The 144,179-nt window shown below is 38.0% G+C and overlaps 1 pseudogene; it reads left to right on the top strand.

Annotated features, from left to right (window-relative positions):
* The first annotated feature begins 35,046 nt into the window (after nucleotides 1-35,046).
* LOC129637083 (solute carrier family 35 member E3-like) lies at nucleotides 35,047-99,950 on the top strand (annotated as a pseudogene).
* The last annotated feature ends 44,229 nt before the right edge of the window (nucleotides 99,951-144,179 follow it).

Below are 144,179 nucleotides of genomic sequence, written 5' to 3'. Positions count from 1 at the left end.
GAAGAGGAACTAAAAAGCCTCTTGATGAAAGTGAAAGAGGAGAGTGAAAAAGTTGACTTAAACTTCAACATTCAGAAACTAAGATCATGGCATCTGGCCCGATCACTTCGTGGGAAATAGATGGAGAAACAATGAAAACAGTGTCAGATTTTATTTTTGGGGGTTCCAAAATCACTGCAGATGGTGACTGCAGCCATGAAATTAAAAGACGCTTACTCCTTGGAAGAAAGGTTATGACCAACCCAGATAGCATATTTAAAAGCAGAGACATTACTTTGACAACAAAGGTCCTTCTAGTCAAGGCTATGGTTTTTCCAGTGGTCATGTATGGATGTGAGAGTTGGACTGTGAAGAAAGCTGAGTGCTGAAGAATTGACGCTTTTGAACTGTGGTGTTGGAGAAGACTCTTGAGCGTCCATTGGACTGCAAGGAGATCCAACCAGTTTATTCTGAAGATCAGCCCTGGGACTTCTTTGGAAGGAATGATGCTAAAGCTGAAACTCCAGTACTTTGGCCACCTCAAGCGAAGAGTTGATTCATTGGAAAAGACTGTGATGCTGGGAGGGATTGGGGGCAGGAGGAGAAGGGGATGACAGAGGATGAGATGGCTAGATGACATCTCTGACTCGATGAACATGCATCTGAGTGAACTCCAGGAGTTGATGATGGACAGGGAGGCCTGGCGTGCTGCGATTCATGGGGTCGCAAAGAGTCGGACACGACTGAGGGACTGAACTGAACTGAATATCATAATAACCTCAATTGACAGATTGGGAAACTATTACATGGAATAGGTCATGTTAGAAACTTGCCCAATCAAATTTCAGGAATAAACTGAGTAAATCTGACTGTAGATTTCATCTTATAAATCAATCTGTAGTCTTATCTTTTAGATTCCACACGTAAGTATGACAGAGAAAAAAACACTTTATTGAATCTTACCTCTCCCTGTCTATTCTTCTTGAGGTAATGGGCTTAGAAAATAACGATATTTAATGCAATGATGGGCTTCCCTGGTGGCTCAGAGGGTAAAACATCTGCCTACAATGTGGGAGACCAGGTTCGATCCCTGGGTCGGGAAGATCCCCTGGAGAAGGAAATGGCAATCCACTCCAGTACTCTTGCCTGGAAAATCCAATCGACTGATAAGCGTTGTAGGCTACTGTCCATGGGGTCGCAAAGAGTCCGACATGACTGAGCGACTTCACTTTCACTTTCAATGCAATGATTGACAGGCTTATTCACTGATGCTTTCACATGGTACAGCGTTCTCTATGTTCCTAGAATCTCCTAGTTTCCCCCATCTCAGATAACATCTGTTCCTTTTACTTTGTGTTTCCATCCTCTGCCCTCACATTTCTACATTTCTGAAATTGTATTTATTCAGTCCAACTGAGAATCCACTGTAAAATATTATCACTAGTGTTCCCCAAAACCACCCTCAGCCTGAGATTCACTGTACAAACTCACAGAAATCAGAAAAACTATTATATTCATGATTATAGTTTCTTAGAATGAAAGGGTACTGATTAAAATCAGCCCAAGAAAATGGCACATAGTATAGGGCTTCCCTGGTGGCTCAGAGGTTAATGCATCTGCCTGCAATGCAGGAGACCTGGGTTCAATCCCTGGGTCAGGAAGGTCCCCTTGCGAAGGAAATGGCAACCCACTCCAGTATTCTTGCCTGGAGAATCCCATGGATGGAAGAACCTGGTAGGTCCGGGGTCACAAAGAGTCGGACACATCAGAGCGACTTCACTTTCACTTTTATAGGGTTCAGGATAAGGAAAATATTTGTTTCTATTTACTCTCTCCCAGTGAATTCATATGGATAGCACCATATTCTTTCAGCAGTGATGCTGACAGCATACTCTCATAAGCATATAATATTTCCAACCAGAGAAGTTTACCAAGTCTTGGTGTCCAGTGGGACTAGTCATTTAGACATGGAGTGCTCACGTGGTTGATCGATTTACTCAATTGCCAGCCTCTCCTGAGGTCAAACTAACACTGTGTGGCTCAAGGCCTTCACCATAAACCACAATTTTAGCATAAAGCTGGTTAACAGTCTGGCATATCTCAAATTCCCAGGTAAACAACAACTCTTAGCAGGCAGGATATCCCAGGGATTTAGCAGTTATCTCCTAGAGGCTAGTCAAGGGCAAGACCCTTCTTTGGAATGTGCAAAATTCTAACAACCCAAGACTGCTGAGTTAGTCCTCTGCTGCACAAATGTAATTTACTGCATGAGCCACCACCCCCATTATCTCTACCTAAAATAAATTACTTCACTTCTGAAATCTCATAGCACTTTATTTCTTATTGTATATGTCTGCAGGCTGAGAAAAATTTCTGTGGTTTAGATTATGAAAAGGAGGAAGTTGGAATGACTATGAGATAAAGAAATAGATGTTAAGCCTTAATTGTGTAATTGAAGGGAGAAACTTGGAGAGAGGATAAATGGCTCATTGGGAAATTTAAGCTGTCTTGCTTCCCATGTAAATTTTAACAAAATTCATTTAAATTACAAGTCCTTGGAGAGGAAGAAGAAATAGGTAAAGGAACATTCTGAGAAAAATGGGATTCAGGCAAAACTCTAACACAGCCAGCCATGTTGATGCTACATATAATGGTTCAAGTAAACTCATGATTTTTCTTTGAATTCTTAATACTTGAGAGAAGATCCTGGTGGCTTAGCGGTAAAGAATCTGCCTGCAATGCAGGAGCTGCAGTAGATGCAGGTTTGATCTCTGAATCAGGAAGATCACCTGAAGGAGGGCATGGCAACCCACTCCAGTATTCTTGCCTGGAGAATCCGCATGGACAGAGGAGCCTGGCAAGCTACAGTTCATGGGGTACCAAAGAGTTGGACATGACTGAGCAAAAACACATACCTAGCATGTTTTTTGGTATACAACTTAATAGCTTTCATCTTATAATTAGGATGTATCAGAAACTATCCTAAAAGTTATATGCAGTGTATAATTTAATACTGTGAGGTAAGAATTTTTACATAGTAAAAAACTGAGGCAACTTAATAAGTACTCAAAATCCAAAACTAATGAGTGGCTTTAAACTTAAGATTGGTACAGTATCAATAATTTTAAATACTAAATAATACTGAGCCTTATATCACTAATTGCTAGATTGTTACACTCAATTAACAATGTGTTGATCAAAAACCTGCTTAAAAGTTGATATTTAAGTTAATTGCTATTTCAGGTCAGATCATAAGGGAAATTTAGACCTTCATATCAGAACATTTTCTTGTTAAAAGCAGAATATTGGGCTAGAATGAGTGACAGGTTTGACTTAGAATATATATTGTCTTTATTAAAATTTGAACTTAAGCTTCAACAAATAAAACATATTCACCCTCATATTGTCATCAATAAGAAGACATAGTAAGTAGTGAAAACTAAGTCATAATTTACTGTTTAGCACAAACAAGAGACCTTCAGCAAGACCATCATTTTCCTGAAAACTGACTGTCAATACTCACTGAGAAGTCATAATGAATAATTTGACTGTTTAATGCAGTGGGAGAACAGTTGGTGGTAAACTCTGAAACAGGAAATAGGTATATATTATCTTCTTCCTTTTACAGTTCTCATCCACTTAACTATTTCTGAGAAATAAGAGATCAGAGCAGAATATACCCACAGACAAAAGAAATCAATTCAAAAATGCAGTGAAGCAAATAGAAAGAAAGCAAAACAATTGATAGGAACTAAAGCAGACTGTTTTGGTCTCCAGGACCAAAGTAATCAAAAAGAAAATAGCTCAGCTGAGAACAGGGACCCCACAAGAGACTGAGCCAGAACTGCCTTTAGTGTTTGAGTGTCTCATGTGGAGGTATGGGTCAACAGCGGTCTTCCACAGGGACAGGGGCTTTGGATACAGCAGACCTGGGAGGCACAGTATGTGGCATAAGTCTTCTTGGAGGAGGTCACCATTAACCCCACCAGGGAGCCACTGAGCAGAAGACCCAAAAACTGGAGAACAATTATAACAAAGAAGTTCTCACACTATTACGAAAGTTCTAGGACCCACAAGAGAATTCCTAACCTCGGGATCTGGCAAAGGGAATGAGAACCCTTAGGGAATTTGACTCTGGAGGCCAGTCGGATTTGATTACAGGACATCCACAGGACTAGGGAAACCGACTATTGGAGGGCACAAACAAAACCTTGTGCATACCCAGACCCAAGAGAATGGAGCAGTGATCCCCACAAGAGATTGATCCAGACTTGCCTGTGAGTGTCCAGGAATCTCTTGCAGAGGTGTGGCTGACAGTGCTTACCATGGGGTCAGGGGCACTGAATACACCTGTGCTGGCATTACCACCATCACCCCTACCATAGTTTGGCCTCAGGACAAACAACAAGGAGGGAACACTCCCACCCATCAACAGAAAATTGGATTAAAGATTTACTGAACTTTGTCTTGCAAATCAGAACAAGACCCAGATTCACCCACAGCAAGTCCCTCCTACCAGGAAGTTTTCACAAGCCTCTGGCTCTTATCCATCTGTTCAGTTCAGTTCAGTCACTCAGTCATGTCTGACTTTTGACCCCATGAACTGCAGCACGCCAGGCCTCCCTGACCATCACCAACTCCTGGAGCTTACTCAAACTCATGTCCATTGAATTGGTGATGCCATCCAACCATCTCACCTCTGTTGACCCCTTCTCCTTCCACCTTCAATATCTCCCAGCATCAGAGTCTTTTCAAATGAGTCTGTTCTTCACATCAGGTAGCCAAAGTATTGGAGTTTCAGATTCACCATCAGTCCTTCCAATGAATATTCAAAACTGATTTCCTTTAGGATGGACTGGTTGGATGTCTTTGCAGTCCAAGGGACTCTCAAGAGTCTTCTCCAACACCACAGTTCAAAAGCATCAATTCTTCAGTGCTCAGATTTTTTTATAGTCCAACTCTCAAATCCATACATGACTACTAGTAAAACATAGTAGATGGACCTTTGTTGGTAAAAGTAATGGCTGCTTTTTAATATGCTGTCTAGGTTGGTCATAGCTTTTCCTCCAAGGAGCAACTGTCTTTTACTTTCATGGCTGCAGTCACCATCTGCAGGGATTTTTGAGCCCACAAAATAAAGTCTGTCACTGTTTCCACTGTTTCCCCATCTATTTGCCATGAAGTGATGGGACCAGATGCCATGATCTTAGTTTTCTGAACGTTGAGTTTTAAGCCAACTTTTTCACTCTCCAATTTCACTTTCATCAAGAGGCTCTTTAGTTCTTCTTCACTTTCTGCCATAAGGGTGGTGTCATCTGCATATCTGAGGTTATTGATATTTCTCCCAGAAATCTTGATTCCAGCTTGTGCTACATCCAGCCTGGCATTTCTCATGATGTACTCTGCATATAAATTAAAGAAGCAGGGTGACAATATAGAGCCTGGGTATACTCCTTTCTCAATTTGGAACCAGTCTGTTGTTCCATGTCCAGTTCTAAAAGTTGCTTCTTGACCTGCATACAGATTTCTCAAGAGGCAGGTCAGGTGATCTGGTATTCCCTTTTCTTTCAAGTTTTCCACAGTTTGTGGTAATCCACATAGTCAAAGGCTTTGGTGGAGTCAATAAAGCAGAAGTAGATGTTTTTTTCAGGAATTTTCTTATATTTCTGATGATCCAATGGATGCTAACAATTTGATCTCTGGCTCTTCTGCCTTTTCTATATCCAGCTTGAATATCTGGAAACTTATGGTTCACATACTATTGAAGCCTGGCTAGAATTTTGAGCATTGCTTTGCTAGCATGTGAGATGAATGCAATTGCATGGTAGTTTGAACATTCTTTGGCATTGTCCTTCTTTGGGATTGGAATGAAAACTTTCCAGTCCCGTGGCTCCTGCTGATTTCCAAGTTTGATGGCATATTGAGTGCCACATTTACAGGGCATCATCTTTTAGGATTTGAAATAACTCAACTGGAATTCTATCACCACCACTGGCTTTTTTCCTAGTGATGTTTCCTAAGGCCCACTTGACTTCACATTCCAGGATGTCTGGCTCTAGGTGAGGGATCACACCATGATGGTTATCTGGGTCATAAAGATTTTTTTTTTTTTTTTGGTAGTTCTTCTGTGTATTCTTGCCACTTCTTTTAATATCTTCTGCTTCTGTGAGTTCCATATCATTTCTGTTCTTTATTGTGCCCAGTTTGCATGAAATGTTCCCTTGGTATCTCTAATTTTTTCAAAGAGATATCTAGTCTTTCCCATTCTATTATTTTCTTCCATTTCTTTGCATTGATCACTTAAGAAAGCTTTCTTATCTCCCCTTGCTATACTTTGGAATTCTGCATTCAAATGGGTATACCTGTCCTTTTCTCCTTTGCCTTTCACTTCTCTTCTTTTCTCAGCTATTTGTAAGGCCTCTACAGACAACCATTTGGCCTTTTTGCATTTCTTTTTCTTTGGGATGGTCTTGATCACTGCCTCTTATACAATGTCTCAAACTTCTGTCCATAGTTCTTCAATCACTCTATCATATCTAGTCCCAGGACTCTATTTGTCACTTCCATTGCATAATCGTTAAGGGATTTGATTTAGGTCATAGATTAATGGTCTAGTGGTTTTCCCTACTTTCTTCAATTTAAGTCTGAATTTGGCAATAAGGAGTTCATTATTTGAGCCACAATCAGCTCCCAGTCTTGATTTTGCTGACTGTGTAGAGCTTCTCCATCTTTGGTTGCAAAGAATATAATCAATCTGAAATCAATATTGACCATCTGGTGATGTCCATGTGTAGAGTCTTCTCTTGTGTTGTTGGAAGAGGGTGTTTGCTATGGCCAGTGGGCTCTCTTGGCAAAACTCTGTTATCCTTTGGCCTGCTTCGTTTTGTACTCCAAGGCCAAATTTGCCTGTTACTCCAGGTATCTCCTGACTTCCTACTTTTGCATTCTAGTCCCCTATAATGAAAAGAACATTCTTTTCAGTGTTAGTTCTAGAAGATATGGTAGATCTTGATAGAACCATTCAACTTCAGCTTCTTCAGCATTACTGTTTGTAGCATAAACTAGGATTACTGTGATATTGAATGGTTTGCCTTGGAAACAGAGATCATTCTGTCGTTTTTGAGATTGCATTTAAGTACTCAGACTCTTTTGTTGATTATGATGGCTACTCCATTTAGTCTAAGGGATTCTTGCCCACAGTAGTAGATATAATGGTCATCTGATTTAAATTCACCCATTCTAGTTCGTTTTAGTTCACTGATTCCTGAAATGTCGATGTCCACTCTTGCCATCTCCTTTTTCACCACTTCCAATTTGCCTTGATTCATGGACATAACATTCCAGGTTCCTATGCAATATTGCTCTTTACAGTATCAGACTTTACTTCTGTCACTAGTGATGTCTACAACTGGGTGTTGTTTTTGCTTTGTCTCTGTCTCTTCATTCTTTCTGGAGTTATTTCAGCACTCATCTCCAGTATTATATTGGGCACCTACCGACCTGGGGAGATCACCTTTCAAAGTCCTATCTTTTGCCTTTTCATGTTGTTCATGGGGTTCTCAAGGCAAGAATACTGAAGTAGTTTTCCATTTCCTTCTTCAGTGGACCACGTTTTGTCAGAACACTCCACCATCACCTGTCTGTCTTGGGTAGCCCTACACAGCATGGCTTGTAGTTTGATTGAGTTAAATGATGCTGTGGTCCATGTGATCAGTTTGGTTAGTTTTCTGTGATTGTGGTTTTCATTCTGTCTGCCCTCTGATATATAAGGATAAGAGGCTTATAGAAGTTTCCTGATGGGAAGGACTGACTGAGGGGGAAACTGGGTCTTCTTCTGACTGGTGGGGCCATACTTAGTAAATCTTTATTCCAATTTTCTGTTTATGGCTGGGACTGTGTTCCTTCCCTGTTGTTTGACCTGAGGCCAAACTATCATGGAAATAATGAAGATAATGGACCATCTTCAAAAGGTATTGTGCATGCGCTGTTGCACTCAGTGCCCTGAACCTGCAGCAGGCCACCCTTGACCCACACCTCTGCCAGAGACTCCTGGACACTCACAGACAAGTCTGAGCCAGTCTCTTGTGGGGCCACTGCTCCTTTCTCCTGGGTCCTGTTGCACATAAGGTTCTATTTGTGCCCTTCAAGAGTCTGTTTCCCTAGTCCTGTGTACATTCTGGTGGCCCTATGGTGGGGTTAATGGCGACTTCTGACCCATACTTTCACAGGAGACACTCAAACACAGTTCTGGCTCAGACTTCTGTGAGGTCTCTGGGTCCTGGTACACACAAAGTTTGCTTGAACCCTCTAGTGTCTCTGCCGGGTAAGGGGTTTGATTCTAAATGTGATTTTGCCCCTCCTACCATCTTTCTTGGGTTTCTCCTTTGCCCTTGGACGTGGAGTATCTATTTTTGGTGAGATCCAACAGTCTCCAGTTGACAGTTGTTCAGCAGTGAGTTAGTTTTTGAGTTCTCGCAAAAGATGAGCACACGTCCTTCTACTCTGCCATCTAAGGGCAGAAAAAATGAAAACAACAAGCAGAGAAAACTAACCAAACTAATTACATGGATCACAGCCTTGTCTAACTCAGTGAAACTGTGAGCCACTCCAGGTAGGGCACCCAAGACAGACGGGTCACGGTGGGTAGTTCTGACAAAACGTGTTACATTAGAGAAGGGAATGGCAAGCCAATTCAGTGTTCTTGCCTTGTACAGTTTGAAAAGGCAAAAAGATATGACACTGAAAGATGAACTCCCCAGGTCGGTAGGTGCCTAATATGCTACTGGAGAAGAGTGGAGAAATAACTCCAGAAAGAATGAAAAGATGGAACCAAAGCAAAAACAATTCCCAGTTGTGGATGTAACTGGTGATGTAAGTAAAGTCCAATGCTTTAAAGAACAATATTGCATAGGAACCTAGAATGTTAGGCCCATCAGTTCAGTTTAGTTGCTCAGTCGTATCAGACTCTTTGCAACCCCATGGACTGCAGCATGACAGGCTTCCCTGTCTGTCACCAACTCCTGTAGCTTGCTCAAACTCATCACTATTGATTCGATGATGCCATCCAACATCTTATCCTCTGTCCTCCCATTCTCCTCCTGCCTTCAGTCTTTCCCAGCCTCAGGGTCTTTTCCAATGAGTCTGTTCTCTGCATCAGGTGAACAAAGTATTGGAGCTTCAGCGTCAGTCCTTCCAATGAATATTCAGGACTGAAAAGTTGGGGGGAAAATGGAAACAGTGAAAGACTGCATTTTCTTGGGATCGAAAATCACTGCAGATGGTGACTGCAGCCATGAAATTACAAGACACTTGCTCCTTGGAAGAAAGGCTATAACTAACCTAGACAGCATATTAAAAAGCAGAGACATTACTTTGCCAACAAAGGTTTGTATAATTAAAGCTATGGTTTTTCTAGTAGTCATGTATGGATGTGAGAGTTGGACCATAAAGAAAGCTGAGTCCTGAAGAATTGATGCTTTTGAACTGTGGTGTTGAAGAAGACTCTCAAGAGTCCCTTGAACTGCAAAGAGATCAAATCAATTAGATCCATGAATCAAGGTAAATTGGAAGTGGTCAAACAGGAAAGGACAAGGGTGAACATTGACATTTTAGGAATCAGTGAACTAAAATGGACCGGAATGGGCAAATTTAATTCAGATGACTATTATATCTACTACTGTGGGCAAGAATCCCTTAAAAGAAACAGAGTCGCCCTCATAGTCAACAAAAGAGTCCAAAATGGCAATATCTGGGTGCAATCTCAAAAATAACAGAATGAACTCTGTTCATTTCCAAGGCAAACCATTCGAGGTCACAGTAATACTACTCTATACCCCAACCACTAATGCTGAAGAAGTTGAAGTTGAACGTTTTTATGATGACCTACAAGCCTTTTAGAACTAACACCAAAAATAGATGTTCTTTTCATCATAGGTAACTGGAATGCAAATGTAGGAAGCCAAGAGATATCTGGAATAACAGTCAAGTTTGGCCTTGGAGTACAAATTGAATTAGGGCAAAGGCTCATAGAGTTTTGCCAAGAGAAGGCATTGGTCATAGCAAACATCTGCATCCAACAATACAAGAGACAACTCCACACATGGTCAATAGGTAAATCATTTTATTTATTTATTTATTTATTTTTTGTAGCCAAAGATGGAGAAGCTTTATACAGTCAGCAAAAACAAGACTGGGACCTAACTGGGCTCAGTTCATGAACACCTTACTGCAAATTTGAGACTTATATTGAAGAAAACAGGGAAAACCATTAGACCACTCAAAATCAAATGTCCTAAATCAAATCCCTTTCAATTACACAGTGGAAATAACAAATACATTCAAGGGATTAGATCTGATAGACAGAGTGCCTGAAGAACAATGGACAGAGGTTCATGACATTGTGCAGGAGGCAGTGACCAAGACCATCTGCAAGAAAAAGAAATGCAAAAAGACAAAATGGTTGTCTGAGGAGGCCTTATAAATAGCTGAGAAAAGAAGAGAAGCAAAAGGCAACGAGAAAAGGAAATATATATCCATCTGAATGCAGAGTTCCAAAGAATAGAAAGAAGAGATTAAAAAAAAGGCTTCCTCAATGATAAATGTAAAGAAATCAAGGGAAATAATAGACTGGGAAAGACTAGAGATCTCTTTAAGAAAATTAGAGATACCAAGGGAACATTTCATGCAAAGATGGGCACAATAAAAATTAGAAACCATGTGGACCTAACAGAAGCAGAAGATATTAAGAAGACGTGGCAAGAATACACAGAATAGCTATACAGAAAAGATCTTCATGACCCAGATAACTATGATAGTGTGATCACTCACCTACAGCCAGACATCCTGGAATGGGAAGTCAAGGGTGCCTTAGGAAGCATCACTATGAACAAAGCTAGAGGAGGTGATAAAATTCCAGTTTAGTTATTTCAAATCTTAAAAGATGATGCCTGGCAAATGCTGCATTCAATATGCCATTAGATTTGGAAAACTCAGCAGTGGCCACGGGACAGAAAAAAAGATCATTTTTCATTCCAGTCCCAAAGAAGGGCAATGCAAAAGAATGTTCAAACTACTGCACAATTGCACTCATCTCACATGCTAGCAAAGTAATGCTCAAAATTTTCCAAGCAAGGCTTCAACAGTACATGAACTGAGAATTTCCAGATATTCAAGCTGCATTTAGAAAAGGTAGAGGAACCAAAGGTCAAATTGTCAACATCCGTTGGATCATCGAAAAAGTAAAGAGAGTTCCAGAAAAACACCTACTTCTACTTTATTAACTATGCCAAAACTTTTAAGTATGTGGATGGCAACAAACTCTGGACAATTCTTAAAGAGAAGGGAATACCTGACTTGCCTCCTGAGAAATCTGTATGCAGGTCAAGAAGGAACAGTTAGAACAGGACATGGAACAACAGACTGGTTTCAAATTGGGAAAGGAGTACGTCAAAGCTGTAGACTGTCACCTTGTTTATTTAGTTTATATGTAAAGTACATCATGTGAAATGCTGGGCCGGATGAAGCACAAGCTGGAATTAAGACTGCTGGGAGAAATATCAATAACGTCATATATGCAGATGACACCATCTTTATGGCAGAAAGTAAAGAAGAACTAAAGAGCCTCTTGATGAAAGTGAAAGAGGATGATGAAAAAGCTGGCTTAAAACTCAACATTCAAAAAAGGAAGATATAAGTATCCAGTCCTATCACTTCATAGCAAATAGATGAGGAAACAATGGAAACAGTGACAGACCTCACCTTCTTGGACTCCAAAATCACTGAAGACTCAGAATTAAAAGACTCTTAATCCTTGGAAGCAAAGCTATGATAAACCTAGTGAGCATATTAAGAAGCAGAGACATCACTTTGCTGAAAAAGGTCTGTCTATTCAAAGCTAAGTTTTTTCCAGTAGTTATATAGGTATGTTAGAGTTGGACCATAAAGAAAGCTGAGAGCTGAAGATATGATGCTTTTGAACTGTGGTGCTGGAGAAGACTATTGAGAGCCCCTTGCACAGCAAGATGATCAAATTAGTCAGTAGTAATAGATATCAACCCTGAATATTCATTGCAAAGATTGATGCTGAAGCTAAAGCTCCAATACTTTGGCCACCTGATGGGAAGAACTGACTCATTGGGAAAGACCCTAATATTGGGAAAGATTGAGGGAGAGGAAAAGGGGGCAACAGAAGATGGGATGGTTGGATGACATCATTGACTCAATAGACATTAGTGTGAGCACTCTGGGAGATAGTGAAGTACAGGGAAGCCTGGCATGCTGCAGTCCATGTTGTCACAAAGAGTCACACATGACTGAGTAACTGAGCAAGAATAAAACAAGATTTAAGTATATGAAGAAAACAATTTATTCCTAAATCTCAAAATCTTAGAATATTGAACTCAAAGATAACTAAAACTAATCCATTACAGGCTCTTATGGTATCTCTCAGTCTTCTGGTCAAATGTTTTCTCACACTGACACCTTTATTAATGATTCTATTCCAAAAAATTATTTTTCTTTTATGGTTTGATGTAACTATCCATATAATGGAAATATGTCTCACGTGTTGTCCTAAAAATGAGAATTTTCTGCTAAACACTGGCCTGTACAAAATTTAAACTATTGAAAGTTTATGAATAGACCTGGAGATTTGGAGAGAATGCCTAATTATCTGCCTTAACTCTGAACAACTGCAGTAAAAGTAGACTTGCATGACAATTCTCTATATTGCAGAGATCCCTACTTTATTGGAGAAAATAGAGCAAGTTAAGGAGTTTATGATCGGAGCCACAGTCAGCTCCCAGTCTTGTTTTTGGTAACTGTATAGAGCTTCTCCATTTTTGGCTGCAAAGATTATATCAATCTGATTTTGGTGTTGACCATCTGGTGATGTCCATGTGTAGAGTCCTCTCTTTGTTGTTGGAAGAGGGTGTTTGCTATGACCAGTGCGTTCTCTTGGCAAAACTCTAATTAGTCTTTTCCCTGCTTCATCCCATATTCCAAGGCCAAATTTGCCTGTTACTCTAGGTGTTTCTTGACTTCCTACTTTTGCTTTGCAATCCCCTATAATGAAAAGGACATCTTTTTTTTGGTGTTAGTTCTCAAAGGTCTTGTAGGTCTTCATAGAACCGTTCAACTTCAGCTTCTTCAGCACTACTGGTTGGGGCATAGACTTGGATTACTGTGATATTGAATGGTTTGCCTTGGAAATCAACAGAGATCATTCTGTCATTTTTGAGATTGCATCCAAGTATTGCATCTCAGACTCTTTTGTTGACCATGATGGCTACTCCATTTCTTCTAAGGGATTCCTGCACGCAGTAGTAGATATAATGGTCATCTGAGATAAATTCACCCATTCTGGTCTATTTTAGTTCTCTGATTCCTAGAATGTTGATGTTCAATCTTGCCATGTCCTGTTTGACCACTTCCAATTGGCCTTGATTCATGGACCTAACATTCTAGGTTCCTACTCAATACTGGTCTTTACTGCATTGGACCTTGCTTCTATCACCAGTCACATGCACAAGTGGGTATTGGTTTTGCTTTGGCTCCATCCCTTCATTCTTTCTAGACTTATTTCTTCAGTGATCTCCAGTAGCATATTGGGCACCTACTGACCTGGGGAGTTCCTCTTTCAGTATCCTATCATTTTGCCTTTTCATACTGTTCATGGGGTTCTCAAGGCAAGAATACTGAAGTGGTTTGCCATTCCCTTCTCCAGTGGACCACATTCTGTCGGACTTCTCCACCATGACCCGCCCCTCTTGGGTGGCCCCATATGGCATGGCTTAGTTTCATTGAGTTAGACAAGGCTGTGGTCTGTGTGATTAGAATGAGTAGTTTTCTGTGATTATGGTTTCAGTGTGTCTGCCCTCTGATGCCCTCTCTTAACACCTATCATCTTACTTGGGTTTCTCTTACCATGGACGTTGGCTATCTCCTCATCGCCACCCCTCCTGACCTTGAATGTAGAGTAGCTCCTCTTGGCCCTCCTGTGCCTGCATAGCCACTGCTCCTTGGACGTGGGGTTGCTCTTCCCGGCCACCACCCCTGACCTTGGGCATGGGGTAGCTCCACCCAGCCGCTGCCTCTGGCCTCAGGCAGTGGGAAGCTCCTCCTGGCCACTGCCCCTGACCTCAGAAGTGGGGTTGCTGCTTTCAGCCATTCCTGTGTTGCTGCAGCCTGGTACTCCCAAGCACCACCCCTGACCTCAGACATGGGGTAGCTCCCAGACATAAATTGAAGAAAGTAGGGAAAACCAGTAGACCATTCAGGTATGGCCTAAATCAAATCCCTTATGATTATACAGTGGAAGTGAGAAATAGATTTAAGGAACTATATCTGATAGATAGAGTGCCTGAAGAACTATGGATGGAGGTCCGTGACATTGTACAGGAGACAGGGATCAAGACCATCCCCATGGAAAAGAAATGCAAGAAAGAAAAATGGCTGTCTGGGGAAGTCTTACAAATAGCTGTGAAAAGAAGGGAAGTGAAAAGCAAAGGAGAAAAGGAAAGATATAAGCATCTGAATGCAGAGTTCCAAAGAATAGCAAGAAGAGTTAAGAAAGCCTTCCTCAGTGATCAATGCATAGAAATAGAGGGAAAAAAAGAAAATGGGAAAGACTAGAGATCTCTTCAAGAAAATTAGAGATACCAAGGGAACATTTCATGCAAAAATGGGCTAGATAAAGGACAGAAATGGTATGGACCTAACAGAAGCAGAAGATATTAAGAAGAGGTGGCAAGAATACACAGAACTGTACAAAAAAGATCTTCATGACCCAGATAATCAAGACAGTGTGATCACTCACCTAAAGCCAGATATCCTGGAATGTGAAGTCAAGTGGGCCTTAGAAAGCATCATTACAAACAAAGTTAGTGGAGGTGATGGAATTCCAGTTGAGCTATTTCAAATCCTGAAAGATGATGTTGTGAAAGTGCTGCACTCAATATGCCAGCACATTTAGAAAGCTCTCCAGTGGCCACAGGACTGGAAAAGATCCGTTTTCATTCCAATCCCAAAGAAAGGCAATGGCAAAGAATGTTCAAACTACTGCACAATGGCACTCATCTCACACACTAGTAAAGTAATGCTCAAAATTTTCCAAGCCAGGCTTCAGCAATATGTGAATCATGAACTTCCAGATGTTCAAGCTGGTTTTAGAAAAGGCAGAGGAACCAGAGATCAAATTGCCAACATCCACTGGATCATCGAAAAAGCAAGAGAGTTCCAGAAAAACATCTATTTCTGCTTTATTGACTATGCCAAAGCATTTAACTGTGTGGATCACCATAAACTGTGGAAAATTCTGAAAGAGATGGGAATACCAGACCACCTGACCTGCCTCTTGAGAAACCTATATGCAGGTCAGGAAGCAACAGTTAGAACTGGACATGGAACAACTGACTGGTGCAAAGTAGGAAAAGGAGTACGTCAAGTCTGTGTATTGTCACCCTGCTTATTTAACTTATATGCAGAGTACATCATGAGAAATGCTGGGCTGGAAGAAGCACAAGCTGGAATCAAGATTGCTGGAGAAATATCAATAAATTCAGATATGCAGATGACACCACCCTTATGACACAAAGTGAAGAGGATCTAAAAAGCCTCTTGATGAAAGTGAAAGAGGAGAGTGAAATAATTGGCTTAAAGCTCAACATTGAGAAACACAAGATCATGGCATCTGGTCCCATCACTTCATGGGAAATAGATGGGGAAACAGTGTCAGACTTTATTTTGCGGGGCTCCAAAATCACTGCAGATGGTGACTGCAGCCATGAAATTAAATGTCACTTATTCCTTGGAAGGAAAGTTATGGCCAACCTAGATAGCATATTCAAAAGCAGAGCCATTACTTTGCCAACAAAGGTCCGTCGAGTCAAAGGTATGGTTTTTCCAGTGGTCATGTATGGATGTGAGAGTTGGACTGTGAAGAGAGCTGAGGGCCAAAGAATTGATGCTTTTTAACTATGGTGTTGCAGAAGACTCGAGAGTCCCTTGGATGGCAAGGAGATCCAACCAGTCCATTCTAAAGGAGATCAGTCCTGGATGTTCTTTGGAAGGAATGATGCTAAAGCTGAAACTCCAGTACTTTGGCCTCTTCATGTAAAGAGTTGACACTTTGGAAAAGACTCTGATGCTGGGATGGATTGGGGGCAGGAGGATGCCAGAGTCCAACTGCAGCAGCCACGGAATCAGCCGGAAGGGGTGAGTGGTGTCAGCAGATAATGTACCCTCTACCTCAAAGTACGGGACTACATGTTTATTTCAGGCTTCAGGTTTTCTTTTATACTTTGACAAAAGCATTAGGTTTTTAGTCCCCCCACCCCCACCCAGATTTATTCTCTCCAGAAATCATTGTTGCCCTACGAATAGAGTTCCTGCTTCAGCGATTCTCTCAGAATCAGCTTTACTATTCTCTATTTCCTCTTATGTGTCCTACACTTAACTTGTGATTACATTGTAACTCATGCTACATTACTCAGTTCATTTCTTATTTTTCTAAATCCTGTTTGCCCCTAGCATCTTAAGATCACTATCTCCTAAAAAGGCTTCTAGCTATTAATATCTCTACAATTCCTAATCTCTATAAGCTATAGTAAAATATGCTAACACTACAACATCTATTAACCTTTTAGCTTCTAACTATTCTTAATTACTCCTAAATCCTAAACTCAGAAAACTTCTTTTGCCATAAACATTTCCCTCACTAACAGGTCTCAGATAACAATCCTTCCCATGGCCTTAAGCTGCAGCCTACGTGGTCATCGTGGAACATTCTTTGTAAAGACCCTTGAACAAATGTCAATGGTTACTTTATAGATTATTTTCTGGGCACAATTGCAGAAGGCTTTGTGCTTTCTCATGCTTCTCTCAAGAACAATAAGCATTTTAACATTCTTCCCAGCCAACTAAACCAAAGAAAGGAAAGAACAAGTCAGAATCACAAGACCTAACTCCTTCATCTCGGGACCGTGCCTGTGGGATGAAGAGAGGGGGTTGGTTGAGGCTGTGCCTCCATTTTGTCAGTAATGCCTAATGCGGCTCCTGACATCTCCCCCTTTTTTTATTTTTTAGAGCATAACTATGAAACTCAGTAGATAAAGCAGAAACACTTCAATTGAGTATTCTGAAAAGTCACGGGGCTAATACACAAATCAGAACCAACAGGCATAACCACATGGCCGCATTAATCATTATTGTAGAAAAGGATCCATGGGAAAGATACCCCTCCAGATTTTTAAAAAGGGAATTAGAAAGCTGCCGGGGACCAGCCCCAGCTGATCCAGGGTATTCGAAGGAGAGACGGCTAGGCGAGGGTCAGGGAATAACTGCTTAATTACACTTTAATTAAGGATACAAAGAGTAATAGAATAAGGATAGCTCAGTGAGGAAATTCAGTGGAGAAAAGCGGCTGAAATAAGGATAGCTCAGTAGGAAAATTCAGTGGAGAAAAGAAGCTGAGTGGCTTGGTTTACGCGGAAAATCAATATAACCCGTGACACCAGGTTAGCTCTGACCACGGAGGCCGCAGGCGCCCTCTCGAATAGCGGAAGGTGCCCCACCTTAGACACCTTCTCGAGTGGGTCTTAGAAGCCCAGGCAAATAAATGGTCGCAGAGGACATCCGCGCTTCAGATGGACGCTCAGCTGGAATTTGGGAGAGATAGTGACATGGGGAGACCAAGTTTCAGTGAACAAGGCCCGCACTTTATTTTCCAAAGTAGTTTTTATACCTTAAGGTATGCATAGAGGATAATGGGGGAAGGGGTAGAGTCATGCAGCAAGCCAGGCTTTCTTCCTGCAAACTTATCATATGCAAAAGTTCAGGTGATTGACATCATCTTCTGGCCCGGAGGCCTGTTAACATTTTAAGAAACTTATCTTTCTCTAAAGGTGATTATTCCAAAGTCAGGCGCCAGCCTTCCAAAAAGCATTGGACAAAGCGGCATTTTACATTTCTATACACCCATTATATCAATCAATACACTGCCAAGGACACAGTAGGTAAGGAGTATGGAGACTTAGCAGCAAACATTGGCCCAACAAGTGAAAAACCCTTCACCAATACATTTTCTAATCAATCTTTTAACTACTCAAAGGAATCTGTGTTTAGGCAGTTTAGAACATCTCCTGCCTCTCACAGTTGGGAGGCTCTGAACAATCACACGTGGCCGGAAAAACCTATTCAGGCAGGCTAGAGGATTTCCAAAGGAGTTTGTAGGTTAAACACTGTCACACCCAGGAATTATTAACTGGAGCTGTAAGCTAACTCTTTTTCCAGAGAGAGGTAGTGGGAGACGGCCCCCCGTAAAGTCAGAGGTGTAGGTGAAAGCACAAAGCAGAAAGCAGGCAGACTCTGGTTTTGGGGGTAGATGCTCGAGAATTTCCAGGGGGACTCCTGAGGCTCGATCCCGCCTTTGCGTATGCCGAGCCTCCTTCCTCATGACCTTTGTCATGGGCGGAGTGCTCACGCTGGCTCCCGGCAGTGATAGAATTCCAGTTGAGCTATTACAGATCCTCACTCAATATGCAATATGCTGGCTCCCAGCAGAAAGCCATTGAGAGGAAAAGTCAGACTCCGCCTGCTTCATACTCTGAATATCTTGATGTAACTTAGAAATATAATACTAAAATCTGAATGATTCCAGACGCCTAAAATATGATTCCTAATACGTCCCAAAGACTGTATGGAATCATTCACTCGGAGGTGGATAACGCACATCCATTTAAATTCAGCGTGGCACCTTAAAGACAACTTGATTTTTAAATATATAATCTCTTGCCCTATAAGCAGGACTGCTTCTTCTAAAGCATTGGCCTTATATTCTATTTTCCTATCTATAATTTCCTGTGTAGTAAGAGCTATGGAGACATTTTTGGACAGCTGATCGACAAAGGAGGCAGCATGCACTTCTTTAGACAGTGCAACAGCAGAAACCATAACTGAAGCAATTATGGCAATCAAGGCAGTTATTCCCACAATCAGAGCTGCAATGAATCTCTTAGGTTGAGAAATTAAGCCATTAAATTCATACAAAACTTTCAATGCATAATCATCAAACCATTGTCCCTCTAATTTTACAGGAACCATCAAATATGGTGGTTGCTTTACAATCATCACAGCCTTATAATTAGTATAATCATTCCCATCAACACAATTTGATATAAAACAATTCACACATTTGACATTATAAACAGTTTCTCCTTAAAAAACTCCCAAATCATTCCGATTTCTGGCCAACAAAAAGGCATAGGGAGAATGTATGCAGACCCGTACAATATATCTTTGTTCATTTAAAGGTCTATGTAAAGTCACAGGTGCCATAGCAGCCAATGCTCTCCATAATTCAGGCTGCATGGGACCTGTCCATTGAAACTCACTAAAGGAGGAACCCATCCATTAACATGCCACCTAGTAATTGCTAAAGGATAAGGGATGAATGAATCATTCCATAGGGAGCTATAAGGTTCTTCAAAAATCAAGTTCAATCATTGATCTGAAAGATAGGGGCACCCCCATTTGGTCAGAAAATGTCTGGTGGCAACAATGGGAATAAATAACTTTATGGCGTACATGCATTCTTTCCAATGAGGAAAGCCAGAAATTCTGCTATGCTTTCCCAGGCCTGTAGTCCTTGTTCATCAGAATCCAGAGGCGGGAGTGCACAGCTCAGAAAGTCCTTTAAATGAGGGGCTGCCTGTTTTATGGCACCGTATAGTTTTTCTTGTGCCCCTGGCATCAGCAGCTGTAAGGACCAAAAGTCTCTCTTGCCATTGCTTCTCGGAGGATCAGTAAGCATGCCTTTCAAGGAAGTGCTAACACATCCATTCAAAACCAGAGCTGATCCTTGTAAGGAGGAAGGTATGGCAAAGCAAATAGGTGGATAAACGAACACACCTGAGAAATTGAAGGGAACACTGACCACTGCTTTAGCATTATTAGGATAGATGGAAGCCCCGCCCAAAAGATGAGTATCATTAACAAAGACACAAATGGGCTCATTCATCCAATCAACAGACTGGAAAAAAGGTAGATCAGGCAAATAGGCCCAATTTCTGCGCTGAACCTTTTCTGCGCTGGAAGGCCTTGGCTGATAAGCCAGCACAACAAGCATAGCCACAAACATTCCCATAGGAGTGGTCTCATGTCTCCCCCTTTCTATTAATTCTTCAGCCTGCTGAGCGAGATGTTTCAGCTGGCCTCCTATTGGCACCCTGCTGGAAGTAGTTGTTTGAGTACTATGATGGCAATGAGATGGAGCAGAATACGGTTGGACTCGATCAGCATGTCTCTCCTGAAGTGCCAGGTGCCTGAAGCGATGTACTAGCGGTGAAGCCTCAGGTGAAGGATCACTCGCCCTTTGGCTTCTCCTTGGCTCCCTCAGGTCCGGACTTGACGAGCTTCTGATCTCCCCATCTTTCCTTGGTCCCGGACTCCAGGACTCCGGGGATCTCAGTGACCTCAGGGGTCTTCGTGATCTTAGAGATCTCATGGGATTGGACATGTTGAATCAGTCTGTCAGGAATCCAAACAGGAGAAGTGGAATCCTGTGGAAACACACAAGCATACCCTCTCCTGCAAGTTAACAGCACATCTGGCCCTTTCCACTCTCCGGAAAGGAGGTCCTTCCACTTGACCAGGGGCCAAGTCATAGCCCCTTCAGGAATCCAGTGTCTTGTCATTGCAGTCTGCCCCTGTGTGTCCACATTTAAATGATTAATTACAAACAAAGCATGGTGTAGAACATGATGCGGAGAGGAATACTTAAATTCTCCCTGCCTTAATTTAGCTATCTGATTTTTTAAAGTCTGGTGCGCCCTTTCCACTATGGCTTGGCCTTAGGGATAATAAGGTATTCCTGTTGAATGCACTATAGAAAATTGTTGACAAAATCTCTTAAAAGCTGCAGAAGTATAAGCTGAGGCATTATCTGTTTTTATCTGTTCAGGGAGTCCTATTTGGGAAAAGCATTGAAACAAGTGTTGAATTGCATCTTTTGCTGCTTCACCTGATCTAGCAGAGGCTGTAATAACATGAGAAAAGGTATCCACAGTAACATGTACAAAGGAAAGTTTTCCAAAGCCTGGGGTATGAGTGATGTCCATTTGCCAGACAGCATTAGGCCTAAGGCCTCGGGGATTTACTCCTAACAGTTTAGATGGATTAATTGTTGGGCAATTTGGACATAACCTAACTATTTGTCTAGCTGCCTCCCTAGGGATATGACATTCATACCTTTAACCAGTTGCATTTTGACGGTGAATTTTGTGAGAATTTTTGACCTTGTCAATCTTTTCATGTAAGTTTAAAGCAATTACTTTAGTTAATGCATCTGCCAAAGCATTTCCTTCATGTAAAGGGCCGGGCAAGCCAGAATGGGCTCTAATATGTCCCACAAAATATTTCTTATCTCTATGCTTAATCTCCTTCTGTAAATCAAATAAGAAGGAAAAGATGGTAGTCTTATTCTCCAGAATATTAGCAGTCTCAATATGAGGAAACAACCCTACAATATATCGGGAGTCAGTTAAAAGATTGAAGGTACTGTCTCTCAAATGTTGAAAAGCCCAAATAACTGCTCTTAACTCATCTCTCTGGGCAGATATCTGTTCAGTTACCTGAACATGGGATTTCCCATTAATAATTGTGACTGCTTTACACAGAGGAACCATCAGTGAAAACTAAAACTGCCCCTTCCAAAGGTTGAATAGAAAATTTCCTTGGAAAAATCACAGAATGTGTTTTCAAAAAATGCAAAAGTGGGTTTGAGGGCAAATGAAACAAAATTTGACCCCTGAAATCTATCAGGGAAACTTGCCAATCATCACTATTTTGTAAAAGAAATTGCAGTTGATCATTATTAAATGGAATCACTATATTTGCTACTTCCTTTCCAAAAAGTTCCACACTTCTTTTTCTACCTTTTATAGTTAATTGTGCCATCAAGCTGGGATAAGACAAAACTATTTTTCTTGGGGTCACTGGTAGATGGAGCCATTCCAATGGGCCTTCTTGCCACAAGCACCCTGTAGGTGTATGTTCTGTGGTGAGAATAATTAAATCCCATCCTCTGGTAATATTAATCCTAATTAACTGATCATTCGGAGAAGGCAATGGTACCCCACTCCAGTAGTTTTGCCTGGCAAATCCCATGGACCGAGGAGCCTGGTAGGCTGCAGTCCATTGGGTTGCTAAGAGTCGGACACGACTGAGCAACTTCACTTTCACTTTTCACTTTCATGCATTGGAGAAGGAAATGGCAACCCACTCCAGTGTTCTTGCCTGGAGAATCCCAGGGACGGCAGAGCCTGGTGGGCTACCGTCTATGGGGTTGCACAGAGTCGGACACGACTGAAGCGACTTAGAAGTAGCAACCGATCATTCAAAGCCTCATCCACTTTAACAAGAGCCGACTCCACCTCACTAGTCAATATTCTCTTAGAACTGGGATCACGATCGCCTTTTACGCAATCAATAAGAGGCTTTAAATCTGAAGTAGTCAGTTTTAAATGTGGGTGTATCCACTTAATATCTCGTAATTATTTCTGGAAATCATTTAAAGTTAGTAAATGATCTCTCTGCAGCTGCAAAGGGACATGACTCACAGTATGGGTATTTAACACCCTCCCTAAATAAGAAAAAGGAGGATTTACTTGTATCTTATCTGGAGCTATCTTCAAACCCCAGTTTTCCAAGGCCTCAATCAATTCAGATAAGATTTGTTGCAACAAGGCTCTATCCTTATGGGCAGCCAAAATATCATGCATGTAATGTATCAAATATAGATCTTTATACTTTCCTCTAACATTCTGCACAGCTTGATCCACAAATTTCTGACACAAGGTGGGGCTATTTTTCATTCCCTGAGGCAAAACCTTCCATTGAAACCTTCTATAGGGCTGTTTAAAATTAGCTGAAGGGAGACTGAAAGCAAACTGTTTCCAATCCTGAACAGCCAGGGGGATGGTGATGAAACAATCCTGTAGATCTATAACTATCACATTATATTGAAAGGGCACAGCTACTGGGGAAGAGAGACCCGGCTGAAGGGCCCCCATGTCTTCCATAGTTGCCTTTATAGCTCTTAAATCTTGTAACAATCTCCATTTTCCTTATTTCTTCTTAATGACAAAAATAGGAGTATTCCAAGGGCTATTAGAAGGCTCTATATGGCCGGCTGCCTGTTGTCCCATAATTAAATCCTCAGCTGCGTGCAGCTTTTCAGCTGTTAAGGGCCATTGCTCAGCCCATACCAGATCATCAGATTTCCAGGTAATAGGGTCGACAGCAAGAGCAACAGCCCCTAGGATAAATTTGAATATCCTAAACCTCCTCTATTCTTGTTAGGAACCGTTTCTAATGGAGAAGCAATTCCCTGCTGATTTTTACCAAGCCCCTTGTCAGGATTATACCTCATTTGCAGCATTTGGTTAGTAACCTTTTCATCTGGGCTGTATAAAAGCATTCCCATCCGAGATAACAATCTATCTCCCATAAATAAAAAGGTAGTGAAGGAAACACATATGGATAAAAGGTGCCTTGTGCCCCCTACTCATCTGACCATGTCAAAATTTGTGAGCTCTTATCAACCGAGGGAACTGACCTTATTTCCACCAAGCCAGCATTGGTCAAATGTGTCACCCAGGATGAGGGCCAATCTTTTCCAGCAATGCAAGAGACATCTGCTCCAGTATCCAACAGCCCTGACATTCTATTTCCTTGAATTAAAAGATCTTTCAAAGGCCTGGAAGCTGTAATTTCCTGTACCCAAAAGACTAGATCACTAGATCTAAATCCTCTGGGGCCCCTAGCTTGAGAAGACAAGGTTCTTCTTGTCTGATAATAAGGTAAAAGCAAAAGCTGTGTTATTCTTTGACCTTTATTAATTTGCACAGTTTTGGCAGGCAGTGAGATCAAAACTTTAATTTCCCCAGTATAATCAGAATCTACTACACCAGACACCACCAAAATTCCTTGAAGGGAAAGCGAGCTACGCCCCAGCACAAGTCCTATAATGCCTTCAGGTAGGGGGCCAGCCATGCCCATTGGAATCGGAGTAATCGGTACATCAGGGCTTAATATTATTGCGGTGGTGGAACTCAGGTCCAGTCCTGTGCTACCTGGGGTTGCTCGGAGGAGTTCTGAGATCGAACAAAGGGAATAAAGGGATTCAACGTGATTGCCCCTATTATTGTCTGGGTCCAGGGCTGCCCCTGCTGCCCATTTCCCTGAAACTGGGAAAAATTACTTCCTTGTACTTGGGGGGTTAGTGTAGTCCCATCCTTATGGAATTTAGATCTACAGTCTTTGGCCCAAAGGTACCCCTTCTGGCATCGGGGGCAAGGTGTCTTTGGAGGGTTAGTTTTAGTCTGTATTGGCACGGCTTGTTGTCCCTGCTTGGCAGGACATTGCCGGCAAAAATGCCCCATTTGGCCACAAGAGAAACAGTTTTTATTTGTAGAATCATTTCCATTAGGATTAATCTTTTTTCTCATTCCCTGAATAACTTGGGCAGCAGTTTCTCCCCTCAAAGCTGTGGCTAAGGCAATCCCCTGCATAAAGGAAGTTCCTACTTCCTGGCAGGTCTGTATGTACCTAAGTCCAAAGACTTCCTTTACTTCTAACAGGTCTAAGCAATGCCTGACAGGTAGAATTGGCATTCTCATAAGCCAATTGTTTAAGAACTATCTCTGCTGGCTCAGTACTCTTAATAGTTCTTTCTACAGCAGTTTTCAATCTGGCCACAAAGTCTTCATATCTCTCATCAGGTCCCTGTTTGATATTCCATGCCAAGATAACTTTCCATTTGAAGGGGGCAAAAATTTCCATGCCATAATCCGATTAAGTGCTTCTTTAGACAACCTTGCTTAGGCTATGTTGATTCATATTCTCTGTCTCCTTTTAATGCCGCAGATCACACTGTCCTTAGCTGTGCATCATTAGAGGTTTTGGTTTCTGCTGACTGTAGTCTAGCCAACTTACCATACTCTGCCAACCTCAGGAGGAACTCTCTTCCAGGAAGGCAAGCCTTTGTCACCGTTCTCCAATCATATGGTGTCATCCACCTTCCAGCCAAGGCATCTAGCAGGGTGAGTGTATAGGGGGAGGTAGACCCATAATCTGGAGAAGGCAATGGCACCCCACTCCAGTATTCTTGCCTGGAAAATCCCATGGATGGAGGAGCCTGGTAGGCTGCAGTCCACGGGGTCGCGAAGAGTCCGACACTACTGAGCGACTTCACTTTCACTTTTAACTTTTCATGCATTGGAGAAGGAAATGGCAACCCACTCCAATGTTCTTGCCTGGAGAATCCCAGGGACGGCAGAGCCTGGTGGGCTGCCGTCTATGGGGTCGCACAGAGTCAGATAGGACTGAAGTGACTTAGCAGCAGTAGCAGCAGACCCATAATCATGACAAGCTTGTTTAAGCTCTTTCAGTAGCTTATATGGGACCAGTTCCCATTTTCCCTCTTCCTCGCTTCCCCCTTCTGTTTTGGTAATTCCAAGTCCCCCTGTTGTTCTGCTTCTCTTCTAGCCTGGGTGAGGCCCCCCTGAGGAGGTTTTCTCTGAGGAGCATGCTCTGCATATTGTGTATGCATCTGCTTCAAAAGCTCCTTTGTTTCTGAAAACTCTTTATTTTCCTCAGCCTCAAGCAATGCTCTGGGAGGTTTGGGGGGCAAAGTGGGGAACTCCTGGGCCCTGGGAGGCACAAATGGAGGCAGCAGTGATCGCCTTAAATTGGAAAGTGATGGATAAATTTCTAAAGGTTTGCATATAGGAGGCGGGGCTTCGCTAGGGCGCCCAACCACAGTGTCCTGCAAGTCCTCCCTCTCCTCCAGAGGTAGAGCACAGTCTCCCTCCTGTTTTTGTCAATGGCAGAAAACATGATCTGCTCAGAAGGCCGAGACCCACCATCCACCGCTGTAGCCTCTCCCATAGGCTGTCTGACAGCTTCATGCCGAGGGTCCAGGACATCCCTGATCATATTCCACAGAGCAAAAGCATCCATAGGAAACTTTTCTGGCCCATGCAAAGTATAAAACAAATGTAACTGGTCTCCAACCTTAGTCCAGGTTTCTAGATTTACGGTGCCCTCCTCAGGAAACCATGGGCATTGCTCTTGGACAAAAATTAGAAATTTAGAAAGTCTTCCTGTGCTTACCCTAATACCTCTATGGGCTAGCATGTGAAGTAATATTTCAATAAACATTTGTCTATTCTTGGACACAGAGAGACCCATTTTCCTAGAGAATATTCTTAATCCTTCTGTACCCTCCTCACCCTGCCTAAACTGCAGAGGTACAATCCTAACCACTCTGCATTGCAGTCAAGAAGTTACTTGCCCTTCGGATGCCCCATGTTGAGTGCTACTTGCCAGAGTCCAGCTCCAGCAGCCAAGGAATCAGCCTGAAGGGGTGAGCGGTGTCGGTGGATAATGATGTAGCCTCTGACTCAAGGTGCAGGGCTACATGTTTATTTCAAGCTTCAGGTTTTCTTTTATACTTTGACAAAAGCATTAGGTCAGAGGTTTGACATTTTCAGTTTTCGCCACCCAGATCTATTGTCTCCAGAAATCATTGTTGCCCTACATACAGAGCTCCTGCTTCAGCGATTCTCTCAGAATAGGCTTTACTATCTATTATCTACTTCCTCTTATGTGTCCTATACTTAGCTGGTGATTACATTGTAACTCATGCTACATTCCTCAGTTTATTTTTATCTTTCTAAATCCTGTTTGCCCCTAGCATCTTAAGATCACTATCTCCTAAAAAGGCTTCTAGCTATTCTTAATTATTCCTAAATCCTAAGCTCAGCACACTCCTTTTGCCATAAATATTTCCCTCAAAAACAGGTCTCAGATAACAGTCCTTCCCATGGCCTCAAGCTGCGGCTCATCCTGGGACATTCTTTGTAAAAATCCTTGAACAAATGTCAATGGTTACTTTATAGATTATTTTCTGGGCACAATTGCAGAAGGCTTTGTGCTTTCTCATGCTTCTCTCAAGAACAATAAGCACCTTAACATTCTTTCCAGCCAACTCAACCCAAGAAAAGAAAGAACAAATCAGAATCACAAAACCTAACTCCTTCATCCCGGGACTGTGCCTGTGGGATGAAGAGAGGGAGTTGAGGCTGTGCCTCCATTTTGTCAGTAATGCCTAACACAGCTCCCAACAGTTTGACTCTCTGTGTTTGTTTCTATTTATTGTGTAAGATAGCTATTGCCCCCCACTCTCAAAAGATTGGCCTTGTATAGGAGATAAACCTCATTGTTTAATCTTATCCTGACTTGGTTGTCTCTTGAATTCTCTCTCCAGTTGTTTCTGACCTGGCCACCAACATCTGGCATTCAAGGAGTAGCCCCTGTATGAACTTTTCATGCCTGTCAATTGTCATGGAGCTACAGGGGCTAGAGCACTTGCCTACCACCTCTAGCTGAGGCACAAGCAGAATATTTAAAACAACCAAGACTTTTAATGTTTTAAGAAAATTTTCAAGCTGTTAAAATATTTTGTAACGAAATACAATATTGTGTTAGGTCAACTGGCCCATAGAAAGGTAATTAGAAAGTACCCTTTTATAGATAAGAATTCTTCTACTGTAGTAACCATATGACTATTTCAATATCTGAAAGTTAACTTGTAGAGTAGACTTAAGGAGAAGATTTTTAACTATATCCATTTTCATTTTATTGATGCAATAGAATTAAGGAAATAATTAACAATTGTTAATAAAATCCATAATTGGAAAAGTCAAAAAAAAACTGTTCTTCTTTTTGAATCAATTCTAAAGGCATTCAAGTTTATCTAAATTACTGGAAGAACAGTAGTAACAACAGTTCTGTAATCCCCTTTTTCTATCCCTCCTTGGGGATCTGTCAGTCAGAGTTGGTTGCTCAAATGGGTCCAACTCTTTGCAACCCCATGGACCGTAGCCCTCCAGGCTCCTCTGTCCATGGAACTCTCCAGGCAAGAATACTGGAGTGGGTTGCCATTCCCTTCTCCAGGGGATCTTCCTGACTCAGGGATCAAACCTGGGTCTTTCGCAGTGCAGGCAGATTCTTTACCATTGAGCAACCAGGGAAGCTCTCTCTGGGGATGCCTCTCACAATAATTACTACTTTAAATAAATTAAAACCTTTCCCACACACCCCCTGTCTCCTACGTAAGACGAAAGTAGAATACAGGAAGTCAAAGAACTACAAAGCTACATTTTTATATGGACACACATTTTAAAAATTGTATTGAAAAATTTTAACCATGGCAACAAGGACTTTGTATTGAATATCAGTGAAATCTCCAGGTTTGTCAACCTGAAATGTCTCAAAAGTCCAACAAAAATAAAGACAGACAGACACAAGGAAAGACAGACCAAGAGAAAAACACCACCATTCTACAACTACAAAAAAAAAAAAAAAAAAAGAAAGACAAAAAGAAAAAAAATCCACCACTGAATGACTGAAATTAAATGTATTAATCATATTGCATTACTGCAGTAGGATAATATTACCTGGATAGAATCTTAGTAGTATCCTAGAAGGGTAACATCAGAGAAGTATATTCATAAAATTTCAGAGCCAGACTTTAGTGATTTTAAGGAAAGTGTTTCAAGAAAGAGAATTGGTTGAGATTGTGTAATTATAGCATAATAGCTTTGCATTAGTTGGCATAGTGAGCAAATGTTTTGAAGCAATTCTTGATAAGCAACCAATTAGTCCGGATAAGTAAGCTATTTCAGTGGGTTCACAGTCTTATCTTTCAGGAGCAAGTATTTTCTGAGAAAAGTAACAAAAGTGATTTTGCTTATTCTCAATATTATTTGACATATAAATAGGAAAGCATGTCCACTCTGAGTGTTGTCCAACATAAAGACAGGAAACTATGTTGACTTCAGTTGTCAAATTGCATAGTTATTAGGATTAAACTTTTATCTTAAGGTCAGATTTTTCATCCTACAAATTCTCATAATATTAACCATTTTCTGAGAGGAATAAATTGTTTCTATACATTATATATATTTATCGAATCCTAGGATAATTTTTATTTTTATTATTTCATTGTTTAGTTTTTTATGGTAAATTATTTATTGAAATTTCAGTCTATTAAAACATCCACCCAGTGTGAGCAAATAAACCAGGATGTAAGGAAGGTGCATGCTATGTTAAAAACATTTGGCCAACAAGCATGCTACTGCTGCTGCGGCTAAGCCGCTTCAGTCGTGTCCGACTCTGTGCGACCGCATAGATGGTAGCTCACCAGGCTCCTCTGTCCACAGGATTCTCCAGGCAAGAATACTGGAGTGGGTTGCCATTTCCCTCTCCAATGCATGCATGCATGCTAAGTCGCTTCAGTCGTGTCTGACTCTGTGCGACCCCATAGACGGCAGCCCAGGAGGCTCCTCTATCCATGAGGTCCTCCAAGCAAGGATACTGGAGTGGGTTGTCATTTCCTTCTCGAAGAACAAGCACCAACTCAGCATTTTTTGCGGGGAAAAAAGTCATAAAATGTGATCAACTACTATATTCATGTAAAAAGAAAGAATAAGAATCACTTGCCGCACTTGATAGTTCACTGTTCATTAGATGTTATTTTCACATTTTATTTTTAGTCTGGAGAAGGAAGTTGAAAGTGAATTAGGTAAATAAATATCCATTCTCCAAACTTTGCCTTTCTCCAAGTAGTTAACTTAGTGCTCTGTGATTTTGATCAAACTATTCATGCTTTTGTTGTAATGCTCTCAGCAAAACATTCTTATATATACATGGCTTTATGAAAAAGGTTTTGCCTGATGCTTGGTAAATACTTGATGTTTATGATAGAGTAGTAATAGTAAGAATCTGCCTACAGTGCTGGAGAATTAAGAGACTCAGGTTCCATCCCTGAGTAGGGAAGATCCCTTGGAGGAGGGCATGGCAACCCACTCCAGAATTCTTGCCTGGAGAATCCCGTGGACGGAGGAGGTTGACTTGCTGCAGTCCACAGGGTCGCAAATAGTCAGGCATGACTGAAGCAACTTAGTATGCATGCATATGGACCCTGGACTTGATTTACTGAATCCAATTTTTCATAGTTGTCTTTGAGAATTCACTTTCATATGAAGCAATTTACTTTTTAAAATTATCACTGTAAGCAGAATATAGCAAGTTGTGAAATGATTTAATAAAAAAATATTGACTGATGAATTCAACTAATTAAATCAATTAGCTTTGTGTGAGAATGGTTATATCTCAGTCTATGATACTCATTAATCTAAAGAAATAATATATGCACTGAAGTACTTCAGCGACTTAGAAAAGACATCAGTGATTGGGGATGGATATTGCATATGATGCATATGATCAAATTGCCCACAAATATGCTAACAAGTGTATGGTATTTATTATTTGTTTAGGCTTCTCTGTGACCTGATTTAAGTATCTCTCCAGCTCTCCATTTTGCTTTGTTGTCACTCCAGTCACGCCAATTAATTCTTTACTCCCAGCACCACCTGGGAAGCCCAAAACTTTTAGGCATACTTCTAAGTATGCTTAAAAATAAAAAAAATATATAGAAGGAAAGTGACAAATTTGATTTAAAGCCCAATTTAGGTTTTTAATTCTAAAATAGAGACAGGTAGTGAGAGCCAATGTTTCAGAGGTAAGCCCAAGAGGAAAAAATTTAGAAACTGACTTAAGCCAATAAATAATTAGAAGGAATTATTAAATAGTATTATAGAAATGTGTGGCAGATTTTATGCAATTTAGCCCCCATTATATATAGTTTAAGCACTTCTCTGCTAGCTCAGCTGGTAAAGAATCTGTCTGCAATGTGGCAGGCCTGGGTTCAATCCCTGGGTTGGGAATATCCCCTGGAGAAGGGCATGGCAACCCACTTCAGTATTCTTGCCTGTACATTCCCTATGGACAGGAGTCTGGCGGACTACAGTCTATGGGGTTACAAAGAGTGGGACTTGACTGAGCGACTAAGCACAGCACAGTATATATAATTTAAAGAGAGAAGAGCCAGCCGGATGAACAAAACCTTGTTAAAATATGACTTTCAAAAGTTAAAGAACACGATTCCCTTAAAAAATATAAGCCTGTATCAAAGATTTACTTAAATCACTAATGAGGTAGCCAGCTAGAAGGAAATGCTTGTTAGAAAGAGTGTAACTGACTCGATGGATGTGAGTCTGAGTGAACTCCGGGAGTTGATGATGGACAGAGAGGCCTGGCTGCTGCGATTCGTGGGGTAACTAAGAGTTGGACACGACTGAGCGACTGAACTGACCTGAAGAGAAATAAAGTTATTTATAGACACTGGAACAAGAGTGATGCTTAGATTCAAAGCTGGCTACGGTTTGACCGTAATAAAACTATAACTTTGGAATTATCTTTTCATTGGGCATAAATAATTTGCATGTCTATGGGACAAAATCCATTTGATGTCTTATTGTATGTAGATTATTTGCATCACTGTAATTTTTATGAAAGTGAAAGTGAAGTCGTTCAGTCGTGTCCGACCCTTTGCAACCCCATGGACAGTAGCCTACCAGGCTCCTCTGACCATGGGATTTTCCATGGCAAGAGTACTGCAGTGGGTTGTCATTTCCTTCTCCAATTTTTATGAAAGTTAATATCAACTTTTAAAGAGTTGTAAAATATCTTATCCTGTAGTAAACAGTAAGTGAAAGAAACGTGCATACTCCTAAAGAGATAAATAATCTTCAAATGAGACTATTAGACCCATGTAGCAAGTGCCAGTTAAACACTGGAAGGGCACAAACTCATCCTTTTGCTTTATTTCCAAATTTTTGAAACTTTTGTTTTCTTAACATGTTGACAATGCCAAGCATGAATAAATAATCACTAAATGTTCAAACACTGCCTAATATAAAATATTCCTTTTCCTCTACACAAGATATGAGGTATTTTCAAGAAGCATCTCTTTTATCTAAATTTTAAGACAGTAACACTTTAGTCATTACATTTGGGTATTTGAAAGTGAAAGTAAAAGTGGCTCATTCGTGTCTGATTCTTTGTGACCCCATGGACTGTCCATGGAATTCTCCAAGACAGAATACTGGGGTGGGTAGCCTTTTGGGTATTTAGGCTCCTCCCCAAAATTCTCATTTTACAGGATAATTTAAAATTGTAACAATAGATAAGTCATTTAAAAGAGATATTTTCATATCTTTAGCATTTACTACTTTCAATTTTCTACTAAGAACATGTATTCTTTTAAATTGTCTCCTTCGGAAGATAAAAAAAAAAAAAAAAACTGTAATAGCATTTTAGAAAAAAATACAAAGCAGACTAAAGTCACAGTGCAGGATTTATTGCCTTTAATGAAAACATTAACTACAGTAATAGAATTGTATTATCACTGACTTAATGCATCTCTTATGAGTACCACACCAACATACACTATACTTAGTGGAATGTTTAAATGCTTTAGGCTCAGGCAAGATATTCAAAATTGCAACAGCTCTTGTAAGAGTCAACTTACAATGGTGGAGAAGTGATATGGTTTTATTTATGCTATAATTTATAATTTTCAACTTTCCCTAAAAACATGATGATAGAGAAGACATAGTGACTTTTAAACAAATATGTAGAAGACTGACAAAATGTTCTGTAGCCCTAATGATCCAAGAAGCAAGAGAATTAAAATTTAATTGTGACTACCATAACTGTTCATTGAGTCAAAATCCTAGATAAAAGAATGAATACATATTACTGTTGCGTTTAAATTTATTTGCAAAGCAAAATTTAAAACAACAAAGATGACCAAGTATAAAATATTCTTATCCTTCACAGCATCTGAAGAGTCAAGGAATAGTATCAAACTATTGAAAGTGGATCTTTGATCAGAGGAAGAATATAAATAATTGTTTGGAAGCAAAATATTTTTCTTTTCCTCAGAGACCTGTATTTTCAAGTATCTTGAAAACAACATTTCACCTTTAAAATAAAATTATCTCCAGGTCAGGATCAGAGAATAGGCCTTTGGATAAAGGAGTACTGCCTTTTTCCCCTATAATTTAAGTGAAAGAAGCAAAAGGTGTTCCTTTGCCTCCGTGACATACTTTTCAGACCACCAAGATTAGGGCTTTTCACACAGAAACTTACAGTCCAGACTTTATAGTAATAAATGTAATTTTAGCACTCTGTTTACATGTAGAAAGGATGGTCCATTCCATCATTAACAATGTTATTATTGACTAAAGGAGTACACACACACACACCATGAGTTTAGGAAAATGTGCAAAATTTGTCTTTGTGGTAAGTTTGTGCATATTTTCAAAAACCATACTAAATTCACATTGGACTGAGGGTTTAGTAGCAGAATATCTATTCCATTCATCTCCTTCCTCAGCCTTTCAGCAAATGAATTGTCAGCCTTTTATTTTTGTTAGGTTTTAGTATGCAGGTTTGATATTATAGTTTTATATATATATATATATATATATATATATATATATATATACACACACACACACATATATAAGACCCTAATGCTAGGAAGGATTGGGGGCAGGAGGAGAAGGGGACGACAGAGGATGAGATGGCTGGATGGCATCACCAACTCGATGGACATGAGTTTGGGTAAACCCCGGGAGTTGGTGATGGACAGTGAGGTCTGGCATGCTGCGATTCATGGGGCCGCAAAGAGTAGGACACGACTGAGCGACTGAACTGGTATATATATATACACACATACACATGTATATACACATGTGTGGTTGTGTGTGGGAATGGGGGTGGTTTTGGGGAGAAGATGTGTGAAGAGTATGGGATTTCCTATAGAAGTTCCACTATAGGCTGATACTTCATTTGCTTCTCTTTACTAGAAACATTTAACAGTCAAGTAATAAAAAATGTGGATATTAGGATATTCACTAAAATTCTTTCTATGCCATCAAAATCAGCAAATAGCTGTTTTTGTGTTGGAATATATTTATGTATTTCAAGAACTTTGGCTATGTTCCCAATAGTTGGACCTTATTCTACTATTCCTGTCCTACACAGTCTTTATAATATCTACCTCCAGCTCTCAGAATCTGTACTCATTTCTAACATCTTATGGAAAAACTTGAATGAACATTTTGGCCAACCCAATAGAATCATTTCCACTTTACCCTCAAGTTTTCTTAATAAATATGCTAGTTTGGTCATTTATCAGCAGATCTACAGAGTAAACAAGGAACAGCAAATGTAAGATTTCATGATGATCTCTCTGCAGGGATGGACCTTGACTATGTTTTAAAACTCATCCAAAAGTACCTCACTAGGTGAACCAATGTTTCCCCGGTGTCTCAATGGTAAAGAATCTGCCTGCCAATGCAGGAGACATGGGTTCGACTCCTGGGTCAGGAAGATCCCATGGAGGAGGGCATGGCAACCCACCTTAGTATTCTTGCCTGAAGAATCCCATTAAAAGAGGAACCTGGTGGCCTATGATTCATAGAGTCAGACACAACTGAAGTGATTTAGCATGCATGCATGCAAGGAGAATGAATATTTGTATCATAAATAGTGTGACATTAATGCCATGGTGACCAAAGGAAACTAGTCTGTCTTTCTGAAGTTATCTTACCATTTCTAGATGTATTTGCCATTTCCCTGAAGAAGGAAATGGCAACCCACTCCAGTATTATTGCCTGGGAAATCCTATAGACAGAGAAGCCTGGTGGGCCACAGTCCATGGGATTGCAAAGAGTCAGACATAACTTAGTGACTAAACAACAACAACGAGGTGAACCAGTGTAGCCTGTTATCCTTTCCATATGAGTCGGGAGCGGGAGTTGCAGGGGGCAGGAATTGGATTTAGACCACTGATACGAACTTTAGTTCAAGCTGACTGATTTTAAACGATTTTAGAGCTTATGTCCTAAAGATTTGGAAAAAGTGAGCAGAGTGCCTGGCTTAGAAAATGGATCAAATAGAAATTGGAAAAGGGAGAAATGTTTCCTCTCCCTGCAGTTGCTTTTCTCTTTCTAGATGGCTTGGCCTATGAAGATTTTATCTTTCTTTTATCTACCTTTTATGGAGTAAGTCTATATAGTAACATGAACCGAGATGTCAGAAAATCGCAACGTCAAGCATAAAATAAACGGTAGAATTTTGGTGCTTTCATTTATGCTATTTTTTATATTCATACATACATATCATATTTGCTGTGTATGAGATTGCCAACCTATAAGGTTCATTTTAAAAATTATAATATTTGCATCCCTGTGGCATAGGAGGATAAATTATTTTGAATTTATTTTTTATATGAAAAATTTGGAACATCTCAAATAGAATTTTTCTTGGATCTTGTTCAAAAGTCTGTTTGTATTTGAATCTAGCTCCTTCATCTGCCATTTCTGTTACCTTGGGCACAAAGTCATTTAACAGGTTGTTTAAACTTTCTGTTCCTCAGTTTCTTTCAATGCAAAATGAGGATAATAGTAACTCCTATGACATAGAGTTACGAGAATTAAACAGAGATAACATTTGCAAAGAGGTTTAAACAATGCCAAGTACATAGTTAAAGACATACAAAGGGTTGATGGATAAAATTTTCAAATTTGAAGAAGTTAATAAAATTGTCAGAAGCTTTCATTAAATCTTTATCATAAAATATTAACTTTTTAATTTAAAACTGAAGGAAATTGATTATAACCTGAGAGACAGTCTTTCAGAAAACTCTGAGGACTGTTCCATTCATTAGAGGTCAAAGCACAGTTTTCTTGATATAAACTTTTGAGAGAAAGGGTTGTAAATCAAATAATGTATTGGCAGTTTATACAATCCAGAACTGTATGTACAAAGTGAGCAATAGGTCATTGTGACTCCTTGCAAGATTAAGAAAGAAAGTTATCTCTTAAAGAGATGTAGTTAACACAGATGTGCAACATATACTAAAGGGAAAGGAGGAGATCCAAAGAGACAGAAAAAAATTATGTTTAAATTTTTCTTATCTCTCCATATGAATTTTATTTCATCAATACAATGATTTGCCTGTGGAAGACTCATATTTCCTAACATATATTCAAGGAAAAGAATTTTGAAATATTTAACTGGAAGAGGGTTTGCAAGATGGAAATAAAAATGGATTGCTGCTTGTATACCAAAAAGAAAAAAAAAGCATTCTGGGATTATAGCATGAAATTAGATTAGTAAGATTTACATTCAAATGAAGGAAGCAGAGTTTTTCTCACATGACCTCATTATTTTCTCACCAGCTTAAGAAATAATACAGAAACAAACTGCTGGATATTAAGGAGTTGCTGTAGAATCAAATTGCCTGTAATCAACTCAAAGCAGTAGGTACTAAACAGGTGCTTTCAACAAATGGAAATGTAAAGCACTACATTATGTATATATAACATAGTATGTGAACTGTTTTTAAAAAACATAATTTTTTCAAACTGTTGGTAGGAAAAAAAAAATACAACAAAGGAGCAGAGTTTCAGTTTTATTCAGGGACTTTACTGAGACTAGCTTGGAAAATAGCCTCTTAGTAGCTCCAAGGGGAGAGAGCCAAAGAAATAGAAAAATAACCAGTATACATGTATGAGTTTTTTGGCTGGGGTATACACCTAATCAATCATATATATTGGTAAAAATTACTGCTAGTTACAAAAAATTAGCTATCTCAAGTATTATTTTAATGTTTTCCTATGTATGAGAAGATGCAAGAATCTAGGATCATTGAAATTCTTCCTTAGTTGTGCCTTAATTATGTAGAGATCCATGATTCCCAAACACAGACTGCTTCATCCTAGTTTCCTCCATCCTGAATTCCCCTCAGGGCACACTGTCAGTGGGTGACTGCACTGGGTTGGAATTAGTCCTTTATCCTTTGTTTAACTGGATGTTTAACTGGATGATGAAGGAGACTTTTCTCTTCTTGTTTACAATGCAATCAATAAATATATTTTAAGAATATTTATTTATTTTACTGCACTGGATCTTAGTTGTGACATATGGGATATGGGATCTAGTTCCCTGACCAGGGATTGAACCTGTGGCCCCCCTGAACTGAAAGTGCAGAGCTCCAGCCACTAGACAAACAAGGAAGTCCCAAACAAATGCATTTTTAAAGTATATGATCAAGGCAATGAAAGATAGAACAAAAAAGAAAAATTGTAAGAAATCTACTCTAATTAAATTTCATTAAAATAAGCTAAGTCTAATTTAGGCTTTTAGTCTTTTAATTTCAGATTTCACTGTAGTTAAAAATTGTATGTTTGCTTAAATCATTGCTTTTATCTTTGATAATTTGGTCAAGACATCTTGAGGAAGAATAAGTTGATGTAATACATTTAGGTTAAACAAGAAGATTATAGAGTCAGGCTATCCTTGTTTCAAATTCTGCTTTCAAAACTTACTATAATAGTTCTATGCCCTTGAATAAGCCACTTATCCTATTTTTGTCACAATATTTTCTAAAATATTAAAAGAGATAATGCAGGCATATGAAGAACCTAGGATGTACCAAGTATGTTGTGGCACTCAATAAATATAATACAATTTTTACATATACATTACAATTTTGTCATAGAAAAATGCCAGTACTTCCAAAAAAATTAAAACATAACCATTCATTTTAAATTGTGCCCTGCTAAGCTGCTAAGTCACTTCAGTCATGTCCGACTCTGTGCGACCCCATAGATGGCAGTCCACCAGGTTCCCCCATCCCTGGGATTCTCCGGGCAAGAACACCGAAGTGGGTTGCCATTTCCTTCTCCAATGCATGAAAGGAAAATGAAAGTGAAGTCGCTCAGTCATGTCTGACTCTTAGCAACCCCATGGACTGCAGCCTACCAGGCTCCTTCATCCATGGGATTTTCCAGGTGAGAGTACTGGAGTGGGTTGCCATTGCCATCTCCTAATTGTGCCCTAGAATACTATAAATATTTTTTTTCTAAAAGTTTATGAATTTGCTTTTTTTTTTAAATCTGATGCATGGCCAGTCTGCTTATAATTACCACTTTGACAGATGAATACAGTATTGAGAGTATTTTTTTTTCCCCTATTTAACTCTGGAATGAATTAAATACCTATTCATCATATCTATTCATACACTTTCTGGATTGTAATTCACCTATCATTCAGGTGTCTCTCATCCTTGGAGCACATACTTCTGACAGTGTCAGGCGCTCTTGGAGATGCAGCCTAGAATTCCTAGTCTTCTAATGAGCTAGTGGATGAGGGGGTAAAGGGAAGAAAATCTTTTCAGATGTGAAGTGTTGAGGTCATTGGCTTCACCATCATATGCAGAAACCAATATATCTCATCCTGGTATCAGTGGGATCATGAATCAAGTAAATGATTTAAAATAATCATATAATTTTGAAATACCACCTCACCCACAACCATCAGCCTGGGCACTTGTGTATATGCATGTCCATGTGAGCACACATACACACACACACACTCACACACTTGAGTGTAACTCTCTGTCATGAAGAATTAAGGGAAATTAAATTTTTCTACCTGAACACACTAAGTCAGGAAAGACTACAACATTTTTAAGATATTAAAGAGTCAAAATATTCTCTTTCACTTCATTACTTTAACTGGAGTGATTAGACTGTAGCCATATTACTTGATACACTGGCAGAGCTAGACTATGACTTTTAAGCAAAGGTCAGTCCTAAATGCAATAGGATAAAAAGCTAGGTACGTGGTGTAACTTGAAAGACACAATGAGAAACTGCTCTCCCAATCTGTTCAACATTGTAACTGAAATTTCATCATCCAAGCTTCATTCTCTGAATTTCTAGGGATAATAAAAATGCATGGAGTTCTTTAAATGTTAAAATAAAACACCATTCATCATGTTTTTTTGTGTGGTCAAGAACAAGAAAACACTTTACAACAATGAGATCAAACTGTGTAGTGATAATATACAAGATAGAAACTTTTGAAAAATAAATGTACCACCAAACTCAAAGCTAGTCACATTTAGGTTATTTATTTATTATTTGCATAGGAGTTATAGTGAGACCTATTAAGAAGCAAGAAGGCATGAAAAGGGAATCATAAGAAGAAGGGAATTTCTGAAAAGGGAGGGAGAACGATATCTGTAGCCCAACTTTGCCATCTATATAATTTTGCCTGTAGGAACCTGGCAAGCTACAGTCCATGGGGTCGCAAAGAGTCGGAAACAACTGAGTGACTAAGCACACACATACATAAGCTACTGCCTTTATATATAAATTTTATATATAAGTAGAGCATATAAGCATGGTGAATATATGGTCCCCATTCTTCCAGCAAACATATGATCAAAAGTGTGGTGGTGGTGGTTTAATCATGACCTACTCTTGAGACCCTGTGGACTGTAACCTGCCAGGCTCCTCTGTCCATGAAATTTCCCAGGCAAGAATGCTGGAGTGGGTTGTCATTTCCTTCTCCAGGGTGTCTTCTCAACCCCGGGATCGAACTTGTGTCCCTTGCATTGTAGGCAATCTCCTGCATTGCATGCAGATTCTTTACTGTTGAGCCACCAGGGATTCCTAGTTACATGCATAGGCTCTGATAAAACTCTAGTACAAGTGTAGAGTAGAATTACCTTTACCATAACAATAAAATGTATTTACTACATTCACCCTGAAAGCAAAACAACTTTAACAGCCTATGCTATATCTTCTCAAAGGATTATTTCAAATACTCCTGAAACATTTACAATGTAAATAAAGGCAAAAAATGGCTGTGTTGGGAACTGAGAAGACTTAGAAATCTATTCTTTCTAGAAATGTTAATGTATCCTCTTAATAAGATCCATGTTTCATTGGTCTTAGACATATCACCGAGACTTTAGAAAACATTGACATGTTCACTAAAAATGTATAGTTTTAGGTAATTGTTTGCAGCTTGTTTTCACTTTCCTAGTGCCACTCCACTCACACTAGTAATTAAAACTTGAGTTCTGAAGGCTTTTTTTCCTGAGACCAGGCTGAGAAAAGTAAAAGAGAAATGAAACTGAAAGCTTACAAGCAAGGAAACAGTGTGATCCATAACTAAAGTTGAATTCCTGACTATTTTTCAACATGTGTTTTTGAAGAAAAAACAAGTTTAAAACTTCTCTGATTTATTTTCAAAAAGAAAACATCCATTAAATATAGTACACATTTACTTATTTTATAAAGACCAGTCTGGTTTTTCAAACTACAAATTTGACTAAATGAGAACTCTGAAAGGAGAGGCTGGGAGTTGGGAGTTCCTCTTGATCATATGACATTGCCTAGAGTTGGGTTTATGGTGAGAGTGTGTCTCAGCCTTTCTTATGCATTTCAGTGTGGGTATTTTCTTGTGTGCCTGATGTGTAGGAATTATGCAGCTAGTGTCTGGATTCCTTTCAAAGAAAACTTCTCTGGGTGCAGCTGTAGGTTTGATGTGTCCATGGGAGGTGGTGACTTCAGGTTCCTATGTTGCCATCATGGAACAGAACCTCTCACATAGCCTGGAAAAGTTAGGAGGACCACCTCCTGTATATCAGGAAGACATGCTAACTATTAAGGTCCACTGTCACAGAATAAACTTAAATCGTGTTGAGTAGAGGCCATTGCTTCCCATCTCCTGAGATTATGGTTCATCTTGGGGAGATCATCAGCTCAAGATTCTTAGAAACTACTATCAAGCCTTACATCTAAATATTTTCACTGACTTTAACACTTAACTGTAATTGGTAGCCATACCTTGGAAGCCAATCACATCTTTATTATTTTATTACTGTGACTTCTTGTCAAAATATTTCTGGGTAGCTTGAAATGTATGGCAGCAACCTGTGAGTGATCTTGAATTTGCATACTGTCCCTTCAAAAGTTAATCAATAGTCAATCTGAGAAAGAAATGGAAAATTTTTTTTTGAGATAACTTGATTATAGCTTGGGAAGACAGTCTTTCAGAAAACTCTGAAAACTGTTCTGCCTGTTAGAGGTCAATGCATAATTATATGTTTTTTTTTTGTTTTTTTTTTTTTTTTACACTAAAGATGATACATCACATGAATTATTGACAGTTTACAGAATCCAGATCTGCATATACAAAGCAAGTACTGGGTCATCATGACCTCTTACAGCAGCAGCAGTCCCCAGCCATTCTGGCATCAGGGCCTGGTTTATGGAAGATGATTGTTCCATGGACTGGGGTAGGGGGCAGTGGTTCAGGTGGTAATGCAAGTGATGTGGAATGGCAGATAAAACTTGGCTAGCTTGCCCAGCACAAACCTCCTGCTGTTCACCTGATGTCTAGGGTGGTGCAGGAGTTGGGGACCCCTGACTTACAGAATTAAGATGGAAGTTTATTTCCTTGGGAGGTCTGATTAATGCAGATGCACAATATACACTAATGAGGGAGGAGGAAGCTCAAACAGAAAAAGCACTATGTTTAATTTTTCATGTCTTGCTATAAAATATGAATTTTATTTTATCAATAAGTTTGCCAACATTGGGAAGAAATCAAGTAAATTCCACAAGAGAAGCATCCTGTAAAATATCTGACTCAATACTGAAAGAGGAGTCAAATAATCTGTTAGAAAAGGTAAAGTTGTGACTTACTTGGAATCACAATTGACAGGAACTAATACTGAGGAAGGGATTTGATTATGTCTTTGAAGAGGGAACAAGGAAGTGTGGGGAAAAGAGGAGCTGGAAATAAGAAGATATGGGCAGAAATGAAAGATTGAGACCATCAAAGATGAAACATCACTAATTTATTGTCTATCTATCTAGTTTCATCTAGGGTTCCACCTCTCCTTTCTTTACTGTTTTGGTTGAAGAGGCTTTCCTAGGGACCCAAAATGTGTAATGATGATAAAGAGAGGTAGATTATGACTGTCACAAGGCTTTGGATAATTTGATGAAGCACAAGGACTTTTTTTTTTGTATGCAAAAATGACCATAATTATGTACTACAAAGACGAACACAAAATAAAGGATGTCATGTAACATAAATGTATAACTTTGTTTAAAGAATTAAAGGCAATTCATTCTAAAGATCTAACCTAGGTCTCATTAAATACAGACTGATGCATAGATGGACTTATTTCCACAATTTCTATTTAATTTTTCAAGAGAGATTCGAATGACGTGAAAAAAAAAAAAAAAAGATAAAAAGGAGAACCTCTCTAACACTTATTTTGTGAGTCAAGATTTGTATCTGAATTTGTGTTTAACAGAAAAATAATAGTATATATGTGAAATTTTTATGCTACAGACATTTTCAAAGAATATAACTTATATAACCAAATAAATTTTGTTGTTTTAAATAAGTGTACATGGGTGATTCTACACACAAATTATTAACCATATAAAGTGGTTAAAATTTAAAATTTTATTTTAACACAAAACAAAAAAATCTTAAGAATATTCTTTATATGTTTCAGAATCTTACTGTTACTTTAAAGTGTAGCTCCTCCATAGATCTATGGAGCATTGATAGAGGTTTCCTCTCTGATTTTCAGTTCTCTCTCTCTCTCTCTCTCGCTCACACACACACACCATGTATATCTGTAGCACCCTCACACTACTTACAATAAAATGAAATGACTCTATGGTAGTGTTAGTCGCTCAGTTGTGTCCAACTCTTTGTGGCTCCATGGACTGTAGCCTGCCAGGCTTCTCTGTTCATGGAATTCTCCAGGCAAGAATACTGTAGTGAGTAGTGATTCCCTTCCCCAAGGGATCTTCCTAACCCAGGGACTGAACCTAGGTCTCCTGCATTGCAGGCAGATTCTTTACTGCCTGAGCAACCAGGGTAGCCCCCAAATGACACTTTAGTGCACTGTTATCTTGAAACAAGACTGCCTGGGCTAAAATCCTGAATCTACTATATATTATCTCTGTGGCATTTATCATGTGGCTTCAATTTTTTTGTGCCTCAGGCTATTCCTTTGTAAACTGTGAATTGTAATAGTATAACTTCCATAAAATGTAGTAGTGAAAAATCGAACTAATACATAAAAGTTATTGAAAATAGTATCTAAAATACTATAAACAATAAATGTTAATCATTATATTACTATATTATTAGGTATAGTACCATTGTTAATATATCTACTTATGTGCACTGAAAAGGATGAAAACTAACACTGACTAAATATTAGTTGAGTAAAAGATTCTGTTTTATGTGCTCTCATGCTTTATTCACGTTCTCTTATAAATAGTCACTAAGAAATAAAGTTTGTCTATATTTCAAGTTATATGTGAGGATCACAGATGTACTTCCACATATGTAAATGTTCAAATAATGGAACAGAGATACTATCTAGTTGGAATATGAACAATAAGAAAAATTTGATATATTTTAAAATTTTCACTCTCATATTACACAGAATGCTAATAAGCTACTAATTTTATTTCTCTTAATTTTTATCCATTTCTCTCTCTATATATCTTAATGATATATAAAAATATATAGTAAGAGAAATGGGAAATATGGTAATATCAGTAATAAGCACTTCCTGCATGCTCAGCACTCTAGTTAGTTATTTTCAGCATTGTGTTATTTAATTTAGTAACACTCTCTAGACTATTACCAATCACTTATTGGTGCTTAAAGGCAAGGAAACTGAGGCTTAGAGAGTAAGTCATTTATATAATGATACATAAAAAGTACCGAAGCCATGTTTCGAATCCAGGCTTTTTAACATCAAAGCCCAAATTCGTAAGCATAAGACAAATCTAAATGTTTACATTCTAAGACAGTAAGTAGCACAAACCCTAAATTCTCCACCTCTGAATTGTATTGTGAAATTAGACAATAGCTGTAAGGAGTCAACTGAAAGCTTCATGGAAAAAATGCCCTATTTTGAAAGCAACCTCTCTTCTAAATAATCTCAAAAAGGACAAGCAGTTGTTCAGTGTACACTTTGTCAGTCCTTTAAAAAAATATGTCATGCCTGGATTCAGTAGGCCTTCAATTGCACTAAAAAGTACAGGATATAGAAACTGTTTTAAAATTCTTATTGCTCTTAAAAAACAAACCATATTTTAATAGGATGGAACTTGTCACTTACAAGGGAAATTTTCCAGCATACATTTCTTCTTGTCACAATGCAGCTCTCTCTTTTGTTCTAGTATTTCAGAAAACTATCTGTAGGCAAATGAGAACTGGGGGACCAGGGCAGGGTTGGTATTAAGAGGGAGGCAGTCAAATCCCATTCCAATCTCTTCATTTCAGTCAGCATTTTGCTTCAAAGTATGACTGAGATCATTGAAATATGATTATTGTAATGCTAGACTCATCTGAAGCAAGATCAGCTTTATTAAGAAAACCAAATTCTTTACAGGAAAAGAGACATATTAATGAACATTGAACCCTTGATATCAAAGGAATTAAGTGATAACTCAAATGACTTGAAAATTCAGTGATTAAGGTATGTAAGTACTGTAAGTACTATCTTCATCTTTACGGCTTTTGTGAACTATACCACTTCAAAGCCAAGGAGGAAGTGGGCACTTTTTCTCTTTGCCAAAGATTAACCTCATTTTGTCTTCATCTCCTTCATCCAAAAAAGGTATTGCTCATATCACTAATGGTAACCTCTGAATATCAGACACTGTGGCAAATTTGAATCATTACTCAGATAAAGTGTCCCTTTCTACTCTGCTGTGACCATAAATAAATGTTAATTTTAACCCTTAGAAATTTTGTCTGAAATTTAAGAAAAACAGGGAATTTCTAGTATTTGAATGTTCTTCTCAGTGAAATACTCTTTATACCATAGCTTCTGGCTCCTAGAGTAAAATGCACATGACCATCTGATCTCAGAACTATATTTCCATGAAGAGCAGTCACAAAGCAGTGTTGTGTGATTAAACCAATGTTTTCAGACCACCAACAATTTCAGTTTATAATATGAACATATTTTGTCTCAAACACTGGACATATTGCTGCTTTGTTTATCTCCGTCTCTCCAAAACACTTCCTGCTTCATTAAGGTAGATAATAAAAACAACAAAAAAAAATATTTTTAGCTATTGTCTCCTCACATTTCTCCTTGACCATCTACTTTGCCAATTCCTCAGGGAATAAGATTAAGTCATCTAGATTTTCCTGGTTGCATTTATCCCATTATTCACCTCAGAGACTTCACTACCTCAAACCAGAGCTGGCCCTAAAGCATGAACTTCTGTTCATACCCTACTATGATAAGCTTTACTCCTTCACCACTAAATGCAGATATCTGAGTACCTCCATATACATATTTGGCATCATTAAAATTATGCACTTTAGTTTGAAGCTCATATATGCATAGTGATCCATCATATCAATCAAGTCTGAAAGCCAAGTCCTTATTGCCTATAAGAACAATAGAAATGTTACACAAAACTAATTCAAAATGTTTTTTATTTCATTCCATGATTTGTGCATATTTTACCAACCTTTTGTTTACTGAGGAATCAAAAAAGACTGGGGGGAGGGGAAAGAAGTGTAGGTTGGTCTGCTTCTCTCTTTCCTTCTATATTATTAATTTCAACATAAGTTGGTTAATGAAGGAAAGTAACATGAGACAGTGTCTTATATTTTTTACCTTTTCATACTGTTCTTTGGTTTTTCAAGGCAAGAATACTGAGGTGGTTTGTCATTCCCTTCTCCAGTGGACCACATTTTGTCAGAACTCTCCACCATGACCCATCCATCTTGGGTGGTCCTACATGGCATGGCTCATAGTTTCAATGAGTTTGCCAAGCTTTGGGCCATGTGATCAGTTTGATTAGTTTTCTGTGATTATGGTTTTCATTCTGTCTGCCCTCTGCCAGATAAGAGTAAGAGGCTTATTGAAACTTCCTGGTGGGAGAGAGTGACTGGGGGAACTGAGTCTTGTTCTGATGGGTGGGGCCATGCTCAGTTCAGTTCAGTTCAGTTCAGATGCTCAGTCATGTCCCACACTTTGTGACTCCATGGACTGCACCACTCCAGGCCTCCTTGTCAATCATCAACTCCCAGAGTTTACTCTAACTCCTGTCCATTTGGTCAATGATGCCATCCAACCATCTCATCCTCTGTTGTCTCCTTCTCCTCCTGCCTTCAATCTTTCCCAACATCAGGGTCTTTTCAAAAGAGTCAGCTCTTTGCATCAGGTGGCTAAAGTATTGGAATTTCAGCTTCAGCATCAGTCCTTCCAATGAACATTCAGGACTGATTTCCTTTAGGATGGACTGGTTGGATCTCCTTGCAGTCCAAAGGACTTTCAAGAGTCTTCTCCAACACCACAGTTCAAAAGCATCAGTTCTTTGGTGCTCAGCTTTCTTTGTTGGGCTAGGCTCAGTAAATCTTGAATCCACTTTTCTGTTGATGGGTAGGGCTGTGTTCCCTCCCTGTTGTTTGACTTGAGACCAAACTGTGGTAGAGATAATGAAGAGAATGGCCACCTCCTTGAAAAGGTCCTGTGCATGCACTGATGCACTCAGTGCCCTGACCCTTCAGCAGGCCACCACCAAACCAGGCCTCCAACAGAGACTCCTGGACACTCACAGGAAAGTTTGGGTCAGTCTCTTAGGGGGTGAAATAGCTGAAAAAAGAAGAGAAGTGTAAGGCAAAGGAGAAAATGAAAGATATGCATTTGAATGCAGAGTTCCAAAGAATGGCAGAGAGAGATAAGAAAGCCTTCTTAAGTGATCAAGGAAAAGAAATAGAGGAAAACATTAGAATGGGAAAGACTAGAGATCTCTTCAAGAAAACTAGAGATACCAAGGGAACATTTCATGCAAAGATGGGCACAATGAAGGACAGAAATGGTATGGAACTAACAGAAGCAGAAGATATTAAAAAGAGATGGGAAGAAGACATGGAAGAACTATACAAAAAAGGTCTTCATGACCCAGATAACCACCATGGTGTTATCACCTACCTAGAGCCAGACATCCTGGAATGGGAAGTCAAATGGGCCTTAGAAAGCATCACTATAAACAAAGCTAGTGGAAGTGATGGAATTCCAGTTAAAGTATTTCAAATCCTAAAATATGATGCTGTGAAAGTGCTGCACTCAATATGCCAGCAAATTTGGAAAACTCAGCAGTGGCCATAGGACTGGAAGAGGTCAGTTTTCATTCCAATCCCAAAGAAAAGCAATGCCAAAGAATGCTCAAACTACTGCACAAGTGCACTTATCTCACATGTTAGCAAAGTAATGCTCAAAATTCTGCAAGCTAGGCTTCAGCAGTACATGAGCTGTGAGCTTCCAAATGTTCAAGCTGGTTTTAGAAAAGGCAGAGGAACCAGAGATGAAATAGCCAACATCCATTGGATCGTTGAAAAAGCGAGAGTTCCAGAAAAACACCTTCTGCTTTATTGACTATGCCAAAGCCTTTGACTGTGTGGCTCACACAAACTGTGGAAAATTCTGAAAGAGATGGAAATACCAGGCCATCTGACCTGGCTCCTGAGAAATTTGTATGCAGGTCAAGAAAAAACAGAACTGGACATGGAGCAACATACTGGTTCCAAATCGAGAAAGGAGTACATCAAGGCTCTATATTGTCACCCTGCTTATTTAACTTATATGCAGAGTATATAATATGAAATGCTGGGTTGTAATCAAGATTGCCAGGATAAATATCAATAACCTCAGATATGCAGATGACACCATTCATATGGCAGAAAATGAAGAAGAACTAAAGAGTCTCTTGAGGAAAGTGAAAAAGTTGACTTAAAACTCAACTAAGATCATGGCATCTTGTCCCATCACTTCATGGCAAATAGATGGGAAACATTGGAAACAGTGACAGACTTTATTTTGGGAGGCTCAAAAATCCCTGCAGATGGTGACTGCAGCCATGAAATTTAAAAGCAGAGACATTATTTTGCCAACAAAGGTCCATTTAGTAAAAGCTATGGTTTTTCCAATAGTCATGTATGGATGTGAGAGTTGGAGTATAAAGAAGGCTGAGGGCCGAAGAATTGAGGGCTTTGAACTGTGGCGTTGGAGAAGACTCTTGAGAGTCCCTTGGACTGCAAGGAGATCCAACCAGTCAATCCTAAAGGAAATCAGTCCCGAATATTCATTGGAAGGACTGATGCTGAAGCTGAAACTCTAATGCTTTTGCCACCTGATGTGAAGAACTGACTCATTGGAAAAGACCCTGGTGCTGGGAAAAAATGAAGGTGGGAGAAGAAAGGGATGACAGAAGATGAGATGATTGGATGGCATCACTGACTCGATGGACATTAGTCTGAGCAAGCTCTGGGAGTTGGTGATGGACAGGGAAGCCTGGCATGCTGTAGTCCATGGGTTGTAAAGAGTCAGATATGATTGAAGAACTGAACTGACTGAACTGAGCATGAGTCAAAAAGACATGATAGTCTTCTTTTGTCATTCATGTTTCTTAGAATATGATGAACATTTTTGCATTCAAAAGAAGTGAGTGCTGGGTTGAATTGAAAGCAGGACTTATTAGGGCTTTCTGTTGGACCATAAGGAATTCTGAGTGCTAAAGAATTGATGCTTTCAAATTGTGGTGCTGGAGATGACTCTTGAGAGTCCCTTCAATGGTAAGGAGATCAAATCTATCAATACTAAAGGAAATCAACCCTTTCAAGTGATGGAAGGACTTATGCTAAAGCTGAAGCTCCAATACTTCGGCCACCTGATGTGAAAAGCCAACTCATTAGAAAAGAATGGGGAGGGAGGAGGGAGGAGGGTTCAGGATGGGGAACACATGTATACCTGTGGCGGATTCATTTTGATATTTGGCAAAACTAATACAGTTATGTAAAGTTTAAAAATAAAATAAAATTAAAAAAAAAAAGAAAAAGAAAAGATCCTGATGCTGGGAAAGATTGAAGGCAAAAGGAGAAAGGGGAAGCAGAGAATGAAATTGTTAGATAACATCACTGAAATGGATATGAAGTTGAGCAAACTCTGGAAGATAGTGAAGAACAGTGAAGCTTGGGTGCTGCAGTCGATGGGCTTACAAAGAGTCAGACATGACTTCATGACTGGAACAACAATCAGGGTTGTCCACACCCTCATTTAGTCAGTTATATATGAAATATGGGCTTCCCAGGTGGCTCAGTGGTAAAGAATTCTCCTGCCAATGCAGGAGACACAGGAAATTTGAGTTCGATCACTGGGTCAGGAAGATCCCCTGGAGTAGGACATTGCAACCCACTCCAGTATTCTTGCCTGAGAAATTCCATGGACAGGGTAGCCTGGCCGTCTGCAGTCCATGGGGTAAGAAAGAGTAGGACATGACTAAGTGACTGAGCATGCATGAGTACATATGTAACATATTGTATCTCATATAAGCTTTAATCCCCAATAAGATGGTATTTGGAGATGCAGCTTTTGGGGAACAGAGTGAAATGTATCATGAAGATGTGATTCTCATGATGGGACTAGTACCTTTACAAGAACAGGAAAAGGCGAAGGTCTGTGTGTCTTTCTGCTACAGAAGGACACAGCTAGAAGGCAAAAATCTCTAAGTCCGAATCCTCTCTAGAACCTGATCCTGCTGGCTTCCTGATTTCATGACTATAGCCAGCAGAACTGTTAGATAATTTTTTTCTATTGTTTAAGCAGAGTTTCCCTGGTGCCCCCATCCAACCTCAGTCCATAGTATTTTGTTATAATAGCCTTATTGGAAAAAGACACATGCTTACCTTGTACTCAGTTGTTCAATTGTTCAGTAGTGTCCGAATCTTTACAACCGCATGGACTGCAGAAGCCAGGCTTCCCTGTCCATCACCATTTCCCGGAGCTTGCTCAAACTCATGTCCATTGAGTCGGTGATGCAATGCAACCATCTCATCCTCTGTTGTCAGCTTCTCCTCCTGCCTTCAATCTTTCCCAGCATCAGGATCTTTTCTAATAAATTGGTTTTTCACATAAGGTGGCCAAAGTATTGGAGTTTCAGCTTCAACATCAGTCCTTCCAATGAACACCCAGGACTGATCTCCTTTAGGATGGACTGGTTGGATCTCCTTGCAACCAAGGGACTCTCAAGAGTCTTCTCGAAAACCACAGTTCAAATGCATAAATTCTTTGGTACTCAGCCTTCTTTATGGTCCAACTCTTACACCCATACATGACTAATGGAGAAATCATAGCTTTGACTATAGGGACCTTTGTCAGCAAAGTGATGTCTCTGCTTTTTAATACACTGTCTAGGTTGGGCATAGCTTTTTTCCCGAGGAGCAAGAGTTTTTTAATTTTATAGCTGCAGTCACCATCTGCAGTGATTTTGAAGCCCAAGAAAATAAAATCTGTTTTTTTTTTTTCCATTGTTTCCCCATCTATTTGCCATGAAGTGATGGGACCAGATGCCATGATCCTAGTTTTTTGAATGCTGAGTTTTAAGGCAGCTTTTTCAGTTTCCTCTTTCACTTTTATCAAGAGACTCTTAAGTTCCTCTTCACTTTCTGCCATAAGGGTGGTCTCATCTCCATATCTGAGGTTAATCAGTTGGGTGCTTCTAAACTCCCAAGTGTTTTGGTACAATGAAGCTGTAAGCTCATGGGACGTTGCAAACACTATGTGCATATGGAACAGTAGAGATCAGGGAGTACACATATTGCATACATCTAATACGCTCACTCAATGATCCCTTGTCCTATCGACTTTGCTTAAAAAACATAAATTTAAATAATTTCAATGAGCATTAACCAAATTTAGAGCCCTAAGTGTGTGGGGGCTTATGTGACTGCACAGGTTGCATAATCATGAAGTTGGCCCTGAGTGTTATCACTTGTATACAGAACTGGAGAATATCAAGAACTATCTTGAAGGAAACACTGATATATACCTAGAATATTAATATTATGTGTCAGGATAAAAACTATCCCAAAATAAATAATGGTAAAAATTAGGGTCATTTTAAGAGGAAGTATTTTTGAATCACATTTTAATAAAGTGTATTAGGTAATTCTACCAAAAGTAGAAACATATATAGTATTTGAGAAAGTCATTTAAAAATATTTGTATATTAAAAGTACTTATAGTGAAATACTGTATATTTATTTCTAACAACTATTCCTATTATACATTTTTCACCCAGGCACCTTCTATAATTCTTTGTCATTAACTGATTTCACACAACTTTACGGTGACCTGAAAATAATGTGTTTTGGGGAGGAAAGTCTCAATTTAATAAACAGATAAATAAGGTATACAATATAAACATATAGGTCTTGGTGTTTTTCTAAAGCTTTAGTTCAGATAACATGTTTTATAAATCCATGTAATGTATATTATGCACCCATTTAAGCCTCACTTTTATCTTTTTCTGTTCCTCTAATAACAGTCTGAACTCTTTTTTTTTTTTTTATTTTTTTTTTTATTTTTTTATTTTTTTTTAATTTTATTTTATTTTTAAACTTTACATAACTGTATTAGATTTGCCAAATATCAAAATGAATCCGCCACAGGTATACATGTGTTCCCCATCCTGAACCCTCCTCCCTCCTCCCTCCCCATTCCATCCCTCTGGGTCGTCCCAGTGCACCAGCCCCAAGCATCCAGTATCGTGCATCGAACCTGGACTGGCAACTCATTTCATACATGATATTTACATGTTTCAATGCCATTCTCCCAAATCTTCCCACCCTCTCCCTCTCCCACAGAGTCCATAAGACTGTTCTATACATCAGTGTCTCTTTTGCTGTCTCGTACACAGGGTTATTGTTACCATCTTTCTAAATTCCATATATATGCGTTAGTATACTGTATTGGTGTTTTTCTTTCTGGCTTACTTCACTCTGTATAATAGGCTCCAGTTTCATCCACCTCATTAGAACTGATTCAAATGTATTCTTTTTAATGGCTGAATAATACTCCATTGTGTATATGTACCACAGCTTTCTTATCCATTCATCTGCTGATGGACATCTAGGTTGCTTCCATGTCCTGGCTATTATAAACAGTGCTGCGATGAACATTGGGGTACTCGTGTCTCTTTCCCTTCTGGTTTTCTCAGTGTGTATGCCCAGCAGTGGGATTGCTGGATCATAAGGCATGTCTATTTCCAGTTTTTTAAGGAATCTCCACACTGTTCTCCATAGTGGCTGCACTAGTTTGCATTCCCACCAACAGTGGAAGAGGGTTCCCTTTTCTCCACACCCTCTCCAGCATTTATTACTTGTAGACTTTTGGATTGCAGCCATTCTGACTGGTGTGAAATGGTACCTCATAGTGGTTTTGATTTGCATTTCTCTGATAATGAGTGATGTTGAGCATCTTTTCATGTGTTTGTTAGCCATCTTTATGTCTTCTTTGGAGAAATGTCTATTTAGTTCTTTGGCCCATTTTTTGATTGGGTCATTTATTTTTCTGGAGTTGAGCTGTAGGAGTTGCTTGTATATTCTCGAGATTAGTTGTTTGTCAGTTGCTTCATTTGCTATTATCTTCTCCCATTCTGAAGGCTGTCTTTTCACCTTGCTAATAGTTTCCTTTGATGTGCAGAAGCTTTTAAGGTTAATTAGGTCCCATTTGTTTATTTTTGCTTTTATTTCCAATATTCTGGGAGGTGGGTCATAGAGGATCCTGCTGTGATGTATGTCAGAGAGTGTTTTGCCTATGTTCTCCTCTAGGAGTTTTATAGTTTCTGGTCTTACGTTTAGATCTTTAATCCATTTTGAGTTTATTTTTGTGTATGGTGTTAGAAAGTGTTCTAGTTTCATTCTTTTACAAGTGGTTGACCAGAGTTCCCAGCACCACTTGTTAAAGAGATTGTCTTTAATCCATTGTATATTCTTGCCTCCTTTGTCGAAGATAAGGTGTCCATATGTGCGTGGATTTATCTCTGGGCTTTCTATTTTGTTCCATTGATCTATATTTCTGTCTTTGTGCCAGTACCATACTGTCTTGATAACTGTGGCTTTGTAGTAGAGCCTGAAGTTAGGTAGGTTGATTCCTCCAGTTCCATTCTTCTTTCTCAAGATCGCTTTGGCTATTCGAGGTTTTTTGTTTTTCCATACAAATTGTGAAATTATTTGTTCTAGCTCTGTGAAGAATGCTGTTGGTAGCTTGATAGGGATTGCATTGAATCTATAGATTGCTTTGGGTAGTATACTCATTTTCACTACATTGATTCTTCCAATCCATGAACATGGTATATTTCTCCATCTGTTAGTGTCCTCTTTGATTTCTTTCACCAGTGTTTTATAGTTTTCTATATATAGGTCTTTAGATTCTTTAGGTAGATATATTCCTAAGTATTTTATTCTTTCCGTTGCAATGGTGAATGGAATTGTTTCCTTAATTTCTCTTTCTGTTTTCTCATTATTAGTGTATAGGAATGCAAGGGATTTCTGTGTGTTGATTTTATATCCTGCAACTTTACTATAGTCATTGATTAGTTCTAGTAATTTTCTGGTGGAGTCTTTAGGGTTTTCTATGTAGAGGATCATGTCGTCTGCAAACAGTGAGAGCTTTACTTCTTCTTTTCCAATTTGGATTCCTTTTATTTCTTTTTCTGCTCTGATTGCTGTGGCCAAAACTTCCAAAACTATGTTGAATAGTAATGGTGAAAGTGGGCACCCTTGTCTTGTTCCTGACTTTAGAGGAAATGCTTTCAATTTTTCACCATTGAGGATAATGTTTGCTGTGGGTTTGTCATATATAGCTTTGATTATGTTGAGGTATGTCCTTCTATTCCTGCTTTCTGGAGAGTTTTGATCATAAATGGATGTTGAATTTTGTCAAAGGCTTTCTCTGCATCTATTGAGATAATCATATGGTTTTTATTTTTCAATTTGTTAATGTGGTGTATTACATTGATTGATTTGCGGATATTGAAGAATCCTTGCATCCCTGGGATAAAGCCCACTTGGTCATGGTGTATGATCTTTTTAATGTGTTGTTGGATTCTGATTGCTAGAATTTTGTTAAGGATTTTTGCATCTATGTTCATCAGTGATATTGGCCTGTAGTTTTCTTTATTTGTGGGATCTTTGTCAGGTTTTGGTATTAGGGTGATGGTGGCCTAATAGAATGAGTTTGGAAGTTTACCATCCTCTGCAATTTTCTGGAAGAGTTTGAGCAGGATAGGTGTTAGCTCTTCTCTAAATTTTTGGTAGAATTCAGCTGTGAAGCCGTCTGGACCTGGGCTTTTGTTTGCTGGAAGATTTTTGATTACAGTTTCAATTTCCGTGCTTGTGATGGGTCTGTTAAGATTTTCTATTTCTTCCTGATCGAGTTTTGGAAAGTTGTACTTTTCTAAGAATTTGTCCATTTCTTCCACATTGTCCATTTTATTGGCATATAATTGTTGATAGTAGTCTCTTATGATCCTTTGTATTTCTGTGTTGTCTGTTGTGATCTCTCCATTTTCATTTCTAATTTTATTGATTTGATTTTTCTCCCTTTGTTTCTTGATGAGTCTGGCTAATGGTTTGTCAATTTTATTTATCCTTTCAAAGAACCAGCTTTTGGTTTTGTTGATTTTTGCTATGGTCTCTTTTGTTTCTTTTGCATTTATTTCTGCTCTAATTTTTAAGATTTCTTTCCTTCTACTAACCCTGGGGTTCTTCATTTCTTCCTTTTCTAGTTGCTTTAGGTGTAGAGTTAGGTTATTTATTTGACTTTTTTCTTGTTTCTTGAGGTGTGCCTGTATTGCTATGAACTTTCCCCTTAGGACTGCTTTTACCGTGTCCCACAGGTTTTGGGTTGTTGTGTTTTCATTTTCATTCGTTTCTATGCAAATTTTGATTTCTTTTTTGATTTCTTCTGTGATTTGTTGGTTATTCAGCAGCGTGTTGTTCAGCCTCCATATGTTGGATTTTTTAATAGTTTTTCTCCTGTAATTGAGATCTAATCTTACTGCATTGTGGTCAGAAAAGATGCTTGGAATGATTTCTATTTTTTTGAATTTACCAAGGCTAGCTTTATGGCCCAGGATGTGATCTATCCTGGAGAAGGTTCCATGTGCGCTTGAGAAGAAGGTGAAATTCATTGTTTTGGGATGAAATGTCCTATAGATATCAATTAGGTCTAACTGGTCTATTGTATCGTTTAAAGTTTGTGTTTCCTTGTTAATTTTCTGTTTAGTTGATCTATCCATAGGTGTGAGTGGGGTATTAAAGTCTCCCACTATTATTGTGTTATTGTTAATTTCTTCTTTCATACTTGTTAGCATTTGTCTTACATACTGCGGTGCTCCCGTGTTGGGTGCATATATATTTATAATTGTTATATCTTCTTCTTGGATTGATCCTTTGATCATTATGTAGTGACCATCTTTGTCTCTTTTCACAGTCTTTGTTTTAAAGTCTATTTTATCTGATATGAGTATTGCTACTCCTGCTTTCTTTTGGTCCCTATTCGCATGGAAAATCTTTTTCCAGCCCTTCACTTTCAGTCTGTATGTGTCCCCTGTTTTGAGGTGGGTCTCTTGTAGACAACATATGCAGGGGTCTTGTTTTTGTATCCATTCAGCCAGTCTTTGTCTTTTGGTTGGGGCATTCAACCCATTTACGTTTAAGGTAATTACTGATAAGTATGACCCCGTTGCCATTTACTTTATTGTTTTGGGTTCGAATTTATACACAATTTTTGTGTTTCCTGTCTAGAGAATATCCTTTAGTATTTGTTGGAGAGCTGGTTTGGTGGTGCAGAATTCTCTCAGCTTTTGCTTGTCTGAAAAGCTTTTGATTTCTCCTTCATACTTGAATGAGATCCTTGCTGGGTACAATAATCTGGGCTGTAGATTATTTTCTTTCATCATTTTAAGTATGTCTTGCCATTCCCTCCTGGCTTGAAGAGTTTCTATTGAAAGATCAGCTGTTATCCTTATGGGAATTCCCTTGTGTGTTATTTGTTGTTTTTCCCTTGCTGCTTTTAATATTTGTTCTTTGTGTTTGATCTTTGTTAATTTGATTACTATGTGTCTTGGGGTGTTTCGCCTTGGGTTTATCCTATTTGGGACTCTCTGGGTTTCTTGGACTTGGGTGATTATTTCCTTCCCCATTTTAGGGAAGTTTTCAACTATTATCTCCTCAAGTATTTTCTCATGGTCTTTCTTTTTGTCTTCTTCTTCTGGGACCCCTATGATTCGAATGTTGTAGCGTTTAATATTGTCCTGGAGGTCTCTGAGATTGTCCTCATTTCTTTTAATTCGTTTTTCTTTTATCCTCTCTGATTCATTTATTTCTACCATTCTATCTTCTAATTCACTAATCCTATCTTCTGCCTCTGTTATTCTACTATTTGTTGCCTCCAGAGTGTTTTTAATTTCACTTATTGCATTATTCATTATATATTGACTCTTTTTTATTTCTTCTAAGTCCTTGTTAAACCTTTCTTGCATCTTCTCAATCCTTGCCTCCAGGCTATTTATCTGTGATTCCATTTTAATTTCAAGATTTTGGATCAATTTCACTATCATTATTCGGAATTCTTTATCAGGTAGATTCCCTATCTCTTCCTCTTTGGTTTGGTTTGGTGGGCATTTATCCTGTTCCTTTATCTGCTGGCTATTCCTCTGTCTCTTCATCTTGTTTAAATTGCTGAGTTTGGGGTGTCCTTTCTGTATTCTGGCAGTTTGTGGAGTTCTCTTTATTGTGGCGTTTCCTCGCTGTGTGTGGGTTTGTACAGGTGGCTTGTCAAGGTTTCCTGGTTAGGGAAGCTTGTGTCGATGTTCTGGTGGATGGAGCTGTATTTCTTCTCTCTGGAGTGTAATGAAATGTCCAGTAATGAGTTATGAGATGTCTATGGTTTTGGGGTGACTTTGGGCAGCCTGTATCTTGAAGCTCAGGGCTGTGTTCCTTTGTTGCTGGAGAATTTGCTTGTTATGTCTTTCCCTGGAACTTGTTGGCCCTTGTGTGGTGCTTGGTTTCAGTGTCGGTATGGAGGCGTTTGATGAGCTCCTGTCAATTAATGTTCCTTGGAGTCAGGAGTTCCCTGGAGTCAGGGATTGGACTTAAGCCTCCTACTTCCAGTTATCGGTCTTAATTTTACAGTAGTTTCAAAACTTCTCCTTCTATCCAGCACCACTGATAAAACATCTACGTTAAAGATGAAAAGTTTCTCTACTGTGAGGGTCACTCAGAGAGGTTCACAGCGTTACATGGAGAAGAGAAGAGGGAGGAGGGAGTTAGAGGTGACCCAAATGAGATGAGGTGGAATCAATAGTGGAGAGAGTGGGCTAGCCAGTAGTCACTTCCTTATGTGCACTCCACAACTGGACCACTCAGAGATGTTCATGGAGTTATACAGGGAAGAGAAGAAGGAGGCAGGAGACAGAGGTGGCCAGAAGGATAAAAGGGGGAAATGAAAAGGCGGGAGACAGATCCAGCCAGTAATCAGTTCCTTAAGTGTTCTCCACCGTCTGGAACACACAGAAATTCACAGAGTAGAGTAGAGAGGGGTTAGGGAGGAGATACAGGTGACCTGGTGGAGAAAATGGAGAGTCCAAAGGGAGAGAGAGCAGTCAAGCCAGTAATCTCGTACACTAGTGAAAAATGGGTCCTGAAGATTGGGTTCTTAAAGGTACAAAATTGGTAACAAATACATAAAAACAAAAATTAGAAATTAGAGTAGAGTTTGGAATTTCAAAAATGCGATGTTAATGAAAAGGAGAAGGAAAAGAAAGAGAGAAAAAACGAACAAAGAAAAACAAACAAGGTCGTGAAAGTAATAAAGAAACTACAGGTACAAAATTGATAACTAATACCAAACAGCAAAAATTAAAAATCCAGAGTAGAGTTTGGAATTTCAAAAATACAACGTTAAAAAAAAAAAAAAAAAAAAAAAAAAAAAAGAAGAAGAAGAAAAATAAAGAGAGAAAACAAACAAACCAACAAAAACAATGTCGCAAAAATTATAAAGAAAATACAGGTACAAAATTGATATCAAATACCAAAAAGCATAAATTAAAAATCTTGAGTAGAGTTTGGAATTGCAGATATACGATGTTATATAAAAGAAGAAGAGAAAGAAACAGAGGAAAAAAAAAAAAGTCACAGCAATTATGAAAAAAACTATAGGTACAAAATTGATAACATATATCAAAAGGCTAAAATTAAAAATCTAGAGTAGAGTTTGGAATTTCAAAAATGCAATGTTAAAGAAAAGAAGAAAAAGAAAAAAGAAAAAAAAAAAAAAAAAAAAAAAACCACGGTCAAAAAATTATAAAATATATATATGAAGTTTGCTGAAGAAGAAAAAAAAAAAAAAATAGGGTCTTTTTTTTTTTTTTTGCAAAGTAATAGTTATAAAAGTGAAAATTAAAGGACAATAGAGGACTTAAAAAAATTTTTTTTTTAATTAAAAAAAAAAAAAAGAAAGAAAGAAAGATTGATCGTAAAAATAGTAAAAATATATCTAGGTCTTTCTCTGGTTTTGTTGTGAGTATTGTGGGTTCAGTTCATTTTTGGCAGTTCCTTAGTCCGACTTATATTTCTCAAGATCTATAGGCCCCTTCCTATGTAATCCGTAGTAACCACAGGGTTTTAATCTATGGCCTGTAGCTTCCAAGGCGTTTCCCTCTGTTAGAGCTTCTTCTGTTTGCTGGTCTCTTCAGTGTCTGGTTCCCGCCCTGACACAAAGGGGACGGTGGAGGACCCTATTTTTTTTTTTTTTTTTAAATTTAGGCTCACTTGTTCAGCCGCGCTGTGGGGAGGGAGGGAGGGATGCTGCAAACAGATAACACTGGCGTGCGCTCGAAGTGCCTCGGCCACACTGGGTCTGCCCCCGCTCACGGCGCGTGTAACCTCCCTGCCCACACTGCTTGGGCTCTAGGTTGTTCCGCCGGGAACAATCAGAGGCCGGCCCTGGACTGAGCTCCCAGGTCCAAGCCGCTCAGGTTCAGGCACTCGGGTAGTCCTCAGAGGCGCAGACTCGGTTGGGCCTGCGTTTTGTGTTCTTCCCAGGTCGAGCAGCTCAGGCGATGAGGTGCTTGGCGGGCGCCAATGCTGCGACTTATCGCCTCCCCGCCACTCGGTTATCTGGGTGTAAAACCGGCGCACCTTCTCAGGCAGATGTTGACCGTCCAGACCCCCAAGAAGTTTTAGTTAGCAAAGAAGCCTGCTTACAGTTTTATAGATAGTGTCTCTCTGGGGCTGCGATTGCCCCCTTCCGGCTCTGGTTGCCTGTCACCGGAGGGGGAGGTCTGCAGCCGGCTATCTCTGTTCAGTCCTTTGTTCTGTGCGCGGGCCTGGCGGTGTCTTAGGTTAGGGCTGGCTTTTCGCGTGGTAGATATCCCACAGTCTGGTTTGCTAGCCCAAATTATTTCGCTCAGATAGCGCTCAGGACATTCGGCCCGATTCTTACTCTAAGGGACACAGCCCGTGCCGCACTTCCCTGCCCAGCCCCCGCTTGCTAATGCCGTGTGCAGGCGTCTGCGCTGCTTCTCCGCTGGGGGAGTTCCCGTAGGGCTCACAATCCGCGATTTTTAATTGTTTATTTTTTTTTTCCCCTCCCTTTTATGTTGCCCTCTGTGCTTCCAAAGCTCGGCACAGATTCGGCAGTGAGAGGGTTTCCTGGTGTTTGGAAACTTCTCTCTTTTTAAGACTCCCTTCCCGGGACGGAACTCCGTCCCTCCCTCTTTTGTCTCTTTTTTTGTCTTTTATATTTTTTCCTACCTCCTTTCGAAGAGTTGGGCTGCTTTTCTGGGTGCCTGATGTCCTCTGCCGGCATTCGGAAGTTGTTTTGTGGAATTTACTCGATGTTTAAATGCTCTTTTGATGAATTTGTGGGGGAGAAAGTGTTCTCCCCGTTCTACTCCTCCGCCATCTTGGCTCCCCAGTCTGAACTCTTTACTCTCAGAAGGTAAATTATTTAGTTCTGTGGTTAGCTCTGCATGCCTTATCATTGTCCTTAGCTTAATCTAGGTTCTAAATAAATGACTGATTCAATTCATTATTTTTATTTTATATCATTTGAAGCCTAATCATATGACCTTTAAGCATTATTTTAAGATAATGATCTTTTATTCATTAAATTACTTTTCTGCAATTTTATTTGCATTTGTTAATCATTGTACACTCTTTTATTTATGAAGTTATCTTTTCTGTTTATAAAATCATAATGACAATAATATAAAAAAACAATAACCCCATCATTAAGCAGATGACAATTTTTTTTTTTTTTCCTGATCATTTGACATATTTGGGATTGGTTACAGTCAACTTACCTAATTAAAAAACTGAGCAAACTTTAAAATAAAATAATAGATGTTTTTGCATGAGCAACAGTTTCTAGGAATTGATATTTCTCAAAGACCAGATGAGAATTGTAGTTAATCGTTGTTACAACAAAACTAAGTATCTTTGCTTTGTCCACAGAAAGTTTCAAAGAAATATTCATCAAAAAAGGGAGAAGGGAGAAAGAGGTTAATAAATCATGTATAGTCCCAAACAAAGCTAAAAAAAAAAACAAAAAACAAAAAAACAAAACAAAACAAAAAAAACAGAAAAAATAAAAGTCAGAGCTAGAAAGATCAAATAAATGGAGATTGACAATTGAGATATAAATCTGGAGAAAAAAAATAACTTCACAGCTCTTATGCCTTGATGAGAAGGGAAGTATTCAGATCATAAGCCTGTGGAATTTTAATCAGTCTTTTGAAAATGAGCTTATAAGTGGAAAAGCAATAACAAAAGAGACCTAAAAATGAAATAATATAACTCATGCAAAACTGGTTTTGGAAATGCACTCAAAACTCATTTTTCTGTTCATGTTCTGTGATGCTAGAAATATTTTAGCTCACATTTCCCAGTTTCAAAATATTTTTGGTCATTTGTACTTACTACACAGTAATCATGATTGTTCATTCCATGTCACTTACTATAGGAGTAAGAATATTTGTTTTTAAGGGCTCTCTTCTTTTTATTTTTTTTTAATTTTTTATTATTTAAAAAAAAATAAATAAAGGGGTAGAATGTAATTTCAGTAGTTTCCCAAAGTTTGTACAAAACTTATTTTTAATCTAAAATTTTGATTTAAATTAAATTTAAAAGAAATAAAATTAACAATGAAAAAAAAAAGGGTGGGGGTGGCTCTCTTCAATACAGTACTGAGTCATTTTTTGAGTGGAGCTAATCTACCAGGATGCCAAGGGAATATCTGAAAAGAACCCTTTTGTTACTTCCAAATGATTTGGCATCAATAATATAATTTAGACATCAATATAACTTAGACATCACTCAAAATGTATTCTTGAACCATCTGAATTTCTGTTATCTGTCTGCTTTAATTCCCATCCCTAGCTTCCCTCCTAGACAGCTTTTGTCTACATTAAAGTCATTACTATTCAATGGTTCTCAGTATTCAATATTCAGCTTGTTTCTTATCTCAACTCATGCTTGATTCTGCTGGTCCAGCCTACCTTTTGCTTCCTCATTAGAGCTCTAATGTGATTGGTTAACAATTGATCAACAGGATCCAACAACCAACAGTACCGGAACTCATCCAGTACCTCCCTTGCAGATCAAGCAACTTGACCATTAGAGTGCCATTGATATTTAGTAATGTACTTCCATTGTACACACTTTTGATTTCCAAGTAAATAGTCCAGTGACAGAAATGTATGTCTTGAGAGTAGTAAGAAACAGAAAATGCTCTGCTTCTACTTTTAGTGTCTAGGAGTTTATTTACAATTGTGGCTAAGGTTATCTCTTAAAACCTAAAGTCGCTTTTCTACTCCAATCTCACTCAGAGTTTTATTAAAGCTTAAATCCTTATTATGATCCACAAGATTCTATATTATCTTGTCTTCTATCACCAATCTGAAACTATTTTCCACTGCTCTTCTTCAGTCTAGCCAAAAAAGATTCTTTGATGTCCTTTGTACACATAATACACACTCTTATATTAAGACCTTTATATTTAATATTTTCTTTGTCTCAAATGCTTCTCTCACAGTTGCCCTACAGATGGCTCCCAGTCTCAAGTCTTTCAGGACTTCCATCAAATACCATCTCTATATGGAGTTCTGTGGTCCTCTAATCTCTGGTCTGCAATCATTTTTATCTCTCCTTCCTTTTTTTGTGTTCATACTATTTATAACCAAGTAATACCCTATATGTTTTATTTACCTGTCTTTTCCTCCCATATACACTATGTTTTAAAAATTCAATTATAATTGCTTTACACTGTTGTGTTAATTTCTGCTGCACAACCAAGTGAATCAACTATATGCATACACATATCCCCTTCCTCTTGGACCTCCCTTCCCCCATCCCACTTATCTAGATCACCACAGAGCACTGAACTGAGCTCCCTGCATTATACATCAGGTTCCCACTAGCTGTTTTACACATGGCAATGCACATATAGCAATCCCTATCTCTGAATTAATTTCACCACTCTTCCTCCCCACCCATGTCCACCAGTCCATTCTCTATATCTGCATCTCTACTCCTGCTTCCAAACAGGTTCATTTGTACCATTTTTCTAAATAGGAAAAAGAGTACATCAAGGCTGTATATTGTCACCCTGCTTATTTAACTTATATGCAGAGTACATCATGAGAAACGCTGGGCTGGAAGAAGCACGAGCTGGAATCAAGATTGTTGGGAGAAATATTAATAACCTCAGATATGCAGATGACACCACCCTTATGGCAGAAAGTGAAGAAGAACTAAAAAGCCTCTTGATGAAAGTGAAAGAGGAGAGTGAAAAAGTTGGCTTAAAGCTCAACATTCAGAAAACTAAGATCATGGCATCTGGTCCCATCACTTCATGGGAAATAGATGGGGAAACAGTGGAAACACTGTCAGACTTTATTTTTCTGGGCTCCAAAATCACTGCAGATGGTGACTGCAGCCATGAAATTAAAAGATGTTTACTCTTTGGAAGGAAAGTTATGAACAACCTAGACAGCATATTAAAAAGCAGAGACATTACTTTGCCAACAAAGGTCCGTCTTGACAAGGCTATGGTTTTTCCAGTGGTCATGTATGGATGTGAGAGTTGGACTGTGAAGAAGGCTGAGCACTGAAGAATTGATGCTTTTGAACTGTGGTGTTGGAGAAGACTCTTGAGAGTCCCTTGGACTGCAAGCAGATCCAGCTAGTCCACTCTAAAGGAGATCAGTCCTGGGTGTTCATTGGAAGGCATGATGTTGAAGCTGCAACTCCAATACTTTGGCCACCTGATGCGAAGAGCTGACTTATTTGAAAAGACCCTGATGCTGGGAAAGATTGAGGGCAGGAGGAGAAGGGGGTGACAGAGAATTTGATGGTTTGTTTAATGGCATCACTGACTCAATGGACATGAGTTTGGGTAAACTCTGGGAATTGGTGATGGACAGGGAGGCCTGGCATGCTGTGGTTCACGGGGTCGCAAAGAATTGGACAAAACTGAGTGACTGAACTGAACTGAATAGATGAATATCCAATTTAAAAAGTTGGATTTCCATCTACTATTTGTACACAAAGCTCCTGGAAATATTTTAGTAATATACAATGTGGTCTGGCTTATAATTTAGTAATGGCTGTTCTGAAGACATTTCACACAAATAATGTCACAAGCTTTGTCACCAGAGCGTAGTTGAATATATGCAGCATTGTTTCCAATAATAGACTTGCTTGTTTATTAATTTAGCTGAAGTAAAGAAAGATATTAAAGTTCAATTTCCAAAACATTCTTCCTATTATTTTTTTTCCTCCCCATGATGGGTTGAGGAGTCCTATAGAAACCACTAGATTCACTGGGGTTAAAGACTAATCCTTCAGAAAATAATACCTCTAATTCATGAATCAATAAGGGCTGCCATTTACCCTTTATCTCCTGTCCACCCATGAGAAAGGTATATCCAATAAAGCAGGAACTTGCTGGGACGGAGGATGTGCAGAAGACTATATGTAGAAATTGTGAAAAAGGGCTGAAAAGGAAAAACAATCTTGAGTACAATCATGAGTGTGATCAAGTTGTCTTCTGGCCTAGTTATAGTGACTTATAGCACAGTCTTGGGTGTAAAAAAATAGAGGAAACAGACATCAAAGAATTGCATCTTTAGTTCTATATATAAAATAGTTTAAAAATAAAAAAGCACATGGAGGAACTCACATAATAGGAGAATACACTTCTCTTTTTAGCAATATTATGTCTAGAATGTTTAGAACTCAGGCAAAGAATTGCTCTTCCAAATTCAGAAACAGGAAATTCTCATATTGCTGTAATAGAGGAGTCAACATGAATGATGTGAACATTACCTCAGTAGAAATTTCTTGCCAGACAGTGAGTGAATAATGATCTGAGTACAGAGAAGAAGTAGTAAACAATAAATGAAGAAAATAAAAAAAAAAAGAGTCAAAGCTATTTGCAAGCACACATGAAGTATTTCAGTCACTGTCCTAAATTTGAAAAGATAAATGTGATTCTGATGTTTCTAGCTAATTTTGTTTGGAAATGATGAGCTTGGGACTTACAATATTACAAACTATTATTCTAAGCATCTTGTAAGAAGCAATCCAAGAGACAGAAAAAAGGCATGGAATCACACTGAAGTATAATGATGACCAGGAAAGGGTGTAGGATAAAAACAAAAGCAAACTTCTCTTAGCTTGTTTCCTGAGTGATTTATCTTCTAGGTGGTGTATCAATTCACAAGATGATTCTGAGGCTCCATAGTTAAAAATGAAGATTTACAACAAGGTTTCAATAAATCTAGCTGCCTTTTTTCAAAAAAAACATCTGCCTTAACTGCTGAATCTGAAAATAAATTGAACTTTGTTCTAAGTTCTTGTCATAGATCTATTTAGTTATACCTTCCAGTCCTCCAAACTAATTATCATCAACCATAAAATTCAACTTTTGTCATGCCTGATGATTTAGCATGCATTAATTTTTGTATTGAGTAAATTATCTCATCCTTTGAGACGAAACAATTTAGTATCAGAAACAAAGACTTTTCTCAAGTGACTTTTTAATACCTGTGCCTGGATGATTCTTGTACTTATAATTTCCACCATAATATTCATTTGTCTGCAGAAATCTGGTTTATTTTATGCATTTTACATGGAGAGAGATTGAAAAATTAATCACTTTAACAAATGTATCTTTATTGGATATTGTGATGCTGTTACTTTTCAAGAGACATATCAGGAAATAGGTGAAGTACCAAATAATAAATACACAGTAACTTTCAATGTGCTAGATATGGAGTGAATGTAAGTTGTGAAGTAGAATGGTAGGAATGAAAAGGCAAAAGTATTTGTAATCATTTTTTTTTAAAACAGTGAAAAAACAAGAATTTAGAAAATTGTGGTTATAGATATTTAGGAGTTGTTTGTTTTTTGTCTCCCATATTGATTTCTCACTTAACTTAGGTGAAATAAGAATGTGTTATCTTATACTTGTATCCTTAGGCTCAAAACTAATGGAAAATTATATTTATTGAAATGATAAAAAAATATATGCAATAAGTATAATTAAGCATGTAAGGCACTTCAAAGTCTGAAGGAGAAAATGAAATATATATACAATCTCTACAGGAATAGTCAACTGAAGAGAATATCTTCTATTTCTGGCCATAGACTTGCCTTATCATTAGATTAGTCAATAAAGGGAGGAAGAGAATCTTCATATTTGCCCTCTATTACCCTAGTGCCATTAATTTTTAAAAGTCCACCTCAAATGTTTACATGAGTTGAAACTCCCTGATTACTACATCATCCCTACCTCTTTCAGTTTACATTTTATTTTGCAACCACTACACTTAGACTTTCTTAAAATTATGAGACTACACACAAACTTGAAGACAGATAACCTGAAGAATGTGTCCTTGAAATTTATAAAAATCCACTGTCCATTCGACTTTATAGACTATTTTTACAAAACTATGAAAAGCAAATTTTACCTTCCTGTTACCATAGACAGACTATTGAGCTTCCTGTTTATTTTTTAATGTTTAATCCCACTTGGAAAGGACAATACATAAATCTGAATAAATGGGAGAGACAATAAATAAATTAAAATAATTGCTTAAACATTTGTGAAAAATATGTGTTTTTATTCTTTTTTAGGTTTAACAAGATTGTGTTTTTAAGTAGCCTTCAATTCATAAATAAGTTAGTAATATTCTCAAGTATAGTCATCTTTCCATTATACAGAAACATATATATAACCTCTAATGTTTTTTTTGTTGTTGTTTGTTTGTTTAATTAAAAAAAAAACGATTTGGCAATGTGGCAAATATACACGTTAGTAGAAAGCAAGTCTGAATTTCTTACATATCAAGTATTAACTCATGCTAAAAATAAACTTTGGGAAAGGAGAGAAATGGGGCAATTGTTAGACTCCTTCACATCTGAATGCTGTCACTTTGCAACAGTTAGTGCACCCTTTCAGAGCAGAACTTTCATCTATAGACTTAGAGTTGTCATCACAGTCCAAATTCTGATCAAATTCTGATTTTAAATTTCTCTTGCTCTGACCAACAGCTGCTATTTCTGGTGGTCTCGGTACTACTGGGTAACAGCACTGTCACTTCGGCATCAATATTTTCTCTTGCAAGTTGATGGGAAAGAATTCTTTTAAATATAAGAGATTTTGTTTTTAACTAAGCTTGCTGGGAAAAATATCAATAACCTCAGATATGCAGATGACACCACCCTTATGGCAGAAAGTGAAGAAGAACTAAAGAGCCTCTTGATGAAAGTGAAAGAGGAGAGTGAAAAAGTTGGCTTAAAACTCAACATTCAGAAAATGAAGATCATGGCATCTGGTCCCATCACTTCATAGGAAATAGATGGAGAAACAGTGAAAACAGTGTCAGACTTTATTTTTCTGGGCTCCAAAATCACTGCAGATGGTGATTGCAGCCATGAAATTAAAAGATGCTTACTCCTTGGAAGGTAAGCTATGACAAACCTCGACAGCATATTAAAAAGTAGAGACATTACTTTGTCAACAAAGGTCCATCTAATCAAGGCTATGGTTTTTCCAGTAGTCATGTATGGATGTGAGAGTTGGACTATAAAGAAAGCTGAGTGCAGAAGAATTGATGCTTTTGAACTATGGTGTTGGAGAAGACTCTTGAGAGTCCCTTGGACTGCAAGCAGATCCAACTAGTCCATCCTAAAGGAGATCAGTCCTGGGTGTTCATTGGAAGGCATGATGTTGAAGCTGCAACTCCAATACTTTGGCCACCTGATGCGAAGAGCTGACTTATTTGAAAAGACCCTGATGCTGGGAAAGATTGAGGGCAGGAGGAGAAGGGGGTGACAGAGGATGAGATGGTTAGATGGCATCACCGACTCAATGGACATGGGTTTGGGTGGACTCCAGGAGTCAGTAATGGACAGGGAGGCCTAGCATGCTGTGGTTCATGGGGTCACAAAGAATCAGAGACAACTGAATGACTGAACTGAGCTACACCATCTCTGTCCCTGCTGAGATTTACAGTGGCTGGCAGACAGTTCTTGTGATTCCTTAGCGCACGTTAAATTTCATTTGTATCCAAGATTCCATTATGTTGTCTCCTTAAGAACTTGGCCCCATATTCTTTAATTTAATGAACTAATTTTTCTGTTAATGCATATTTCAAGATAATAAATAAGTATGTATAATGGGCAATTATTACTGCTGTGTCTAGCTCCTTTCTGCAGCAGAGTTTTTGTTTCTTAGGAACAAAAATTTTAGTTTCCTAGGAATGTGATACAAAGTCAAAAGGGGGGAAAAATCCTACTTCTTTGAATGTTCATCTGCAAAGTTCTAGCTTTACTGTCTAAAGCTGCAGAAAACAGGCCAATTCTCTTTGAGCTCATTGGTCAAAAGCCAGTTTTTCATGTGGCTAGATTATAAAAAAGACAATTTTCTGAATGAACTTCCATAGTTTTTCCCCAGATGAAATTCTCTCCTTCCTCCCTTCCTCCCTGTCCTTCTTCCAGCTCTCACTGGATTTAGCTGTAAGGACATGGTGAAGGAAAATATTGAAAAAACTTTCAAACTACTTATAAGCCAACCTGAAAGTTAGACAACAAAAATATTACAGAAATCTCAAAAGCTGATAAAACCACATGATCTGATTTGAATTGTTGTAAATTGTATAAATATCTGACAAAAAGAAGCATATTTAGCTAATTTGGTCTTTTGAAAAATTTGTCAAATCAGCAAAGTGGATTTTGTTGGAATGAATTAGGTGAATACAACTATAAAAAATCTGAGTTGCAAGGAATAATGAGAGAAAGTTGAGGAATTGAAGAAGGGAGGTGATAGTGGGCTGGCAACTGGGTAAATTGGAAAGTTTCAGGAGTGGTAAAAGTGTAGACAAAGCTAAATTAAGTAGGATAATGGTCACATAGATTTCCTGGTACACAAACTCAAACTCTTCTTTGCCTCTGGAGAAGTTCTCCTTTAAGATCAAGTGAAGTAAGATAGAAGCAGAGTCCTCAGTTGTGAAGCAGAAAACCTTAAAATCAATTGCTCAACTTAGCTCCTTTACCCTCATCTCTGAGCTTCCTCTTAACTACATTTTATGTTTATTCCCCAGTTCACATTTTCACACTTCCCTTTTATGTATCCTACTGTAAGAATATTATCTAAAGCATTTGTATATTAATCAACAATGTTATTTACATGGCTTCTGTGCCCAGTTGCTCAGTTGTGTCTGACTCTTTGCCACCCTATGGACTGTAACCCTCCAGGCTCCTCTGTCCATGAAATTTTCCAGGCAAGAATACTGGAATGGGTTGCTGTTTCCTTCTTTAGGGGCTTTTCCAACTCAGGGATTGAACCCAGTTCTCTTATATCCCGTGCTTTGGCAGACAGATTCTTTACTGTTGAGCCTCCTGGGAATATATGGCTTGTACTACTAAGAAGCTTGCCCATATCTTGCCCTTGGTTTCACATAACTCACCACGACTTCCCAGCCTGAGGTCTTCCCATGTTTTCAGTTTGGGACATCTGGGAGCACATGACTAATATTTTTATGCCATGATTCCAAGATTATTAATTCATAACATAAGATAAAACAGGGATAAAAAGAGCAATTACTATGATGCATTAGATAAGAAGAGGTGGCAATATAAATATATCTGATTATCTCATGGGAACATATGACTCATAGGAATGTGCAGCTTCCATGCCCTCTCCTTATGGAATTAGAATTGTCACCCTTCCAGCACAATAATGTGTTCATCAAGCAGGAAGCTATGCTAAACTTTGATATTCAGAGTTTTTAAATGGGATTTCTTTATGTAGGTGTGATGCATTGATTAAATCATTGGCCACAATATTTAACTCAATCTTCAGCTCCTTAGGGCTTCCCTGGTGGCTCAGAGGTTAAAGCATCTGCCTGCAATGTGGGAGACCTGGGTTCAATTCCTGGGTCAGGAAGATCCCCTGGAGAAGGAAATGACAACCCACTCCAGTATTCTTGCCTGGAGAATCCCATGGACGGAAGAGCCTGGTAGGCTGCAGTCCACGGGGTCACTAAGAGTCGGACATGACTGAGTGACTTCACTTTCACTTTCATGCATTGGAGAAGGAAATGGCAACTCACTCCAGTGTTCTTGCCTGGAGAATCCCAGGGGTGGGGGAGCCTCGTGGACTGCCATCTATGGGGTTGCACAGAATCGGACAGGACTGAAGGAACTTAGCAGCAGCAGCAGTTCTGGTTTCAATATGAACTCTGTCCCTTCCTCAGTGTATGACCTCGGCAAGTTAACTACACTTCCAATGGTTTAATTGTCTCCCCTGAAAAATAAGGATAAAAGGCCTATCTCACTATAATGAAAACTGCTAGCTAATATATGTAAATTGCTCCGTACTTCTGTTATTCCTATATTTCTATCTAATTATCCAGGAGAAATAGAAAAAGGATGTGAATAGGTGATCTGGCTGGGAAAGTAAAAAATATTTAACTAAAAACAACAAATATAAGCTATTGTGCATGCATGCTCAGTCGCTCAGTTTTGTCCGACTCTTTGCAACCCCATAGACTGTAGCCTGCAAGTCTCCTTTGTCCAGGGATTATCCCAGCAAGAATACTGGAGTGGGTTGCCACTTCCTCCTCCAGGGGATCTTCCTAACTTAGGGATCAAACCTATGTCTCCTGTGGCTCCTGCATCCATGGGATTTTCCAGGCAAGAGTACTGGAGTGGGTCGCCATTGCCTTCTCCGGAAACCAGAACTAGCTGAGCTCAAATCATACATAGAGTAAGGGTTAGACTTAGGTGGTCCATTCCTCCCAGGGCTCTTAAAGGGAGGCTGCTTTAGTGATTACATCAAAACCCAAAACAAGGAGTTTTCAAAATGCCAGGCTTCTCTGTCCCTGGGATTCTCCAGGCAAGAATATTGGACTGGGTAGCCATTCCCTTCTCCAGGGGATCTTCCAGACCCAAGGATCAAACTAGAGTCTCCTGAATTGTAGGCAGATTCTTTACCATCTGAGCCACCAGGGAAACCCTATGTTTCACAGACATCCACCTCCAGCTGAAGGTCAATTATCCAGTGTATGCTGCCACGTAGAGACACATGCTGTGGTTAAAGATGAGTTGCACCCAAGCACTTTAGTTTCTTGGGGAACAAAAGTAAATACTTAGTGCTGCAACTCTGCTTATAATAGAGACACTGTTTTGACACTGAGAAAATGTCCATTAGCTTCTTTTTGGCTATAAAACAATGAAGCACAATGTGGAGCACAATGACCCAGAAAGAAAAAGAATGAATTTGACTTAAATCTACCTTGATAAGGTGGCAGATTTAGACATGTTTCTGAGTCAGAGATAGTGCATTTGAAACATATATTATTTTTTGATACTTTTCCAGGCACTTCTTAAATGGACTTCCATTAAAACTTTCAAAATCCCCCATGTCTATATGTTGCAAAATTGCCATATACTTTCTGAAACAATAATCTGAAAAGTTTGAATGTGCTCTGTTTTGAGCCATTAAAACACATTCAAATCTCAGAGTTCCAGTTTCAGGTTATTACTTAGAGAATTCTGGTTTTAATAACATGTGCCCTTGAAAGGAAAATAGTGTATGATTTGTGTTATTTCTTCTCTCTTCAAACAGCGATGATGCTAGTTGGAGTTAATAAATGTTATTTCAGTTCAGTTCAGTCACTTAGTCCTGTGCGACTCTTTGCGACCCCATGAATAGCAGAGCTCAAGGCCTCCCTGTCCATCGCTAATTCCCGGAGTTCAATCAAACTCACGTCCATCGAGTTGGTGATGCCATCCAGCCATCTTGTCCTTTGTCGTCCCCTTCTCCTCCTGCCCCCAATTCCTCCCAGCATCAGAATCTTTTCCAATGAGTTAACTCTTCGCATGAGGTGGCCAAAGTACTGGTGTTTCACCTTTAGCATCATTCCTTCCAAAGAACACCCAGGACCGATCCCATTTAGAATGGGCTGGTTGGATCTCCTTGCAGTCCAAGGGACTCTCAAGAGTCTTCTCCAACACCACAGTTAAAAAGCATCAATTCTTCAGCGCTCAGCTTTCTTCACAGTCCAACATTCACATCCATACATGACCTCTGGAAAAACCATAGCCTTGACAAGACAGACCTTTGTTGGCAAAGTAATGTCTCTGCTTTTTAATATGCTGTCCAAGTTGGTCATAACTTTCCTCCCAAGGAGTAAGTGTCTTTTAATTTCATGGCTGCAATCACCATCTGCAGTGATTTTGGAGCCCCAAACAACAAAGTCTGACACTGTTTCCACTGTTTCCCATCTATTTCCCATGAAGTGACGGGACCAGATGCCATGATCTTCGTTTTCTGAATGTTGAGTTTTAAGCCAACTTTTTCACTCTCCTGTTTCACTTTCATCAAGAGGCTTTTTAGTTCCTCTTCACTTTCTGCCATAAGGGTGGTGTCATCTGCGCATCTGAGGTTTTCGATATTTCTCCAGCAATCTTGATTCCAGCTTGTGCTTCTTCCTGCCCAGGGTTTCTCATGATGTACTCTGCATTTAAGTTAAATAAGCAGGGTGACAATATACAGCCTTGACATACTCCTTTTTCTATTTGGAACCAGTCTGTTGTTCCATGTCCAGTTCTAGCTGTTGCTTCCTGAGGTTGCGTATAGGTTTCTTAAGAGGCAGGTCAGGTGGTCTGGTATACCCATCTCTTTCAGAATTTTCCACAGTTTACTGTGATCCACACAGTCAAAGCCTTTGGCATAGTCAATAAATCAGAAATAGATGTTTTTCTGGAACTCTCTTGCTTTTTCTATGATCCAGCGGATGTTGGCAATTTGATCTCTGATTTCTCTGCCTTTTCGAAAACCAGCTTGAACATCTGGAAGTTCATGGTTCACGTATCGCTGAAGCCTGGCTTGGAGAATTTTCAGCATTACTTTACTAGCATGTGAGATGAGTGCAATTGTTCAGTAGTTTGAGCATTCTTTGGCATTGCCTTTCTTTGGGATTGGAATGAAAACTGACCTTTTCCAGTCCTGTGGCCACTGCTAAGTTTTCCAAATTTGCTGGCATATTGAGTGCAGCACTTTCACAGCATCATCTTTCAGGATTTGAAATAGCTCAACTGGAATTCCATCACCTCCACTAGCTTTGTTCGTAGTGATGCTTTCTAAGGCCCACTTGACTTCACATTCCAGGATGTCTGGCTCTAGGTCAGTGATCACACCATCGTGATTATCTGGGTCGTGAAGATCTTTTTTGTACAGTTCTTCTGTATATGCTTGTCACCTCTTCTTAATATCTTCTGCTTCTGTTAGGTCCATACCATTTCTGTCTTTTATCAAGCCCATCTTTGCATGAAATGTTGCCTTAGTCTCTAATTTTCTTGAAGAGATCTCTAGTCTTTCCCATTCTGTTGTTTTCCTCTATTTCTTTGTCTTCTTGCTATTCTTTGGAACTCTGCATTCAGATGTTTATATCTTTCCTTTTCCTTTGCTTTTCGCTTCTCTTCTTTTCACAGCTATTTTTAAGGCCTCCCCAGACAGCCATCTTGCTTTTTTTCATTTCTTTTCCATGGGGATAGTCTTGATCCCTGTCTCCTGTACAATGTCATGAACCACGGTCCATAGTTCATCAGGCACTCTATCCATCAGATCTAGTTCCTTAAATATATTTCTCTCTTCCACTGTATAATCATAAGGGATTTGATTTAGGTCATACCTGAATGGTCTAGTGGTTTTCCCTACTTTCTTCAATTTTTGTCTCAATTTGGCAATAAGGAATTTATGATCTGAGCCACATTCAGCTCCCAGTCTTGTTTTTGCTAACTGTATAGAGCTTCTCCTGGAGAAGGCAATGGCACCCCACTCCAGTACTTTTGCCTAGAAAATCCCATGGACAGAGGAGCCTGGTAGGCTGCAGTCCATGGCGTCACTAGAGTCGGACATGACTGAGAGACTTGACTTTCACTTTTCACTTTCATGCATTGGCGAAGGAAATGGCAACCGACTCCAGTGTTCTTGCCTGGAGAATCCTAGGGATGGGAAAGCCTGGTGGGTTGCCATCTATGGGGTCGCACAGAGTCGTACACGACTGAAGCGACGTAGCAGCAGCAGCAGCAGCTTAGAGCTTCTCCATCTTTAACTACAAAGAATATAATCAATCTGATTTTGGTGTTGACCATCTGATGAAGTCCATGTATAGAGTCTTCTCTTGTGTTGTTGGAAGATGGTGTTTGCTATGACCAGTGTGTTCTCTTGGCAAAATTTTATTAGCCTTTGCCCTGCTTCATTCCATACTCTAAGGCCAAATTTGCCTGTTACTCCAGGTGTTTCTTGACTTCCTACTTTTGCACTCTAGTCCCCTATAATGAAAAGGACATCTTTCTTGGATGTTAGTTCTAAAAGGTCTTATAGGTCTTCATAGAACTGTTCAATTTCAGCTTCTTCAGCATTACTGGTTGGGGCATAGACTTGGATTACTGTTACATTGAATAGTTTGCCTTGGAAATGAACAGAGATCATTTTGTTGTTTTTGAGATTGCATTCAAGTACTGCATTTTGGACTCTTGTTGACCATGATGGCTACTCCATTTCTTGTAAGGGATTCCTGCCTGCAGTAGTAGATGTAATGGTCATCTAATTTAAATTCACCCATTCCAGTCCATTTTAGTTTGCCAATTACTTAACAAGTATCAAAATGTCACATACTTTTATATTTACTCCATCCAACTGGGAACATGGTTATCCTTGTTAGTGATGTTCACTGACTGTGAGGTTGGCAAGCAGCAGCATTAGCATTACCTAGAAATTTGCTAGAAATGCAAATACCTGAGGTTCACCCCAGACTGAATCAGAATCTCTAGGTTTGGAACCCAGAAAGCAGTGTTTTCTGTGAATAATTCTGATGGAAGCTAAAGTTTGAGCATGAGCATATCACCTTAGTTTATTCTTTGAGATTAAACACTCAATACACAATCTAATCCACAAATTTATCTGAGTTTAATATCAGTAACATTGTAAGTCCTGAACACAGTCATAGCAACAATATTACACTAGCAGAAATATCTCTCTCATAGTCATGTCATCTTGTAAATACCTACAATAGCAAAGCAGGAGATTAGTAAATTTTATACTAAAAATAGACCAAAAACATCAGAGAATAAAGACAAACTTTACTTATCAGATGTGGAAGGTAAGCAGCTGAATAGAAATACTAAAAGAAAAAGAAGATGGAAAATACATGATAAGAGAGTGAATGATCTTGTTTCAGAAGTCTTTGTTTTTTTTTTGTTTTTTTTTTTTTTTTCCTTATAGGCTCTTTATATATGGAAAAATAAAAGGAATGTGCCAGAAGCATTTTGAGGCAGAGGAGATCTTTCTTACTTCTATTTTCCTTCACAACACTGGTTACATCTCTGATAAAAGGGCAAACTAAGTTTGATGTTATTGATTAAAGCAAACCTGTTTTATAAATTTATCTTCTCACTACCTTCCTATCTTAGCTGATCTGTGTGTGCATTGCCAGGGTCCAGCCCCGGCTGATCCAGGGTATTCGAAGCAGGGACGGCATCGGCGAGGATCAGGATACAATAGCTTCAATTAGATATTAATTAAAGATATAAAGAGTAATAGAATAAGGATAGCTCAGTAGGAAAATTCAGTGGAGAAAAGAGGCTGAGTAGCTTGGTTTATGCGGGGGACCAATAAAACTTCAAGACAAGAAGCTTGCACCACTTACGTAGGCCGCAGGCATCCTTCCATTCTCCCGAAGGAGAGGAGACACTGAGGCCTCCCCGGTCAGATCTTAGAAGCCCAGGCATAAGTAGTAAGCATGGCGGGTTCCGCACTCCAGATGGAGACTCAGCCAGAGTGAGAGAGAGAGAAGAGACATGGGGAGACCAGTCTTTTGAGGAACTGATCCCAATTCTTTATTTTCCATGGTCTACTTTTATACACTGAGATGTTATGCAAAAGTCACGCGGGGTCAGTAGTCCTGACTTTTATCAAAGTCAGGTGCTTCATACAAATGTATACAGAGGTCTTAGGGGTGTTACATCATCTTCTGGCCAGGGGGCCTGCTGACAATTTATGACCCTCTCCTTGTGACAGTGGTCAGTCAACCAGGACACTTATTTCTCCAGGGGTGATTAGTCTTAAAACAAACGCCACCCAAATAAAGTTACATTCCTATAGGGTGAGGGTATAGTGGGTTTTAGTTAAGGAAAGAATTTACTTAGCCTAAGGTCTAACGTGATTTATATCAAAGGTTAATACTTATTTCTTCTATATATTCATTAATGTGTGTAAGGGCAGGGGATGTGGAGACTTAGCAACAAACATTGGCTCAACAAATGAAAAACCCTTCACCAATACAATTTCTAATCAGCCCACTATACTTACACTAATAGTTTTCTAACTTTTCTAAGGAACCTGTTTTTAGAAGGTTTAAAGCATCTCGTGCCTCTCACGGTTGGGAGGCTGTGAGCAATCACGTGTGGCCGGACAAGCCTATCAGGCAGGCTAGAGAACCTTCAGAGGAGTTTGTAGGTTGAAACACTCCTATCACGCCCAGGAATTATTATTAACTGGAGCTCTAAGTTAACTCCTTCTCCAAAAGAGGTGGTGGGGGACAGCCCCCCGTAAAGTCAGAGGTGTAGGTGAGAGCACAAAGTAGTAAAGTAGGCAGGCTCTGGTTATGGGGGTAGATGCTCGAGGATTTCCAGGGGGACTCCTGAGGCTCGATCCCGCCTTTGCGTATGTCGAGCCTCCTTCCTCACGACCTTTGCCATGGGCGGAGTGCCTCACGCCGGCCCCCAACAGTGCATGCTCAGTCCTGTCTGACTCTTTGTGACCCCATGGCAATAGCCCACCAGGCTCCTATGTCTATGGAATTTTCTAGGCAAGAATACTTGAGTGGGTTGTCATTTCCTACTCCAGGGGTTCTTCCCAATCCAGAGATTGAACCCACATTTTGGCTTCACCTGTAATGCAGGCGGATTGCCCCTAGGGCCACCTGGGAAGCTCTATCTTAGTTGATGCTGCTGCTGCTAAGTCGCTTCAGTTGTGTTCAACTCTGTGTGACCCCATAGATGACAGCCCACCAGGCTAGATGATAGACTTATTTAAATGTTTCTCTTAAAAAATAAATGCAAATAAACAAAATCACTTTCTTCTATTGTGACATCTCTTACAGTTACTAGCTCTCTGACCTTTCCATCAACTAAACATCTTGAAAAGTTTAAGATTGCTTTCACATTCCTGGATCCTCTCCTCCTGGTCCTAGCTGCTGCAATCTGTTTCCTTTCCATTGTATTCTACTGACTGTGCACTTTCCAAGGAGATTTTATTCACCAAATCCCATGGCAATGTTTGACCATTGTCTTTTTTACCTTCTCCAAGGAGTTTCACATTTTTGAATACTTCTTCCTTCTTTAAACTTTATTCCTTTAGTTTCTCCTTAATTTCCCTTTATTATGGATTTGTGATGGCTTTTTAATAATTTTTCATAAATATATTTTCCTCTACTCACTTTTTAATATTTTAGGTTTCTTGGATTTTTTGCTCCCATGACTTGTTATGTTCTTGTTGATTGAGTGAACTCATTTGTTTTTCAATTACCATTATGTACTCAGAATTTCTCAGTCACTGTAACTGGCCCAGAACTGCCTTTTTACAGATTGTTTTCTCCAGCTGCTTACTGTAGAAATTCTGATTCTCAGATATTATAATTCATTGTATTCTAAAATTATCTTATTGTCTACCCCCTACCCAATGAATCCCCTTCTCCTCATGTATAGTTGTCTTGTCTTGTCTACTTTTACAATTATGAAATCTGAGACACTTACTAGATTATCCTCTTTTCATCATTACTTAATTCCAATAAGTAATTGAGTCATCCATCTTCTGTGTAACACATACTTCATTTTTTTTTTTCTTAGTACTGCATTATACCCCATCTCACTACCTTTATGTATTTCTGGGTCCCCATCACAGACAGCTTAGACTATTACTTTAGCTTCTTCACCGGCTATTTCACAAGGGTATTTGACACAACCTTAACATATATATATATATATATATATATATATATATATATTTTTTTTTTGCTTAAGATGCTTCAAATAGTTTGATATTGTTCAAAGTATTAATATTAAGACTTTTAACTAGACATACATATATATTCATAACACAATATGTAGCTATTTTCTATCCTAAACTCTGCCATTATCCTTCAAATACTATTATTTGGCTATAGAAAAATGTTCTTTACAATTTATACAATGCCTTCCTTCTGTGATTTTACCAATGGCATATTTCTTTCAAATTTCTGATCTTTCCTTCCTTTTTTTTCCTGGTTAATTTTAACATCTTCAACACACAGTTCAAAAATCATTCTTATTAAGGTCTTTTTCAATCTTCTTAGATAAGGGAAATATTCTTATAAACACATTTTATATACTTTCACTTGCAATGCATCCTTGAGTTCAAACTTTTTATTTACATGTCTTCCTCCTTCAGACTGCAAATTGTTCTGCATCTGAAATTCTGTCTTATCCACCATTGTATCTATAGTACAGTAAATGATTCCTAACATAAAAATAGCACTCACAGTCTAGTAGAAGAGGTATACATATACATAAGAAATCACTACAAAAAGTACAAGTGTTGCAGTACAGGTGTATACAAGGTTCATTATTAGCAAGAAGAAGAAATTAATCCACTATTCTTGAGAAGGTCAAGTTCAGTCCTATAGAGAATAAATGCCTTGAAATTGTTTTGAGGGATACCTAGGATTTAAGCTGGAGAAAGAAAATGGAAAAGCTTTCCAAGAAGAAATAGCAGATACAGAGACATAGAGTAATGAAACCATATCCCAAAAAAGAAACATTTGTAAATTTTGTATAGTTGGAACAAAAGCTATGAGCATAAGAGGAGCAAGAGAAAAATCTGGAGAGGTAAACAATACCTAGATTTCTGATGTCCAATTAGACTGATGAGAGATTCATCGAAGAGGCAGTGAGAAGTTACTGAGGGGTTTAAGAAGGATAGAAACATTTGCTGAGATTTGGGGTTTGGAAGGATCATTCTGGTAGCAGTATGGGGAATGAAGCTGAGATGGGTAAGACTAGAGGTAGAAAAATCAGAAGATTATACCCTGATGGAGGCTTGAGCCAAGGCACTAGAAGGTAAACAATAGTAATGAAAAGAAAAAAATAGATATAATTCTAGATATTTTACATATATAATCTCAATGAACAGTTTAACCCACCAAGGGAGATGGCAGTGTTATCCTCACTTAACAAGTTGGGAATCAGGAAGCAAAAAGAAGTTTAAGTAAGTTTTCTAACATTAGACAATAAATCACTTAATCTAGAGTCAAATCTAGTTCATTTTCAGATCTAGATATTGCTAAAATCAAAGATTGTTATTGCTTATTAGATTCAGAGAATAATCACTGTAAAAAGTCCAATATGCCTCCTAAGTTTCTGATTTGTGTAAATGGTGGTGATGTTAACTCAGCTAGAAAACATAGGATAAAAGATAGCTGTGTATGCATGTGTGTGTGCATGTCCATGAACTTAGTCTTAGTGGTAGTAGGGGTCATGTAGTTGTAAAACGCCTTTGGTTTTAATTAGATCAAGCTTGAAATATGTGTGTGCTATCCTGATGGAGATTTCAACCCAAACAGTTGCATATATGATTCCATACTGAGGAGAAAGAAATGGATCAAACAGATATATTTGGGATGGAAGTTATCAGGTACATAATTGAAAGCTATGCATATGGATGCTATGAATTTAATTTGGGCTTTCATATCTCTGAACTTTCTCTTCTCAAGGACAGTAATAGCCTCATAATTGCCAAATTAAATTATCATTTCCCATTCATTATGTTGTTTGACTTATTTATAAACTATATTGTCTGACTAATCAAATTCATTCAGATTCAAACAACTCTCTGGAAAAACTGAGATATGGATTAAGGTAATAATAACCAGTTACAGCCTTATACAAAGCTACCTATCTTGGAATAATCTGCCATGTCTGGGCACCTTCACAGGTTAAGACCTATGAAGGCATTCAAACGGGAGTTTGCTATCTCTTCTATGGCAAGCCCGGAAACTAGTCTATAAGAAGTCATGTAAGGGTTACATGTTGAAAACACAGATTTAAGTGACAGCTGGGACTGAGGAGGAAAAAGAGACTGGAAAAACTGAACTAGGTATAGCATTGAACCTTCAATTACAATCATCCTATGTGATGATAAATACAGATTTGGTGCAAATAAATATAGGTATCTGAAGTGACATAGTCCAGGAAATGGAGGGGTCTGGGTGGCAAAACTTAATTAAACCATTCATTCACTCCTCAGTTTTATTTACTGCCAATTGTGTTTCAGATACAGTGCTAACCTTACCAATAAAATACACATGAGAGACTTTTCCAGACTCCATCTAATTTATTATCTCCTGAAGGAGATGAAATTAATCAAATAATTATCAAAATTATTTAATAACATCTTGATTCATTCTATAGGGGAAAAAAAGAGGGTACTGTGAGACATTATAATACAAAAGTCTAATTTGTGTGTGTGTGTGTGTTTGTGTGTGTCTGTGTGTGTTATGTGTGCAAGAGAGAAAGATTGAAATTCAGTGTACTTGAGAAGGAGATGTTGCATAAAAGCTTCACCAAGTAAGAGACATAATCTGGAATTTGAAGAATGATATGTTAAATAGATAAAGGTTAGGAAAGGTGAATTCAAGGGAAAATAAATAAAAGTCGAATACTGCACTAAATTAATGTGTTTTTTGTATTAAATCTATCTAGGTTCTCTGTACAGTCTTTTTAAATCATGATTGCTGCTAGGAGATCAGTTTTCTGACACTGCCATTGCAGGTTGGTAGGACTTAAATACAATAAACCATCATGGGAATGAATGCTTTCAGGAACTAAGATGCCAGGCTCCCATACCCAATAGAAAATGCTAAGGTCTGAAATTAAGACAAAGGCTCAGATTTTTGGACTGGTAGTAATAAGCATCCTAAAATAATCTTTGTCTTGATAAGAACATCTGTGTTTGGTGTATCTGAGCTAAAGCTTAGAGGCATCAGTGACTCTTGCTAAAAGGCTTTAGAGACTCAGGAATTGACCACTGAGTTGTAATCTAAAATTATTTTGAGGAACTAGCTTAGGAAACAGAAAAAGTTTTTTTCATATGCTTACATAAAGAAGAAAAAACTTAATTAAAGTTTATAAATCTTTCATTTCATTCTAATATTTAGGAAACCAGTCCTAAATATTCATTGGAAGGACTGACGCTGAAGCTGAAACTCTAATACTTTGGCCACCTGATGCAAAGAACTGAATCATTTGAAAAGATCCTGATGCTGGGAAAGATTGAAGGTGGGAGGAGAAGGGGATGACAGAGGATGAGATGGTTAGATGGCATCACCGACTCGATGGACATGGGTTTGAGTAAACTCCGGGAGATGGTGATGGACAGGAGGCCTGGCGTGCTGCAGTCCAAGGGGTCACAAAGAGTCGGACACACCTGAGAGACTGAACTGAACTGAACTGAACTGTCATAATCAGAGAATCTAATCTGTTTTAATATTTGGAAATTTATGAGTAGACATTTCCTAATTTTTCATTATTTTTAGGCTAAATTTTTCTGCTCTGTACTTTTTGTTTTGATTCTATATTCTTCCACAGTAGATCTCTGGTATGAAATTTGAATACTTGAAAATGCCCTCTGAACCAAAAGAAAAATGCCCTGTAAAGCTGTTTGTAAAGGAATACATTTAGATAAATCTCATATTACTTATTAATTGGTGACTATTCTGTGTTTTCATTGCTTTTTGAACTTGGAAGCTAAATTTTGTCTTACTGAATTATCAGAAGTGGAAAATAGTGTAGCTTTGAAAGAAGGAATGAGGAATGGGTTCCACAAACCGTCTATGTTAGGACACCTAGGTTCGTCTTCTTGTTCAATTAAACTTTTTTAATATAAATTTATTTATTTTAATTGGAGGTTAATTACTTTACAATATTGTTTTGGTTTTGTCATACATCAACATAAATCTGCCACAGGTATACATGTGTTCCCCATCCTGAACCCCCTCCCTCCTCCCTCCCCATACCATCCCTCTGGGTCGTCTCAGTGCCTCAGCCCCAAGCATCCAGTATTATGCATTGAACCTGGACTGGCGCTCGTTTCACATATGATATTATATATGCTTCAATGCCATTCTCCCAAATCATCCCACCCTCTCCCTCTCCCACAGAGTCCAAAAGACTGTTCTATACATCTGTGTCTTTTTTGCAGTCTAGCATACAGGGTTATTGTTACCATCTTTCTAAATTCCATATATATGTGTTAGTATACTGTATTGGTGTTTTTCTTTCTGGCTTACTTCACTCTGTATAATAGGCTCCAGTTTCATCCACCTCATTAGAACTGATTCAAATGTATTCTTTTTAATGGCTGAGTAATACTCCATTGTGTATATGTACCACAGCTTTCTTATACATTCATCTGATGATGGACATCTAGGTTGCTTCCATGTCCTGGCTATTATAAACAGTGCTGCGATGAACATGGGGGTACACGTATCTCTTTCAATTCTGGTTTGCTTGCTGTGTATACCTAGCAGTGGGATTGCTGGGTCATAAGGCAGTTCTATTTCCAGTTTTTTAAGGAATCTCCACACTGTTCTCCATAGTAGCTGTACTAGTTTGCATTCCCACCAACAGTGTAAGAGGGGTCCCTTTTCTCCACACCCTCTCCAGCATTTATTGTTTGTAGATTTTGGATCGCAGCCATTCTGACTGGTGTGAAATGGTACCTCATAGTGTTTTTGATTTGCATTTCTCTGATAATGAGTGATGTTGAGCATCTTTTCATGTGTTTGTTAGCCATCTGTATGTCTTCTTTGGAGAAATATCTACTTAGTTCTTTAGTCCATTTTTTGATTGGGTCATTTATTTTTCTGGAATTGAGCTGCAGGAGTTGCTTGTATATTTTTGAGATTAGTTGTTTGTCAGTTGCTTCATTTGCTAATATTTTCTCCCATTCTGAAGGCTGTCTTTTCACCTTGCTTATAGATTCCTTTGATGTGCAAAAGCTTTTAAGGTTAATTAGGTCCCATTGGTTTATTTTTGCTTTTATTTCCGATATTCTGGGAGGTGGGTCATAGAGGATCCTGCTGTGATGTATGTCGGAGAGTGTTTTGCCTATGTTCCCCTCTAGCAGTTTTATAGTTTCTGGTCTTACTTTTAGATCTTTAATCCATTTTGAGTTTATTTTGGGTATGGTGTTAGAAAGTGTTCTAGTTTCATTCTTTTACAAGTGGTTGACCAGTTTTCTCAGCACCAGTTGTTAAAGAGATTGTCTTTAATCCATTGCATATTCTTTCCTCCTTTGTCAAAGATAAGGTGTCTATAAGTGTGTGGATTTATCTCTGTGCTTTGTATTTTGTTCCATTGATCTATATTTCTGTCTTTGTGCCAGTACCATACTCTCTTAATGACTGTGGCTTTGTAGTAGAGCCTGAAGTCAGGTAGGTTGATTCCTCCAGTTCCATTCTTCTTTCTCAAGATTGCTTTGGCTATTCGAGGTTTTTTGTATTTCCATACAAATGGTGAAATTATTTGTTCTAGTTCTGTGAAAAATACCGTTAGTAGTTTGATAGGGATTGCATTGAATCTATAAATTGCTTTGGATAGTATACTTATTTTCACTATATTGATTCTTCCAATCCATGAACATGGTATATTTCTCCATCTGTTAGTGTCCTCTTTGATTTCTTTCACCAGTGTTTTATAGTTTTCTATATATAGGTCTTTAGTTTCTTTAGGTAGATACATTCCTAAGTATTTTATTCTTTTCATTGCAATGGTGAATGGAATTGTTTCCTTAATTTCTCTTTCTATTTTCTCATTATTAGTATATAGGAATGCAAGGGATTTCTGTGTGTTGATTTTATATCCTGCAATTTTACTATGTTCATTGATTAGCTCTAGTAATTTTCTGGTGGAGTCTTTAGGGTTTTCTATGTAGAGGATCATGTCATCTGCAAACAGTGAGAGTTTTACTTCTTCTTTTCCAATTTGAATTCCTTTTACTTCTTTTTCTGCTCTGATTGCTGTGGCCAAAACTTCCAAAAGTATGTTGAATAGTAATGGTGAAAGTGGGCACCCTTGTCTTGTTCCTGACTTTAGAGGAAATGCTTTCAATTTTTCACCATTGAGGATAATGTTTGCTGTGGGTTTGTCATATATAGCTTTTATTATGTTGAGGTATGTCCTTCTATTCCTGCTTTCTGGAGAGTTTTTTTTTTTTTTTTTTTTTTTTTTTTTTATCATAAATGGATGTTGAATTTTGTCAAAGGCTTTCTCTCCATCTATTGAGACAATCATATGGTTTTTATTTTTCAATTTGTTAACGTGGTGTATTACATTAATTGATTTGTGGATATTGAAGAATCCTTGCATCCCTGGGATAAAGCCCACTTGGTCATGGTGTATGATCTTTTTAATGTGTTGTTGGATTCTGATTGCTAGAATTTTGTTAAGGATGTTTGCATCTATGTTCATCAGTGATATTGGCCTGTAGTTTTTCTTTTTTTGTGGGATCTTTGTCAGGTGTTGGTACTAGGGTGATGGTGGCCTCATAGAATGAGTTTGAAAATTTACCTTCCTCTGCAATTTTCTGGAAGAGTTTGAGTAGGATAGGTATTAAGTCTTCTTTAAATTTTTGGTAGAATTCAGCTGTGAAGCCATCTGGACCTGGGCTTTTGTTTGCTGGAAGATGTCTGATTACAGTTTCGATTTCTGTGCTTGTGATGGGTCTGTTAAGATTTTCTATTTCTTCCTGGTTCAGTTTTGGAAAGTTGTATTTTGCTAAGAATTTGTCCATTTCTTCCATGTTGTCCATTTTATTGGCATATACTTGCTGATAGTAGTTTCTTATGATCCTTTGTATTTCTGTGTTGTCTGTTGTGATCTCTCCATTTTCATTTCTACTTTTATTGATTTGATTTTTTCCCCTTTGTTTCTTGATGAGTCTGGCTAATGGTTTGTCAATTTTATTTATCCTTTCAAAGAACCAGCTTTTGGCTTTACTCATTTTTGCTATGGTCTCTTTTGTTCTTTTGCATTTGTTTCTGCCCTAATTTTTAAGATTTCTTTCCTTCTACTAACCCTGGGGTTCTTCATTTCTTCCTTTCTAGTTGCTTTAGGTGTAGAATTAGGTTATTTATTTGACTTTTTTCTTGTTTCTTGAGGTATGCCTGTATTGCTATGAACTTTCCCCTTAGCACTGCTTTTACAGTGTCCCACAGGTTTTGGGTTGTTGTGTTTTCATTTCCATTCGTTGCTATGCAAATTTTGATTTCTTTTTCAATTTCTTTTGTGATTTGTTGGTTATTCAGCAGCGTGTTGTTCAGCCTCCACATGCTGGAATTTTTAATAGTTTTTCTCCTGTAATTGAGATCTAATCTTACCACATTGTGGTCAGAAAAGATGCTTGGAATGATTTCAATTTTTTTGAATATACCAAGGCTAGTTTTATGGCCCAGGATGTGATCTATCCTGGAGAAAGTTCCGTGTGCACTTGAGAAAAAGGTGAAGTTCATTGTTTTGGGATGAAATGTCCTATAGATATCAATTAGGTCTAACTGGTCTATTGTATCGTTTAAAGTTTGTGTTTCCTTGTTAATTTTCTGTTTAGTTGATCTATCCATAGGTGTGAGTAGGGTATTAAAGTCTCCCACTATTATTGTGTTATTGTTAATCTCCACTTTCATAGTTGTTAGCATTTGTCTTACATATTGCGATGCTCCTATGTTGGGTGCATATATATTTATATTTGTTATATCTTCTTCTTGGATTGATCCTTTGATCACTATGTAGTGACCTTTTTTGTCTCTTTTCACATCCTTTGTTTTAAAATCTATTTTATCTGATATGAGTATTGCTACTCCTGCTTTCTTTTGGTCTCTATTTGCATGGAAAATCTTTTTCCAGCCCTTCATTCTCAGTCCGTATGTGTCCCCTGTTTTGAGGTGGGTCTCTTGTAGACAAAATATATAGGGGTCTTGTTTTTGTATCTTTTCAGCCAATCTTTGTCTTTTGGTTGGGGCATTCAACCCATTTACATTTAAGATAATTATTGATAAGCATGATCCCATTGCCATTTACTTTATTGTTTTGGGTTCGAGTTTATACACCCTTTTTGTGTTTCCTGTCTAGAGAATATCCTTTAGCATTTGTTGGAGGGCTGGTTTGGTGGTGCTGAATTCTCTCAGCTTTTGCTTGTCTGTGAAGCTTTTGATTTCTCCTTCATATTTGAATGAGATCCTTTCTGGGTACAATCATCTGGGCTGTAGGTTATTTTCTTTCATCACTTTAAGTACGTCTTGCCATTCCCTCCTGGCTTGAAGAGTTTCTATGGAAAGATCAGCTGTTATCCTTATGGGAATCCCCTTGTGTGTTATTTGTTGTTTTTCCCTGGCTGATTTTAATATTTGTTCTTTGTGTTTGATCTTTGTTAATTTGATTAATATGTGTCTTGGGGTGTTTTCGCCTTGGGTTAATCCTGTTTGGGACTCTCTGGGTTTCTTGGACTTGGGTGATTATTTCCTTCCCCATTTTAGGGAAGTTTTCTACTATTATCTCCTCAAGTATTTTCTCATGGTCTTTCTTTTTGTCTTCTTCTTCTGGGACTCCTGTGATTCGAATGTTGGGACGTTTAACACTGTCCTGGAGGTCTCTGAGATTGTCCTCATTTCTTTTAATTCGTTTTTCTTTTTTCCTCTCTGATTCATTTATTTCTACCATTCTATCTTCTAATGCACTAATCTTATCTTCTTCCTCTGTTATTTTACTATTTGTTGCCTCCAGAGTGTTTTTGATCTCATTTATTGCATTATTAATTATATATTGACTCTTTTTTTTTTCTTCTAGGTCCTTGTTAAACCTTTCTTGCATCTTCTCAGTCCTTGTCTCCAGGCAGTTTATCTGTTATTCCATTTTGATTTCCAGATTTTGGATCAATTTCATTATCATTATTCAGAATTCTTTATCAGGTAGATTCCCTATCTCTTCCTCTTTTGTTTGGTTTGGTGGACATTTATCCTTTTCCTTTACCTGCTGGGTATTCCTCTGTCTCTTCATCTTGTTTATATTCTGAGTTTGGGGTGTCCTTTCTGTATTCTGGCAGTTTGTGGAGTTATCTTTATTGTGGAGTTTCCTCGCTGTATGTGTGTTTGTACAGGTGGCTTTGTCAAGGTTTCTTGGTTAGGGAAGCTAGTGTCAATGTTCTGTGGGTGGAGCTGGATTTCTTCTCTCTGGAGTGCAATGAAGTGTCCAGTAATGAGTTATGAGATGTCTATGATTTTGTAGTAACTTTGGGAAGCCTGTATATTGGAGCTCAGTGCTGTGTTCCTGTGTTGCTGGAGAATTTGCTTGGTATGTCTTGCTCTGGAACTTGTTGGCCCTTGTGTGGTGCTTGGTTTCAGTGTAGGTATGGAGGCATTTGATGAGCTCCTGTCAATTAATGTTCCCTGGAGTCAGGGTTTGGACTTCAGTCTCCTGCTTCCAGTTATAGGTTTTATTTTTACAGTAGTCTTAAAACTTCTCCTTCTATATAGCACCATTGATAAAACATCTAGGTTAAAGAATAAAAGTTTCTCCACCATGAGTGTCACCCAGGGAGATTCACAGTGTTACATGGAGAAGAGGGAGGAGGCAGTTAGAGGTGACCTGAATGAGATGAGGTGGAATCAACAGAGGAGAGAGCAGGCTAGCCAGTAATCACTTCCTTATGTGCACTCCACAACTGGACCGGTCAGAGATGTTCACCGAGCTATACAGAGAAGAGAAAAGGGAGGAAGGAGACAGAGATTGCAAGGAGGATAAAAGTGGGGACTGAAAAGGAGAGAGACAGATCCAGCAAGTAATCAGTTCCCTAAGTGTTCTCCACCGTCTGGAACACACAGAAGTTCACAGAGTTGGGTAGAGTAGAGAGGGGTTAGGGAGGAAACACAGGTGACCTGGTGGAGAAAAAGGAGAGTCCAAAGGGGGAGAGAGCAGTCAAGCCAGTAATCTCACTCACACGTAAGAAATGGGTACTGAAGATTGGGTTCTTAAAGGTACAAAATTGGTAACAAATACCTAAAAGCAAAATTTAAAAATCTAGAGTAGAGTTTGGAATTTCAAAAATACAATGTTAAAGAAAAGAAGAAAAAGAAAGAGAGAAAAAGAAAGGAAAAAACAAAAACAAAGTCACAAAAAATATAAAGAAAATATAGGTACAAAATTGATAACAAATACCAAAAAGCAAAAGTTAAAAATCTAGAGTAGAGTTTGGAATTTCAAAAATACAATGTTAAAGAAAAGAAGAAGAAAAAGAAAGAGGAAAAAAAGTCAAAAAAATTATAAAGAAAATATAGATACAAAATTGATAACAAATACCAAAAAGCATAAATTAAAAATCTAGAGTAGAGTTTAGAATTTCAGAAATACAATATTAAAGAAAAGAAGAAGAGAAAGAAAGAAAAGAAAGTCACAAAAATTATTAAAAAAAATATATAGGTACAAAATTGATAAGAAATACCAAAAAGCTAAAATCTAGACTAGAGTTTGGAATTTCAAAAAATACAATGTTAAGGAAAAGAATAAAAAAAAAAGAAAGAAAGAAAGAGAAAAAGAAAAAAACAAGGTCACAAAAATTATAAAAAATATATATGAAGTTTGCTTTTAAAAAAAATAGGTTCTTTTTTTTTTTTTTGCAAAGTAATAGTAGGTCATAAAAGTGAAAATTAAAGGAGTAATAGAGGACTTAAAAATTAAAAAAAAATTAAAAAAAATAAAGAAAGATCATAAAAATAGTAAAAATGTATCTAGGACTTTCTCTGGTGTTGTTGTGGGTATTGTGGGGTCAGTTCATTTTGGCTAGTTCCTTGGTCCGGCTTATATTTCTCAAGATCTATAGGCCCCTTCCTATGTATTCAGTACTAACGACAGGGTTTTAATCTATTGCCTGTCGCTTCCAAGGCGGTTCCCTCTGTTATAGCTTCTTCTGTTGGCTGGTCTCTTCAGTGTCTGATTTCTGCCCTGATACAAAGGGGGCGGTGGTGGACACTTTTTTTTTTTTTTTTTAGGCTCACTTGTTCAGTCACGCTCTGGGGAGGGAGGGACGCTGCAAACAAATAACACTGGCGTGTGCTTGCAGTGCCTTAGCCACACTGGCCCTGCCCCCCCTCACAGCGTGTGTACCCTCCCTGCCCACACTGCTCAGGCTCTAGGTTGCTCCCCTGGGAACCATCCACAGCCGGCCCTGGGCTGCATGCACCTCCCAGGTCCAAGCCACTCAGGTTCAGGCACTCGGGTAGTCCTCAGAGTCTCAGACTCGGTTGGGCCTGCATTTTGTGCCCTTTCCAGGTCCAAGCAGCTCAGGTGATGAGGTGTTTGGCAAGCATGGTTGCTGCAACTTATCGCCTCTCCGCCGCTCGGTTTTCTGGGTGTACAACTGGTGCACCTTCTCAGGCGGATGTTGATCGTCCAGAAACCCAAGAAGTCTTAGTTAGCAAAGAAGCCTGCTTACAGTTTTGTAGATAATGTCTCTCTGGGGCTGCGATTGCCCTCTTCCGGCTCTGGCTGCCTGTCACCAGAGGGGGATGGTCTGCAGCCGGCTATCTCTGTTCAGTCCTTTGTTCTGTGTGTGCAGGCCTGGCGGTGTCTTAGGTTAGGGCTGGCTTTTCGCGTGGTAGTTATCCCACAGTCTGGTTTGCTAGCCCAAAGTAGTTCGCTCAGATAGTGCTCAAGGTATTCAGGCCAGGTCCTTACCCTAAGTGATGCAGCCCACGCAGCGCCTCCCTGCCCAGCCCCTGCTTGCTAATGGCGGATGCAGGCGTCTGCGCTGCTTTTCCACTGTGGGGAGTTACTGTAGGGCTCGCAATCTGCGGGTTTTAATTGTTTATTTATTTTTTCTCCCTGTTATATTGCCCTCTGTGCTTCCAAGTCTCACCACAGACTTGACAGTGAGAGGGGTTCCTGGTGTTTGGAAACTTCTCTCTTTCTAAGATGCCCTTCCTGGGACAGAGTTCCATCCCTCCCTCTTTTGTCTCTTTTTTTGTCTTTTATATGTTTTCCTACCTCCTTTCGAAGACAATGGGTTGCTTTTCTGGGCACCTGATGTCCTCTGCTGGCATTCAGAAGTTGTTTTGTGGAATTTACTCAGCATTTAAATGTTCTTTTGATGAATTTGTGGGGGAGAAAGTGGTCTCCCCGTCCTATTCCTCCACCATCTTAGCTCCTCCTCCCAGGGTAATGATTTCTACATCCTTAAAATTTTGGAGTCATGGACTCTGGTAGATGTTATAAATTGCTTATTGTTTGTTTGTTTAGTCACTAAGAGGTGTCTGATTGTTTGTGACCCCCTGGACTCTAGTCCACTAGGCTTCTGTGTCCATGGGAATTCCCAGCCAAGAATGCTAGAGTGGGTTGTTGCTTCCTTCACCAAGTGATCTTCCCAACCCAGGGATTCAACCTGAGTGTCCTGCACTGGCAGGCATTTGAAATATGAGGGATCTGTGGAGTCTATGTTAAGAACCCCTAGTGAAGCTGCAATTCTCATTTTTGGTTAGAACTAGAATCATCTAGGAAGGATTAAAAAAAGCAAACAAACAAAACAAAATGAAAGAATCACTCTAGGTAGGTTAGTCAGAATCTCTAGATAAGATATCAATATGAGCAGTTTATTTTTTTTAAGACTATCAGATGATTCTAAAGTGCATTTATAGCTGAGAAACACTAAGCTACAGAAGCATTTTTCTAACTTCATGTGCTTACAAACTACCTGAGTAGTATGATAAAACACATAATCTGATAAAATGGGTTTGGGATGGAGCCTAGAATTCTGTATTCTAACTCTCAGCTATTGATAATTCTAGTGTTTTTGGTCCATGATGAACAGTTGTTCTAAAAACAAACAAACAAACAAACAAAAAATGGCCAAGTAATCACTGACTTCATTGCAGTGAATATTTTAAATTATTTTATCTGTATCCAAAGGCAGAGTCTCTTAAACTGGTCATATATAGGAAGGGCTTTTTTTTTTTTTTTTTTTTTACTTTTATTTTACTCTTTTTTCTAGTGTGCTTATGCACATAAAGTTCAGTAAAATAAAATTTTTACTCGCTGAGTTTCTCTTCTGATGATTAGTTTTGTTGATTTCATTTATTTATGGAGATTGCTAAGAATTTGTATGGGTAGAGGAACTGATTATTAAAAAATGACCCCCTGCAGGATCCTCTTGTTAAACAGACAACTCAATCAATGTTATAAGCCAACCAGAGGTAACAGATTCAAGTAAATACTCAACTAAAAATCAAAATATACATTTTTCTCAAGTGAATATGGTAGAACAGATGTTAGTCTACGAAGCAAGTCTCAACAAATGTGAAAAGATTGAAATCATACAAAATATCTTCTCCAACCATAATGGAATGAACCTAGAAATAGCAAAATGAAAACAGACATTTTTCACAAATATGTAGAAATTAAACAACACACTCCAAAATAACTTACCAACAATAGTCTAAAAGAAAATCATAAGAAAAAATAGAAAATGCTTTAAGATAAATTAAATGAAATCACAGCATATCACTATCATGGAATGTAATGAAAGCAGTGCTATAAGACTCTCAAGAACTACAATAAAGGAAAAGAAAGATCTCAACTCAATAAAATAGCTTTATACTTTAGGATCTAGCAAAAGGAGTGCAAACACAACCCAAAGTCAGGAGAAGAAAGGGGATAACAAATATTAGAGTGTAAATCAGTTAAATACCAAATCGAAAAAGAATCATTGAAACCCACAGCTGGTTGAATTGATTAACAGAATAGACAAATTGTAGTTAGACTAACTTAGAAAAATCAAGAAAATATACAGACAAAAATCAGGGGAAAAAAGTGGAAATAAGACTACTAATGTGACAGAAATTGCAAAGACAATAAAAGAACATTGTGTATAATCATTTCTCAACAAATTATATAGCCTAGATGCAGTGGACAAACTGCTGCTGCTGCTGCTGCTAAGTCGCTTAAGTCGTGTCCAACTATGTGCGACCCCATAGATGGCAGCCCACCAGGCTCCCCCTTCCCTGGGATTCTCCAGGCAAGAACACTGGAGTGGGTTGCCATTTCCTTCTCCAATGCATGAAAGTGAAAAGTGAAAGGGAAGTCACTCAGTTGTGTCTGACTCTTCACGACCCCATGGACAGCAGCCCACCAGGTTCCTCCATCGATGAGATTTTCCAGGCAAGAGTGCTGGAGTGGAGTGCCATCGCCTTCTCTGGGAAAAACCCCTAGACACACACAAATTACCAGAACCAACTCAAGGAGAAATAGAAAATCTGATCTCATCTGTACAGATTATTTCAGTAATAAAAAAATAACTAAAAAACAACAAAAAGGACAGGACAAGATGGCTTCACTGATGAATTCTGCCAAAGCTTTAAAGAAGAATCAACATTAAATTTTTGTAAACTCTCCCAAACAGTAGAAGAAGGTTGAACACTTCCTCTTCCTATGAATCCAGCATTACCTTGATAACAATGACAGATAAAGATGCACAAGAAAAATATTTACAGACCTTTATCCTTATGGACATCACCAAATGATCAACACTGAAATCAGATTGATTATATTCTTTGCAGCCAAAGATGGAGAAGCTCTATCCAGTCAGCAAAAACAAGACCAGGAGCTGACTGTGGCTCAGACCATGAACTCCTTATTGCCAAATTCAGACTTAAATTGAAGAAAGGAGGGAAAACCACTAGACCATTCAGGTATGACCTAAATCAAATCCCATATGATTATACAGTGGAAGTGAGAAATAGATTTAAGGGCCTAGATCTGATAGATAGAGTGCCTGACGAACTATGGAATGAGGTTCGTGACATTGTACAGGAGACAGAGATCAAGACCATCCCCATGGAAAAGGAATGCAAAAAAGCAAAATGGCTGTCTGGGGAGGCCTTACAAATAGCTGTGAAAAGAAGAGAAGTGAAAAGCAAAGGAGAAAAGGAAAGATATAAACATCTGAATGCAGAGTTCCAAACAATAGGAAGAAGAGATAAGAAAGCCTTCCTCAGTGATCAATGCAAAGAAATAGAGGAAAACAACAGAATGGGAAAGAGTAGAGATCTCTTCAAGAAAATCAGAGACACCAAAGGAACATATCATGCAAAGATGGGCTCGACAAAGGACAGAAATGGTATGGACCTAACAGAAGCAGAAGATATTAAGAAGAGATGGCAAGAATACACAGAAGAACTGTACAAAAAAAGATCTTCATGATCCAGATAATCACAATGGTGTGATCATTCATCTAGAGCCAGACATCCTGGAATGTGAAGTCAAGTGGGCCTTAGAAAGCATCACTAAGAGCAAAGCTAGTGGAGGTCTTGGAATTCCAGTTGAGCTATTTCAAATCCTGAAAGATGATGCTGTGAAAGTACTGCACACAATATGCGAGCAAATTTGGAAAACTCAGCAGTGGCCACAGGACTGGAAAAGGTCAGTTTTCATTCCAATCCTAAAGAAAGGCAATGCCAAAGAATGTTCAAACTACCATACAATTGCACTCATCTCACACGCTAGTAAAGTAATGCTCAAAATTCTCCAAGCCAGGCTTCAGCAATATGTGAACCGTGAACTTCCAGATGTTCAAGCTGGTTTTAGAAAAGGCAGAGGAACCAGAGATCAAATTGCCAACATCCGCTGGATCATGGAAAAAGCAAGAGAGTTCGAGAAAAACATCTATTTCTGCTTTATTGACTATGCCAAAGCCTTTGACTGTGTGGATCACAATAAAGTGTGGAAAATTCTGAAAGAGATGGGAATACCAGACCACCTGATCTGCCTCTTGAGAAATTTGTATGTAGGTCAGGAAGCAACAGTTAGAACTGGATATGGAACAACACACTGGTTCCAAATAGGAAAAGGAGTTCGTCAACGCTCTGTATTGTCACCCTGCTTATTTAACTTATATACATAGTACATCATGAGAAACGCTGGGCAGGAAGAAGCACAAGCTGGAATCAAGATTGCCGGGAGAAATATCAATAACCTCAGATATGCAGATGACACCACCCTTATAGCAGAAAGTGAAGAAGAACTAAAAGAGTCTTTTGATGAGTGTGAAAGAGGAGAGTGAAAAAGTTGGCTTAAAGCTCAACATTCAGAAAACGAAGATCATGGCATCCAGTCCCATCACTTCATTGGAAATAGATGGGGAAACAGTGGAAACAGTGTCAGACTTTATTTTGGGGGGCTCCAAAATCACTACAGATGGTGACTGCAGCCATGAAATTAAAAGACGCTTACTCCTTGGAAGCAAAGTTATGACCAACCTAGACAGCATATTCAAAAGCAAAGACATTACTTTGCCAATAAAGGTCCGTGTAGTCAAGGCTATGGTTTTTCCTGTGGCCATGTATGGATGTGAGAGTTGCACTGTGAAGAAGGCTGAGCGCTGAAGAATTGGTGCTTTTGAACTGTGGTGTTGGAGAAGACTCTTGAGAGTCCCTTGGACTGCACGGAGATCCCACCGGTCCATTCTGAGGGAGATCAGCCCTGGGATTTCTTTGGCAGGAATGATGCTAAAGCTGAAACTCCAGTACTTTGGCCACCTCATGTGAAGAGTTGACTCATTGAATAGACTCTGATGCTGGGAGGGATTGGGGGAAAGAGGAGAAGGGGACGACAGAGGATGAGATGACTGGATGGCATCACTGACTCGATGGACATGAGTCTGAGTGAACTCCGGGAGTTGGTGATGGACAGGGAGGCCTGGCGTGCTGCAATTCATGGTGTCGCAAAGAGTCGGACACAACTGAGCAACTGATCCGATCTGATCTGATCTGATCCTTTTTGAATATAGATGTAAAAATTCTCAACAAAATGCTATCAAACTGCATCCATTTCCTCTGCCACAATTCTGGGTCTAGGAGTTGTCTTCTCTATACAAAAGTAACTTCACAGTTTCAAAACTAGTTTCTCTGCATCTATTACTGCCATCTTCAAAACACTCCTCAGTGTAGCCAAAAGGTATATCTGTTCAAGTTACTCCCATGAATAAAATTCTCCAAGAACTTTCCATTTTAAGATAAAGTACAAATTTCTTATTTTAATAAATATCTAGTCCATGTATGATATAGTCCCCATTGACCAGACTTCTATGGAATCATTTTTTTCCTTCCTTTCCACTCCTCTTTATTCCCTCTCAAAAGCACTTTCTGCTGATGCTTGTTCAAATATGCTAGGTTTTACATACTGTAAGACCAATTCTTAGGCAGAGTTTCCTGCCAAGCAAACTGAACTTACAAGCAAAATGAACTCTAACTTTACTGGCCCCCTCTCAGCCTTAAATATTTATTGTTAATACTTAAAGAGCCCAGCCCTGTGAGGAAGGAAGGGTAAATACTAGCTTCTCTCTAGAATAAACCCTAGAATCCACTCTATTTCACTTGTTATACAACAAATATATTTTTTAAACAAATATTCAGCAGCTAAGAGGGAGATGACTTGAAAGTGCAATAAAATTACTTTTACTTTTACTTTGTAAAAATCTATGAGCAATTTACTAAATTAGTCAACATCAATAGTTTTTGCTGTGCATCTATTTTTTGCCAGAATAATAACCATCACTCTTTGAAGGACTACTGTTACCAGCCACTCTGCTCAATAGTTTATATGGATTTTTCCAGTTAATACTTTCAAATGAGGTAAATATTATCATTCCCATATTATAACTGGCAGGCAAGGAACTTTACAAAACACATGGTGGAAACAGAACTCAAATTCTGATAGTAGGTCTTTTATCAAGTCTTTTCTTGTCTTCCCAATTGAGTAAATTCCCTCTCTGTATATGGATGATTATATTATGATGAAACTGAACTATCTCAGCTCTTTTAATAATGTCAATATCCTTATAATAGTGTTCACTTCCCTATATCCTCCCACTATCACTATACCAAGAGAATGATGCCCACCTATGTTGATCCTTAGGATAGGTACTGTGTTTTGAGAGTGAATCTTGCCAAATATTTCAATAAAATGTGTATTTATATATGAATGCAGATTTCATATATGGAACATCAATTTGCTGTTCTGTAGACAACCAAAACTCAACAAGTTTAACAAGTTTAAAAAGTTGCTCTAAAAAGACTCAACAAATTCTCAGCCAAGAGGAGTACCTTTGTCTCAAATTTTCCATTTTCTTGTAATCAAATAGAGTGAGGCAAATATATCTTCTACTTGTCCTTTCTGTTCTTCTTCTTCAGTGTGTATATGATGTCTCTCTTAATCAGTTTTGAAAAATATATTCTGAAATAGATACCAATTATGATATTAATTTAAAATTGTACCCAAGTATCATTGCACCAAGTATCATGGCACAGTTGGTAAAGAATCCACCTGCCAATGCAGGAGACACAAGAGACATGGCTTTGATCCCTGGGTAAGGAAGATCCCCTGGAGTAGGAAGTGGCAACCCACTCCAGTAGTCTTGACTGGAAAATTCCATGGACAGAGGAGCCTGGTGAGTTACAGTCCAAGGGTTTGAATAGAGTCTGACATGACTGAGCATACACAAACCATTGTTATTATTTGCATCCATATATTTAATTTGTGCCATATATTTAGAATTCAAATTCCCCTCACTTAACATACATATTTGAGCATAATGTTATTAACAACTGGATCTTTAAATTAAAATAAAAGTCATTGTGTTACTATTAAGAACATGTATTCAGAGGGCTGATCTTTTTATTCCCCATAATGGATTTTAATAAATAAACGGCTTCTTTTTTGGCCTCTCTTTATGAACACATTCAGAATTCACTACTTATCCTGTGATTTAGTCATATATTCTAAAATAAAGTACTTCATTATTTCTGATATATTAAGGATTGCTGCTACTGCTGCTGCTGCTAAGTCGCATCAGTCATGTCCAACTCCGTGCGACCCCATAGACAGCACCCAACAGGCTCCTCCGTCCCTGGGATTCTCTAGGCAAGAATACTGGAGTGGGTTGCCATTTCTTTCTCCATATTAGGGATTAAGCTGCATTTAATAATGATTGATTATGAAATTTTTTCTTCTTTCAAAAATATTGATCAGTACAGATATTTTTCACTCTACATGTCTGAGATTCCCTTGGTACATTAATTCATTAATGACTCCTCCTAAAGGTAATAGCAAAATAAATCATCTGGCACTGAGAAAGACATTTTATATTAGTACTTATACTTCATTTTCATTATTTATCTCAGTATTTATGAAAGTTTCATACTTTCATGCACTTAATTGCTTTGTTGGTATAATTTATATATTCAATAAACATTATTATCAATTAAATGTTCAGATGAAGAAGAGAGTAAAAATTGATGTAGAAAAGTTCAACATAGTAGTACATGATTTTAGTATTTTTCTAATTGCATAGAACATTAAACTTCATTAAAAAGGAATTTGGAGCATATTTTTGAACTTGAATTTCTCACTCCTCAAATATCCCAAATGAAGTATTTTTAACTGATTAGGTTATAGGCATTCAACAACTAAAATAATTCAAGTACTATTAAATTGCTAGTTTGAAAAAACAGAAGAGACTCAAAGTTAAAATCAGATACAAATAAAAAGATTCAACTTAAAAAATTCATATAACTAATTTATAAACCAGGACATTGATGCACAGGTATAAATGTAACGGAGGTGTTCTTCAAATATGAACACTTAACAAAATGTTTTTGCATTGCCACTAAAGTTTTTGAAAGGACCTGACATTTTTGTAGGGGTTTTCAATGATTAGGTCTCTTTTACTTTATCTAAATCTAGTAATTTTCATATGGCAGGATTCTAGACAATTCTTATCCACTGTAACAAAGAATAATGATCTTACAAATTCAGTCATGCATCTGTAGCTGCATTCACCAATTTATTAAATAAACATTTATTGAGCAACTCCTGTGTCATACTTTTAAGTATAACTGGATATATGAAAAAAATAGTAACACGGTCTCTCCTTTTGTGATTTATTTAAGGCTGTATAAATTTAAATGTATTTCATATATCTTAGGGATAGCTCTGTTATAGAAACCAACAAATAGCATAGGATGACCATTAAGTCACTAATTTTCAATTTGTCCCACAAAACCTTTTTATAGAAAGTACAACAGAAGTAATTCTAACTCATCTTAAATTCAACCTCTCTTTCTCTGGCAATAAGCCTGAGGAGCTATGAGACTGTTAAGAGTCAGAAACTGAAAAAGAATAAGAGGAAAAAGTAAAGGATTTGGATAATATAAGAACAAGATAACTCAATCTTAGAAACTTAACTTGAAATAAAGAATTCAGTATTTTAAACAAATAAGAAAAAAAAATTATTAAACATTTAGTACCAGCTACATTTCAAGCACCTCCTTTATATATATTATTTTAAAACTTATAACTATATCAAATAAAATATTATCACACTTGTTTTATTGTGAGAAACATTAAGCTTAGAAAGATTAAACTATGACAAAACAAAAAATCTATACCTTTTTCTGATTCCAAATCCTAATATACAACCTCTAAAATATTTATCTAGTCTTCAATAAAATAATACATACACCACCCCTTCTCAAGAAATGTATGTGTGAGATAAAGAATTTATACCTTTTAATTTTATTATCATGAACCATATACAATTTCTTGCACATCAAACACTTAAAACAAGCAAAAGAGTTAATAACTGATGGTAAAAATCTAACAGTTTCTCCATTTTTAAATGTAATTGATTTGACTGAATTTTATATCATTTAATTTTTAACAACGAATGTGTTTAATAACTGGTTTGCAAAAGTCTTGAAAATTTAGCAGTTGGCTTTTATGAGTGCATATGACATGGTTCTGCATGTGGCTATGACATTCAGTTCAGTCAGTTCAGTTACTCAGTCGTGTCTGACTGTTTGCAACCCCATGAATCGCAGCACGCCAGGCCTCCCTGTCCATCACCATCGCCCTGAGTTTACTCAAACTCATGTCCATCGAGTTGGTGATGCCATTCAGCCATCTCATACTCTATCAACCCCTTCTCCTCATGCCCCCAATCCCTTCCAGCATCAGGGTCTTTTCCAATGAGTCAACTCTTCGCATGAAGTGACCAATGTATTGGGGTTTCAGCTTCAGCATTAGTCCTTCCAATGAACACCCAGGACTGATCTCCTTCAGAATGGATTGGTTGGATCTCCTTGCAGTCCAAGGGACTCTCAAGAGTCTTCTCCAACACCACAGTGAAAAGGCATCAATTCTTTGGCGCTCAGCTTTCTTCATAGTTCAACTTTCACATCCATACATGACCACTGGAAAAACCATAGCCTTGACTAGATGGACCTTTGTTGGCAAAGTAATGTCTCTGCTTTTGAATATACTATCTAGTTTTGTCCTAACTTTCCTTCCAAGGAGTAAGCATCTTTTAATTTCATGGCTGCAATCACCATGTGCTTTTGGAACCCCCGAAAAAATATAGTCTGACACTGTTTCCATTGTTTCCCCATCTATTTCTCATGAAGTGATGGGAACGGATGCCATGATCTTAGTTTTCTGAATGTTGAGTTTTAAGCCAACTTTTTCACTCTCCACTTTCACTTTCATCAAAAGGCTTTTTAGTTAGCAGATCCTTAACTGGCTTTCTTCCCTTCCACATCTCATTTTCCCACTTTCTCACTGTGCTTTCTAAAAACATATCCCATATAAACTGCTGCTATTGCTGCTGCTAAGTCACTTCAGTCGTATCCGACTCTGTGTGACCCCATAGACGGCAGCTCACCAGGCTCCCCTGTCCCTGGAATGCTCCAGGCAAGAATACTGGAGTGGGTTGCCATTTCCTTCTCCAATGCATGAAAGTGAAAAATGAAAGTGAAGTCACTCAGTCGTGTCCAACTCCTAGCAACCCCATGGTCTGCAGCCTACCAGGCTCCTCTGTCCATGGGATTTTCCAAGCAAGAGTACTGGAGTGGTGTGCCATTGCCTTCTCCACCCATATAAACTATATGTGCCTAAATCTTGGCTTTAGTGTCTACTTTAGGGTTATGCATCCAGACCCTCTGCTACAAGAAAACCTCCACCAAAATACAGCTCACGCTGATTCCTATAACTTTAGGTATAATCCTAAATTCTTATTATGATGTGAAGTTTAATTTCCTTGTAACGGTGTTTGCTGCTCTTGGTATTTTAGTTACAACCCTTTATCAAGTGTGGGTAGGAGCCAAACAGCATGAATTGCAAGTAAACTCGATGCAGCTGCTGTACTACCAGGCCCCCATGTCATCTGCCATGTTGCTGGTCACTGTGCCCTTCTTTAAGCCAGTGTTTGCAGAAGGAGGAATATTTGGTTCCTGGTCAGTCTCTGCTTTGCTGATGGTCCTGCTGTCTGGAGTAATAGCTTTCATGGTGAACTTGTCGATTTATTGGATCATTGGAAACACTTCACCAGTCACCTATAACATATTTGGACACTTCAAGTTCTGCATTACTTTATTTGGAGATATGTTTTATTCAAGGATCCATTGTCAATTAATCAGGGTCTTGGCATGTTATGTACATTATTTGGCATTCTTGTCTATACTCATTTTAAACTCAGTGAACAAGAAGTAAGTAAGAGTAAATTGGTGCAACGTCCTTAATTATGTTTTTGTAGAGAAAAAGTTGCCTGAAGACAACAAAAAAACTATTAGGTGGGCAAGTTACTTTCAAGGAAGAGATGAAAATTATGTTGCAAAATTCATTAAGTGATCATTTACAAAAAGTCATGCAAAAGAAATTTTATTCATAAATATGGCTTACTTGGGAATTTTCTGATGGTCCAGCAGTTGAGATGCCATAATTTCGCTGCCAAGGGTGCAGGCTCAGTCCCTGGTCAGGAAGCTAAGATCCCACAAGCTGTGTGGCATGACCAAATAATAATAATAATAAAATTAATTAAAAAGTAAAATAAATAGAACTTTCTCTTTTACAGTACCTTGTAAGAAAAACTTTATCCTCTAAAGCATGGCTCATGCTTCTTTTCAAAGGTTATTTTATGAAGTATATAAGATGGCTTGGTTATATCAAATGAAGTACATGAAATTAAAGTTTTATAATGGTGACAAAGAAATTCAGATCACCGTACCACAAATGTGTAATGGCTTTTAAGGAAGGACACGCAGGATTCCTCGACTTGCTCATAGCTGGTCCCCAATATGAGTTATGTTATTGGAGAAGGCAATGGCACCCACTCCAGTACTCTTGCCTGGAAAATCCCATGGACGGAGGAGCCTGGTAGGCTGCAGTCCATGCGGTCGCTAAGAGTTGGACACAACTAGGCAACTTCACTTTCACTTTTCACTTTCATGCATTGGAGAAGGAAATGGCAACCCACTCCAGTGTTCTTGCCTGGAGAATCCCAGGGATGGGGGAGCCTGGTGGGCTTCCGTCTATGGGGTCACACAGAGTCGGACACGACTGAAGTGACTTAGCATAAACTGAACAGAGTCCAAGAAATCTTTAGCACATACCCAAATTTTAGACTTTTCTGTATGAAAATTACCTGAGAGGCAGCTATTCTATTGTGCCATAAGAAATAAAGGCTTCCCAGGTGGCACTAGGGAACCCAACTGCCAATGCAGGAGCCATAAGAAAAGCAGGTTGGATCCCTGAGTCAGGAAGATCCCTGGAGAAGGGCATGGTAACCCACTCCAGTATTCTTGGGTGGAGAATCCCATGACTTTACAGATGAAGTCTGGCAGCCTACAATCCATGGGGTTCCAGAGTCATACATGACTAAAGTGACTTAGAACAACAAGAAATATGATAGTATTAATATTAATAGCTAATATTTATAAGAGCAAGTACTCTGTGCCAAGCACTGAGCCAAACTTTTGATATAGATTTGGTCCTCAGACAAACTATATGAGATAAGTACTATTTTTACTCCTGTTTACAGTTGAGAAAACTAAGACTTAGAGTCATGAAATTATGTGTCCAAAGTTATGAAGTTAGCAAGTGGCTAACTCCATTCTGGCTATTTAGCTCTGACAGGTAGAAGAACAGAAGGTGTGGCATTAGTAAAGACAATACTATTTATTTATGGATTGGGAAGAAAGTGATTTTAGGATTTTAACTTTCCTCAGTGAACAAATATATCAACTAGGTTTGAGCATAGTTTATATACATAGCATTTATCTATGCTCTGTGGTAGAAAGCATAAAGTTATCACATGCTGTGCAGGATAAAGTTAACTAATGACAAAGAAAAGTAAAGGATTCTCCTAGCAATTGGGAATTAGTGTAAAAATATGTCAAAATTTTAATAGGTAAAGGAAGCAAAATGTAGATAGTATGTAGAGGTGCAGTCAGAACAAAGCACTCAAGACCAAAAGAAAATTGAAATATTCATTCAAACAGTGGTTCGAGACTCAGAGCTGGACCACTTAGCATGCTATTTTAATGAGGAAAATAAAAATGTTTGCACTCTTCAACTAAGTAAAAAGCAGATTTAGTCTTGAAATATATTATTTTCCTATTTTAATTCTTGCTAGAACAGCATTGAAAATACACCATTTTTATGTACTATTAATAAGAAAAAATAAAAAAAACATTTTAAATATGATGCAACTAAAGTGTCATCAATAACAAAACATATATAGATTGTTAGAGATGTTAAAGTATAAAAAGTGTTTTTATAAATAATGGGATATGGAATCTGAACATCTTAAAAGTCTTTGGTTACCCTCATCACTCATATTCAACATTTTGCTGAAACTCTTAGCTAATGCAATAAGATCAACAAAAAAAATTAATGGTGTAAAGATAGGTGTAAAGTAATGCTCAAAATTCTCCACACAGGCTTCAGCAATACGTGAATCGTGAGCTTCCAGATATTCAAGTTGGTTTTAGAAAATGCAGAGGAACCAGAGATCAAATTGCCAACATCTGCTGGATCATCGAAAAAGCAAGAGAGTTCCAGAAAAAAACGTCTATTTCTTCTTTATTGACTATGCCAAAGCCTTTGACTGTGTGGATCACAATAAACTATGGAAAATTCTGAAAAAGATGGGAATACCAGACCACTTGAACTGCCTCTTGAGAAACCTGTATGCAGGTCAGGAAGCAACAGCTAGAACTGGACATGGAACAAAAGACTGGTTCCAAATAGGAAAAGGAGTATGTCAAGGCTGTATATTGTCACCCTGCTTATTTAACTTATATGCAGAGTACTCCAGTATTCTGCCCTGGAGAATTCCAAGGACTATACAGTCCATGGGTTGCAAAGAGTCAGATATGACTTAGTGACTTTCACTTTACTTCCTACTTATTATTATTATTTTTTTTTAATTGGCAAAAGATCTGAATGGACCTTCAGGAATGCTCAGTTCAGTTCAGTTCAGTTGCTTAGTCATGTCCGACTCTTTGCGACCCCATGAATCACAGCACGCCAGGCCTCCCTGTCCATCATCAACTCCCAGAGTTCACTCAGACTCACGTCCATTGAGTCAGTGATGCCATCCAGCCATCTTATCCTCTGTCGTCCCTTTCTCCTCCTGCCCTCAATCCCTCCCAGCATCAGAGTCTTTTCCAATGAGTCAACTCTTCGCATGAGGTGGCCAAAGTACTGGAGTTTCAGCTTTAGCATCATTCCTTCCAAAGAAATCCCAGGGCTGATCTCCTTCGGAATGGACTGGTTGGATCTCCTTGCAGTCCAAGGGACTCTCTTCTTCAACACCACTGTTCAAAAGCATCAATTCTTTGGCACTCATCTTTCTTCACAGTCCAACTCTCACATCCATACATGACCACTGGAAAAACCATAGCCTTGCCTAGAGGGACTATTGTTGGTAAAGTAATGTCTTTGCTTTTTAATATGCTATCTAGGTTGGTCATAACTTTTCTTCCAAGGAGTAAGCATCTTTTAATTTCATTACTGCAGCTGAATCAGATTATGGTCTACCAATAATTTATTCCCTATAGTGATATTAGAAACAGGATAAGCCTTCTCTTAAAACTAGATACCATAATGATAATTCAAGTTTGGGTTAGTTAATTCTTAATAGTGTGCCCTTTCTTTCCATTTCTCCTTTCATTTTTCAAATATATTTAAGATGATTAAAATTCAGCTGAGAAGAATAAAAATATAAGTAGAATATTTTTAAAACTAAATCATTTAGATACTCAAACATGACTGAAGAAAGTAATTGTATGCATGAATCTGCTTTCTTCTAATGCCTTTTTAAAAAGTTTTCAAAACAAAACAACACAACACAACCCTGAAATTGGTTTCTGAAGGCAGTAAAGTGAGTAACATTTATCCAGTGACAAAGAAAATAGTTTTCTGAAAATTTTTGAACCCATTTTTCTAAATAATTTTAGTGGTCTGCTTTGTTATTGTTATATTGTTTTGCTATCTCTGGGTAGAGGAAAGTTATAGCATTCTAAACCCTAGAATTGCATCAGTTTTGAAGATGAAATATCGTTGTGAAAGAATGTTTTAAAGATATCTTTTGATTATGTGATACTGAAGGGAGAAATCAACAAACAATGCATTAAACAACTGAATCTAACAAAGCTGTTTTGCAAATGAACGATTATAATACGCTCTATTTTTTAGCTGCTGCTGCTGCAGCTAATTCGCTTCAGTCGTGTCCGACTCTGTGCGACCCCATAGACGGCAGCCCACCAGGATCCCCCATCCCTAGGGTTCTCCAGGCAAGAACACTGGAGTGGGTTGCCATTTCCTTCTCCAATGCATGAAGGTGAAAAGTGAAAGTGAAGACACTCAGTCGTGTCTGACTCTTAGCGACTCCATGGACTGCAGCCCACCAAGCCTTCTCCGTCCATGGGATTTTCCAGCCAAGAGGACTGGAGTGGGGTGCCATTGCTTTCTTCTAATCAGGTATATTACAAGAAAAACCTTCCGTAATAGAAACTCTACAACTTTTAAGTAAAAGTGAAATTAGTCAGTAGCTCTGTCATGTCCGACTCTTGGTTATCCCATGGACTGTAGGCCGCCAGGCTGTTCTGTCCATGGAATTCTCCAGGCAAGAATACTGAATGAATTACCACCACATTCTCCAGGGATTCTTCCCAATCCACAGATAGAATCCATCTCCCGCACTGCAGGCTGATTCTTTACCATTTGAGCCTCCTGGGAAGACCACTCTATGTAAATAATAGTAAAATTTTATATAGATACACTGTATATACATATTATATATATTTGTATCTCTTAAACAAAAGCATTCATTAACCTGGAGGTACAGTGTTAAAATTGTACCTGAAGGTACAGAGAGATATTTATTTGCTACATGAGAGAATCTATTCATAAATTTTCATATTTTCTTATATCTTTGATCACATTAACTAATTAATGATATTTTTACCATGTCACATAATTTTAGAAAGATTATTAACTCATCTAAATCATAAAATATCAGAATCTGAAAAAAAAGTATTTGATGGGACCTAAAGAATGTCTATGTTAACTTCTAATTAAACTTACAGTTTAGCATATCTCTACTGGTTTCATTTTATAACCAGAAATCCATGGCACTGCAATCGCCTCATTCCATATTTACTTACTTCCAATTATGAATTTTCTTTTACACTGATGCAAACAAACTATGTGCCTTTAAGATTTGGCCTATTGGTCCTACTGATGCATTTCAGAATGAATTGAAATAAGTTAAGTCTATCATTAACTCAGTGATGAATATTTGACTACCATTATATCTCTTATGTTTCTCTAACCTTCGAGAATTATTTTCCCCCAAAGTTTTTGGGAAGATCACTTCGAGAAGGAAATGGCAACCCAGTCCAGTATTCTTGCCTTGAAAATCCCATGGAAGGAGGATCCTGGCTGGCAACAGTCCATGGGTCACAAAGAGTCGGACATGACTGAATAACTTCACTTTCACTTTCAAAGTTTCTCTTGCATATAATTTATTCAAAATATGAATATAGATGTACACAGACGATAAGAATCAGGTGAACAGTGATAATGGCAAAACAAAGATATAAAAAATATATCAACATGGGAAACTTGATAGAGGCTTATGTAAATTTCAAAATTAGAGCTAGATATTGGCTTCTGCTGGATCATAGAAAAAGTAAGAGAGTTCCAGAAAAACATCTATTTCTGTTTTATTGACTATGCCAAAGCCTTTGACTGTGTGGATCACAATAAACTGTGGAAAATTCTGAAAGAGATGGGAATACTAGACCACGTGACCTGCCTCTTGAGAAACCTATATGCAGGTCAGGAAGCAACAGCTAGACTGGACATGGAACAACAGACTGGTTCCAAATAGGAAAAGGAATATGTCAAGGCTGTATATTGTCGCTCTGTTTATTTAACTTATATGCAGAATACATCATGAGAAAGGCTGGGCTGGAGGAAGCACAAGCTGGAATCAAGATTGCCAGGAGAAATATCAATAACCTCAGATATGCAGATGACACCACCCTTATGTCAGAAAGTGAAGAACTAAAAAGCCTCTTGATGAAAGTGAAAGAGGAGAGTGAAAAATTTGGCTTAAAGCTCAACATTCAGAAAACGAAGATCATGGCATCCGGTCCCATCACTTCATTGGAAATAGATGGGGAAACAGTGGAAACAGTGTCAGACTTTATTTTTCTGGGATCCAAAATCACCATTAGATGGTAGATGGTGATGGTGATTTTTCATGGTAGAAGTAGATGGTGACTGCAGCCATGAAATTAAAAGATGCTTACTCCTTGGAAGGAAAGTTATGACTGACCTAGAGAGCACATTAAAAAGCAGAGATATTACTGTGCCAACAAAGCTCCGTCTAGTCATGGCTATGGGTTTTCCAGTAGTCATGCATGGATGTGAGAGTTGGACTGTGAAGAAAGCTGAGTGCCAAAGAATTGATGCTTTTGAACTGTGGTGTTGGAGAAGACTCTTGAGAGTCCCTTGGACTGCAAGGAGATCCAACCAGTCCATTCTGAAGGAGATCAGTCCTGGGTGGTCAATGGAAAAACTGATGCTGAGGCTGAAACTCCAGTACTTTGACCACCTCATGTGAAGAGTTGACTCTGGAAAAGACCCTGATGCTGGGAGGGATTGGGGGCAGGAGGAGAAGGGGACGACAGAGGATGAGATGTCTGGATGGTATCACTGACTCGATGCACATGAGTTTGAGTAAACTCCGGGAATTGGTGATGGACAGGGAGGCCTGGCAAGCTGTGATTCATGCACAGGCAGAGAGTTGGACAGGACTGAGAGACTGAACTGAACTGATTGGTTTCATGATTGTACTATTGGTAGGATACACTTAATAGCATCTGCATTAAAAATTTGGTATGTGTTTACAGCATAATTTAAAAATTAACAAAGCTAATTCTAATTGAAGTTTAGGAGAGTGACGATAAACTAATATATATACCAAAATCAAAACTGGGGTATTTGGAATAAATGAGATAATTTAACTGTGTTTAATTCTCAATTCTTACCACTCACAAATATACATCTTGACCTTATGGTGAGAAAACCTGGAGTCTGCTCTCATTTCACTTTCCCAACTTCCACTTTTCTCTACAATAACTCTAAGTTCACTTCAGTTCTGTAGCTCAATCATGTACGACTCTTTGCAACCCCATGAACCACAGCATGTCAGGCCTCTCTGTCCATCACCAAGTCCAAGAGAATACTCAAACCCATGTCCATTGAGTCGGTGATGCCATCCAACCACCTCATCCTCTGTCGTCCCCTTCTCCTCCTGCCCTCGATCGTTCCCAGCATCAGGGTCTTCTCAAATTAGTCAGCTCATCATATCAGGTGGCCAAAATATTGTAGTTTCAGTTTCAACATCAGTCCTTCCAATGAACACCCAGGACTGATCTCCTTTAGAATGGACTGGTTGGATCTTCTTGCAATCCAAGGGACTCTCAAGAGTCTTCTCCAACACCACAGTTCAAAAGCATCAATTCTTCAGTGCTAAGCTTTCTTCACAGTCCAACTCTCACATCCATGCATGACTACTGGAAAAACCATAGTCTTGACTAGAAGGACCTTTGTTGACAAAGTAATGTCTCTGCTTTTTAATATGCTAAGTTGGTCATAACTTTCCTTCCAAGGAGTAAGCATCTTTTAATTTCATGGCTACAGTCACCATCTGCAGTGATTTGGAGCCCAGAAAAATAAAGTCAGCCACTGTTTCCACTGTTTCCCCATCTATTTCCCATGAAGTGATGGGACCAGATGCCATGATCTTAGTTTTCTGAATGTTGAGCTTTAAGCCAACTTTTGTACTCTCCTCTTTCACTTTTATCAAAAGGCTTTTTAGTTCTTCTTCACTTCCAGCCATAAGGGTGGTGTCATCTGCATATCTGAGGTTATTGATATTTCTCCCGGCAATCTTGATTCCAGCTTGTGCTTCATTCAGCCTGGCATTTCTCATGATGTACTCTGCATATAAGTTAAATAAGCAGGGTGACAATATACAGCCTTGACATACTCCTTTTCCTATTTGGAACCAGTCTGTTGTTCCATGTCCAGTTCTAACTGTTGCTTCCTGACCTGCATACAGGTTTCTCAAGAGGAAGGTCCGGTGGTCTGGTATTCCCATTTCCTTCAGAATTTTCCACAGTTTATTGTGATCCATACAGTCAAATGCTTTGGCATAGTCAATAAAGCAGAAATAGATGTTTTTCTGGAACTCTCTTGCTTTTTCTATGATCCAACCGGTGTTGACAATTTGGTCTCTGGTTCCTCTGCCTTTTCTAAAACCAGCTTGAACATCTGGACGTTCTCGGTTCATGTATTGCTGAAACCTGGCTTGGAGAATTTTGAGCATTACTATACTTGTGTGTGAGATGAATGCAATTGTGCGGTAGTTTGAGGATTCTTTGGCATTGCCTTTCTTTGGGATTGGAATGAAAACTGACCTTTGCCAGTCCTGTGGCCACTGCTGAGTTTTCCAAATTTGCTGACATATTGAATGCAGCACTTACACAGCGTCATCTTTTAGGATTTGAAATAGCTCAACTGGGATAATTCTCATAGTGCTGTAAAACATAATTTATATAATAATGTGAAAATTCTTTGAAAGTTTTACACACATATAAAAAGTTTATTGTCGTTGTCTTTTTATGAGTTCAAAAGTTTCCAAATAAGTATTGAAAACTTACATTTAGGACTTAGATTAGCATGATTATGATGTCACACAGTCATCAACACCTTAACTTGGGAGAAGAACATGTTTCCTATATGTTTTATTCTGAATAATGTTTAGAGAAAACTTTTTTGATAAACCTAAACCTTTGTCTCAGAATTAAGGACTCTGGAAAATCCTGGCAAAATGGCTAAAACTTTCCTACAAAGGTGTTTCTTAGTCTTAGAGTCCTAGAAAAAAATGCTATCCAGGTCCATTTCTTTGCTTTCCTCAGAGACTGAGTTTTCCAGGATAAAATAACATTGCTTCTTCATTCATTTTAAACTTAGCTGATGAGCTTGGCAGTATGTAATTGAACAGAAAAATTGCTGAAGTCTATAAATAATGTATCTATGGTGCGAAATTTGTTGCTTGAGGATGTCTTTTTCTGCTGCTGCTGCTAAGTCACTTCAGTTGTGTCTGACTCTGTGGGACCCCATAGACAGCAGCCTACCAGGCTCCGCCGTCCCTGGGATTCTTCAGGCAAGATCACTGGAGTAGGTTTCTATTTCTTTCTTTTTCTACTGAAAAATAATAGTTAAAAATAATTTGAGTGGTATCTCTCAGCAATTTTATTTTATAAGGCACACGTGTACAGTTTTATTTGTGATTATGCAAAAAATGCTCATGTTATGGACACACAGATAATGACATTGACAGCATCCGAAAACATTTAGAAACCTTATTGTTTAAAGCATCTGCTTTGGAATAAGAGTGGAGCAATTGCATATCTTCTCTACAATATTTTACAGGAGCCATATTTCTAGATCTAAACTTGCACAAAGCCTAGTATACTACCTTGTACATTGTAGTTGCTTGGTATATATGGCTGATTCAATTTTTTTTTTTTAATTTTTATTTTTGTTTTAAATACTTTAAAACTCTATTTGATTTAAAAATTTGTACCCTCTATTTGCCTTTAAAACATCATTTTTTAATGATTAAATGTCAGATATAATACATCTCTAAGAGTGCAATCTCTAGAATTTGGCAAGTTTAAATATAAAGACAATATTATTAAAAAAAATAGTATAAGAATGATCTGCAGACTCTTTCAGGCTGTGCAAATCTGAATACTCCCTTCAGTAAACTTAAAGCTGGCCTTATAAATATGCATTTTGAAAAAGCACCTCAGGTGATTTCAATGCTTATGCCAGCAGAATTTGAAAAGCAATTTCTGAAGGTTTTCTATTCCTTTCAGGATATAGTAAAGAATTAAACCTTTTTCTTTTAAGATTTCACAATAACCTAACTAGAAAATTAATTATTAATTAAATGCAGAGCTGAATAATTTTGAATCATTAAATGCACATACAGTCTATATCTGTTCAGACTCTTTGGAAATGAGTGCATTTAAAATTAATATTTTATTATTTTTAAAAGTAGGAATTGTAAATATTTTAAATTGAAAACAACAAATACTCTAAACTGACAGTTTAAATGTGCTATTTTACAGAGGTTGAAGAAACAGGTGAAATCTAAACCTTGGTATAGTTCTCACATATTAGACTTTGTTTTTATTTCCCCCTTTAATGACTTTTGAAAACATTTGGATGCTTCTTTTTCTAGTCAATCCCAATAAGAGATGCTGCTGCTAAGTAAATGAATTACAGAGAGTCAGTTTCAAAAAGCCTATGTGTCTAATGGACATGGGATAAATAACAATTTCCTGTTGATATTCTCTTGCTTCTTATTTGGATCCTGAAAATGTTGAAGACTAGAGTGCCTCCACACTCTTAGAGTTCAAAAAGTCTTTAAAACCTTGAACCTTTCAAACTTTTCTAGCACTCCTGAAACTTGGCATTGGCAATTTCCTGTTTGAACCCCCTGTAAACCACTAATCAGCTTGGTCCTCAGCATATATTTAACTCACTAATCCTCAGTTTTGCCAAGTATAGAAAACTTATGATAATAGCTCCTGTTGCTTGGGGTCACAGTAATAAGATGCTTAAGTACTCAATAGAGCATATGGAGTACATGAGACATTTATTATTGTTAAGTGTTACTGTTACCCACATACTATCTGGATCTGACTCTGGAATGGGGCATGAGTTCAGTGGCAGGGTTGAAGTGATGGTACGGAAACTGAATGGAGAAACTGCCATCCTTCCTGTCCTAGGTTTTTTTTTTTTTTTTTTTTTTTTTTTCATTTATTTATTTATTTATTGTTTTAATTTTACAATATTGTATTGGTTTTGCCATATATCAACTGTCCTAGGTTTTAATAACTGTCTTTCTCTTTTCAATCTGTGCCATTAATTTGTATTTCATAGACAGTTTTTGATATTCTTCACATTTATTTTTCTAGCTTTGATTTTCTGGAGGTTTAGTTCCCTAGGAATTTTAAGTATGGATGATAGCATACAGCATCTGCTTGTTTCTTAAATCCTACAGTACATACTGCTATTTTAAAATTATGTTCTGGTAATGAAGGAAAGTTACATGGCTCAAAATACCCTGGAGTTAAAACTCCCCTCCAGACCCTCCCCCAAATTCTATGCAAAACAAAGAATTGTCTCACCCAAAGTGGGGAAAAATTTAAAAAAAGGACATTAAGGTTGATTACCCCCAGCTCCCAGCCAGTTCAGCCTTTGGCTGATCTCCAGAACTCCTTGCCCCAGCCATTTAACAGGTAACTACCCCGAACAACCTTGGAGAAGAACAGGCCCCCTTAAGACAGTAGCTTTCCACATATATGCATATATATTTACTCTTTTCTTGGGTTAGTGCAGCAGCTCACTAATCTGACTACTGCCCCTTCTCATCTCATTAAAGGTGATCTGTTCCTGTAAAGTGCTGGTCTCATTCTTTTTCTGATTTCTCTAACTCTGTACCCTACAGGTAATCCTAGGGTAAATGCATATGTATTTCATATATTCTTTATTGATTTAACAATATTTCTTATGTTTCTTTTGTTATATAAATTTATTTATTTTAATTGGAGGTTAATTACTTTTATATATATATATATATATATATATATATATATATATATATTTCCCCCCCCCAGGGAAAATCTTGATTTTTTTAAATTTATTTATTTTTTAGTTTTAATTTTATTTTATTTTTAAACTTTACAATATTGTATTAGTTTTGCCAAATATCAAAATGAATCCACCACAGGTATACATGTGTTCCCCATCCTGAACCCTCCTCCCTCCCTATACCATCCCTCTGGGTCGTCCCAGTGCACCAGCCCCAAGCATCCAGTATCATGCATCGAACCTGGACTGGCGACTCGTTTCATACATGATATTATACATGTTTCAATGCCATTCTCCCAAATCTTCCCACCCTCTCCCTCTCCAACAGAGTCCATAAGACTGTTCTATACATCAGTGTCTCTTTTACAATATTGTATTGGTTTTGCCATATATCAACATGAATCCACCATGGGTATACACGTGTTTCCCATCCTGAACCCCCCTCCCACCTCCCTCCCTGTACCATCACTCTGGGTCATCCCAGTGCACCAGCCCCATGCATCTTGTGTTTCTTACATTAGTTAGTGTTAGTTGCTCAGTCAGGTTCAACTCTTTGAAATCCCATGGAATGTATCCTGCTAGGCTTATCTGTTCATGGAATTTTCCAGGCAAGAATACTGGACTGGGTAGCATTCCTTCTCCAGGGGATTGTCCTGACCCAGGGAAGGAACCTAAGTATCCTACATTTCAGGCAGGTTCTTTACCATTTGAACCAGCAGGGAAGCCCAAGACACCACAATTGTTTGGCCTTAAAAAATATTTTCATATGAAAAATTGGGACCCCCAGATGAGCCATAACTAATTTTCCCCCTTTAACCTTGTAGTATAATATGACTAAAATGAAAGTAGTAACCAAACTTTATGCATGTCTTTTCCCTATACCATTATTATCTTCTTCCTCACAGTATCCTTTCTAATACAATGACATTCAGATTCTAAAATCAATTTTTGTGATAGCTTCCCTTTTTGTTCTGGCACAGAAGCATGCTATAGTGTCTTCTCAACACTCTTTGCTGTTAAATCTTTCTTTCCTGCAATACAGCTTCAGGAACTTTGTGTTTCAGCCTGCCTGCTGTGATATTTCTGAATTTCCAGGTGCTTGGAACGGGTAATAGTTGACTCACCTGAGTGAGAAGTAAACTAAATATATTAATAGATTTAAAATCTTCATAAAAAAATGGTACAATAGAAAATGCATGAATGATTTACATGTTTAGTCTCTTCTACTTTGTGAAAGTTAAGACAAATTATTTTATCTCTTTGGATGTCTGTTTCTGTTTTATTCTTTTAAATTAAAAATTAAGAAGTATTTCATCAAGGGTTAATTCAGTTCAGCCTCTTCAGTGGCAATAGCTAACAATTACTGAAAGTTTGTTATGTGCCATATGACGTTTTTGTTGTTATCCTGCAGTCACTAAGTTGTGTCCGACTCCTTTGCAACCCCTGTAGCCCATCAGGCTCCTCTCTCCAGGGAATCTTCCCCACCCAGGGATTGAACCCTCTTTCCTGCGTTGTCAGGTGGATTCTTTGCTACTGAACTACCAGGAAAGGTCACCATCTGCCCTAAGTGTTGATTGCTCATTTTTCTCTTTGAGATCTCATGAAGGAGCATGATAAATCACATAATGTAATTTGCCCAACATCATCCAATTAGTATGTTCTGAAACTTGCATTTGAAAATAGGTATGTTTAACTCTAAAACAACTATTTAATGTGTTCATGACATTACCTCATACAGTGGAGCCTGGAGAGTGAAATTCAGAGATGGAACAAAGACTGTCTCTGGTCGCTCAACGTTGACAATTGAGTGAGGCACCTTCTGATTTCAAAATTTATTGTTTAGATAACTTTTCTCTTGTAGTTAAGATGTGATATTTTTAAATCAGAAGGAAAGTAGACATAATTTTTTAAATCGCAATTTAAGAGAAAATGGAAGCTTTAGGAAGTCTTTTAAAAAATCATAATCAGTTACAAAGAAACACTTTGTAGAAATGTTGATCATTTCAGTTCAGTTCAGTTGCTCAGTCATGAACGACTCTTTGCAACCCCATGAATCGCAGCACGCCAGGCCTCCCTGTCCATCACCAACTCCCGGAGTTCACTCAGACTCACATCCATCAAGTCAGTGATGCCATCCAGCCATCTCATCCTCTGTCGTCCCCTTCTCCTCCTGCCCCCAATCCCTCCCAGCATCAGAGTCTTTTCCAATGAGTCAACGCTTCGCATGAGGTGGCCAAAGTGCTGGAGTTTCAGCTTTAGCATCATTCCTTCCAAAGAAATCCCAGGGCTGATCTCCTTCAGAATGGACTAGTTGGATCTCCTTGCAGTCCAAGGGACTCTCAAGAGTCTTCTCCAACACCACAGTTCAAAAGCATCAATTCTTCATTGCTCAGCTTTCTTCACAGTCCAACTCTGTAATAATGGGCTAATTCATTCAATGTTTACTTTGTTAGATAATTATACTGCATAATAATTGTTTGCCTTTGATTTACTCATAAATGTGGTGAAACTACCACTGTCTACACAGATTTTTCTTACTTATGTACATTTACAAAAAAGTAGGATATTACTTTGTTAATGAACTATATAATGGAACAAAGAACTGAAAAGACAGATTTACTGAGCACTAAATACTTTTACTACTCAAAGACTTTTCAAAATATTTATTTAGAAGAATTATGCAAATCAAACTTTGTTGTTTGGGAAATTTTGCTTTCTATAAGATCCATAATGTATAAACTACACAAGCCTAAAGCTTTCCAAATTTTATTCATTCACTTAGTTCTTAATAAACGGTGAGCTCACAAATACCTGAGTCCCCACCCACCCACCAAAGTTAAATACTCTTTTAATTTTTTTTTCTTTCTTTCTTTCTTTATTTTTACTTTACAATATTGTATTGGTTTTGTCAAACATCAACATGCATCCGTCACGGGTGTACATGTGTTCCCCATCCTGAACCGCCCCCCTCCAACCTCCCTCCCCATACCATCCCTCTGGGTCATCCCACTGCATCAGTCCCAAGCTTCCTGTATCCTGCATCGAACCTGGACTGGCGATTCGTTTCTTATATGATATTATACATGTTTTAATGCCATTCTCCCAAATCATCCCCCCACTCTCTCTCCCACAGAGTCCAAAAGACTGTTCTATACATCTGTGTCTCTTTTGCTGTCTCACATACAGGGTTGTCATTACCATCTTTCTAAATTCCATTTATATGCGTTAGTATACCGTATTGGTGCTTTTCTTTCTGGCTTACTTCACTCTGTATAATAGTCTCCAGTTTCATCTATCTCATTAGAACTGATTCAAATGTATTCTTTTTAATGGCTGAGTATTACTCCATTGTGTATATGTACCACAGCTTTCTTATTCATTCATCTGCTGATGGACATCTAGGTTGCTTCCATATCCTGGCTGTTATAAACAGTGCTGTGATGAACGTTGGGGTACACATGTCTCTTTCAATTCTGGTTTCCTCGTTGTGTATGCCCAGCAGTGGGATTGCTGGATCATAGGGAAGTTCTATTTCCAGTTTTTTAAGGAATCTCCACACTGTTCTCCATAGTGGCTGTACTAGTTTGCATTCCCACCAACAGTGTAAGAGGGTTCCCTTTTCTCCACACCCTCTCCAGCATTTATTGCTTGTAGACTTTTGGATCGCAGCCATTCTGACTGGTATGAAATGGTACCTCATTGTGGTTTTGATTTGCACTTCTCTGATAATGAGTGATGTTGAGCATCTTTTCATGTGTTTGTTAGCCATCTGTATGTCTTCTTTGGAGAAATGTCTATTTAGTTCTTTGGCCCATTTTTTGATTGGGTTGTTTATTTTTCTGGAATTGAGCTGTAGGAGTTGCTTGTATATTTTTGAGATTAGTTGTTTGTCAGTTGCTTCATTTGCTATTATTTTCTCCCATTCTGAAGGCTGTCTTTTCACCTTGCTTATAGTTTCTTTTGTTGTGCAGAAGCTTTTAATTTTAATTTAAAATTTATTTAAAAAAATATTCCATGGAATCTATTTACATTTCAAAATAATTTAAAATCTTTTCCCTCATACTTAGAATCATAGTTTTCTAGGGTTTTGTACTCTAGTCAACAATTCTTCTATACAAGCTTTAGTTATGACCACAGAAGAAAAAATATGTACAAATATTTTTAGGATAATTGTCCAAAGTCACCCAATTAGTATGTTCAAACAAAAATTATGTATAATACAGTATCACATTATTTCTAATAATAAAATATGAAACACAACTGTAACCAATAAAACAACAATAATAAGCAAAGGAAATCAACCTGTAAGCTCTGAAGAAATATAGCAATATAGGAATACTTAAGCAATCGTGATACCATAATGATATAAAACAATGAGATATTATGGAGCCAGTAAAAATGATTTCAGGTTGTTTAAGGTAGCACTGTCCAGTAGAACTTTCTTCAATGATGGAATGTTCTATATCTGTACTGCCCATTACAGTAGCCGATAGTCACATGCTTATTAAATCTTTGAAATGTGACTAGTGTAACTGAGTATTTAATTGCATATAGTTCTAATGAATTGCAATTTAAGTATTCAGAATTCATATAAAATCATGTATCATGTTTGAACTTAGAAAATAATAAAAGTAAAGAAAAAGTGGAAAACACTTATTGATGTAGAAAAATAAAATTAGTGTACCTATAGTAAATCACATTAGATATATTAACATACACAAAACACAGAAACGTGTAGGCTCTCCTTTCTCTCACTTGTAACACTTGCTTCTATTTAAAATATTGAGAGAGCAAATGGAAATCATATTATTTTCAATTATTTCAGGAATGGAAAAGTATTTGAAAAGTACTTAAATTAAACTCATTTTATAAAGTATATTTGTCTATTATAGCAAGATTATACTCATACTGTTTTATTTCTTGTATTTCAAAAAAAAAAAAAAATTGGTAGATGAGTATTCATGGAGATTTCCTGGTGCCTTAGCAGTAAAGAATCCATCTTCACTGCAGAAGCTGCAGGAGTCCAGTTCAGTTCAGTCACTCAGTGGTGTCTGACTCTTTGCGACCCTATGAACCGCAGCACACCAGGCCTCCTTGACCATCACCAACAACCAGTCTACCGAAACCCATGTCCATTGAGCCGGTGATGCCATCCAACAGTCTCATCCTTTGTTGTCCCCTTCTTCACCCCCCTTCAATCTTTCACAGCATCAGGGTCCTCTCAAATGAGTCAGCTCTTTGCATCATGTGGACAAAGTATGGGAGTTTCAGCTTCAGCATCAGTCCTTCCAATGAATATTTGGAACTGATTTCATTTAGCATTGACTGATTGGATCTCCTTGCAGTCCAAGGGACTTTCAAGAGTCTTCTCCAACATGACAGTGCAAAAGCATCTCTCACATCCATACATGACTATTGGAAAAATCACAGCCTTGACTAGACAGCAATCTTGATTCCAGCTTGTGCTTCCCCAAGCCCAGAATTTCTCATTATGTACTCTGCATATAAGTTAAATAAGTAGGGTGATACTTAATGCAGAGTACATCATGAGAAATGCTGGGTTGGAGGAAGCACAAGCTGGAATCAAGATTTCTGGGAGAAATATCAATAACCTCAGATATGCAGATGACACCACCCTTACGGCAGAAAGTGAAGAAGAACTAAAGAGCCTCTTGATGAAAGTGAAAGAGGAGAGTGAAAAAATTGGCTTAAAGCTCAACATTCAGAAAACTAAGATCATGGCATCCAGTCCCATCACTTCATGGGAAACAAATGGGGAAAGAGCGGAAACAGTGTCAGGCTTTAATTTTTGCGGCTCCAAAATAACTGCAGATGGTGATTGCAGCCATGAAATTAAAAGACGCCAGAGGGATGGAATGGGGAGGGAGGAGGGAGGAGGGTTCAGGATGGGGAACACATGTATACCTGTGGTGGATTCATTTTGATATTTTGCAAAACTAATACAATTATGTAAAGTTTAAAAATAAAATAAAATTAAAAAAAAAAAAAAAGACGCTTACTCCTTGGAAGGAAAGTTATGGTCAACCTAGACAGCATATTAAAAAGCAGAGACATTACTTTGTCAACAAAGGTCCATCTAGTCAAGGCTATGGTTTTTCCAGTGGTCATGTATGGATGTGAGAGTTGGACTATAAAGAAAGCTGAGTGCTAAAGAATCGATGCTTTTTCACTGTTGTGTTGGAGAAGACTCTTGAGAGTCCCTTGGACTGCAAGGAGGTCCAACCAGTCCATCCTAAAGGAGATCAGTCCTGAGTGTTCATTGGAAGGACTGATGTTGAAGCTGCAACTCCAATACTTTGTCTACCTGATGCAAAGAGCTGACTCATTTGAAAAGACCCTGATGCAGGCAAAGATTGAGGGCAGAAGGAGAAGGGGGTGACAGAGGATGAGATGGTTGGATGGCCTCACCGACTCAATGGACATGGGTTTGGGTAGACTCTGGAGTTGGCGATGGGCAGGGAGGCCTGGCGTGCTGCGATTCATGGGGTCGCAAAGAGTCAGACACAATTGAGCGACTGAACTGAACTGACCTGACTAGACGGACCTTTGTTGACAAAGTAATGTCTCTGCTTTTTAATATGTTGTTTACTTTGGTCATAAATTTCCTTCCAATTTTAATTTAATCTTTTTTTATTTCATGGCTTTTACTTTACTGACTATAGTCGCCATCTGCAGTGATTTTGGAAACCAGAAAAATAAAGTCTGACACTGTTTCCACTGTTTCCCCATCTATTTCCCATGAAGTGATGGGACCAGATGCCATGATCTTAGATTTCTGAATGTTGAATTTTAAGCCAACTTTTTCACTTTCCTTTCACTTTCATCAATTGGCTCTTTAGTTCTTATTCACTTTCTGCCATAAGGGTGGTGTCATCTGCATATCTGAGGTTATTGATATTTCTCCCGGCAATCTTGATTCCAGCTTGTGCTTCTTCCTGCCCAGCGTTTCTCATGATGTATTCTGCATATAAGTTAAATAAGCAGGGTGACAATATACAGCCTTGACGAACTCCTTTTCCTATTTGGAACCAGCCTGTTGTTCCACGTCCAGTTCTAACTGTTTCTTCCTGACCTGCATACAAAATTTTCAAGAGGCAGGTCAGGTGGTCTAGTATTCCCATCTCTTTCAGAATTCTCCACAGTTTATTGTGATCCACACAATCAAAGGCTTTGGCATAGTCAATAAAGCAGAAATAGATGTTTTTCTGGAACTCTCTTGCTTTTTCCATGATCCAGAAGATGTTGGCAATTTCATCTCTGGTTCCTTTGCCTTTTCTAAAACCAGCTTGTACATATGGAAGTTCACGGATCACGTATTGCTGAAGCCTGGCTTGGAGAATTTTGAGCATTACTTTTCTAGTGTGTGAGATGAGTGCAATTGTGCAGTTGTTTGAGGATTCTTTGGCATTGCCTTTCTTTGGGATTGGAATGAAAACTGATCTTTTCCAGTCCTGTGGCCACTGCTGAGTTTTCCAAATTTGCTGGCATATTGAGTGCAGCACTTTTACAGCATCATCTTTCAGGATTTGAAATAGCTCAACTGGAATTCCATCACCGCCACTGGCTTTGTTCATAGTTATGCTTTATTTTGGGGGGCTGCAAAATCACTGCAGATGGTGATTGCAGCCATGAAATTAAAATTGCTTATTCCTTGGAAGGAAAGTTATGACCAACCTAGACAGCATATTCAAAAACAGAGACATTACTTTGCCAACAAAAGTCCGTCTAGTCAAGGCTATGGTTTTTCCAGTAGTCATGTATGGATGTGAGAGTTGGACCGTGAAGAAAGCTGAGCGACAAAGAATTGATGCTTTTGAACTGTAGTGTTGGAGAAGACTCTTGAGAGTCCCTTGGACTGCAAGGAGATCCAACCAGTCCATTCTAAAGGAGATCAGTCCTGGGTGTTCTTTAGAAGCTGAAACTCCAGTACTTTGGCCATCTCATGCAAAGAGTTGACTATTGGAAAAGACTCTGATGCTGGGAGGGATTGGCGGCAGGAGGGAAAGGGGACGACAGAGCATGAGATATCTGCATGGCATCACTGACTCGATGGACATGATTTGAGTGAACTGAGGGAGTGGTGATGGACACGGAGGCCTGGCGTGCAGCAATTCATGGGGTCGCAAAGACTCGGACACGACTGAGCGACTGAACTGCCCTGAACTGAATTGAAGTGACTTACCACGAATAGATATGCACAGTCACTTGACTCATTCGTTGAAATAAGAGTACAGTAAGTTAATCATATCTCCTAGTGATAATGACCATTTGTAAAGTACTGTTTTCAGAAATTCTTGTATGACAGTACAGGACCCTCTAACAGATCAGCTATGACAAGAAGTGAAAACTTATTTTTGGAAAGCCACAATTTGTTTTAGTCCCTCAGTGATGAATTTTTCAATTTTGTTATATTGTACTTCTGACTGTTTCTAATTTCCAATCCATGGTGAAAGATTGCTATTTTAGAGAATGAACATCTCCTAGTGCTAACAATGAACCAATACAATGAAATATAACAAAACAGATAGTCAATTACAAAACAGAATGGTGTTTTTCTCTATACCAAAATCTTCCCAGTGATTGAATAACATCAGAGACTTGCAATGTTTTATGGTCTGTGAATAGTTTATAGCCTGTTCTGTGATTTAACAACACATTTGATTTTTTTCCTTTGTATAAGATTCCTCCTTGATTGCTATGTTTTCCATCTCTGATTCTGCTTTAGGTATAGATTTTCAGTAATGTCCATACTTGTAGACTTATGAATACATATCTTGATAAACAGCTGGGTTATAAATATTTGTTGTGAGTTATTTTTGACTTTGTTTATTAAGAGTTAAGATTTTAGGTCCAAATTAGTATTATGTTTTCTTAAATCGACAGAACAAACCTGTAACCAGGATATTTCAATGAGAAGTTGAATATAACATAATCCACACAGTTTCTCTCTTCCTTTGTACTCTTTCAAGGCCACATAGATTAAAAGTTACATCTTCAGAGATAATTAAGTGTCATCACAATTTCTTAGCACCTGTACTCTTAAAAATATATATAACAAATTCTGTCCTCCCATCAACTTTGTGTACATTAACAGGCTAAATAGTATTCACTAGACAATATTTAGTTCAGTTCAGTTCAGTCGCTTAGTCATGTCCGACTCTTTGCGACCCCATGAATCGCAGCACACCAGGCCTCCCTGTCCATCACCATCTCCCGGAGTTCACTCAAATTCACGTCCATCGAGTCGGTGATGTTATCCAGCCATCTCATCCTCTGTCGTCCCCTTCTCCTCCTGTCCCCAATCCCTCCCAGCATTAAAGCCTTTTCCAATGAGTCAACTCTTCGCATGAGGTGGCCAAAGTATTGTAGTTTCAGCCTCAACATCAGTCCTTCCAAAGAAATCCCAGGGCTGATCTCCTTCAGAATGGACTGGTTGGATCTCCTTGCAGTCCAAGGGACTCTCAAGAGTCTTTTCCAACACCACAATTCAAAAGCATCAATTCTTTGGCGCTTAGCCTTCTTCACACTCCAACTCTCACATCCATACATGACCACAGGAAAAACCATAGCCTTGACTAGATGGACCTTTGTTGGCAAAGTAACGTTTCTGCTTTTCAATATGCTATCTAGGTTGGTCATAACTTTCCTTCCAAGGAGTAAGCGTCTTTTAATCTCATGGCTGCAGTCACCATCTGCAGTGATTTTGGAGCCTCCCAAAAATAAAGTCTGACACTGTTTCCACTGTTGCCCCAGCTATTTCCCGTGAAGTGATGGGACCGGATGCCATGATCTTCGTTTTCTGAATGTTGAGCTTTAAGCCAACTTTTTCACTCTCCTCTTTCACCTTCATCAAGAGGCTTTTTAGTTTCCTCTTCACTTTCTGCCATAAGGGTGGTGTCATCTGCATATCTGAGGTTATTGATATTTCTCCCAGCAATCTTGATTCCAGCTTGTGCTTCTTCCAACCCAGTGTTTCTCATGATGTACTCTGCATATAAGTTAAATAAGCAGGGTGACAATATACAGCCTTGACGAACTCCTTTTCCTATTTGGAACCAGTCTGTTGTTCCGTGTCCAGTTCTAACTGTTGCTTCCTGACCTGCATATAGGTTTCTCAAAAGGCAGGTCAGGTGGTCTACTTTAAACAACTGAGGCAAAGGAAAATCCTTGAAAGTTGTGTGGAAAAAAAAGAAATTTTAAGTATTACCAGTCACTTTCAACATGAACATTCTTTGTGCAAATGATTTTCCTCAGGCTCAAATAGGAAAATCCACCCACACACCTCAGTGCCTTCAAGAAAAAACAATGACTAAGAAAAACACAAAAAGCTTTCGAAGCTCAAAACATGGCAATAGCTTTGAGACAAAACACATTCTAAGTCTGAGCATCATGAGGTAAATTTCTATCTTAGTAAATTAGACAGAAAAATATATGATCTTATTCTTTTCACCTTCCTCTCTTTCCAGCATAAGTATATAAAATTAAATAAAATTATATAAACTTGGGAAAGTAAAAAAAAAAAAAGGTATAAATATAAAGGAAGCAAAGTGATAAATTAGAACTTTCAGGTATCATTTTGTGAAGGAAATTTTCATCCTGCCCACTGTTCAGATTATGTCCTGGTGAGGGGATATACTACAATTCTAACACAGTTTAAATATTCTGACATATGAGTTAGAACCCTGTCTTGCTTCGCAAGCAGCTTCATAGTCATTCCCTGTAGGGATTTATGGGATAAATCATATCTAAAGTGAGATTAACCAAGACATCCAAAAAAGTTTCTTTTTTTTCCCAGAAATTCATGAGAGAACAGCTGAATTTCCCTAGACTTCCAAGATTACGGACGTTAGAAAAGACCAAAGTCAGCAGACCTGAACATATTGTACAGCTGTGACAAGAAGTAGCTTGGTTTATATAGATCAGGACTTAGGTCTTTCAGAGGATGCCATGTATGGAGAGTCGCAATGGTGAGAACAAGACTGGGGGATGTACTAATCTCAGGAAATAATGCCACTGACAGACACCAACAGCTGATCAGACATACAACTAATACTATGACAACAGAGATGCCACCCAAGAAACAGTGAATGAGGAGAAAGGAGAAGCCTTTAAGAAATACCTTGCAATTTAAAATATGTAACCTGGCATAAACCCGGATTAGGGCTTCCCTAGTGGCTCAGATGTTAGAGTCACCTGCAATCTGCCTGCAATGCAGGAGACTTGGGTTTGATCCCTGGGTTGGGAAGATTCCTTGAAGAAGGGAATGGCTACCCACTCTAGTATTCTTGCCTGGAAAATGCCATGGATAGAGGAGCTTGGCAGGCTACAATCTGTGGAGTTGTTGAGTCAGACATGACTGAGCAACTAACACTTACACATTCACTTTAAAACCTAAATTAGTCACATCAAGCAGAATAGGCATAAAATACTAAATTCAATATTGAACATTGTGAAGTTATATATATATATTTTGCCAATGAATAGAAACTTTGAAAAGTTCTTAGAGAAATCATGTGTTAACTTTATTCCTTCTGGAAATGACCTTAGAGAATTAATCCAAACTTCTCATTTAACCTCTCAGGATACCTGGAGAGCTTGACTCACTCCCAAAGTAACAATACATATCAAAGTAATGAGTGGTGGAGCTAAGGCCAAAATCCTTCATCTTGCTTTCCAGTTCTTCCTGCTACACCTCAGTCTTTCCATAAGTATTAAGCTATCATTTATGAATGTACTGTGTGTTTGACAGATTGAGTATCAATGACATGCTATTCTTGTCTTTAAGGGACATTTAAAAATAGCAATGTGTTAGGAGTAACTTTTGCCTCTGGGTTTGCTGGAGGCAAATTAAGGCCATTTTTATTATTAAATTAGCACAACTCAAAGAAAATCATTCCTTTAGAAATCACCTTTGAAGATTTTATTGCCAACCTGTTTATTATGTGTTAAAATTAGATAGGAAAATCACTGCCTTCAACTCAAATTTACACGGAGCTCATCTGACTTTAAAGTTTATCTTGTGAAATATAACATTTTTAGAAGAGAAATATACTGCAATTAGAAACAAATTGTACACTACACCTTTTTCTCCTTTATTTTTAATATAAGTGCCTTAAAAAACATCTAGTTCAAAGCTTGGCTTTCAAATGATTGCTCTAGGCAAGACAGAATAGAAGCTAATTTTATTTTCTTCATCTGAATTTTTGTTACAATATTGTGTTCTTTGTTATAAAAGAATAGACAAGGAAGTATACAAAATATCTTCTGAGTTCTGTTTTTTGTTTTGTGTTTAAACTTTGTTATTAATTTTGATAATGTGACTGAAGATTTATATTTATAAAATTTTATATATTTATAGGTTAGGAAATTACTGTAAGCCATTTTTCTTAGAATTTTAATGTGTATAAAAGGGAAAAAATAAAATTGGATGAAACATACCATGAAACAAAAGTATGCAGTTTATAACAAGCATGTTTTAAATATCAAGACCCTAATTGGTTGAAACTACAAAGATTCAAAATTAAATTCAATATAAAAATAACACAACACAAAACAAAGTTGATGTGGATAAATAGTGTGTTCCAAAGGCTAACTGTTTTCTATGTTATGTTGGGAAAAGATATAGCAAAATACAAATCAAGATTTCATAAGTGGAAGGGAAAGATATCAGGATTTCTGTATTGTTTATAGAATTTTTTTGCAGCTGGTAATTGAAATTTTAATTGAAACTTCAAAATAGTTTGTAGCATGTATAGGTCATTTAAACTCTTGGTTGTTTTGATATGTCTTTTAAGTGTAAGACTGGTGAACATGCAACCACACAGACTCTTCGTGACCCCACTTTCACTTTTCACTTTCATGCATTGAAGAAGGAAATGGCAACCCACTCCAGTGTTCTTACCTGGAGAATCCCAGGGACGGCAGAGCCTGGTGGGCTGCCATCTATGGGGTCGCACAGAGTCGGATATGACTGATGCGACTTAGCAGCAGCAGCAACCATATTAATTTACCATATAGGGAACTGGAATGCAAAAGTAGGAAGTCAAGAGATACCTGGAGTAACAGGCAAATTTGGCCTTGGAATACAAAACAAAGCAAGGCAAAGGCTAACAGTTTTGCCAAGAGAACCCATTGGTCATATCAACCTTGGTCTTCCAACAACACAAGAGATGCTGTGCAAGTGCTGCCCTCAATATACTAGCAAATTTGGAAAACTCAGCAGTGGCCACAGGACTGGAGGAGGTCAGTTTTCATTCCAATCCCAAAGAAAGCCAATGCCAGAACAGTTCAAACAATCACACAATTGGACTCATCTCATAAGCTAGCAAAGTAATGCTCAAAATTCTCCAAGCCAGGCTTCAACAGTATGTGAACCATGAACTTCCAGATGTTCCAGCTGGATTTAAAAAAGGCAGAGGAACCAGAGATCAAATTGCCAACACCCATTGGATTACTGAAAAAGCATGAGAATTCCAGAAAAACATCTGCTTCTACTTTATTGACTACACCAAAGCCTTTGACTGTGTGGATCACAACAAACTGTGGACAATTCTGAAAGAGATGGGAATACCAAACCACCTGACCTGCCTCCTGGGTAATCTGTATGCAGGTCAAGAAGCAACAGTTAGAACTAGACATAAAACAACAGACAGGTTTCAAATCAGGAAAGGAGTTTATCAAGGCTGTATATTGTCACCCTGCTTACTTAACTTATATGCAGAGTACATCATGAGAAATGCCAGGCTGAATGAAGCACAAGCTGGAATCAAGATTGCCAGGTGAAATATTAATAACCTCAGATATGCTGATGATACCACCTTTATGGCAAAAAGTGAAGAAGAATTGAAGAGCCTCTTGATGAATGTGAAAGAGGAGAGGGTAAAATGTTGGCTTAAAACTCAACATTCAGATCAGGGCATCCAATCCCATCACTTCATGGCAAATAGATGGGGAAACAATGAAACTCTTAGAGACTTTATCTTTTTCAGCTCCAAAATCACTGCAGCCGGTGACTGCAGCAAATGCAATTAAAAGACAGTTGCTCCTTGGAGGAAAAGCTATGACCAACCTAGACAACATGTTAAAAACCAGAGACATTTACTTTGCTGACAAAGGTCCGTCCAGTCAAAGCTATGGTTTTTCCAGTAGTTATGTATGGATGTGAGATTTGGACTGTGAAGAAAGCTGAATGCTGAAGAATTGATGCTTTTGAACTGTGGTGTTGGAGAAGACTCTTGAGAGACTCTTGGACGGTAAGGAGATCCAACCAGTCAATGCTAAAGGAAATCAGTCCCAAATATTAATTGGAAGGGCTGATGCTGAAGCTGAAACTCCAATACTTTGGCCACCTTATGCAATGAACTAACATTTGAAAAGACCCTGATGATGGGAAAGATTGAAGTTGGGAGGAGAAGGGGTCAACATAGGATGAGATGGTTGGATGGCATCCCTGACTCTATGGACATGAGTTTGAGTAATCTCCAATAGTTGGTGCTGGAGAGGAAAGTCTGGCATGTTGCAGTCCATGGGGTGGCAAAGAGTCGGACGTGACTGAACGACTGAACTGAACGGATGTATGGATTTGAGAGTTGAAATATAAAAATAGCTGAGTGCCAAAGAATTGATGTTTTTGAACTGTGGTGTTGGAGAAGACTCTCGAGAGTCCCTTGGACTGCAAGGAGGCCAAACGCGTCCATCCTAAAGGAAATCAGTCCTGACTATCCATTGCAAGGACTGATGCTGAAGCTGAAACTCCAATACTTTGGCCACCTGATGCAAAGAGCTGACTCATTGGAAAAGACCTTGATGCTGGGAAAGATTGAAGGTTAGGGGAGAAGGGGTCAACATAGGATGAGATGGTTGGATGGCATCACTGACTTGATGGCCATGGGTTTTAGTAAGCTCCAGGAGTTAGTGTTGGACAGGAAAGCCTGGCGTGCTGCAGTCCATGGGGTTGCAAAGAGTAAGACAGGACTGAGTGACTGAAATGAACTGAACTAAACCATATTAATTGTGCTTCCCAGGGGTTGCTGGTGATAAAGAACCCTCCTGCTAATGCAGGAGACTTAAGAGACTGGGTTTGATCCCTGGGTCAAGTAGATCCCCTGGCGGAGGGCATGGCAACACACTCAAGTATTCTTGCCTGAAGAATCCATGGACAGAGGATCCTGGTGGCCTATAGTCTATAGGGTCACAAAGAATCAAACATGAATAAAATGATTTAGCATGCATGCATCATATTAATTAAAGGAGATAAAACCTATGATCATCTCTTCTGATTAATTTGATAAAACTCACCATCTTTTCCTGATAAAACTGTCAACAAACAAGCAATTAAAAAAAAAAAAAACTTGTGTAATCTTAAAAAAAGTATATTTAAAATAAAAAGTACAGCTAAAATCATTCAGAATGGTGAAATATTGCGTGTGAGTTTGTGTGTGCTGTTATATCTGACTTTTGTGATACCTTGAACTGTAGCCTCTCATGCTCCTCTGTCTTTGGAATTTTCCAGGCAAGAATATGGAGTGGGTTTCCCATTTCCTATTCCAAAATATTGAAATTTCTACCCTTAAATTGGACCACAGCCTTGTCTAACTCAGCAAAACTATGAGTCATGCCATGTATGGTCACCCAAGAGAGGCAGGTCATGGTGGAGAGTTCTGACAAAACATGGCCCACTGGAGAAGGGAATGGCAAACCACTTCAGTATTCTTGCCTTGAGAAGCCCTTGAACACTACGAAAAGGCAAAAAGATAGGACACTGAAAGATGAACTCCCCGGATCAGTAGGTGCCCAATATAATACTGGAGATCAGTGGAGAAATAACTCTAGAAAGAATGAAAGGATGGAGCCAAAGCAAAAACAACACCCAATTGTGGATGTCCCTGGTGACGGAAGTAAAGTCCAATACTGTAAAGAGCAATATTGCATAGGAACCTAGAATGTTAGGTTCATGAATCAAGGCAAATTGAAAGTGGTCAAACAGGAGACGGCAAGAGTGAACATCTACATTTTAGGAATCAGTGAACTAAAATGGACTGGAATGGGTGAATTTAACTCACATGACCATTATGTCTACTACTGTGAGCAAGAATGCCTTAGAAGAAATGGAGTACTCATCATGGTCAACAAAAGAGTCTGAAATGTAGTACTTGAATGCAATCTCAAAAACGACAGAATGATCTCCGTTCATTTCCAAAGCAAACCATTCAAAATCACAGTAATCCAAGTCTATGCCCCAACCAGTAATGCTGAAGAAGCTGAAGTTGAATGGGTCTATGAAGGCCTATAAGACCTTCTAGAACTAACACCCCAAAAATATATATATTTTTTTATAGGGGACTGGAATGCAAAAATAGGAAGTCAAGAAACACCTGGAGTAACAGGCAACTTTGGCCTTGGAGTACAAAACGAAGCAGATCAAAGGCTAACAGAGTTTTGCCAAGAGGACCCACTGCTCATAGCAAATACCCTCTTCCAACAGTACAAGAGAAGACTCTACACATGGACATCACCAGATGGCCAACCCTAAAATCAGATTGATTATATTCTTTGAGCCAAAGATGGAGAAGCACTATACAGTCAGCAAAAACAAGACTGGGAGCTGACTGTGGCTCAGACCACGAACTCCTTATTGCCAAATTCAGATTTACATTGAAGAAAGTAGGGAAAACCACTAGACCATTCAGGTGTGACCTAAATCAAATCCCTTATGATTATACAGTGGAAGTGACAAATGAATTCAAGGGATTAGATCTGACAGACTGAGTGCCTGAAGAACTATGGATGGAGATTCATGACATTGTACAAGAGTCAGGGGTCAAAGTCATCCCCAAGAAAAAGAAATGCAAATAGGCAAAATGGTTGCCTGAGGAGGCCTTACAAATAGCTGAGAAAAGAAGCAAAGAAAAAAGCAAAGGAGAAAAGGCAAGCTATACCCATTTGAAAGCAGAGTTCCAAAGACTAGCAGCAGGGTCTTTTCCAAGGAGTCAGCTCTTTGTCTCAGGTGGCCAAAATTCTGGAACTTCAGCCTCAGCATCAGTCCTTCCCATGAATATTCAGGATTGATCTCCTTTTACTGGTTTGATCTCCTCACAGTCCAAGGGACTCTTAAGAGTCTCCTCCAGTACCACAATTTAAAAGCATCAATTCCTTGGCACTCAACTTCTTTATGGTCCCACTCCTACATCTGTACATGACTACTGGCAAAAAACAAAGCTTTGACTATATGGACCTTTGCTGGCAAAGCGGTGCTTACTTTTTAATATACTGTCTATGTTTGTTTTAGCTTTCCTTCCAAGGAACAAGCATCTTTTAATTTCATGGCTGCAGTCACTGTCCACAGTGATTTTGGAGCCCCCCAGAATAAATTCTGTAATTTCTTTCACTTTTTCCCCTTTTATTTGCCATGAAGTGACGGGACCAGATGCCATGATCTTAGTTTTTTGACTGTTGAGTTTCAAGCCAGCTTTTTCACTCTTCTTTCACTCTCATCAAGAAGTTTCTTAGTTCCTCTTCTCTTTCTACCATTAGAGTGGTGTTAATATGCATATCTGAAATTGTTGATATTTCTCCTGGCAATCTTGATTGAAGCTTGTCATTCACCCAACCTGGCATTTCACGTGCTGTACTCTACATATAAGTTAAATAAACAGGACAACAATATGCAGTCTTATCTACTCCTTTCCCAATTTGGAACCAGTAGTTGTTCCATGTCTGGTTCTAACTGTTGTTTCTTGTAGTTGATATAATAGTCTTCTGAATTAAATCTATCTAATCCCATCCACTTTAGTTCACTGATTCCTAAAACATACATGTTCACACTTGCCATCTCCTGCTTGACCACATTCAATTTGCCTTGATTCATAGACCTTACATTCCAGGTTTCTATGCAATATTGCTCTTTATAGCATCTAACTTTACTTTCACCATCAGATATCTTGACAACAAAGCATCATTTTCACTTTGGCCTGGCCACTTCATTCTTTCTGGGGGTTTTAGTAGTTGCCCTCTGTTCTTCTCCAGTAGCATACTGGATGCCTTCCAACCTGGAGTGCTCATCTTCTAGAGTCATATCTGTTTACCTTTTCTTACAGTCCAAGTAGTTCTCCAGGCAAGAATACTGGGGTGGTTTGCCATTTTCTTCTCCAGTGTATCACATTTTGTCAGAACTCTTCACTATGACCTGTATGTCTTGGGAGACCCTGCACAGCCTGGCTCATAGCTTCATTGAGTTATGTAAGCCCCTTTGCCATGACAAGGCTGTGATCTGTGAAGGGGTTCTTTATATGTACTGGATTTGCATAGCTAAGTCTTGTTTTAACCCAGGCTCAACTGTATGAATATCTTAAGCAATCACAAGTAATGATATATTTGTAAATAAAATATTTTTTAGTTGCAAATATTTAATTTACAGCAAGCCTGGATAAATATAAGTTCTTAATTTATACTGATTCACATGATAACAAAAATCAAACAACATTCTTTTGAATAGTAATTCCAGAAGAGCTATAAGTTTAAAATATACCACCTCTTTTTGAACAAACAAGGATTTTTGAAGAACAAACTTTGTCCAGTTTATGTGAGGAATAAAAAGAAAAGGTGACTTAGTGAAGGAAAGCTATAATCTCTTACCGTTAAAAAAAATAATAATACAAAAACAGAGATCAAACTGATATACTCATATACTTAATGACCTACTTGGCAATAGAAAATAGTGATGACATAATAAAAACATTTGCTTATAGCCCATTTAAAAGATACTTTATAAAAGTGAGAGTCTCTGTTTTCATGATAGTGTTTTGAATGAGGTTTTATTGAAATTCTTCTAGATAGGAATTGCAGCTAAATCATTCTGGAATAAAAAAGCTATTGAGAAAACAGGTTCTTAAATTCTGACAATTTATGTACAATAAAATTTATCCTTTTTAGGAGTATAATTTGGTGAATTTTAAGAAATTTATGTAGTCATAAATTAAGATTTATAATATTTTTGACATAACAAAAAGTCTCCATGTGTCTTTTGTGATCAGTCCCTCTCCCCTGCTACTATCTTCAGATCCTAACAATGGTTAATTGGCTTTTATACCTGTATTTTTCCTTTTTAGAAACGCAAAATATAATATGCTATTTCTGGCTTCTTTCACTTAACATAAATGCATCCATATTTGTTAATTTATCTTTGTTATTGCTGAACAGTGTTCCATTAAATGAATACACTACAATTGTTCATATATTCACCAGATGATGGACATTCGGGTTTTGGTAAAATTTTGGTCGTTTTACAAATGCTGCTGCTGCTGCTGCTGCTAAGTCGCTTCCGTCGTGTCTGACTCTGTGCTACCCCATAGATGGCAGCCCACCAGAATCCCCCATCCCTGGGATTCTCCAGGCAAGAATACTGGAGTGGGTTGCCATTTCCTTCTCCAATGCATGAAAGCTAAAAGGGAAGGGAAGTCGAAAGAGAAGTTGCTCAGTCGTATCCGACTCTTAGCGACCCCATGGACTGCAGCCTACCAGGCTTCTCTGTCCATGGGATTTTCCAGGCAAGAGTACTGGAGTGGGGTGCCATTGCCTTCTCCAAAAGTCGCTCAGCCATGTCCAACTCTTTGTGACTCAGTGGACCATACAGTCCACGGAATTCTCCAGGCCAGAATACTGGAGTGGGTAGCCTTTCCCTTCTCCAGGGGATCTTCCCAACCCAGGGATCAAACCCTGGTCTCCCGCATTGCAGGCAGTTTCTTTACCAGCTGAGCCACAAGGGAAGCCCAATATATATATGTATGTGTGCATATATACATATACATATACACATACATATACATATATATATAACTTTAATTGGAAAAAAACCTGCCAAACACATTGCTAGAAAAGCTACATCATTTTGCATTCCCACCATAAATTTGTAAAACTTAAAGCTGGTCCATGTGATCTCAACATATGGTCAGATCAGATCAGATCAGTCGCTCGGTCATGTCCGACTCTTTGCAACCCCATGAATTGCAGCATGACAGGCCTCACTGTCCATCACCAACTCCCAGAGTTCACTCAGGCTCACGTTCATCGAGTCAGTGATGCCATCCAGCCATCTCACCCTCTGTCCTCCCCTTCCGCTCCTGCCCCCAATCCTTTCCAGCATCAGAGTCTTTTCTAATGAGTTAACTCTTCGCATGAGGTGGCCAAGTACTGGAGTTTCAGCTTTAGCATCAATCCTTCCAAAGAAATCCCAGGGCTGATCTCCTGCAGAATGGACTGGTTGGATCTCCTTGCAGTCCAAGGGACTCTCAAGAGTCTTCTCCAACACCACAGTTCAAAAGCATCAATTCTTCGGTGCTCAGCCTTCTTCACAGTCCAACTCTCACATCTGTACGTGACCACAGGAAAAACCATAGCCTTGACTAGACGAACCTTTGTTGGCAAAGTAATGTCTCTGCTTTTGAATATGCTATCTAGGTTGGTCATAACCTTCCTTCCAAGGAGTAAGCGTCTTTTAATTTCATGGCTGCAGTCATCATCTGTAGTGATCTTGGAGCCCAGAAAAATAAAATCTGACACTGTTTCCACTGTTTCCCCATCTATTTCCCATGAAGTGGTGGGACCGGATGCCATGATCTTCCTTTTCTGAATGTTGCGCTTTAAGCCAACTTTTTCACGCTCCACTTTCACTTTCATCAAGAGGCTTTTGAGTTCCTCTTCACTTTCTGCCATAAGGGTGGTGTCATTAATGGCTGTCTATATACAGCGATTCTTGAAAACCACTCAGCAGTAGAAAGCCACTATTGATACAATGCAAGAAAGTGAGTGAAAAAATCTCCAGAATATTATACTGAGTGAGAGAAGCTAGTATTAACTTTATGTTCTGTTTGATGTAACATGCATTCATTTGACATTTTTGAAAGAAAAAACTAACGACAGAAAGATCAGTGGTCGTCAGAGATTGTGGGTAGGAGTGTAACTGTAAACAAAAGTATGAGGGGATTTTCAGAGTGGTGGAGCTGTTCTACATACTCAATGTGGTGGTGGTTACACAACTCTACACATATCAAAATATATGGAACAGTGCTTGAAAAAAGGCAATATTACTCTATGATAAGATAAAAAGTAAAAACAATGAAAATCCTCTAAGTTGTTGTAGTTTCAGTGAGGATGTAGGCATTTTGTGGTTTAATTTGCATTTCTCTGATGTTAATAATATTGAACATTATTTATATTATTGCTTGACATTGTTTTTATGTGGTAAGTGCCAATTCACATCTGTTGCCCAGTATTTTTGATTGAATTGTCTTTCTGTTATGAAGTTATAAGTGTTATTTATTCTAAATAATAGGATTTTATCAGCTTTCCAGTTTGAGAATATTTTTCAAGCCATAGCTTCTGTTTATATTCTCTTTAAAATGTCTTACAAAGAGCAAAATTTTCTAATATTTATAAACTCATTTTTTTAAATTTGGAATTCATACTATTTTGTCCTATTAAAAATATTTAGCCCAAAGTCACAAGTATAGTCTTTTAATTTTTCTTTTTAAAGTGTTAACATTTTAGTTTTTATATTGAGGTCTATGGTTTTTCAAGGTTTTTTTGTCTGTTTGTTTACAATATCAGATTTTCTGTTATGTTGGTAGGTTTCATTTCTCATAGAGATGTTCAGTTTTTCCATCACCTTTTGTTGATAAGGCTATTTTTGCCTATTTAATCATCTTGACACCACTTTCAAAAACTCAGGTGAACACATACACAGATATTTTTCTGATGACTTTATTCTAATCTATGGTTTAATGTGTATTCTTATGCCAATTCCATATTCTCTGATCACTCTAGTTTTTACAGTGAGTCTTAAAGTTGGATGGTGTAAGCTGACCAACTTTATAATTTTATTTCAAAATGTTTTGATTCTCAACATATAGTAAACCATTAGCTTCCTGAATTTCTTTGAGTCTATAAAGCAATTTAAGGAGAATTGCTATGTTAACAGTATTGCATCTTCCAGTCCATTAAAATGTTATATATCTAAATTGATTTAGATACATTTTGTAATTCTCTAAGAAATGTTTATTTTTTGCATAGGTTTTGCAAATATTTTTCTACGTCTATCCCTATGTGTTTTACATTTCTAACAGGTAATATAGCTTTCTTAAAGTATGATATGTTCACAATAAATTTCATCTATTTTAAGTGAGTATAGGATCTGATGATATTTAATAAATATTTGCAGATGGAAGCCATCAACAAAAATAACTTTTAGAATATATATGAATATTCCAAAAATGTTCCCAAATATCCCTTTGCAATCAGTTTCTGTCCTGGCCCATGTCCCTTGACAACATTTGATTTTCCTGCTGTTGCTATACTTTTACATTTGATTAAGTGTTAATGAATGGAATGCTAAATTGTTTTGTTTTTATATCTAATTTTATTAAATTTAGCCTGCTATCTTGAGATTCAATCATATTGTTTCATATATCACTGATTCCTTTAATTTTGTTGCTGCATAATAGTTCAGTACGTGAACATACCATATCTTATTCATTTAGTTCTTGATATTATCCATTCACCTCTTGATGTCCACTTTCCTGATATTGCCTACTACAATGTTGCTGCTATGAATACATGTGTGTGCAAGTCTGTGTGGGCACAAGATTATGTTTTCCTTTCAAATAGAATAACTTAGTCATGTGGGGAGGAAACATTAATTTTAATACATATAACCAAAGACTTCTAATGATGTTCTATCAATTTCCTGTCCATTAGCCATATCTTAGTGTTCAACTTCTTCCACACCCTTCCTTACTCTTAGCATTTTCAGTCTTTTATTCTTCTGCATGTATATTGGTATCTCATTTTGTTTTTAATTTGCTTTCACCTGATATCAAAAGATTGATGTTGATCATTTTTTGTATGAAATTACTGTTCAAATATTTTCTCCTTTAAAAAAATGGATGTTTGTCTTTTCAAATTTTTTCTATGCAATATTTTATAGCTATTAATATAGAGCAACCATATATCTTTCATTAAATGTACTGTTAATAGATTAATTATAATATAATATATTTAATATTTTAATAATTATTCATTGTTACTATGTACCAGGTATTCTATAAAGTTGCTAAATTTACAGATAGTTCTGACTTACCTCTTTTAAAGATTTCTTATGATTTACTACTTACATGTTTTGTTTGTCTGCCTATAAAGATAGTACTTTTCCTTTTTAGTTAATGTCTGTTTGTATTGTTGTTGCTTTACTTCACTTGTTGAAATCACAGTACAATTTTGATTAGAAGTGGTGTGAGTGGAAATTTATGTTTTGTTTCCAATCATAAGATGAAAGAATTTCATGTTTTTATATTAATATTGATATCAGCTAATTAATGGGTTTTTGTAAAAGCACTTAAGTTTAGAAACATCTTCCATTTTTAGTTCACTGATAAACTTAACTTAGACGAACATTTAATTTTCCTAATTTTTTTTCCTTTATCTATTGACATGATTAAATATTTTCTTGTTTCTTTTATTGATGTGGAAAATTATAATGAATGTTTGCTTTTTAAACATTGGACTATTCTTGGCTTCTTTAAATAAGCCTACTTGGCAATGATGTGCTACTATTGTATATATTATTTTTAGATATAGTTTGGATTCAACTGTTAATATTATGTAAGGATTTTTTAGTATATTTGCAAACACCATATTTTTCTAATTTTATTTAGTTATTATACTCTCCTGATTTTGGTATTAACTTAAAATTGTTATTATAAAATGTGTTGGTACATAGTTCCTGCTTTTCCACTAGTGGAAGGGTCTGTCTGTGATTGGTATTTTTTATTTCTTTAAATTTGGTGGAATTCACTAATGTGGAATTAATTTAGATCTGGATTTTAGATAGGTAGATTTATATTTATATATATATATTTATAATATACAATATATATAGTATATATATAATATATATAATATAATAATTATATAATATATAATATATATATAAATAATATATATATATATATAAATATATATATATATAAATATATATATATATAGGCTATAACTGTGAATTTCATTTAATTTCAGCATATCTAATTATTCTTTAGTTATTGTCTTTCAAGAAATTCTCCTGTCCACCTATTCACCTACATTTGTAGAATACAGTGACACTGAATATCCATAATACTATCTTTTTTCTTTTTAAAGTTTGTTGGTTTTGAGGGATGTTTCTTCTTTCATTTCTATGATTATTTTACTCTTGTATTGTTTTTAATTGATCAACTGAACAAGATTAATTTTAATAATTTTCAACAGATCAGCTTTTACTTTCATTTTCTATAATGTTTTCTTTCAGTTTTCTAATTTACTGACTCCTTTTGTCACTGTTATTTCCTTCCTTCTACTTATTTTGTGTTAAATGTTATACTATTTTTTCCTTTTTTAAAAAATAATACAAGGTAATGAATTTCTCTCTAAAAGCAGCTTTGGCTGCATCTCACAAGTTTTGATACATTGACATTTTAGTTTAATTCACTTCAAAATATTTTTTACCCTGTCTTTTTTACTTGTACATTATTTCAAGCCATGATTTTTGTTTTTCAAGTATGATGGACATTTTCTGTTATTTTTCTCTCATTCTTAATTCTAGTTAATTACATTATTTTTAATATAAAAATAATATATATTTTTTTAATTTCCAAATTTTATTATGATATGTCTTGTTGAATGTCTTGGACAGAATGTATAATCTTATGTTAATGAGTTTTCTATTAATGTCAATTATTTAAATTTATTTGACAGTGTTGTACAAGGCTTTATCCTTCTGAGTTTTTCTGTACATTACTATGCATGTGTACATGTTAAGTAGCTTCAGTCATGTCCAACTCTTTGCGACCCTATGGATTGTGTAGCCCACCAGGCTCCTTTGTCCATGAGTTTTTCCAAGCAAGAATACTGGAGTGGGTTGCCATTCCCTCCTCCAGGGGAGCTTTCTGATCCAGGGATTGAACCCATCTCTCTTATATCTGCTGTATTGATAGGCGGATTATTTACCACTAGCACCACCTGAGACGCCCCTACATTACTATAAGTTACTATAAATGGAAACATGAGAAGACCTATGGTGTTGGTGCTTAGTTGCTCAGTCATGTCCCACTCTTTGCAACCCCATGGACTGTAGCTCACCAGGCTCTTCTGTCCATGGGGATAATCCAGGCTATAATACCGGAGTGGGTTGCCATGCTCCAGGGGATCTTCCCATCGTAAGAACCGAACTCAGGTCTCCCAAATTGCAGGCAGATTCTTTACCATCTGAGCCACCAGGGAAGTCCTATATTTAAGTTAAATTGGGCATGTGTCAAGCTGGATTTAGAAAAGGCAGAGGAACCAGAGATCAAATTGCCAATATCTCCTGGATCATTGAAAAAGCAAGAGAGTTCCAGAAAAACATCTACTTCTGCTTTTTGACTATGCTAAAGCCATTGACTGTGTGGATCTCAAAAAAACTGTGGAAAATTCTGAAAGAGATGGGAATACCAGACCATCTGACTTGCCTCCTGAAAAATCTGTATGCAGGTCAGGAAGCAACAGCTAGAACTGGACATGGAACAACAGACTGGTTCCAAATCATGAAAGGAGTACATCAAGGCTGTATATTGTCACCCTACTTATTTATCTTTATATGTCGAGTACATCATGAGAAACGCTGGGCTGGATGAAGCACAAGCTGGAATCAAGATTGCTGGGAGAAATATCAATAACCTCAGATATGCAGATGACAGCATGCATATGGCAGAAAGTGAAGAAGAGCTAAAGAACCTCTTGATGAAAGTGATAGAGGAGAGTGAAAAAGTTGGCGTAAAACTCAACATTCAGAAAACTAAGATCATGGCATCCAGTCCCATCACTTCATGGGAAATAAATGGGAAAACAATGGAAACAGTGACAGACTCTATTTTTTGGGCTCCAAAATTACTGCCGATGGTGACTGCAGCCATGAAATTAAAAGACGCTTCCTCCTTGGAAAAAAAGTTATGACCAACTGAAACAGCATATTAAAAAGCAGAGACATTACTTTGTCAACAAAGGCCTGTCTAGTCAAAGCTATGGTTTTTCCTATAATCATGTATGGATGTGAGAGTTGGACTACAAAGAAAGCTGAGCACTGAAGAGCTGATGCTTTTGAACTGTGGTATTGGAGAAGACTCTTGAGAGTCCCTTGAACTTCAAGGAGATCCAACCAGTCCATCCTAAAGGAAATCAGTCCTGAGTATTCATTAGAAGGACTGATGTTGAAGCTGAAACTCCAATACTTTGGCCACCTGATACGAAGAGCTGACTCATTGGAAAAGACCTTGATGCTGGGAAAGATTGAAGGTGGGAGGAGAAGAGGATGACAGATGAGATGGTTGGATGGCATCACCAACTCAATGGACATGAGTTTGAATAAACTCTGGGAGTTGGTGATGGACAGGGAAGCCTAGAGTGCTGCAGTCCATGGGGTCACAAAGAGTCGGACATGACTGAGCGACTGAACTGGGCATGTGTCTATTACTTTCTGTGTTCTATTAGATTTTGAGTTGCACAATTTAAAGTTTTATTTTTATGTTTATACACATTTAAGATTATTATTGACCTTTTAGGGGCTTCCCTGGTGCCTCAGATGATTGTGACTCTTCCTGCAACGCAGAAGACCTGGATTTGATTTCTGGGTTGGGAAGATCCCCTGGAAAAGGGAATGGCTACCCACTCCAGTATCCTTGCCTGGAGAATTCCATGGACAGAGGAGCCCAGCGTATCTATTGGATCACAAAGAGTGGGACATGATGAAGCAACTCACACTTTCACTTTCACTTTTCACATTGACCTTTTAGTATTTTGTAATTTAGCTCTTCATCCTTATTAATATTTCTTGATCAGAAGTCTACCTTGCTTGAAATTTAAGCTCAGGAAATTCTCAGCTATTATCACTTTTAACACATTCTCTATCACTTATCTTTCTGAGACTCAAAATACACGTATGTAAGACCATTTGATACTGTTCCATGATTCCTGGATTCTGTATTTTTAATTCTTTTGAAATTCCAAGATCCAACAACCATCTTTATATATATGGGTCATTTTTATCCTTGCTTTATTGCATGTCTCATAATTATTGTATTGAATGCCAGATACTATTTGTAAAAAATTAGGAACTAATTGTTTAAAATATGTATGCTTATACTTCTTTTGAATTATTAGTGTATGTGTAGTATAAGGAATAGTTGAGCTGGTTCTGACTTTTGTAATATCTATTGTTACCTGGTGGTGCTGGTGGTAAAGAACCCACCTGCCAAAGGTGGGAGACAAGAGACATGGTTTCCATCCCTGGGTTGGGAAGATCCCCTGGAGGAGGGCCTGGCAACCCACTCCAGTACTCTTGACTGGAGAATCCTGTGGACAGAGGAGCCTAGACGGTCACAAAGTGTTGGACTTAACTGAAGCAACTTAGCATGCATGCACACATATTTACCCTGTGTTTTAAATTGCTTCAGTTGTTGATTGACACTATCTTGTGTGTGGTGTGGCCTGAAGCTGGAGATATTTTGTTTGCGTGTGCTTCTTTCAACCTCAGCTTTCAGCATTTACTGTATGCCCACATCATAAAAGGGGTAGCTCTCTGTATTCTTGCCCCTAAGCTAGTGATATACTTTTATTACATTTTACTCTGTGTAAGGCTTTCAGTGATCATAATAAGAAAGAAAACTGTTTCTGAGATGTTCTGCTTTAACCTCAATCTTAGGTAGCCCCTAGGGGACCTGAGTTTAAGGAACTGAACCTTTGCAATATTTAAGTTTCTTGCCCTTTTGCTCTTGGCACACAAAACCTTTTATTGGTGGGATTTCTTAGGCTTGAATGAGTTTCCTGACCCTTTTCCAATTGTAGCATGACTCTGCTTGGTATCAGTATAGAATATTAGGAACAAGTCTCCAGTTTGCTCTGCAGTGTCAGATGACTTTTCCATAGTATCAGTTCAAGGTAGGAAAAGTAGATAGACTACGCTTTCTTGATGACTTTTGCTTGAGAATGTGTGTTTTTATTGGATGTGGGGGGTGTTGTTTTATGCCTATGCTTCCGTGGCAGACATATAAAAGCAAAGTTAGCAGCAGTGGTTAATCAATCCCCTTTTTGCTTGTATAGGGTCAGGATTGTGGAAGGACTTTCTCCTGTTCTCCCCTTGGAAATTATCATATCCAGAACATCTAAACCACCAAAGGGCCCTGTCAGGTTTCTGCTCTAAATATTTCTTATTGGTACCCAGAAAAAGTCCAAAAATAGAGATATCAAAGGGTGTGTACTTACCATGAATCTGGTCCTTCCATAAATTATAAACTGAATTCACATCCATAATTTGTTACATTTGTTACATTTCAGTCATTTTCTTTGTAATTGTTTTTATTCTTTCTCCTGTGGTCATTCATAAAATGGACCACATGTTTCATTCATGATTATCATCTCTTCTTCAACTCTTTTATAGCCATTTGTAATTTTGTCCATCTGCTTGCTTTAATCCCTCAAGTATCAGGTAGAGACAAATTATTATAGTTGTTTATGATTTCTGTTCTTTTTCTTGTTGTAAATATTAACAGTGACTTTTTTTGCATCTTTCTATATTCCAAAAGGAAGCAGAAACTATAGAAGTCAGTTTTGCAAATAAATATTGAATTACTGTATTTTATAAATCTAGTTAATCTGTTAATCTTATTTGAAACTTATATTATGCCTATGAATGTACTAAGGGCTTTTTAATATAATAAAATTGAAAACCTAGTCCCTGGATCCTGTGGCTCAAAGATTTAGGAAAAGATATTGCCATTTGAAATCTTCAAAGCATGGGGTATACTTTTATGGTAATATGAATCTAAAATAGAAATATCTTATTGTGGGATGGGTAAAATAGTATTTCCTGGAGGCATTGAGATTTTATCATGATTGTGAATATTGTGTACCATTTGAACATATAGAGGCTATGGGGAACAAATTTCCCAATAAAGGCAATAACATGAGCAAATATATATAGTACAGTGATAGTGGACAGATCAAAGAGAAGTAGACAAGGCTAAAAGTAACACCCAACTTTACTTTGAAACATGGCCAAATATGGGAAATAACTTAAATATTTATAACTTATTATTTTTTATCTCCAGATCTATCAAGTTTTTATATAATGACTTGTGCTTAATTCTTATCCTCACGGGAGAAACTTTTATTATATAATTCCTTGTATATAATATAATATATTATTTTTTATTTTATACTTTATTATATAATTAAGGTTGCCAAATCAAAAATTAGAGATACCAAGGGAACAGTTCATGCAAAGATGGGCTCAATAAAGGATAGAAATGCTATGGACCTAACAGAAGCAGAAGATATTAAGAAGAGGTGGCAAGAATACACAGAAGAACTGTACAAAAAAGATCTTCACGACCAAGATAATCACGATGGTGTGATCACTGACCTACAGCCAAACATCCTGGAATGTGAAGTCAAGTTGGCCTTAGAAAGCATTACTACAAACAAAGGTAGTGGAGGTGATGGAATTCCAGTTGAACTATTTCAAAGCCTGAAAGATGATGCTGTGAAAGTGATGCACTCATATGCCAGCAAATTTGGAAAACTCAGCGGTGGCCACAGGACTAAAAAAGGTCAGTTTTCATTCCAATCCCAAAGAAAGGCAATGCCGAAGAATGCTCAAACTACCACACAATTGCACTCATTTCAAATGCTACTAAAGTAATGCTCAAAATTCTCCAAGCCAGGCCTCAACAATACGTGAACCATGAACTTCCAGATGTTCAAGCTGGTTTTAGAAAAGGCAGAGGAACCAGAGATCAAATTGCCAACATCCACGGGATCATGGAAAAAGCAAGAGAGTTCCAGAAAAACATCTACTGCTGCTTTATTAACTATGCCAAAGCCTTTGACCGTGTGGATCACAATAAACTGTGGAAAATTCTGAAAGAGATGGGAATACCAGACCACCTGACCTGCCTCTTCAGAAACCTGTATGCAGGTCAGGAAGCAACAGTTAGAACTGGACATGGAACAACAGACTGGTTCCAAATAGGAAAAGGAGTACATCACGGCTGTATATTGTCACCCTGCATATTTAACTTATATGCAGAGTACAACATGAGATGCTGGGCTGGAAGAAGCACAAGCTGGAATCAAGATTGCCAGGAGAAATATCAATAACCTCAGATATGCAGATGACACCACCTTTATGGCAGAAAGTGAAGAGGAACTAAAAAGCCTCTTGATGAAAGTGAAAGAGGAGAGTGAAAAAGTTGGCTTAAAGTTCAACATTCAGAAAACGTATATCATGGCATCTGGTCCCATCACTTTATGGGAAATAGATGGGGAAACAGTGTCAGATCTTATCTTTTTGGGCCCAAAAATCACTGCAGATGGTGATTGCAGCCATGAAATTAAAAGATGCTTACTCCTTGGAAGGAAAGTTATGACCAACCTAGATAGCATATTCAAAAGCGGAGACATTACTTTGCCAACAAAGGTCTTTCTAGTCAAGTCTATGGTTTTTCCAGTTGTCATGTGTGGATGTGAGAGTTGGACTGTGAAGAAAGCTGAGCACCAAAGAATTGATGCTTTTGAACTGTGCTTTTGGAGAAGACTCTTGAGAGTCCCTTGGACAGCAAGGAGATCCAACCAGTCCATTCTAAAGGAGATCAGTTCTGGGTGTTCTTTGGAAGGAATGATACTAAAGCTGAAACTCCAGTACTTTGGCCACATCATGCGAAGAGTTGACTCATTGGAAAAGACTCTGATGCTGGGAGGGATTGGGGGTAGGAGGAGAAAGGTATGGCAAAGGATGAGATGGCTGCATGGCATCACCAACTCGATGGACATGAGTTTGAGTGAACTCTGGGAGTTGGTGATGGACAACTCACCAACACAGCCTGACGTGCTGTCATTCATGGGGTCGCAAAGAGTCGGACACGACTAAACGACTGAACTGAACTGAACTGACCTCTATTGGTAGACCTCCATTAACAAACTGGGATTTAACATTTATTAAAACATCTTCCCCCCCCCCTAAAATTACCCTCATTTTTATCAAATATAACCAAATTAAGGCTAGCTTGTTTGCGAAATAGGTCTGTTCTAACTAATTTTGGTCTGATGATTTATATAACCATAATTGATTATGACTTTTTATTTTGTTGAAACATTTATAGAATCTCAGACTTAACTTTTAAAATAAAACAGGGCTGGGAAACTGACACCAAAAGCTTATCACAGATTTTGCCCAATAAATCTAGGTGAATTTGTTTCTTTTTTAAGGTCTCAAAAATTCCTTGAGAGTTTTGTTCCTGTTAGTGAGATAACCTTCTTAGCTCATTTGATAAACTTACTGGAAACCTAAGCGTTTTAAAATCTGGAGGAGTCAGTTAGAGAGAAAATATAATTGTCTTGTTTATAACGTATAATTTTACCAAATTATTTTCATAAGTAGTTTGAGAGGAAGGTTTTCCCTAGTCCTGGAAAACACAAGATTCAAACCTGTAATTTTTTAGATAGAAGCCATAAAAGTTATAAGCATATTTGCTGGTTCATTGAGTTCTTTGTTAACTTTTGTGAAGTCATCAGGTTTTTCATTAGAAGTCTAGGACATATTAAAATGTTAAGAACACCATATAATTTCTAGGATATCTGTATTAGTAATTTTACTATACATTATAACATGAGTGGATTTATTACTCATTTGATAATCTTTTTTATGTAATTTGACCAACCAAATAAACGCAGTTTAATATCTCTCTTTGGTATGTTTCAGGGGACCTTTGAAGCACCCCAAAGTTAGCTAGAGGTCAAAAGAACTTTAAAAGAATTTTATTTAGGAAGTTTTATTGAAAAAATCAATTAAAAGCATTTAGAACATTTGGTCAGATTTAGTCAGTATTGATGGGTGTATCATTTAGCTTGTTGATATGTCACAATAGGCATAAATATCAAGGCTCAAGGTGTAGTGAAAGTCAACTCCACCATCTTGGACCTAGTTGACTGTAACCAGTTTTCTTATGGCTGTGTCATTTCTAACAAAATCTATCTAACTAATTGTAATCCAATTTTAGAAAATCCTGATCATGCATAACTCTTTTTAGTATTTTTTTAATACTTTTTTTTTTTTTTTTACTGAAATCACACTTCTTACTTTTCTTTAGCAACCAAGAACTAACTTATATATTAGCATTTTATAGACTGGTGAACATAAATACCAGTGATAATTTTTAAAACCCTTGCTTTCTTAGAACATTTTAGGATGGCACCAAACATTATTCATTTATAGTCCCAAATGTCTTTAGTTTTTCAGTAAAAGGAAATTAGTGTTTAGTAGTAAATATTTCAAAATCTTATTTTATTTGGAAATGACCTAACTATTCAATAGAGTTCCAACACTTAGTACACTTGGCACAACCCTCAGAAATTTAAGTTATGCCAATCTGGAGAGACTATTTTAGACATATATTAAAGAATAATCATTTTTAATAGAGTTTATATAAAAGATCATATCATTTATATTTTTTAGAAGTTTCTTTACTCAAGATAATCTTTTTGTTGACAAACGTGTAACATATATAATATTTAACTTATATTAAACCTAGGTACAATGAAAATATTTTACTTAATGTTAATGACTCTAAGACATGTCTATGTTAGAT

Source organism: Bubalus kerabau, chromosome 22 (assembly GCF_029407905.1).
Source record: "Bubalus kerabau isolate K-KA32 ecotype Philippines breed swamp buffalo chromosome 22, PCC_UOA_SB_1v2, whole genome shotgun sequence".
NCBI lineage: Eukaryota > Metazoa > Chordata > Mammalia > Artiodactyla > Bovidae > Bubalus > Bubalus kerabau.
The sequence above is the reverse complement of the archived record's forward strand: the minus strand, read 5'-3'. Positions and strand labels throughout refer to the sequence as shown.